Source organism: Pituophis catenifer, unplaced genomic scaffold (genome assembly GCF_029215685.1).
Source record: "Pituophis catenifer annectens isolate HBS135680 unplaced genomic scaffold, rPitCat1.0.hap2 SCAF_7, whole genome shotgun sequence".
Taxonomy (NCBI): domain Eukaryota; kingdom Metazoa; phylum Chordata; class Lepidosauria; order Squamata; family Colubridae; genus Pituophis; species Pituophis catenifer.
The window spans coordinates 4,984,757-5,101,662 of record NW_027256887.1 but is presented as its reverse complement, the minus strand read 5'-3'; the positions used below and the strand labels follow the sequence as shown (position 1 = coordinate 5,101,662).

Genomic DNA, 116,906 nt, shown 5'->3' with positions numbered 1-116,906 from the left:
TTTATTAGGAGCGCCAGCAGCCCCGGCAAAAAGTTTCTTTCTCAACGCCGGCTGACAAGTCTGTCCAGCCCGAAGATGAATAGTTGTCTGCCACATCTAATCCTCTCTTCCCCCTGCCTTTTATCCCCAGAGCTAGGGTGGGGCTTCGCTAGGAGCAGTGGCTCTTCCGTCCCGAGGACCGGCCTATAGATTTCCACTGCTCTCCTCTCCTCTGCCTTCTGTGCATTCCGTGCGGCGGGCACTGGACCCAGCTGTTCCTCCTCTTCCTCATCAGCCACCTCCAGACCTGGGTGCTGTTGACTCTCCATCTGAGGGCTGACGGCCGGCCCAGACTCCACCTCTGTCACTCTCTCTGCCCACTCCATTCCTTCTTTCCCCCTCAGAGGTCTCAGGTTGCCTTGATGCGGGGACCCTGATTCCCACACCTTCTCCTCCTCCTCTGATTTGACTGCGGCGGCCGATAGGCCACAACACTTTTCTTGCCGCCGTTGTTAAGCGAACCCCTGCCATTTTGCAACCTCCTGCCAAGCAAAGTAAATAGGGAAGCCAGATTCACTTAACAACCGTGAAGTGAAGTGAATCTGGCATCCCCGTTGTCTTTGCTTGGCAGAAGGTCGCAAAAGGGGATTGATTACGTGATCCCCGGGACTCTGCGGCGGTCGTAAAGATGAGTCGGCTGCCAAGCGCCCGAAATTCGATCACATGACCATGGGGATGTTTGCAACAATCGTAAGCATGAAAAATGGTCGTACATTCCTTTTTTTCCACTGCTTTTGTTACTTCGAACGGTCACTAAATGAATGGCTTCCTTGCCATTTAAGGGAATCACTGCAGTTCTTAAGTTAGTAACACGGTTGTTAAGCGAATCTGGCTTCCCCGTTGACTTTGCTTGTCAGGGGACCAAAGGACATTGCCAATATCATAAATGCTTGCCAAGTGTGCAAATTTTGATTACGTAATCCCAGGGATGCCGCAGCATCGTAAGTGGGAAAAACAGCCATAAGTCACTTTTTCCAGTCTCTGAATGAAGGTTGTAAGTCGAGGACTGAGCCTGTATATAAATCCTTTGCAGAGGGGGATTTGTTGGTAGTTACTTGATACGGCTTCCAAAAATAGTCTACTATGCCAGCATTGTCTGTAGGGGGTTGGACTAGAAGACCTCCAAGGTCCCTTCCAACTCTGTTAGTTATGTACGTACTTGGCGACTTTAAGACTTGTGAATTGCCAGCATAGCTGGCTGAGGAATTCTGGGAGTTGGAAGTCCACAAGTCTTATAAAGTTGCCATATTTGGAGACCCCTGGTCAGTGGTGAGTTCCTCCCGGTTCGGCCCAGTTCGGTCGAGCCGGTAGGGGTGACGATATGACGTCACCGAACCAGTTCTCTTTGTTCGGGAGCTGGGCCCTCCCGTCCCCCCGCGTTATTCTTACCTTTTATTTGGCCCCGCCCCCAATCTGTTTGCTGCCTCCCGAGTCCCAGCTGATTGGCTAGAAGGAAAAAAACTGTTTAAACTCTTGCCGCGGGGCTTCAAAGGGCCGCCCTACAGCTGATCAGTGTTAAAAGGCAGTGTGGTGGTAGACCGGTGCCTCCAAAAACAAATGAGTAGACCGGTGCCTCCAAAAACAAATGAGTAGACCGGTGCCTCTAAAAACAAATGAGTAGACCGGTGCCTCCAAAAACAAATGAGTAGACCGGTGCCTCCAAAAACAAATGAGTAGACTGGTGCCTCCAAACACAAATGAGTAGACCGGTACAGCTCTGCAAGCAGTTAAAAGCCTGGTAGACCAGTACCTCTGCTAAATCCTAAAGAATTGTCACATGACCATCAAACCACGCCCACAAAATAAGCCACGCCCACAGAACCGGTAGTAAAAAATTTTAGAATCCACCCCTGCTCCTGGTGTAGTAAACGCAGTGGGAACTTCAAAAAGTTTTACTACAATGATATTTGGTCTCTAGAAGAGATACCGTCCAAGGGCTTCTTATTTTTACCAGGTCTTTATAAATGCAAAGGTTATTTTTTCCCCCCAGAAATATTTTTTTAAATAATTATTCAAATAAATACTAGTGCCATAATTCCTGGCGAAACAAGAGGCACATCTGGCAATTAGCTCTACTCACTGTATATATTTAGTTTTCAATCTCTTCTACCTATATCAAAACACCTTTTACATTCTTAAAAATATTCCAACGTGCTCTGTCAGGCCATTTAAAACTTAACGTTCGAAAAATAAACATTACTCAAAAGATCCATTTGATCTACAGACGGTTTATATGCTCTATGGATTGTGGGCCAAATCCAGAAAACTTACATATTCAGGGCAGTATGGTGCTTTGGCTCGTTTTATATTTTATATTTTTGTTTTTATAAAAAAGGTATTTATTTTCTAAAATGGGGCAATTCCTCTTTTTACCTCCATCCTGGTAATTCACAAGGACTACTGCATTTTTTTTGCATGGAGAATCTATTGTTCTAATTGAATTTATAATGTGTTCTCTTGATGGTTAGAACGGAACAATTAATTGGTGGAACGACTTGCCTCCGGAAGTTGTAAATGCTCCAGCATTGGAGATTTTAAAGAAGAGATTGGACAGCCAATTTATCTGGAATGGTAACCCACACCCATAATTCTATGCGCCCGCCCTGCGTGCGCAACCCCCCCTCCCCCCTGCTCGTGGCACGCGATGGCCCGGTAGGCCTGTTTTTCTTTCCCACTTGGCTCCAGATCCTCTCTATGCATCTGGGGAGGGCAAAAACAGCCTTCCCCACCTCCTCAGAGGCCCTCCAGAGGCCTGAAACGGCCCATTTTCCAACTCCTGGTTGGACAGGAAGTGACGTTTTCTGCTGTCCCCAGCCTCCAGAGCCTGTCTTTTCGCCTCCCTAGAGAGGCTCTGGAGCCAGGTGAGAAAGAAAAACGGGTTTTCTCCAACCCCACCCAGACCCTCCGGAAGCAGGAAACAGCTTGTTTTCCTACTTCTGGTAGGCCCAGAAGGCCCGAAAGCTCTGGCCGGTGTGCGCATGCACGCCAGAGCTGAGCTGGCGTGCCCACTGATATGGCTACATGTGCCACAGGTTCGCCATCACGGGTATAGGGTTTCCTGCTTGACCTGAGAGTTAGACTAGAAGACCTCCAAGGTCCCTTCCAGCTAGTTTATTCTGGTATGAATTTGACTGACTTGAATTATAATAGCAATTTTTATCCCTTGTGCGTACACTTGTTTCTCCAAAGCAAATACAACTTGAAGTATATTTATTTGTATGTGTCGTGCAACTTGTCATCTCATTAATATGTCAATTAAAAGAAGCAGTAACATATATGAAAAATTTGCAGGTGTAACCTACTCTTCTTTGGACATAGATAAGAGCTGAGAAGATTGCTGGGTATTATAAAGACTTTTTAAAAACTTTCCCCGTTTCCTTCGGGAGTGTGTAACTATTTAAACATTTGATTCCATCATCCCTAACCAACAGTCCACGCTGCAGTCGATAGAAGCTATATCCAAAATTGTTCCACTGTGTTGGGATCTCCTATAAGAAATTCTACATTAGAAAACCCAGTTTTCTGAACTTTTTACATTTTGTAACAATAATACCTTTAAAAAAAAAAAACTCATTGTATCTGTTTTGCAATTTTAAAAAAGTGATGTATGTTTTATATGCTCTGGATAAAAATATTCATATTAATATACTTTAATTGTTATTCCATAATTTTTCTATTGCACATTTTTTGGGGGGGGCAAAATTCAGTGAGTGATGCTGTCCTCAGTTTTCATAAGCGGCACGTTAAGGAAAATGATTGGTCGACTTGGCTTCATTGGCCCTCCCACCAACGCTAATTGGCAGGAAAGCATCCACCAATCACCTCTTAAATGTGGGACGGACCAGGGATGCTGACAGTTCATTGCTCAGAGCCTGCTGGATTTTGCGTAAGAACTTTGAATGGGTATATTCAAGGCAGCTAATGAAGAGTTGAATCGCCAAACTTCTTTCAGTTTCCAGTATTATTCTAGAATATTGCAGTATAATTAGAATATAATTATTCTAGAATAATTCACCTTCATTTCCGAGAATATAATTATTCTGGAATAACACTGGAAAAGCACTGTGTTGGCGGTGTGGCAGAATAATACTAATAGCGTTAGCTAGAAGAGCGGTAAGGTGGAGCTCGTGCCTCACAATTAGGAGGCTGTGAGTTCAATCCTAGGTAGAGGCAGATATTTCTCTCTCCGGGCACAATGAGAATTTATCTGCCGAACAAAACTCCGCACTGGTGACAGGAAAGGCATCCGGCCATTCAAACACTCTGCTAGCTCCATTCAGTTGTCCAGACTCCACCTCGCAAGGGATTATGGGGTTGTTAAATGAAGTTATTAGTTAGAAACAGAGGTACATCACTGCAATCAAAGGTGTATTTTTAAACCTTGTGTTGGAAGATGCAATTTTTTGAAAATAAAAGTCTCAAACTCAAAAGCAACCCATAGATCCGTGATGGCGAACCTACTGCACGCGTGCCACAGGTGGCACACGGAGCCATATCTGGGGGCACACGAGTATTGCCCTAGCTCAGCCCCAGGACACATGCGTGTGCCGGCCAGCTGATTTTCAGGCCTTCCAGGTCCACCGGAAGTCAGGAAACAGTCCGTTTCTGGCCTCCGGAGGGTGGGGAAGGCTGTTTTGGCCCTCCCCAGGCTCCAAGAAAGCCTCTGGAGTCTGAAGAGGGGGAAAAACGGGCTACCGGTAACCTTTTTGCCATCGTGGGGTGATGGTGGTGGTGTTACACATGCATGCAAGGGGGCGGGGCACGGGGCATTGAATTATGGGTGTAGGCATGCCCATAATTGCGCAATCCCCCTGTGCTCCTCCCGCTTTTGGCATGCGACAGCAAAAAAGGTTAGCCATTACTGCCATAGATAGTGAAGGGCAAAATTCCTCCCTCATGCGGTAAATGAATAGAATGAGCACATTGCATAAAAACCGATTAAATGCATCCTCCTCCTGTTGGGATGTTAAGCAGGAAGGATTATCCTGAAAAATCAATTGGAAGATTATTTTAACTTAATGCAGAAAAAAAAAAAACTACATTAGCGCCTCAGCATGTCCCTTTTGAAATTGACAACTGCCACTTTTAAGGGATTTTTTTTTTTTAAATGTGAATTCGTATTAGGACAATTGATTTAATTGTTCATAATAGATCAACAGGGGTTTTTGATGTCCACACATCTTAAGGTCTTAAAAAAGATTTGAGAGGCAACCTTAAAATTGCTTCTGGGTGTTCTAGTCTTATTATGTATAATTGTTCTCTCGCTTCTACTGAAACTTCAGAAAAAGTTTTGTATTTTAACCAACCGAGAGAGGTTGGTCTCCTTTTCTGACAGTATTATTTTTCCACACTGATATATCTCCTTCCGTTTCATTCCCCCCTTTTAAATTTCCCCGACTTGACTACTGCAATGCTCTCTACATGGGGCTCCCCTTGAAGTGCACCCAGAAGCTCCAACTGGTCCAGAATGCGGCCGCGCGAGTAATTATGGGAGCAACATGGCGCTCACATGTAACACCTCTTCTACGCGAGCTGCACTGGCTTCCGGTGGCCTTCCGAGTGCGCTTCAAGGTGTTGGTTCTTACCTTTAAAGTGCTCCATGGCTTAGGACCTGAGTACTTACGAGACCGCCTGCTGCAACCGATAACCTCCCACCAACCAATACGCTCTCACAGAGTAGGCCTACTCATAGTACCATCATTAAAACAATGTCGTCTAGTAGTTCCAAGGGAGAGAGCCTTCTCTGTGGGGGCACCTACTCTTTGGAACAAAATGCCCCCTGGAATACGAATAATCCCAGATCTTCGCACTTTCCGATGTGCCCTGAAGACTTTTCTGTTTCAACAAGCAGGGCTAGCAGAAACATCTAAATTCTATGCCAGGGTCTTAGCAGATACACCAAGTTGACTCAATTTATTATTTACTCTTTATTAAAAAAAAAAATTATATGTATATGAAATCTTAATCTGTTCACCGCCCTGAGTCCTTCGGGAGAAGGGCGGTATATTTTTTTATTTATTTATTGAATTTCTATACCGCCCTACTCCCAAAGGACTCAGGGCGGTGAACAGCCATGGAATAAAACACATACATATACAAAATTTAAAATCGAATAAAATGAATTAAATAAATTTGGCTGAATTAATACCCATAATTTAAGATACCCATATTTTAAAACACATTAAAATTTAAAATTTGCACTTAAAAGGGAGAAGATTTAGGCGAGGCCAGCTTGATGAAATAAGAGTCTTCAACTCGCGGCGGAAGGTGCGCAGATCCGGAATCCTCCGTATCTCTGGGGGGAGCTCGTTCCAGATCGTCGGTGCCCCCAGAGAAGGCTCTCCCCCTAGGGGCCGACAGCCGACATTGTTTGGCCGACGGCACCTGGAGGAGCCCCTCTCTGTGGGAGCGTACTGGACGGTGGGAGGCTATTGATGGTAGTAGGCGGTCCCGTAAGTAATATAGAAATTATTAATTATTAATTATAGAAATTCAATAAATAAATATCTGCCTTTGATGTTTTAATTCTTCTTGTAGGAAACTTTTAAAACGATACGATTCAGTTGCTGAAAACAGCATCACAACATTTTACTGGAGTGAAACGCCGTCATGACAAGTTTAGAATGAATAGAATAGAGCTGGAAGGGACTTTGGAGGTCTGCTAGTCCAGCCCCCTGCTTAAGCAGGAAAACCTATGCCATCTGAGGCAGGTGACTGTCCTCACTTTATGTACCTCAATTTAGATCGGCAACTCCTAAGTGATGCGGCCCTTAAGCGAACAAACCCATGGTTGTTAAATGAGACACCATGTGACTGTTAACTTCCGAATTTACTGCCGGCGTTTCCATTAACTCTATTTGTTGGAACCTGGCTGCGAAGCACACAAATTAAAATGATTTGACCATGGTTATTTATTATTTATTTATTTATTTATTTATTTAAATTTCTATACCGCCCTTCTCCAATATAGGACTCAGGGCGGTGAACAGCCAAAGTAAAAACAAGACATTACAAAACATACAAAATCTAAAAACTGATTAAAATAATTAAATATTTTGGCCGTAATTAAAACAATTCCAATTTAAAATCAGTTTAAAATTTGACTCAAGCCAGGTTAATTGCTATGGTTATAAGTTTGAGGACTAGTCGTAAAATTCCTTTTCCAGGCTGTCATAACTTAGAATGGTTGCTAAACAGGGTACACAGTTCAGTGGTGAAATCCAATTTTTTTTACTACCGGTTCTGTGGGTGTGGCTTGGTGGGCGTGGCAGGGGAAGGATACTGCAAAATCCCCATTCTCTCCCCACTCCTGGGGGAAGGATATTGCAAAATCTCCATTCCCACCCCGCTCTGCCAGAGGTGGTATTTGCCGGTTCTCCGCTGCCTTTTCCATCTGCAAAGTAGCATCTGCAAGCAGCAAAGTACTCTGCACATGCTTAGAGGCCACGCTTTCCCTCCCGGCCGGCTCTCCACTGCCTTTTCCACTGCAAAAAGCAAAGCACTCTGTACATGTTTGGAGGCCATGCTTTCCCTCCCGGGCCGCCTCTGCGCTGCCCCCTTTTTTTTTTTTGCCTCTGCAAACGCACTCTGCACATGCTTGGAGGCAACACTTTCTCCCAGCTCTCTGCTGCCTTTTCTCTCTGCAAAGCAGCAGCTGCAACCAGCAAAGCACTCTGCACATGCTTAGAGGCCACGCTTTCTCTCCGGGGCCGGCTCTCCGCTGCCTTTTCCAGCTGCAAAGCAGCACAGCACTCTGCACATGCTTAGAGGCCAGGGCCGGCTCTCTGCTGCCTTTTCCAGCTGCAACCAGCAAAGCACTCTGCACATGCTTAGAGGCCACGCTTTCCCTCCAGGGCCGGCTCTCCGCTGCCTTTTCCAGCTGCAAGCAGCACAGCACTCTGCACATGCTTAGAGGCCACGCTTTCCCTCCGGGGCCGGCTCTCCGCTGCCTTTCCCAGCTGCAAGCAGCACAGCACTCTGCACATGCTTAGAGGCCACGCTTTCCCTCCGGGGCCGGCTCTCCGCTGCCTTTCCCATCTGCAAAGCAGCACAGCACTCTGCACATGCTTAGAGGCCACGCTTTCCCTCCGGGGCCGGCTCTCCGCTGCTTTTTCCATCTGCAAGCAGCACAGCACTCTGCACATGCTTAGAGGCCACGCTTTCCCTCCGGGGCCGGCTCTCCGCTGCCTTTTCCATCTGCAAGCAGCACAGCACTCTGCACATGCTTAGAGGCCACGCTTTCCCTCCGGGGCCGGCTCTCCGCTGCCTTTTCCATCTGCAAGCAGCACAGCACTCTGCACATGCTTAGAGGCCACGCTTTCCCTCCGGGGCCGCCTCTGCGCTGCCCTTTTTTTTTTTTTGCCTCTGCAAACACACTCTGCACATGCTCGGAGGCAACGTTTCCGTCCCAACTCTCCGCTGCCTTTTCTCTCTGCAAAGCACTCTGCACATGCTTAGAGGCCACGCTTTCCCTCCGGGGCCGGCTCTCCGCTGCCTTTCCCATCTGCAAAGCAGCACAGCACTCTGCACATGCTCAGAGGCCACGCTTTCCCACCAGAGCCTCCGCTTGCTGAGAGGCCACGCTTTCTCTTCCCGGGCCGCCTCTGCGCTGCCCATTTTTTTTTATTATTATTATTATTTTTTGGCCTCTGCAAACTCAGCACCAGCAGCAGCAGCAGCAGCAGCGCAGGGCTTCCGGCGCGTGCGCGCAGGGTGTCTGTCTGGCGGGCGGGAGGCCGGGCGCGCGGCGCTCTCGGTTGCCATGGTTTCCCCGGGTCTCTCTCACTCTCACGCTCGCGCGCGGGGATTTTTTTTCCCCCTCATCTCCCAGGCGAGGGAGGGAGGGGTAGGAGGGAGGGGTGGGCGGGGCTGCGTCTTGCTGCCGTCACGGGCGGGCTCGGCTCTTTTCTCCTCGGCCGGCTGCAAAGCGCCGGGGAAGCCCCCGCGAAGGGAAGCCGCCGCCGCCGCCTTTTGCACCCCGGGCCGGCCTTGCCTTGCCTTGCCAAGCGTGGTCTTCGGGGCCGGGCGCCGGGTTGCATGGGCGGCCGCCCCGCCCGGCTCGCTCGCCCGGCATGAGCATCTCCATCCCGGAGGGGCTGCGGGAGCTGCTGCAGAGCTTCACCCTGGAGGTGCTGCGGAGCCAACCGGCCGACCTGCTCGACTTCGCCCTCCGCTACTTCCAGCGCCTCAAGGCCGAGGCCGGAGGAGGAGGAGGCGCCCGTTGCAACGCCGGACCCGAGCGGGGGAGCCGCCCGCAGCTCGACGGCGCCCCCGCCGAGGCCCGCGGGGTCAACTTCTCGCCTCAGCCGCTGCAGCAGCACAGCCCCTCCGACAGCAGCCCCGAGGAGGAGGAGGAGGAGGAGGAAGAAGAGGAGGAGGAGGAGGAGGAATTCGCCGGTAAGCGGGGCAAGGAGGGAGGGTCCTCGGCTTTTTGGGGGGGAGGGGGCGCCCCTCCTGGCAAAGCGAGCGGAGGAGGAGCAGGAAGGAAGGGAAAGGAGAAGGAGGAGGAGGAATTGGAGGAGAAGGAGAAAGGGAAGGAGGAGGAGGAGGAATTGGAGAAGGAGAAAGGGAAGAAGGAGAAACTGGAGGAGGAATTGAAGGAAAAGGAACAAGGGGAGGAGGAGGAATTGGAGAAGGAGAAAGGGAAGGAGGAGGAGGAAGAATTGGAGAAGGAGAAAGGGAAGGAGGAGGAGGAATTGGAGAAGGAGAAAGGGAAGGAGGAGGAGGAATTGAAGGAGGAGAAAGGGAAGGAGGAGGAGGAAGAATTGGAGAAGGAGAAAGGCAAGAAGGAGGAGAAGGAATTGAAGAAGGAGAAAGGGAAGGAGGAGGAGGAGGAATTGAAGAAGGAGAAAGGGAAAAAGGAGAAACGAGGAGGAATTGAAGGAAAGGGAACAAGGGGAGGAGGAGGAATTGAAGAAGGAGAAAGGCAAGAAGGAGGAGGAGGAATTGAAGAAGGAGAAAGGGAAAAAGGAGAAACTGGAGGAGGAATTGAAGGAAAGGGAACAAGGGGAGGAGGAGGAATTGAAGAAGGAGAAAGGGAAGGAGGAGGAGGAAGAATTGGAGAAGGAGAAAGGCAAGAAGGAGGAGAAGGAATTGAAGAAGGAGAAAGGGAAGGAGGAGGAGGAGGAATTGAAGAAGGAGAAAGGGAAAAAGGAGAAACGAGGAGGAATTGAAGGAAAGGGAACAAGGGGAGGAGGAGGAATTGAAGAAGGAGAAAGGCAAGAAGGAGGAGGAGGAATTGAAGAAGGAGAAAGGGAAAAAGGAGAAACTGGAGGAGGAATTGAAGGAAAGGGAACAAGGGAAGGAGGAGGAATTGAAGGAGAAAGGGAAGGAGGAGGAGGAATTGAAGAAGGAGAAAGGGAAAAAGGAGAAACTGGAGGAGGAGGAGAAATTGGGGGAGGAGGAAGAATTGAAGGAGGAGAAAAGGAAGGAGGAGGAGGAAGAATTGAATGAAAAGGAGAAAGGAAAGGAAAGAAGGAGGAGGAATTGAAGGAGAAGGGGGAGAAGGAGAAACGAGGAGGAGGAGAAATTGGAGGAGGAGGAAGAATTGAAGGAAAAGGAGAAAGGGAGGAAGAGAAACCGGAAGAGGAGGAGGAGAAATTGGAGGAGGAAGAATTGAAGGAAAAGAAGAAAAGGAAGGAGGAGAAACGAGGAATTGAAGGAGGAGGGGAAATTAAAGAAGGAGAAAGGGAAGAAGGAGAAACGAGGAGGAGGAGAAATTGGAGGAGGAGGAAGAATTGAAGGAAAAGGAGAAAGGGAAGAAGGAGGAGGAGGAATTGAAGAAGGAGAAACGGAAGGAGGAGAAACGGAAGCAGGAGAAACTGGAGGAGGAGAAATTGGAGGAGGAGGAAGAATTGAAGAAGGAGAAAGGGAAGAAGGAGAAACAGGAGGAGGAGGAATTGAAGAAGGAGAAACGAGGAGGAGGAGAAATTGGAGGAGGAGAAATTGAAGGAAAAGGAGAAAGGGAAGAAGGAGGAAGGAGAAGGAGAATTTGGAAGAGGAGGAGGAATTGAAGAAGGAAAAAGGGAAGGAGGAGAAACTGGAGGAGGAGGAATTGGAGGAGGAGGAATTGAAGGGAAGGGGAAGAAGGAGAAATTGAAGGAGGAGGAGCAATTGAAGGAGAAGGAAAAATTGGAGGAGGGGGAGGAATTGAAGGAGGAGAAGAAATTGGAGGTGGAGGATTAATTGAAGGAGAAGGAGAAAGGGAAGTAGGAGAAACTAGAGGAGGAGGAATTGAAGGAGATGGAAAAGGAGAAGGAGAAATTGAAGGAGAAGGAAGAAGGAAGGTGCCACTCCCCCTCCATTGAGCAAACCATTTGATGTAAAAGGTGGTCTCACTCATCCCTCCCTCTATTGAAGCATGTAGGAGCTCAGCCTGGGATGGGGGTTCATACCTGCCTTCCCCCTAACCTAACCCCAAGCCGGGCCGACCCCCCCCACCCCCCTTTGCAGAATTAAACAGGTTCCACCTTAACCGACAAGCAAAGAGGTTCTCCGGATTTTAAGCTGCATTGGGGGGTGACAAGTGTTGGGTGGATGGGTGGCAACCTGCCTTACTCTGCAGGAACCGCGGCTGATGTAGAGCAGGAAGCGGGAGGAAGCGGGGAAAAATCGGTATCCCAGCCCGGAGCTTTGTAGAGGAAGCAGGGTACAGACGGTCATTCACAAATGTTGGCGAGAGCTGTCCTTTTTTTTTTTTTTTTGTGAATGAAGATGCAGCTGCTGTTGTCCGTGCCCTGAAGTAGGGCGGGCCCACATCTGCCATGCCTCTGCTGAAGGGAACGGGCAGTCCTCGCCTTACGACCATAATTGAGCCCAGGATTTCTGTCGCTAAGCGAGAAACGTGTTCGGCGAGCTTTGCCCCGTTTTCACGACTTTCCTTGCATCTTGTTAAGTGAATCGTGGATGTCGTCGTTTCAATGAGTAGTTAAACGGTTGTTAAGTGAATCTGGCTTCCGAATTGACTTTGGCTTTGTCAGAAGGGCACGGGCAGTCCTCGCCTTACGACCGTAATTGAGCCCAGGGTTTCTGTCACTAAGCGAGAAACGTGTTCGGAGAGCTCTGCCCCGTTTTCACGACTTTCCTTGCGTCTTGTTAAGTGAATCGCGGATGTCGTTTCAATGAGTAGTTAAACGGTTGTTAAGTGAATCTGGCTTCCAAATCGACTTTTGCTTTGTCAGAAGAGAACGGGCAGTCCTCACCTTACGACCGTAATTGAGCCCAGGGTTTCTGTTGCTAAGCGAGAAACATTTTCACGACTTTCTTTGCCACGTCTCGTTAAGTGAATCGCGGATGTCGTCGTTTAAACAAGTAGTTAAAACGAGTTGTTAAGTGAATCTGGCTTCCAAATTGACTTTGGCTTTGTCAGAAGGGTGGCAAAAAGGGATTGCGGGACCCCGGGATGCAGCGACTGTCATAAATACGAGTCAGTTGCTGAACGTCTGAATTTTGATCATGTACTGCATCGGTCGTAAGTGTGAAAAACGGTCATAAGTCACTTTTTTCAATGCCGTTGTAACTTCAGATGTAACTCAAGGGCTACTTTTAACTATAGCTGAGTTAGAAGGGACGTTGGAGGTCTTTTAGTCCAACCGGCTGCTCAAGTAGGAGAACCTATAGCAGTGATGGCTAACCTTTTTGCCGTCGCGTGCCAAAAGCGGGGGGAGCGGGGGGTGGTTGCGCACCCACGTGCCCACGTCATTTAATGCCTCCCCATCCCCCCGCTTTTGGCCCACAACGACAAAAAGGTTATCAGTGGGCCTGGTAGGCCTGTTTTTCACCCTCCCCAGGCTCCAGAGGCTTTTTTGGAATCTGGGGAGGGCTAAAACAGCCTTCCCCACCCCTCTGGAGGCCAGAAACAGCCCGTTTCCTGACTTCCGGTGGGCCCGAAAGGCCTGAAAATCAGCTGGCCGGTGCATGCATGCGTGCTGGAGCTGAGCTAGGGCAACGCTCGCGTGCCCACAGATATGGTTCCATGTGCCACCTGTGGCACGCGTGCCATAGGCTCGCCATCACGGCCCTATAGCATTTTTGCCCCAAACTGCATTTCTTGCCTTTCTTTGGGTTGGACTAGAAGACCTCTAAGGTCCCATCCAACCCTATGATTTTATGTTTCTGTTGCTGCTGCCCTTCGGTGCTGCTGCTGTGAGTCACTGACAATATCATCCTTAAATTAGGAGATGATCCTACTACGAACAGTGCTACACGTAGTCCTCGACTTAACAACGGTTCATTTAGTGACCGCTCAGTTACAACGGCGCTGAAAAATTTGACTTACGACCGTTTTTCACAGTTACAACCTTTTGCAGCATCCTTGCAATTGTTGATCCAAATTCAGATGCTTGCCCAACTGGTTCATACTTACGACCGTCGGGGGAGGGTGTCACATGATCCCCTTTTGTAACCTCCTGACCAGCGAAGTCACCGGGGAAGCCGGATTCACTTAACAACCGGCTTACTAACTTATCAACTGCGCTCAACAGCTGTAGCAAGAAAGTTTGTAAAAATCAGGCAAAAACTCGCTTAACAAATGTTTCGCTGAACAATAGAAATTTGGGCTCCATTGTGGTCGTAAGTCGAGGACTACCCGCATAGCCATTTTATTCCCAAGCATTTGTTGCAGGAAAGCAAGTCTCAATTTATCCAGTTCAGTGGCAGACTGAGGAATTAGGAGAAAGGGTGGGTGAGTGGATAGGAGGTAGGCTGGTGTACCTCTGCAGGGTGTAACTGCATTGATTGATTCACTGTGGCAAAAATGGTCGTAAAATGGAGCCAAACTCAAAAATTGCCTTGCTTAGCAACGGAAATTTTGGAGTCTCAAATTGGGACTACCTGGACTGTTTGGAAAGTTTGAAGTGCAGGTAGTCCTCAACGTACGACCACAATTTGAGCCCCAAAACTTAACGTTGTTAAGTGAGACCTTTGCTAAGTGAACTTTGCCCTGCTTTACGACCTTTCTTGCCACCATCGTTAAGCAAATCATCGTAGTTGTTAAGTGAATCTGGTTTTTCCATTGAGTTTGCTTGTCAGCAAAAAGGGATCACATGATCCCAGGACACTGCAAAGTCATAAATGTGAGTCAGTTGCCAAGCGTCTGAATTTGGATGACGTGGCGTGGGAATGCTGCAATGGTCGTAAGTGTGAAAGACGTGGCGTGGGAATGCTGCAATGGTCGTAAGTGTGAAAAACGGTCAGAAGCCAGCTTCCAGGGATGTAACTTTGAACGGTCACTAAATGAACCGTTGTAAGTCGAGGACCACTTGTATTGAACGACCACCTGATTGAGAAGGATGCGTTTATACAGCAACTAAAAGAAGTCGGTAAATGTTTGAATGTACATGAGATTAGATTTGCTCGTGAGAAATGTCATGTCGGCATTGTGAAACCAGCGTTTAACCAACATTGGTTGATCTAAACACGATCAAACCTAGCTAGTACAGTGGTACCTTGGTACTCATCATTAATTGGTTCCGGAAGGTGCAATGAATACCAACAACGATAGTACCAAACAAATTCTTTTCTCCTAAAGAATAATATAATGAGTCACAAGGCAACCGGCAGCGAAAAGTTCTAAGTTTGTGTATTGAGTATCGAACAAATGATGAGTACTGAGGCAAAATGTTTGCTTTCAAAATGCGTTGAGTACCAAATTTGATGAAATCTCAAAGCAATGATCAAGATGCTGCTGTATGTTAATAGAGGAGTGTCAAAAAATCCCAGTCCTATTTGATTTAAATTGAGTTGATTTAAATCACGATTTAAATCATGATTTAAATCACTAGTAAAAAGGCTTGATTTAAATCAACTCGATTTAAATCATAATTTTTAAAGAGCAACTGTCATCTCTGCTACTCCTTTGACCCACTGTTGACTCACCGATAGTCCCAGTGTTGCAGAATAGACAGCCTCATGCTACATAACTAAGCTCCATTTCATGCTGAATAAACTAAATTATTTATGTATCTTAAATAGAAAAACTATCTTACGATAGATTTTTACCCCAAAATTTTTTTATTAAAATAAATTCGATAAAAATTAAAAAAATCTGATTTAAATAAAAAAAATCTGATTTTTTTGATTTTTTTAAAAAAAATCATTGATTTTTATCCACCCTGCTTGTAATTCATTACATTAGTCCAGCCTAGAGAAAAGAAAGACTCGGGTGACATGGTAGCAGTATTCCGATACTTGAGGGGCTACCCCATAGAAGAGGGGGTCAGCCTATTTTCAAAGTATCTGAAGGCAGGACAAGAAACAATGGATGGAAACTAACCAAGGAGAGAAGCAACCTGGAATTAAGGAGAAACTTCCTAGCAGGGAGAACAATTAACCAGTGGAACAGCTTGCCACCAGAAATTGTGGGTGCTTCATCCCTGGAGGCTTTTAAGAAGAATCTGGACAGCAATTTGTCCAGAGAGGTATAGGGCCGTGATGGTAAACCTATGGCACGCGTGCCAGAAGTGGCACGCAGAGCCATTTTTCCGGGCACACGAGTTGTCGCCCAACTCACCAGCTGTGCATGCACGTGCCCCCCCAACTGGTGTTTGGGCCCCTGGTGCGCATGCGTGCAGTTCAAGGGACCCAGCTGGTCCGCAGAGCTCCTGCGCATGTGTGTGCGTTTGTGCATGCATGCAAGAGTACTGGTGTGCAGACGGCATTTACATGCGTGCATTGCACATGCAAAAACCACGCACATGCATAGATTGTGCGGCTGTGTGTGCAGCGCACAGGTGCGTGCAAAAGCTGTGCGCATGCACAGATGGTGTGGTTGTGCGCACAGGGCATGGAGGCAGAGCTGCGCGTGCAAAGCACATACCTGTTCGGCACTCGGTGAGTTAAAGGTTCGCCACCACTGGTATACGGTCTCCTGCCTAAGCAGGGGGTTGGACTAGAAGACCTCCAAGGTCCCTTCCAACTCTATTCTGTTCAATTGATTCCTTACGGGGGGAAAATTCGTTCGCCACCCACCATTTCTGGTTCTGATCTTGCCTCCCACAACCAATTAACGACGAGTACCAGGGTGGATTTGATTTAAATCGAGTTGATTTAAATCACAATTTAAATCATGATTTAAATCACTAGTAAAAGCTTGATTTAAATCAACTCGATTTAAATCATAATTGTTAAAGAGCAGCTGTCATCTCTGCTACTCCTTTGACCCACTGTTGACTCACCGATAGTCCCAGTGTTGCAGAATATACAGCCTCATGCTACATATCTAAGCTCCATTTCATGCTGAATAAACTAAATTATTTATGTATCTTAAATAGAAAACTATCTTACGATAGATTTTTACCCCAAAAGTTTTTTATTAAAATAAATTCGATAAAAATCAAAAAAATCCGATTTAAATAAAAAAAAATCTGATTTTTTTTAAAAAAACCATTGATTTTTATCCACCCTGACGAGTACCAAGGTACCCACTGTACTAACCAGGTTGGATGGTGTGTAGATCAAATAGCTAACGGCTCAATTGCAGCTCTGGAGTAAAGTAAGTGTAATCACAACCATACGTCTGTCTGGCCGATAGCTGTGCTCTTTGCTAAGGTACGTACGTTTTGTTGTGTGGCGTCCCCTGTAGTTATTCCTTAAGTTGATGCACAATACAAATAATGACACGGCAAACGCTGCCCGTTTGAAATGCGGCGATCTTGATTGGACGTGGGCTTTCGCACCGCCGCTTCCGAAGCTGGCCGTAATACGAGCATTGTTGAGAAAGGGGGGGACACCAGCCCCGATCTTACATGTAGAAGACAATTGCAAACTGCGAAAAACAAGAAGAAATGGCTACGGATTGAAAACAATTGCCTTGTAGACAATGGCTGTCAAATTTGAAACTTTCCATAACGTTAAGAAGCCGGTGGATTTCACTGTCGGTGAGTGAGGTTCTTTTATTTAGATTGTATTTGTGGATATTTCTGTATTTAGATGCCAGTGTCGTCTTACCCCAGAGGTTTATAAGATTTATAAGCATTGTAGACGAGTAGCATTGAATGAAGAGTTTGAGTGACCTAATGGTAAACGTTAATCCTTCAAAAACTTATTTTGAAAAGCTTATTGTAAGTTATTGGCTTTGCTACGGAGATGTAATGAAGGAGGGAGAAGTTATTATTTTATTTTAAACCAACGTAAAACATACAGATTGGAAGTGGCTTGAGATGGATTTAAGGGTTAAAATCGTAACCCTGTCTGGGAATACATCGTATTTCATTCAGTTGACCTTTTTTTGGAGATAAATGCGATTAAGTTGTTGATTGTGAACTTGTTGATTTTGTAAATATTACGTGTTAAATAAGGCATTCGTGTTTCTGCATTAAAATTGGCTTGTTTTAAGATCTCATAATACAGAATTAGCCGAGATGCCTCCAAGGTCCCTTCTAATCCTATTATTTTATATTCTATGATAGGCTCTTTATAGTACAGGCTCTGGTGAATTATGATTTGTTCCTGCCTATTTGTTGTTTTGTTTCTTACAGTAACAAATTTTATTGCATCTTTGTGTTTATATTGAATAAAAGTTTTAAAAGATGGTTCCCGATAATTTTCTGCATCTTGTATATTCTCTGCTCGGTTCCCAAAATTGTTCTTTATATACTGTCTCCGCAAGTAGGACATAATAAAAGAATACTTCCTTTCCTTTGTACGATATTCTAGAAGTCCCTGCATTAGATTTCATGCAGAAACGAAGTGATGGATTCCGTGCCTATTTTTCCTTAAACGAAAGCAGTCTGAATGCAGCATCGCACGCCAATTGCATTATTATTAAGAGATAAGGATATCATGCAGCGATGGATGCTAAAGTTTGCATGGATTTTTTTTTTTAAAAAGAAACTTCCCTTTTAATTCAGAAGTAAATCGTTAGTTATGGCTGTATATTAATTTTGGTTGGGGCTATATATTAATTTTGTTCGTTAAAGCCTAATTTATATAGGCACTATAATAATATATATGGTGGACGTATAACAAAAACGTATCTTTTTATTTTTGAACTATAGCACGGTATTTTTCTAAGCTGAATATCACTTTGGATGAGATGCAGGATTCCTGCTGATGCAATATCTTTTGACGAGAGGGATCCAGTCAGCCATCAACCTGTCTGTTTGTTTATTTCTCGTTTGTATATCTCACACTCCTGGCAAAACCCAGGATTATTAAACAGGATGTCTCCTGCAGCTAACTTTGAATAAAAAAACTGACCTTCCTGGTTTTATATTTATACTTTTCCCCGGTTTTTCTGGAGGCTTAAAAATATTGGTCTTGAATTCTGGAGCTCACTTGATCGCATCCTGGTTTTGAATGCCGTTTCGCATCGTAACACTAACCATGGTTTGTATACGTGAACGAAAAAGCAAATGCGTGCGTTAGGAATTTCTTACACCCGAGTAAAATACCCTTGCTATTAACATGCAGCTTGTCTGCTTAAAACTGATTTATCATTTGCGGTGATACTGTTCGAGCATATCGGCTTAAAATTCACGATTATCATTTGCATGATTATCCTTTACCTTTGACATGGTTCGTTTTTTTGAAATCCAGTTGAAAGAAAACGTGAAATCCAAATGATGGATGGACCGTGCTCTCTGATCTGAGTTGTTTTCTTTTAGACGTTTTATTACCCAGCTAGGTAACATAATCCGGGCCAGTAGGGAGTGGGGTTTGGTCTCATTTTATATTCTGATGACTTGCCCTATCAATATGAATGGGAAAAGTCTCCGTGGTTTCTTGGTTGGGCTGTTTGCTATTAGCTTGCTTGGGGTATTTGTTTCTTTTTCCATTATTGGTCGAATGTTGGGGTCTGCAAGAAAACCCCAAAGCTCAGAGAGCACCAAGGACCATCATTTCAACCCTGATCTGTCAGTACCCTTTTCAATCCCTGGACTTTTTCCTATTTAGATACTGTAGGACGTTAGCACCCATCCCTCTCCTAGAAGAATGAAATATTCTAGGAAATATTAAAAAGGCAGAGTATTATTACCTCCCTGGATGAGAAATGGAGAAACATGTTTTTTAGGCAGGAAGCAGACTCACTCTCAATAGCCCACAGAAGATGTCAGCACTTAAGAGATAAAGAGGTAGCTAGGTCTATTCATAAGCAAATGCCCTCGCCCACGATCCAACAAAGGTAGGGTTAGCCCTCTACTCATCTAGCAACAGAACTCACCATATGGCACTAGGGGAGATTGCATCACCCGGCAAGGTTCAACCAAGCCTGGGACTCAAAAGACAACCTAGAAAGTTACCCCTGCATGACCCCATGAGAGTCTGACAGTCAGTCAGAATACAAGCTCAAATTCAAAGCCAAACAGAGGGTATAAATCTCTCTCTCTTTCTCACTCTCTCACCATGTGGTCTTTTTGCCCAGGACCTCAAAACCATGTGGTCCTGACCACCATTAAACCATCTTTTCAAGCAGTCTCCCTGTTTCCAGTGACTTTCTCCCCACTTGGAACTGAACCCAGCTGGAGATTTCTTCCAACAATAGATTAGACATCCTATTTCTTCTACCTTCTTGCTGAAGCTGTTGTAGCTAAGTCAATTTCCATAACCGAGGAGCGAGGAAAATTTTTTGGGGGGGAGAGTTAAAAGAGAGTTCTTACAAACTAAGATCCTAAGGTTTGTAGTGTCAGCTGTGGCACCTCATCCGTTCCTTTCTTGGTTAGAAAGAGAAAAAAGGCAGCAAGAACATCTTAACATGTGAACCAGGTCTGAAGGTCGTTTAAGAGGTATCTTTGACTTACAACGGTTCGTTTAATGACCATTCAAAGTTACAAATGGCACTGAAAAGATGGGACTTACGATCGTTTTTTTCTAGTTACAACCTTTGCAGCATCTCCATGGTCGCGTGATCAAAATTCAAACGCTTGGCAACTGACTCACATTTATGACGGTTGCAGAGTTCTCGGGGGTGGTCCTGTGAATCCCCTTCTGTGATCTTCTGACAGTGAGGAGGGCCAGATTCACTTAACAACCAGATGACCAACTGATTGCAGTGCTTCGCTTCGCAAGCGTGGCAAGAAACGTCGTAAAATGGGGCAAAACTCGCGTGAGAAATGTCTCACTTAACAGCAGAAATGTTTGGGCTCGGTTGCAGTCGTAAGTCCTGTCGTTGATCTTAAGGTTGTGTTTGCTGATTTCACTCACTAATTGATTTTTGCTCTCTGAGGTAAAAAAATAAAATAATATCAGGAGTTTGGTAGTACTTTTCCCAATTAACACGTTTCATCAAAAGGTGTCAGGTTGGGATTTAAATTAGGCCGAGCAGAGAGGAATTCCCTGTGAGACAGATTAGCAGTAATTTATCACTGAATGAACCGTTTGTGATGTTCTAACAACCAGCGGCAGGTTTCCAATATTGTTACCACCGGTTCGTTGCGTGCACGCACCACCCACGATGTGCTCGGACTTCCACGCGTGCACTTTGCTAGTGCGCATGCCTTCCGTGCATGCACCCAACCTCAAAATGTAGCTAAATAGGACGGTATTACAGGAAGGCACACCCGCAGTTACCACTAGCGGTTCTCCCGAACCGGTATGAACCGGCTGAATACCACCTCTGCTAATAACCCGTTGTGTTGGTTGACACCTTCTGAGTATTGCTTGATACCTAGTGATCTATCTGAATTCAGCCCCTCTCTTGTTTCACGGTGGAATTAAATCCTGATTTTCCAGAACAGTCTGGAGTCTCCAACAGAGATTTCTGGAAGGTTGAAAATGGCCTGTCCTTATTATGATTTTGAGTCCAAATGTCAAACTTGTGTCCATTAATTCTGGCGTGCAAAGTTTGCCCGCCATTTGTCATTTAGCATCTAGAGGGACATTTCTGGCAAGGGATGGCATATAGTCCTCGACCTATGACCACAATTGAGCCCACAATTTCTGTTGTTAATTTTACGACCTTTCTTGCCTCCATTGTTAAGTGAATCACTGCAGTTGATAAGTTAGTAACCCGGTTGTTAAGTGAATCCGGCTTCCCCGTCGACGTTGCTTGTCCGAAGGGTCGCAAAAGGGGATCACGTGACCTGGGGACACAGCAACGGCCATAACTATGAACCCGTTGCCAAACATCTGGTGCTAGAAACTGTCGTGACTATGAAAAACGGTTCCTAAGTCACATTTTTCAGTGCCGTTGAAACTTTGAACGGTCACTAAGCGAACTATTTTAAATCAAGGATGAAGATGAAACAATAAAGAAAAAAAGAAAAATAAGCGAAATATAAAAATAATAAATACATTGAAAAGAAAACAAAAAAACAAAGTGCAAACTCGATGGTCCGCTAAGACTTTTTTCGTTTTGGGGGGTTTTTTTGCCATCCGTTTCCAACGTTTCTGTGTTTCTATTTCCATCCTGTTTCGTTCGTTGGGACACTGGGTGCCGGCGTTGGCGTGGAAGACAATATCTTGCGCCTTCTCCCTACGTGATTTGATATATATTTCAATAATTTCATTGTTCGCTCTTCTTTCCTAGTTCTTTACTCGTAAAGAATGGGATGGAACCCATAAATTATTTTGATTGCTGGTTCTTCTGTTCTTTCCCAAATTCTGCTTTTTTTTTTTCTTTTTTTTTTCTTTTTTTGGATGTGAAAGCCCAGATGTGTACATTCAGTAGATCTCTATAAAAGCCTTATAATGTTGGTAGGTTTATTTTTAGACCCTTTCCTAATAACCCCCCTAACATGGAATATGGCAATTTCATATCGTCACATTCGGCTAAGATTGTCACTGAACTGTCCATTATGTTCACAAGATACGTTTTTTTTTTTTTTCTGATTCAGTGATGTTGTGGCCCACCAGCAGAGCTGGCAGGATATTCGGAAAATGAGGAAGTTGGGGAGAAACGTGAGCCAGTGCTGGAGTATGGGGAAGGCTCGGACGATGGCTCTGAGTCGGAGGCAGAGAAGGGGCCCAAGGCCCTCTGGGAGTTTTTTGCTGCCTCCGGAGTCTCTGGAGTCTGACATCAGTGAGGCAGAAGAACAGCGTGAGCCTGTTCCCAGTGTGCGCATGCCCAGAGCTTCCAGGAGACAGGAACAATTAAGGAAACAGGGTCGACTTGGGAGTAAGGCTTGGAGATGATTGGCTCCTCCCATAAGACATAAAAGAGAAGCCAACGGGACGTGAGCTTTTGCAGGAAGCAATTAGTTCATCTGGCCGATTCAAGATTTGGAACTTCTGTTTGTGACTCTGTGCCAAGTTTGGCCTTGCCCTGCGTCTGGAAATTAGCTCTTTGGCAGCGTTCCACGTGAGATAGGTGGGTGTTGATAACCTTCCTCTGAAAGACTGTTTATCAAGCCTTGCGGACTGTAAATGAAAGGAATTTACAGCCGTATAAATTAAAGAGGTTTGCCGGGACTAAGTTTGTGCTGTTTACTTTCTAAGGAAGCCTAGGTCAGAACAAGTGACAGTTTAAATTAGGCTCTTTTCTGTAAAGTTTTGTGTAAAATGGAGGCCCTTTTGCCCAAATGTGCATTATTTTACATTGACCGTACTTGAATTGATTTGATTGGGTTAGTTTTTCCTCATCCAGTTTAAATTTATTTTACCGTAGCTTTTTACAAGCTGTTTTTACCACTCTGAATAATTCATTCCATCCACAAAATGGGGCATCTTATTGCTTGTGCTTCACTTATGACCACAATTGAGGCCAAAATTTACATTGCTAAGTGAGACAGTTGTTAAGTGAGTTTTGCCCCATTTTACAACTTTTCTTCCCACCGTTGTTAAATGAATCATTGCAGGCACTGAAAAAATGTGACTTAGGACCATTTTTCACACTTAACGACTGTTGAGGCATCCCCATAGTCACGAAATCAAAATTCAGACTCTTGGCAACTGACTCGTATTTATGACGGTTACAGTGTCCTGAGGTCATGTGATCCCCTTTTGCGACCTTCTGACAAGCAAAGTCGACGGGGAAGCCAGATTCACTTAACAACCGTGTTCCAAACTTAACAACTGTGGCAAGAAAGGTCGTAAAACGGGGCAGAACTCCCTTAATAAATGTCTCCCTTAGCAACAGAAATTTTGGGGTCAATTGCGGTCCTAAGTTGAGGATTACCTATATGAGCCAGTTGCCAAGCCTTTGAATTTTGATCACGTGGGGATGCTGACAACGGTCGTAAATGTGAAAAACAGGCCCAGGTCACTTTTTCCAGTGCTGTTGTAACTTTGAATGGTCACTAAGTGAATGGTTATAAGGCAAGGATGTGCTTACGTCAACATCATGTCTGAACAATCTAAAAAGCATCCTTCTAATGCAGATCTTTGAGGATTTACTTCTAATTTCCTTCCAAATCACTCCCTCTTTCTTTGCTTTCTCGTTTTTTTTTTTTAACCACTTCGCAGGAAGTCCCTCCCTATTATCTCATGACCGGTAGTTTTATTTAGCAGCTTTCTAGGTGGAATTTGTCAAAATGGATTTTTAAAAATCCACGTTAACCATTTTAAAAAGGTGGGCCAGGGCCTATCCATGTGACGTTGGATATTCTCGGTGGGATTCAAATAATTTAACAACCGGTTCTCTGCCCTAATGACCGGCTGGGTGGGCATGGCCATGGTGGGCGTGGCCAGGGGATGTGACAGGCAGGACTCGGCCTCCTGCACTCCCTTGGGAGCAAAAAAAGGGCACGGGGGGGAATGCGTCACTCCCCTGTGCCCCATTTTGGGCCTAGTAGGCCTCTCTGCAGCCTCCTGGGAGCAAAAACGGGCCGTGGGGGGGCTGGGCTGCCCCCCACGCCCTGTTTTGGGCCTAGTAGACCTCCCTAAAGCCTCCTGGAAGCGAAAATGGGCCACGAGGGGGGTGCTGCACCCCCCCCGCGCCCCATTTCGGGCCTAGGAGGCCTCCCTGCACTTATTTAGGAACCAAAATGGGGCGTTTGGGGACTCCTGGAAGGAGCGGGAAGGGAAGGGGCCAGCCAGCAATTTAACTACAGATTCGCTCGAATCGGCTGAATCCCACCACTGGATATTTTCCATGAACTCCAGAATATCCGCAAATTGGCTTTATCTTTGCAGAATGCTTAATCTTTCCCCCTTAAGCAAAGTTTGTTCCTCTGTATGGTTAGGGTTCATTGTTGTTTTTAAATCATCCTTATTAGTGTTTTCTCCAGTTTGCCTGGAACCAAATATTAACCCAAGATTTAGGCTGAAATTTCCTGGAGTTTGCCCTAAATTATCTCATTTTCTGTAGGTTGTGAACTGCTCTCTCAGCTTGCTGGTTTTCTGAAAGACGTTTCATTACCATACTAAGTAATATCATCAGTGCTTGTTCTTATAAGTGGCTTGCTCTGTCAGTGTTGGTCGGAGTGACCTTGAGGATTCCTTGATTAAGTTGTTGTTTACTCTTAGCTTGTTTGTCTGAGTTGGGGATTCCTTGATGGGGGAATTTACTTCTTGATTGTTGGTCTTGTGTTAATGTTGATGTTAATCAATACTCATCTTGGGTGTTGATTGCTGGCAGGGGAGGTTTTTGGTCTTTTCGTTGCCTTTTGGACTTGTGAATTATCTCTTGAATGGCGTGTAAATGTTGTGAAATGCTTGCTTTTCAGCATTACTTTCCAAGGGAACGCACAAAACACCCACTGTGCTGTTTTTGTACTAAAAGCAATTTGTAAGGAGCCCAGCCTTTAGCAATTTGTAAAAGCAATTTGTAAGAAGCCCAGTATTTATTTGAAACTCCATTGACTCACAAAAATACCAAGATATACTGTAATGTCTTTATTTTGTGGATTTCCAGACTTTGAAAAGTTGGCAGTAAGCAGGGCAAAATGCTACCATTCGACGTTAGTTATTGCGAGCATTTTGACTTGGCATTTTTATAGCAAGGAAATATAATAATCTCAAACTATGCAGAATAGCCTTATAATAACAGTATTCCTTTTTTTAAAAAAATAGGATATTTCACATTCCCAAGTTCTGAAAAATTGCTCCTTAAAAACTGCAAAGAGCTGTAAATAAAGTACACTGGTTAGGAAACATACTTAAAATTATCTATAGTAAATGTATTCATATACTTGAAGGATTATCCGTGACTTTGAAAGAGTATTGGAATAAAATGTTCTAGGTTGAGCATCCGTTTATCAAATACCGTGTAAACTGCGCAATCCTGACCCCAATCATTAAGCAATCCCATTGAATTTAATGCATCTTATTCCCAATAAACTAGCTACAGCATTACAAGCTCAAATTATAATTTATCTTGCCACGAAGTATGAGATGCGCTTAATTCCAGATACTATGACGGTCACATTAATTTTGAGCCTCTATTTCTGGGGTGATAAACTGGATGTCATCTTGCAAAGCATTTCTGGTCTGCTCTCGAGTTGCCATGGGCAGGAATGGGGTGTGGGGGGGAAGAAAATTGATGCAGTTCGAGAGCCATGTTCAAAAGCACATTCCACGCATACCTTCTTCAAGGTTGGATCTCAAGATTACCAGAGCTGGGCCGTATTTTCTACAGCCTGGGAAAGTGCCTTGGTGGAGAATGTGATTTATGACACAGCCTGAGGGGGGGGGAAACAGGGTCAGAGTTGAGTCGTAAATTACCTGCGGCAGAGTTGGCTTCACTCGGGTAGTTGCTGACATGTTGCTCCTAATAAATAACTGGATTTCTTTTGAAACTTGGCTCGAGTCTCATGAGTTAATTAGGGCATCTATCAGAACCCTGACACTCAATTTCATTGAGGGCCGCATCAGGATTGTGTTTGACCTCAGGGGGTTGGGATGGACGTGGCCAGGGTGGGTGTGGCCAGCTCAACATCACTCTTGTCGGGGGGCGAGTGGTGGCCCGAGCACTCTGCCAGCGAAAACGGGCGCCCGAGCTCTGTTTTCGGCTGCAGCAGCGTCCTGCAACCCTGTGCCAGCAAAAATGGAGCTCACGAGCGCTACCTGTGGCTCTCCTGAGCTCCGTTTTCGCTGCCAGAGGCACCACGGGCTGGTTCTTCGCTGTTTCCAGGGTGGCCCTGCGGGCTAGATCTAAAAACACTGTGGGCCAGATCTGGCTCCCAGGCCTTGAGTTTGACACCCCTGCTCTACGTGAAAATAGGCACGCTAAATTTAAACCTGCTACTACACTTTTTACTCATTGAATGGGAAAATATTTTCCTTCTGGAAAAAAAAAAAAAGTCAAAATGTAATGCTATTGTTACCAGCAAAAGGAACTGTGATGAAAAGACAGGAACAATTTTCAAAATGGCTCTTTATCCTTAAAAGAGTTGTAACTTTGGTGCCAGCTGCCTGCCGGTAGTACCAATTGGGCACAACAGGACGGTGCCAGGGAAGGTTGGACTTGCCATCATTCTTGCTATCTCTCTTAGAAGCAGTGGATGGAAACTGATCATGGAGAGAAGCAACCTAGAACTCAAGAGAAATTTCCAGTGGAATGATGTGTCTCCAGAAGATCTGGTGCTCCATCACTGGAGATTTTCAAGAAGAGACTGGACAGCCACTTGTCTGGAATGATAGAGGGTCTCCTGCTTGAGCAGGGGGTTGGACTAGAAGACCTCCAAGGTCCCTTCCAACTTTGTTATTCTGTTATCCGTTATCCCCAGTTGCCATGTGTGGTACGTCGCGTGCTTGACCAGGGTCTACAGGATTGTCCAGGATTGGACACATCCTCTCCACCACCAGTTTTCTTTGTTACTTTCTGGGAGAAGGCTTTGTGCTATCCGAAACAGAACAATTTGATTGTGTAATCTATCTGTGTGTGTGTGTGTGTGTGTGTGTGTGTGTGTGTGTGTGTAGTTAATATTTCGGGTTTCTTCCTGTGTAATTGTGGATATATCCCTAAAAGGGTAGAAGCGACGTTTCGACAGAATCTCATCTGCCATCATCAGGCTTATGTGAGGAGTCTTTTGCAGTAACTGCCGTTACTATTTCAAATATATATAAAAGCGAAAACCACTCACGTATTAAATCACGAAATCTCCAGAACTGTAAAGCTTACAAACTTGAAATTTGCTATATATTTTGGCTTCTAGGTGCTCACTAAGAAAGGATTTTTCGAAATGATCACCAGAGTATTAGTATTGTTGTGGTCCGCCAGCAGCCTGCAGAGTTGGTAGCGGAGTCGGACAGCGATGAGGCTGAGGAAGAACATGGGCCAGTCCTGGAGGCTGGGAAAGGCCCGGACGAGGGCTCTGCATCGGAGGCAGAGATGGGGCCAGGGCCATCGGGGAGTGAGGTGCGGACTCCAGAACCTCCAGAGGCTGACAGTAGAGAGGCAGAGGAACAGGAGGAGCCTGTTCCTAGTGCATACATGAGAAGAGCTGCCAGAAGGCAAGAGCAGCTCAAGCAAAGAGGACAACTCGGGAATAGGGCCAGGCGATGATTGGCCCCTCCCATAAGGCTTAAAACAGACCAGCAATGGCATTTGGGCTTTGTCGGAAAACAACGTTGGTAGCTTCGTCTTCTCCTTCGTCTACGTCTTGTATTTATTTTTGTATCTGTGACTTCTGAACGTTGGCCAAGAAAGGCCTTTGGCAGTTTGCCTAATTGGACCAAGGTTTGCGATAGGACTGAGGAATTTGTGTTGGGAGGAATTTGCTTTAATTTAGTTGAACGACGCTGGGAATGAAGTAATTCTCAGCTGTTCAAACAAAGTTTGTTTTTTCACTGCCTGATTTTCCTACTCTGGCACGCAGAGCCCTCTCAGTCGGCATGTGGGCCGTTGCCAGCAGCTCTCCCGGGTTCCATCGCGTGCATGCGCACTGGACAGCTGCTCTCTTCTGGGTTCCAGCACGTGCATGCTAGACCAGCTGGCCAGTGCACACGTGCGTGCCAGAACGCGAAAGAGCAGCTGGCGACGGCCCGCGCACACACACGCTCCAGTTTTGGCACTCAGTGCCGAAAAGGTTAGCTCTCACTGCCCTATCCCATCGTATCCCATCCTATCTTGCCCTATTATATTCTATTGTATCCCAATCCCTATTTTATCCTAATCCTAATCCAATCCAATCCCTATTTACCCTAATCCTAATCCTAATCCTAATCCAATTCCTATCCTAATCCAATCCCTATTCTATCCTAATCCTAATCCAATTTCTATTCTACTCCTAATCCAATCCCTATTCTACTCCTAATCCAATCCCTATTCTATCCTAATCCAATCCCTATCCTACTCCAATCCCCATCCATCCCATCCTATCTTGCCCTATCGTATCCTAATCCCTATCCTATCCTAATCCTAATTCTAATCCAATCCAATCCCTATTTTATCCTAATCCTATTCTAATCCAATCCCTATCCTATCCTAATCCAATTCCCATCCCATCCCATCCTATCTTGCCCTATCCTATTCTATCGTATCCTAATCCCTATCCTATCCTAATCCAATCCAATCCAATCCAATCCCTATTTTATTCTAATCCAATTTTTATCCTATCGTATCCTAATCCCTATCCTAATCCAATCCAATCCCTATTTTATCCTAATCTTAATTCAATCCCTATCCTATCCTAATCCAGTCCGTATCCTATCTTGCCCTATCGGATCCTAATCCCTACCCTATCCTAATCCAATCCCTATCCTATCCTAATCAGCATATTCACGTAAACCCCTCTAATCTTTGGCTGCTAATTCTGCAAAATGGGGGGGGGGGTTGCAGTTCAAACCAGCAATTACAAACCAGCAATGGCTTCCAGTGTGAGCCTTTGATCCATCCAGAGGCTCCTTCCAGAACCCCCGAAGGAAACAAGTCCTTGATTTAGATTGCTGCTTGGGTGGCCCAGTCTGAAGGAAAAGATGGCATGTTTCATAGGTGCTCGGTCCTTCCGATGACGCACGTCGGTTGCTCCCTAGCAACGAAACAATAGCACGCCACGGCCTCTCTTTCTGTGAAAGAGTAAAAAAGGGACCCGTTCCTGAAAAACACACAGTTTTATAGCTCTAATGATCAGACCTCTGTTAAAACGAGAGACACGTGCCTCCATTTTATCTCCATGTAAATCAAATTGTGGGCTTTTTTTTTTGCTACTTGGGGAGGCGTCGCAAACACAGCTGGAGTTGTTTGGCTCTTAAAAAAACTACCTTTCCAGCAAAGGGATAGAGCGGTAGCATCATTTTTCTAAGTCAGTTCTGTGATCAAAGCTGATTTTTTTTTCTTTCTTTCTTTCTTTCTTTCTTTCTTTCTTTCTTTCTTTCTTTCTTTCTCTTTCTTTCTTTCTTTCTTTCTTTCTTTCTTTCTTTCTTTCTTTCTTTCTTTCTTTCTTTCTTTCTTTCTTTCTTTCTTTCTTTCTTTCTTATTTGCAGTTACCGTTTCTCTCAGCGATACGATTCCTTCTTCCCTGGTGTCCAAAACCTTGTCAGGAACGCCAGCGAAATGTGTTGAATTTTTTTTCATCCCCAAGAGTTTTGCCGGGAGGGCTTATTTTCAGGGGGAGGGGGGGGTTGTTTTACTGCATGCGCTCAAAAGCCTGATTGGGCTTATTATCAGGGGATGTCTTATTTTAGGGGAAACAGGGTATGTGTGTATATGTATGTATGTGTATGTATATGTGTAGATATATATATGCAGATTATCAGGAGATGTCTTATTTTAGGGGAAACAGGATATACATACATACATACATACATACATACATACATACATACAATTTCGCTGATAAAGAAATAAAGGGAGATTAGTATAGATCTATTTCAAGCTTTTTAGCTCTCATCAGTTAGCCATACCCTTACTCGGATTCGAACTTGGGCTGCCTGCATGTTAGGCAGCTGTATTAACCTCTGAGCCAAAAGTTCTCCTCCCTTCATCAGCTTGAGCCAGGGGAGAGATTAAGCGTCTTCGATGTCTCGATAGAAAAAAACTTTATATACATACATGTCGAGCGTCAAGCAGCGCTCGACACCGTGACCACGAACGCCATGAACACAGCATCCTCCCGGGGGGTGATGCGGGTGCGGGAGGCACGGGGTGATGGTGATGGGGTTAGGGTCCACGGCTAGGAGTCTATGGAGCATGGGTGCTTATTGGGGATCGTGGAGGAGACCTTGTAGGAACGGAGAGCAGTCGGGAGCGACGCCAATGGAGAGGAGGCGGCCGGCACTGATGACGTCAGTACTGTGCGCCCGGAAGGTAGCGGCGGGAATTACGCTCGCACCCAGCTGTCTGGGATTTGAATTCTGCTCTATAAAAGGACGCTGCAGTTAGCTCCCGATAGCCGCATCTTTGCATTGCTTTGCATTCCGGCTTCATGAACGAGCTGACGTCACTAATAAACCAGGATACACCGCTGATCATCTTGAGTGTATTTCTTGTGGCTTAGTGATCGCGGGCTACCAGAGGCCGAGAATACATACATACATACATACATACATTACAAACTATTCTAAAAATACGAGTTCCAGGTATATTAGTAAAAAACGCGCAAGGGCTAAATTGATTAATGGCATATAAAGGCAGAGATCTCTGTAATGGTAGTTTAATATTCTGACGATGTCAGCAGATGGCTGACGAAAGCTTAGTAAAATAAAATTTTAATTCTTTTAAAATTTTAAGTTCCGGAGTTCGGAGTATGTCTGCTTCTTTTTTTACGTACTTACATACATACATACATTTATATATATGATTTCTCCTTCCCATTAAAACGGGCAGGGAGAAAATGCCTGATGATAGGGAAGACTGGAATGGCCTGGATTTAAATCTTATCTCATTCTCATTAAATGATTTTGGACCAGATGCTGTGTTTCTGTGTAATTGGTTTAACAGGATTGTGGTTAGAAGAGATCTGGGGCAGGAAGCCAGTCCCAGGAGTTTTAAAGCCATTGTGGGGGAGGGGCAGGTAATAAATGCATTTTTTTTAAAAAAAAAAGCAAATAAAGGGCTGAAACCATGGAGCAGATCAGGGTCGGGATGGCTTTAAACTGAGGTAGGAAACACACCTCTTGTACAAACTCACTTGCTCTACAACCTGTAGGACCTGTCTTTATAAACAAATCAAAGTCACTACCAATCTTCTTTTCCATCCTTCTTCTTGGCTCTGTTTCAAATAATCTGAATGCAATGAAATTTCATTTTAATGTATGCTGATCAGTGTATGTTTAAAGTGACAATAAAATGTCTATTGTTTTTCTATTCTATTCTATGCTATGCTATGATATGCTATGCCATCGTTTCTATTCTGTTCTGATTCTATACTATTCTGTTCCGTTCCGCTCTGCTCCTTATTCCGTTCTGTTCTGTTCTGTTCTGTTCTGTTCTGTTCTGTTCTATTCTATTCTATTCTATTCTATTCTATTCTATTCTATTCTATTCTACTCTACTCTACTCTACTCTACTCTACTCTACTCTACTCTACTCTACTCTACTCTTTCTCATTCTAATCTATATTCCATCCCATTCTGTATTTTGTATTCCATTCCATATTTTTCATTCCATTTCAACTCCTTATCATCCCTTCCCTTCCCTTTCTTCTCTCCTTCCTTCCTGCCTGCCTTCTTCCTTCCTTCCTTCCTTCCTTCCTTCCTTCCTTCCTTCCTTCCTTCCTATCTATCATCTATCTATCTATCTATCTATCTATCTATCTATCTATCTTCCTCCCCCCTCCCTTCCCTTTCCTTCCTTCTCTCCTTCCTTCCTTCCCTCCTGCCTGCCTTCCTTCCTTCCTTCCTTCCTTCCTTCCTTCCTTCCTTCCGTGGTAAGGAAGGAACACTTGCAAAAATGCTTCAGAATTGGACCAAAGGTGCCTACGATCACACACTTATTAGATGCTCAGCCCAAACTCAGTAATATGGGCAATTTGTTCAATTTCTGGCAGTTGGAATTTATAACAGAAAGTCTCCAGCTTGTTAGCTGGTAACTTCATATGGTACTTTGAAAGAGAAAGTAGAGAATGATGAGCTGAGAAGTGAATTGCCTTGTTGCATGAAGCACAGTGCTGGCTGTATATTTGGCCGAGTAAGAAATAGTGATACTAACTTATAGTATCCTGCAATGTACTTAATTGTATTATGAACTCTGAAGCAAAAGGGTTGCAATATGCAAAAAATGGAGCCTTCCTGGGATTGGTGATTTAGACTCTACTGTAAAAAGAGATTATTGGTACAGGACAGAACTGGGAAATCTGTGACCTTGAATCCCCCTTTTTTGTGGCCCTCTGCTGTAGTAACCGAAATGCATGGAAATTGTAGCGTCAGCTCTAAAATAAGCACATCCGAGTTGCAAAATAATGTTTTTTGGTCCCAACCCCATATTGGCAAAGTGGTGTCACCTCCTTTATGGAATCCTCCCAATATTAAATGCAGTTGTTGGCTACTAAAAGATTACCCATGGCTGTGTAGGACAAAGAGTAGTAGAATCTGGGGGTGGAGTGAAAAGAGGAATCAGCTTAGAATCCCTATGTAGCCACAAGCGAACTAAGTCCAGCTACCTTGAATTCTGCCGATCCTTTTACTGACTGTTAGTTAAGAAGATTTCTGTGCACAGGCCATGAGTAGCAATAAATCAGTTTAATTTGACTTTCAAGTGTGGACCTGATCTTTCACACTAACCAGCCTGGCTTATACAAATTGGTGAATTAAACAATCCGTGTTTGTTTACACACACTTTTATTATGATTGTTTTGATTCTTATCACTTGCTAGAGTCATCCTTAATGCAGAAAATGAGTCATTTGGTCCATTGAGCTCTTTCGCTTTTTAAGATACAATTAATTTTACTATAGGATTTTAGTTTCTACTACATCATTAAGTCTCACGCTCACTATCTTAATTATATTGGAATCGTGATTTTACTTTTGTCTTAGCGCTCAAGCAATTTAGCTCATTCTTGTTCCATATAGATGGCATTACATTATTGCTTCAAAGAGGTGGTCATTTTACTTTTTAAACTTTTGTTTTGCTGGCCAATGAGCAAAATAAACAAACTTGAATTTGCCTTCAGGAATTAAGCACAGTAGTCTAATTCCATGGTCTAATTAGGGTTAGAGTGAAGTTTAGGGTTAAAAAGGTTCCCCTCGTACATATGTGCTAGTCGTTCCTGGCTCTAGGGGGCGGTGCTCATCTCCGTTTCAAAGCCAAAGAGCCAGCGCTGGCCGAAGATGTCTCCGTGGTCATGTGGCCGGCATGAGTCAACGCCGAAGGCGCCCGGAACGCTGTTACCTTCCCACCAAAGGCGGTCCCTATTTTTCTACTTGCATTTTTTACGTGCTTTCGAACTGTTAGGTTGACAGATGCTGAGACAAGTAACGGGAGCTCACCCCGTTACGCCGCGTTAGGGATTCGAACCGCCGAACTGTCGACCTTTCGATTGACAAACTCAGCGTCTTAGCCACTGAGCCACCGCATCCCCTCCCTTTTTTTTAAAAAAAAAATACAGAGCTCAAATTGGAAACATTTTCCTTTTTATGGTTTTAAGATTGAACTGGTCTTGTTTCAGAAGCATGAATGCAGGGAGTATTATTATTCCTTCGTTCACAGTATTTTTTGTTTGTGGATCTTCACAGCAGGGTAGAAAGCAATTCCCCCGTGAACCGAAATGCTTTGCTTGTTTGTTTGTTTGTTTTTTCGCAGAAAGTTGTTTTTTTCACACGAACAACTCTCACTTCAGCCCTGTGTTGAGTGATTAGCTTGCAAGGTGAACGCTGCTCAGAAGAAAATTATACCGTCGCCACTGCAGCTTCTTAATTCATTTCAGATTATATCTGAAGCTTGCTGGATTGGTTAATATCGAACGCCTTTTTGTTATTCAGTCATCCCTCTCCAACCTCCAGCTTTTGAAACCAAGTCACGGGTCCATCCAGGACATAGCTGGCGGTGGGTGTCGATTCATGAAATCACAGCTGTGACGTGATGTCCGTCGATAAAAAGGACCCATTTTATAGAAGGACAAAATACAGAAGGTCAAAAGACAACATGTCTGTGACTTTCAAGAGGGAGCAGAGATTAGGCCGTAGAAACTCAAAGCTGGACCTTCTCACTTTTTCTGTTCCACAGAACTGTATTCCATGGTCAGTTGTAGGACAAGCATCTAGAACAGAATAACAGAGTTGGAAGGGGCCTTGGAGGTCTTCTAGTCCAACCCCCTGCTTAGGCAGGAAACCCTACATACTTCAGACAAATGGTTATCCAATCTCTTCTTAAAAACTTCCAGTGTTGGAGCATCCACAACTTCTGGAGTCAGGTTGTTCCACTGATGAATTGTTCTCACTGTCAGGAAATTTCTCCTTAGTTCTAAGTTGCTTCTCTCCTTGATGAGTTTCCATCCGTTGCTTCTTGTCCTTCCTTCAGATGCGTTGGAGAATAGCTTGACTCCCTCTTCTTTGTGGCAGCCCCTGAGATACTGGAACACTGCTATCATGTCTCCCCTAGTCCTTCTTTTCATTAAACTAGACATACCCAGTTCCTGCAACCGTTCTTCACATGTTTTATCCTCCAGTCCCCTAATCATCTTTGTTGCTCTTCTCTGCACTCTTTCTAGTGTCTCCACATCTTTTTTACATCGTGGCGACCAAAACTGGATGCCGTATTCCAAGTGTAGCCTTCCCAAGGCATTATAAAGTTGTATTAACACTTTATGTGATCTTGATTCTATCCCTCTGTTTAAGGATCTGTTTAAGGATCCTAGATTCATGGCCCAGGAGATTTGCTTTTTGGGAACCCCTGATCCAAGTTGAGTTCTGACCTCTTTGAAGCAAATTCCAGGACCAGAAATCCATGCTTCCATGTCTTTTTCTTAACACACACAAAGGTGCGCGCAAACAGCTCTTTCAAAAGGCACATACAGATGTCCTCTCTGCTTCCACCCTCCTTTCAGATTGGATTCTTCACACCTGAAGAGAGACACACGCTTGATTTGGGTCAAGACTAGAAAACATGAAGAAATTTGTAGGATTTTTATTTTTAGTTGAATTTCTGCAAATGGTCCTTGTTTGGTTATTTCCATTCTTCCACAGGAAATCGGTCTGCTTTGCCCTAACTGAATAGTGCAAGGATTTTTTCAGCTATCTGTGTCACCCACAGACCTCGAGGAAAGTCAGAATAGCCATTTTATCACAGTGCGGATAGTCCTCGACTTACAACAATTTCTCTTAGCGACCGTTTGAAGTTACAACAGCACTGAAAAAAGTTGTTCACACTTCCGACCGTTGCAGCATCCCCACAGTCACGTGGTCAAAATTCAGACGCTTGGAAACTGGCATGTACTTATGACTGTTGCAGTATCCCAGAGTAACGTGATCCCCTTTTGCGTCCTGACCAGCAAAGTCCATGGCGAATCCAGATTCACTTAACAACCGGGTTACTAATTTAACAAAGGCAGCGATTCACTTAACAACGGTGGCAAGAAAGGTCGTAAAATGGGGCAAAGCTCACGTAACAAATTTCTCACTTAGCAATGTCAATTTTGGGCTGAATTGCAGTCTTAAACCGAAGATTACCTGTATGTGTGGCTTTCCGATTTTCTGATAGGTTTTTGAGACCATCACGTTGTGTTGGAAATCAACAGCTGATTGTTCTACATTTCAATTAAAACTTATGCAGATAAAAGTGAGGGGAAATGACATTTTCAAATACAGTGAAGGAAGAGAGTTTTGAAAACTAGGAGCTGTTGCTTGGAGAGATAAAAGAGAAGTGAACATCAAACTGGAATTCCACATTTGAGTTTCTGTTTCGCCCAACCCCTCCTTAACTATTAGTTGTTTTTCATTCCCTTCGAATTTCATAAAGTTATTTTTTTTTCCCCCTCAAGAAAACAGTTTTAACAATTGCATCCCAATTGCAGAATTTCAAATTTTAGCAGGCATTTATGTAGATCGATTGTGATCATTGAGCTACATAAAATTAAATTAAAAAATTGCCATGGGTTAAAAACTGCATTCACATAGTTTAGAAAACCGTTTGCGTATATTTTACTTGACTGACACAATCTTTGTTTTCTTTTGTTCAGCTCCAGTGATTAACCGGTTCACGAGGCGAGCATCAGGTGAGTTCCCAAATTTAAATATTCACCCATCAGTTGATTATTGAAATATTGTTATTTGTCATTTGATGTAATGTTCTTATCGTGTATAAAACCCCTAATATCGCCTTATTTTTATAATGTTTTTATAATCTGTTGCACTTTTTCAAAAAGGAAGAAACCCCCCCCCCCAGAAAAATAGCTACATTGAAATAATATCAATTGCATTTGATAAACATATAATGAAGATTCTAAAAGATTCTAAAATTCTTTTACATCGAAATTTTAATTTGTTTTAAATTATTGGGATTTTTTAATTGTCTTGGGCTAAATTATTTAATATGGTTTTAATTATATCTTTTAACTTTTGTATTTATGTATTTTATTTTGTGCCTGTTCACCGCCCTGAGTCCTTCGGGAGTAGGGCGGTATATAAATCTAATTTAAAAAAAAAAAAAAAGATGCTTTCTTAATCTAAGTGGGGTTCTTGGGACATATTTCCATCAAGATCTTCTTACAGCAGGAGTGTCAAACTCACGTCATCACGGTGTTATCACGTGATGTATCATGACTTCCCCCCCTTCGCTAAACCCGGTGTGGGCGTGGCCAGCGCGTGACGCATCCGACCGGCGGGTCGCAAGTTTAACAGCCCTGTCTCAGATATATATGTTTGTGTGTTCTGTGTACATTGTTTTTGTGGTTCTGAAAGCATGAAAAACTCATCTTTGTCCAGAACCTATTAAGTTCCAAGTAGTAGGTATATTATTTAATACAATATACATGTCTTTTTAAAAAAAAAAATTCCCAAGAGTTCTGTCAATATGTTGTGTATCATTACTTCAAAAGTGTAGGAAAAGGAGTGGCAGAAACTGGGGGCGGAGTTAAAAGAGAGATCAGCCTAGAATCCTTATGTAGTCACCAGTGAACTAAGTCCAACCTCCTTTGAATTCCCTTGACCCTTTACCCAGTGGTGAAATCCAATTTTTTTTACTATCGGTTCTGTGGGCGTGGCTTGGTGGGCGTGGTGGGTGTGGCGTGGCTTGGTGGGCATGGCAGGGGAAGGATACTGCAAAATCTCCATTCCCATCCCACTCTGGGCCCAGCCAGAGGTGGCATTTGCCGGTTCTCCGAACTACTCAAAATTTCCGCTACCGGTTCTCCAGAACCTGTCAGAACCTGCTGGATTTCACCCCTGCCCTTACCCTAGCTCTTAGCAGGTAATGACTGTTAGTTGAGAAGATTCCTGTGCCTGGGACATGAGTAGCAATAAATCAGTTTAATTGGATCTTCACATGCGGACTCGTGTCTGACAAAAAGGAATATAAAGAAGAACATGACCATAAGATAACAGGCTAAAGTGTCTTCAAATCTCTTTGCAATGCCATCTTCCTTACTCTCCACACCCAAGAATGGTTGAAGCTGACTTAGAACTTGGATGTCTCTACCCCCCACGTCCTAACTGGCTCTCAATTGTTGTATGGCAATCAACCTCTACCGCAATGTTTTTCCAGCTTGGCGACTTTTAAGATGTGTGGACTTCAACTCCCAGAATTCCCCACATAACACGTCTGGCTGGGGAATTCTGGGAGTGGTGGCGAAATCCACATATCTTAAAATTGCCAGCTTTAGAGAAACACTGCTCTAGGGGTGCAAACGGGTGAAATCCAGCAGGTTCTGACAGGTTCTGGAGAACCGGTAGCGGAAATTTTGAGTAGTTCGGAGAACCAGAAAATATCACCTCTGGCTGGCCCCAGAGTGGGGTGGGAATGGAGATTTTGCAATATCCTTCCCCCAGGAGTAGGGAGGGAATGGGGATTTTGCAGTATCCTTCTCCTGCCACGCCCACTAAGCCACACCACGCCCACCAAGCCACTCCCACAGAACCGATAGTAAAAAAAATGAATTTCACCACTGGGTGTAAAGCTTTCTAACCCATAGGCAATGGTGGGATTCAAAAATTTTTACTAAAAGTTCTGTGGGCATGCTTGGTGGGCGTGGACAGGGGGTGTGACAGGCATCATTCGGCCTCCTGCACTCCCTGGGAGCAAAAATGGGCCGCGGGCAGATGTGCCGCCCCTCAGTGCCCAGTTTTGGGCCTAGGAGGCCTCCCTGCAATTACCTGGGAGCCAGAAAGGCGTGCGTGGGGACTCTGGGAAGGGGCAGGGTGGGAACGGGCGGGGCCAGCCAGCAATTTAACTACCGGTTCTCCCGAACCGGCTCGAACCGGCTGAATCCCACCACTGCCCATAGGCCAGATTTTTCTTCAGTGAAGAAACCTTGCCACCCAATAAATATTAAATGTTTTGTATTCAAATCCCGCCAAACCTCGCCTTGTCATTTGCTGTGAGGCTTGTCGCTGAAAATCCCCCGCCAAACAAGGCAGCTGCATGAGGGATTCTCTTGAAAGGAGGTTCATAGTTTATTTATGTGTGTCATTTCATCCCGTTCATCGTGGCTTCTAGTCTTTCCAGAGCAGGCCAGTGTAACTGAGCGGTTGATCAACAGACAAACTATAAGACGACGAGCCATTAAAATAATGTAATAAATGACGTTTAAATAACGTCAGGATGATGGCAGCAGATGAACCCCATGATCAAAATTCACTACAGGGAATGTAGTGGTCATAAGTGTGAGAAATGGCCATAAGCCGCTTTTTTGGGTGTCGTTGCCACTTTGAACGGTTCCTAAATGAACGGTCACAAGTCGAGAAACACCTGCGCTCCACAGGCACCACCTGAATGGACCAAAGATTCCTGAATCTAGAACCGAAACCCATCTCTGCCTTCAAAATTTCTTACTCAACAGATATTATTCTTACGATCGGGTTGGTTCAGCTGGCCGGAATGTTTCTTTTTCTCTATTGGGTTGGTGTTTTAAGGATGGCCTGTGCTTCATCTTAGCGGAAATTAACCAATTAAATAGCCAGAGGTTAATTGCAGAAGCACCTGCTGACAATAATATGAGGGATTAATTATTTAGCAGATAATCCACCCAACATGCTGTGACTATTAACAGAGGTGTTTTCTTTTTTTTTTTTTTAAATATATTCTACACAAGCCATAATTGTGCACAGCTGCTGTGATGGCACAGTTCCACGCGAATCCATCCTGGTCACATCCTTATCTTTCATCCAGGGTGCGTCCTTTTTGGCAGTACCCTTGCCATCCTCCTCCTCCTACCCCATGCTTATTAAATTCAGGGTGGTATTTTTTTTTTTTTTAATTTGATTCATATGCTGCCCTTCTCCGGAGACTCAGGGCGGCTTACAATGCGTTAAGCAATAGCCTTCATACTTTTGTATATTTATACAAAGTCAGCTTATTGCCCCCACAAACTGGGTCCTCAATTTACCTACCTTAGAAAGGATGGAAGGCTGAGTCAACCTTGAGCCTGGTGAGATTCAAACCTGCAGTAATTGCAGGCAGCTGGTGTTAATAACAGGGTGCTTTAGACCACTGTACTACCAAGGCTCTTAATGTGAGGAAGAAGGCAGTGGGAGCTGGTCAGGAGAGAAGAGTTTCAAACTGTGCCATGCCCTGGTCTCGTGTATCCCCCCCCTCTCTTAACAAAGAATTATTATTATTTTTTCAATGGGTAGCTGAGTCCTTCACATAGACCAGTGTTTTTGTCAACCGAGGCAGCTTGAAGATGGGTGGACTACAACTCCCAGAATTCCTCAGCCAAGGTTGAGGAAACACTGGCATACAGTAGTGGCCGAAATTGTGGAAACCTTTTGGGAAAAGTGTATTTTCTAAAACTAGCTAATAACACTACTTTTTTGGGGCAGTAGTAATAGTACCATAAAATTATATATCAATGGAAAGATAATTTAATCAAGAATGTAATGCAATAACTTTTATGAGGGATTTGCTATTAGAATAACAGTTACGGTATAAAGAAGGAAAGTGAAACACGTAGAAAAAATGAGATGTACAAAAATGATCCCCATAGAAAAAATGAGATATACAAAAATTATCCCCATGTTAGTCAATACTTAGTTGGGTAACCTTTAGCATGAATTACGGCCTTACAAGAATGTAATGCAATAACTTTTATGAAGGATTTGCTGTTAGAATAGCAGTTACAGCGTAAAGAAGGAAAGTGAAACAGGTAGAAAAAAATGAGATACACAAAAATGATCACCATGTCAGTTAATACCAGGGGTGAAATCCAAATTTTTTCCCTATCGGTTCTTTGGGCGTGGCTTGGTGGGCATGGCAGGGGAAGGATGTTGCAAAATCTCCATTCCCACCCCACTCCAGGGGAAGGATACTGCAAAATCTCCATTCTCTCCTCTCCTGGGGGAAGGATATTGCAAAATCTCCATTCCCACCCCACTCTGGGGCCAGCCAGAGGTGGTATTTGCCGGTTCTCCGAACTACTCAAAATTTCCGCTACCAGTTCTCCAGAACCTATCAGAACCTGCTGGATTTCACCCCTGGTTAATACTTAGTTGGGTAACCTTTAGCATGAATTACAGCCTTACAACGTCTTCCCATGGAGTGAACCAAGTCTTTTAGTTCTGCAGCTGTTACAATGGGAAACCAAGATTGAATGATGGCTTCTATTAACTGGGTTTTATTGCTGGGTCGCTTCTGACTAACCAGTTTCTTTCGTCGGCTCCATAGATTTTCAATTGGGTTAAGATCTGAGCTATTCCCAGGCCATTCCAGCAGTGGAATAGGATTCTCTTGAAACTTCAAAAAACAAGTGGTGTTATTAGCCATCAAACCTCAAAAATATATTCTTCCCAAAAGGTTTCCACAATTTTGGCCACTACTGTAGATTAAACAAGGTTGAACGAAGGATTCAGCTGCAGCCGGTCTTCACAAAATATGTCACCTTTTGCTGAATATGGTTAAAAGATTGAGGTGCGAGGTGCTTTTTTTCTTCTTCACTATAGTCTGAATGATTTCATCCTGATTATGGGGAATGCCGAATTGTGTTTTTTTCTCAATATGTTCCATTTTTGAAATAGGTTTTTTTAAAAGTCCTGGTTCAGGGCAAGCTTAAATGGTGCTAGCCCGCTGAAGTGGCAGGGTTTGTGTCAATAATTTTTCAAGATGGCAGGCATGGCATTGTGATGGGAGGTATCCAGGGGTGGGCTTCAAAAATTTTAGCAAGGGGTTCTCTGCCCGGTTGCTGGGTGGGCGTGGCCATGGTGGGCGTGGCCTAGTCAGCTTCCTGTACCATGGTGTGGGGGGGCATTTTTGCCCTTTTTGGGCTCCGGAGGCTTTCCGTGAGCCTCTGGGAGGGCAAAAATGGCCTCCCCAGGCTCCAGAGGCCCTCTGGAGGCCAGAAATGGGCCCGTTTCCGGCCTTCCCGAACTTCCAGTAGGCCCGTTTTTTGCCCTCCCCGAGCCTCCACGTGTGCCCTGCACTTACCTGCATCCAAAACGGGCCACATGGGGACTCCTGGGAGGGGCAGGGTGGGGTGGGTGGGGCCAGCCAGGAGTGGCATTTGGGGGTTCTCCGAACTGCACAGAATCTTAGCTAGAGGTTCTCCGGAACCCCTGGGAACTCCCAGGAGCCCAGCCCTGGAGATATCTCCTGTGGCAGGCCAACAACATTATCTGTGTAGGAGAAGGAGTGGCAGAACTTGCGGGTGGAGTCAAAAGAGGAATCAGCCTAGAATCTCTACGTAGCCACAAGCAAACCTAAGTCCAACCTTCCTTGGATTCTATAGACCCTTATCTAATTCCAGGCAGGTGCCGACTGTTAGTTTAAGAAGATTTCTGTGCATACACTGTTTAGCAATAAATCGGTTGGCGGAAGTTGAAGTCCACCAATCTCAAAGTTGCTGAGGGTGGATACCCCTACCATAGACTTTTCCTGAACATCCATTGTTAGTGTGCTTATTTAGTAAAAGGCAGCAAATGTTCATTTTAGCAGCTGTCCATATGTACCATAAAATTACGTGGATTGTGAGCCGAGCAGAAAAATCTGAAAAGAACATAATGGTAGAATTATTTGAATTAACTGAAACGGTGTTTAATATCTCAAGAGTTTAATGCACTGAGTAAAAAAAAAGAAAAAAAAGAACAATATTCAGCAGAAGGGAGAACACACATTAGAGCAATTTTAAGTAGGACTTTTTTTTTCAAATTAGGTGAAATATATTCTGTACAGAAATAGAATTTTATCTCTAGAGAAAGGGTGCAATGTGCTTGCACAACATACACAAAAAAAGGTGAATATTTTATATCTGCGGGATCTGACCTGGCTGGGAAAGCTTCTCCCAAGTTGTCCCAGTCCTTCTGACTGGTCATTAAATGTTCCCGTCGTACATATGACTCTACAAGGCGGTGCTCAACTCTGTTTCAAAGCCGAAGAGCCAACTGTGTCCCAAGATGTCTCCGTGGTCATGTGCAGTGGTGAAATTCAGCCGGATCTATCCGGATCACGCGATCGGGAAGCGCCAGCGGCAGCGACATCCACCCAGATGTCCCGTTTTTGATCCTTTGCGCATGCGCGCCTTCTGTGCATGTGTGGAGGGGGCGCGGGCACTCACATTTGCGAACCGGTAGGGAAGGTAAGTGATTTTCGCCCCTGGTCATGTGGTCGGCATGACTAAACGCCAAAGGCGCACGGAACCCTGTTCCCTTCCCACCAAAGTTGGTCCCTATTTTTCTACTTGCATTTTTTATGTGCTTTCGAACTGCTAGGTTGGCAGAGCTGGGACATAGTCATGGGAGCTCACCCCGTTACGCGGCACTTGGGATTCGAACCGCTGAACTGCCGACCTTTCGATTGACAAGCTCAGCGTCTTAGCCACTGAGCCACATCTTTACTTCTCACATCCTCATCTTTACTTCTTTTACTGGTCATTACTTCTGTCCAAATTCTGGATATTTTTTAACAAACCAGGATTTTGAACCAGGAACATTCCCAGAGAGAAGGAATGAGAGCATCCGGCTGTGTTTCAGCTGTGTTTTTCTTTTAGTTCCTTTCTGCTGAAAGGTCTTAACACTGGCCGGCTGCTTTCTGCGGCTTCATTAAACATTTGTTGTGAGAACTCACGTTGGGTGTGCCTAGGGTTAAGAGATATTTATGGAGTTTCTCACTCATCCAGGTCGTGGTTGTCCCAAAGGTACCATCGGGACAAAATGCCAACAATCCATCTGTATTTGAAAGACAGAAGTCACTCTTTTGAAGACAGCAAAGTCCACATTCTGGACCGAGAGGACTACGGAGGGATCAAAGAGTCCATCTATGTTAGAATTGAACAGCTCTCTCTCAAGTTGCACCCGGAGGCTCCAACTGGTCCAGAATGCAGCCGCGCGGGTGATTATGGGAGCCACAGGGCGCTCCCACGTAACACCTCTCCTGCGCTGCACTGGCTCCCAGTGGTCTTCCGGGTGCGCTTCAAGGTGTTGGTTTTCACCTTTAAAGCGCTCCATGGCATAGGGCCGGGATACCTGCGAGACCGCCTGCTGCTACCGATAACCTCCCACCGGCCAGTACGCTCACACAGAGAGGGCCTCCTCAGGGTGCCGTCGGCCAAGCAATGTCGGCTGGCGGCCCCCAGGGGGAGAGCCTTCCCTGTGGGGGCACCCAACCTGTGGAATGAGCTACCTCCTGGATTACGACTGATCCCGGACCTCCACGCTTTCCGAAACGCCCTGAAGACTTATTTATTCCAACAAGCTGGCCTAGTTTAAATGGGGTTTTTAAATTTTCGATTTTATTGATTCTGGGTTTTAAATTGGGAACTTTTCGATTTTGCAGATCTGGGATTTTAAATTGGAAATGCCGATGATTTAATTTCATTTTAGTTTTTTCTTAACTTTAGTACTATATGTGTTTTAAGTTTGGCTGTCCACCACCCTGAGTCCCCCTGGGGAGAAGGGCGGTATATAAATTGAATAAATAAATAAATAAATAATAATAAATAACAGAAGGGGAAAGATACAACACCACTTATCTCCTGTCTACAACGAAGCCTTTTCAGAAGTTCCAAGAAGGTTCCACCAACGTTTGCGTTCTGATTCAAGGTGTCCCTGAGGGCACAGATAAACCTCAATCATTCCCAGAAAGGGTTCCTAAGTCTGGGCACTATGTTTGGCTCCAGAATACAGAATAACAGAATTGGAAGGGACCTTGGAAGTCTTTTAGTCCAACCCCCTGCTCAAGCAGGAGACGCTACCATTCCGGACTAATCTCTTCTTCAAAACCTGCATCAATGGAGCTGTTCTGACCCAGCTCTCCAAACACAACAAACCCTCTGACGTGAACTCAAAAGATTCCTTTATTAGGAGCGCCAGCAGCCCCGGCAAAAAGTTTCTCTCTCACCGCAGCCTAACAAATCTGTCCGGCATGAAGATGAATAATTGTCTGCCACATCTACTCATCTCCGCCCCCTGCCTTTTATCCCCAGAGCTAGAGTGGGGCTTCACTAGCAGCGGTGGCTCTTCCGTCCCAAGGACCGGCCCATAGATTTCCACTGCTCTCCTCTCCTCTGCCTTCTTTGCATCCGCGCGTCAGGCACTGGGCCCAGCGGTTCCTCCTCTTCTTCATCAACCACCTCCAGACGTGGGGGCTGTTGACGCTCCATCTGAGGGCTGACAAGACGGCCCAGGCTTTGCCTCTCTCTCTCTCTGCCAGGTCCATTCCCTCTTCCCCCTCGGAGCTCCCAGGTTGCCCTGATGCTGATCCTGATTCCCACCTCTCCTCCTCATCCGATTCGGCTGCTGGAAGGGCTGGCGGCCGAAAGGCCACAACAGGAGTACCCATAAGTCTGGGATTGAAGCTGCCTTGATATTCTTCTAATTTCATTGTGCCTTGCACAGATAGAAGGCACTTGGTGCCGGAGGCCACAAAGCAACTCCATAATATTGTGGGGTTTTTTGCATCTTTAACTGTAGAGTTGAAGTTCTTTTCCAAAAAGCTTCATTTTTTTCTTCTTCTGTGACCCTAGAGTGGCTGTGACATAACCAAAAAGTTCTAATTTTGCTTTATCTATTCAAATGACATCTTCCCCAAAAGGGGAATTTTAGGAAAAACAATTTACGATTTAACCACGTATGACCGCAATTGAGCCCAAAGTTTCTGTTGTTAAGTGAGACATTTGTTAAGTGAATTTTGTCCCATGTTACGACCTTCCTTGCCACAGTTGTTAAGTGAATCCCTGCGGCTGATAAGTTAGTAACTCAGCTGTTAAGTGAATCTGGCTTCCCCATTGACTTCGCTCGTCAGAAGGTCGCAAAAGGGATCACCTGACCTTGGGACACAGCGACGGTCATAAATATGAGACCAGTTGCCAAACATCTGAATTTTGATCCCGCGATCATGGGGATGCTGCAAAGGTTGTAACTGTAAAGAAACGTCCGTAAGTCACATTTTTCAGTGCTGTTGTAACTTTGAATGGTCACTAAATGAACTGTCGTAAATCAAGGACTACCTGTACCAATAAGTTTGGCCACATTTGTGGTATGGCCTTGTTATACCGTGTTTCCCCGAAAATAAGACCCTGTCTTATATTTTTTTGAACCTAGAAATAAGCACTTGGCCTTATTTTCGGGGAGGTCTTATTGTTTTGGGGCGCGTGGAGGAAACCAGAGGAAATGGCAGGGAACGGCTGTGCATGCATTTAAATATTTTCAGGGAGGGCTTATTTTCGGGGGGGCTTATTTTCAGGGAAACGGTATATTTTGGACTATTGACACCCACCGGTGGTGTATTTGAGATTTATTACAAATAAAAATCATGTTTCCCTTGCAAATGGTTCAATTTCCTTTCTTTTTCTCTGGCTTCAGTCCTTTATTGGCGTAAACAAAAAGAGGCTAATATGAAAAATTGTGTTTCTTGACACCTGAGGGTTGACATGTGCAGACAGAAGACACAAGAAATCCACTAGAAATCTGTTATTTTTCAAACCCTGGCTCTGAGTTTACAACACCTGGAAGTTGTAAAGTTTCATTTATAGACACATCCTGGAAGAGATACATGGACAGGGAGAAAACGAAGGGGAAAACAAGCTGGACTTCAGCCGGTTTGATCCTGTTCTCATCCAACACCGCGTTCCTTATGGAGAATGTTGTTTGTTGTTTCAAAGAACTAGAAGCCCGAATCAAAGCAACTCCTACCCTGTTTCCCTGAAAATAAGACATCCCCTAATAATAAACCCAATCGGGCTTTTGAGCACATGCGCTAAAATAAGCCTGCCCCCCAAAAAATAAGCCCTCCCTGAAAATATTTAAACGCAGAGCTGGAAATCAGGTAAGATGGCAAGAGGAACCCCATCTTGCTCCACATGCCCCAAAATAATAAGACCTCCCCAAAAATAAGGCCACACTTTTATTTTGGGGTTTAAAAAAATATAAGACAGGTGTTGTGACCCAGGCCCAAGTACGTAGTATTAGACACAAACAGTTCCAAAACAAACAGACTTTATTAGAACAGCTGAGAATGAACTCATTCTCCGCGTAGTCCAAACTAAATCAAAACAAACTCTTCATAACACAAATCCTTCAGTCTTATCACCAACCTTGGTATAATTAGGCAAACTGCCAAAGGCTTCTCTTGGCAAAAGTTCAGAAGCAGAAGACGCCGACCAGAGATAAGTGCAGCAAGACAAGAACAAGTCTATCAATGGTTGTTTTCCGACAAAGAGCCCAAGAGCTGTTGCTGGTCTTTTAAGCCTTATGGGAGGGGCCAATCATCTCTGGGCCTTACTCCTGAGTCGTCCTTTTTGCTGTAGCTGCTCTTGCCTTCTGGCAGCTCTTCTCATGCGTGCACTAGGAACAGGCTCCTCCTGTTCCTCTGCCTCTCTGCTGTCAGCCTCTGGAGGCTCCGGAGTCCGCACATCACTCCCTGATGGCCCTGACCCCATCTCTGCCTCCGACGCAGAGCCCTCATCCGGGCCTTCCCCAGACTCCAGGACTGGCCCCTGTTCTTCCTCAGCCTCATCGCTGTCCGACTCCGCTGTCAGCTCCGCAGGCTGCTGGTGGACCACAACAACTTATTTTTGGGGAAACACGGTAGTTACTGAAAACATTACTCAGAGACACCCCTTTCCTGCTTCCATCAGGAGTCCAAATTCAAGAGCCCCAAAAGATGGCTGACTGATCTTTGCTGAAGCACATCCAATGAAAGGAACCCATTTTTCTGAGTAATTGGTTCCACCCTCAAGCATCTTTTACCACTAAAAAGTCTTTTTTTTAATGTTCAGACAGTATCCGTCTTCCTAATCCATTACTGGAACGAAAGAGAACAAATCTTGACCTTCTCTGTGTAACATCTTTTTAGGGTTTTTAGCGAGGGCTATTATATTCCCATTCGGTTGTCTCTCCTCAACTTTGCTATCTTTCTGGGTCTGTAAAGAAATCTTATTTTTAGTATCCTGATTGTTGTTCTTTTGAGAAACCTGTTCAAGTGAGCATGATTCTTAAAGTATGATAGCCAGAATTATTATTCCTTTTCCATAATTTGGTCAACCATGCTTCGGTTTATGCAGCCTAAAGTTGATTTGCATTTTATGACAGCTGCCAGCTCAATTTGCAACTACAATTTGCAATCATTTGTAATCAATTACAGTCTGTAATCTATTATAGTTTTAAAATACTTAATAAGATATCCAGCTATCTTATATTTGTTTATTTGATCTCTGTTCTCCAATAAAAGGCTTCCCATTTGTCTTTATTAACATTTATGATACACTTACTTTCAACCCAGATTTCTGAGACAGGGTGGAAATTTTTAGCATTGAGTGCAACTTCATTCTTTTGTTTCTAATCCTTTTGAACAAATTATATTCTTAAATCAGGGCAAATCATTCCTACATATTTCTACTATACTTCTTCTGCTCCTCCTTGTGCCATATCTGTCATTGGACGCTGGCGATCCTATTTTAATCGACAGCTGAATGAAAAAGAGCTGTTGAGTTTTGCCCAAACTTAGATTTTGAAGCCATTATATTCTTCTGCCTGGACCTCGTTTTGTCTTTAATCTTTCCTTTGGAGCAGGGGTCAGCAACCTGCAGCTCCGGAGCTGCATGCGGCTCTTTGGGCCCTCTGCTGGGGCTCCCTGTCTGGTGATTCCACCACTGGCTGGCCCTGCCCCTCGCCCTCCCCTCCCAGTCACTCCTCGCCTGAGAAGGTAAGGGTAACGGCGGGGGATGAAGAAGCGGCCAGGGCAGAGACAGAGAGAGGGGGAGAGAGAGAGACATAGAGAGGAGGAGAGAGTGGGGGGAGAGAGGAAGGGAGAGGAGAGAGAGATATGTCAAAAAGGATTTTGTGGTTCCCGGTGTTTTTTAACAACTAGTTCTCTGCCCTAATGACCGGCTGGGTAGGCATAGCTAGGGGGTCATGTGACTGATGGAAGTGAGTGTCATCGAGTTGGCCACGCCCCCCCCTTTTTTTTTTGCGCTTTAATTTATATGCTGCCCTTCTCCGGAGACTCAGGGCGGCTTACAATGCGTTAAGCAATAGCCTTCATACTTTTGTATATTTATATTTTGTGGCTCCCGGTGTTTTCTTTTCTGTGGGAAACTGGTCCAAATGGCTCTTTTGAATATTTAAGTTTGGCAGACCCTTGCTTTGGAGGATTAAGTGAAGTATGCCATATTTTTCTGAGTGTCGCATCACGTGCCCAAAATATTCTAACTTGCTTTTTTTATGGTTTTGATGATTTCCCTTGGCTTTTCCAGGTGGCTTATCACCTCCTCATTTCTGATTTTCTCAACCCAACATATACGTAACAGCCGCCTGTAAATCCACATTTCAAATGCTTCTAGTCTGCTGTACTTAACTTTACTAAAATTATGGTTGCTTTGCTCTACTAGGAATTCAAGCATATCTTGTTTGTTTTTGAGCGTTAATGCATTAACAGAGAGATAGAATCAAGATCTTGTAAAGCAGTGATCTGCAACCTTAAATGCTCAAAGAGCCATTTGGACCCGTTTTCCACAGAAAAGAAAACACCGGGAGCCACAAAACCTGGGTGGGCGTGGCCAACTTGATGACACTCACTTCCACCAGTCACATGACACCCCCCCCTAGCTATGCCTACCCAGCCGGTCATTAGGGCAGAGAACTAGTTGTTAAAAAACACCGGGAACCACAAAATCCTTTTGACATATTTCTCCTCTCCCCTCCCTTCCTCTCTCCCCCTCTCTCTGTATCTCTCTATGTCTCTCTGTCTCCCCCTCTCTCTGTCTCTGCCCTGGCCACTTCTCCATCCTCCGCCATCGCTCTTACCTTCTCAGGCCAGGTGAGGAGTGACTGGGAGGGGAAAGCAAGGGGCGGGGCCAGCCAGTGGTGGGATCACCTGACAGGGAGCCTCAGCAGAGGGCCCAAAGAGCCGCATTTGGCTCCAGAGCCACAGGTTGCTGACTCCTTTTGTAAAGTGATCTTTTTACCACTTTATAATGCCTTGGTAAGACGACACTTGGAATGTTGCATCCGGTTTTGGTCGCCACGATATAAAAAAGATGTTGAGACTCTAGAAAGAGTGCAGAGAAGAGCAACAAAGATGATTAGGGGATGATTGGAGGCTAAAACATACAAAGAACGGTTGCAGGAATTGGGTATGTCTAGTTTAATGAAAAGAAGGACAAGGGGTGACATGATAGCAGTCTTCCAATATCTCGGGGGTTGCCACAAAGAAGAAGGGGTCAACCTATTCTCCAAAGCACATGGAGGCAGGACAAGAAGCAATGGATGGAAACTAATCAAGGAGAGAAGCAACCCAAAATTAAGGAGAAATTTCCAGACAGCGAGGACAATTAATCAGTGGAACAACTTGCCTCCAGAAGTCGAATAGAAAGATATAATAGATAGATTACCTGCATTTCAGTGCTTATGTTAAACTCTCCTGTTTAAAGTTCTGTCTGAAGAATTTACTATTTGCCTACACTTGTACTTAACGTTGTACTCAGAACTAGAAATACGTAGAAATTGTTTCCTTTGTATTTCCTAGCCTGATGGCTCTTCTGCTTATATAACTGATTTCATGCATTATTTATTGGCCATTGAAATTACCTTAATTTTTCTTTTCCACAAAGGAAAGATGATTTAGTGTATGAATAAGATTACCTTTTGTCTGACCTTACCAGCCATTTATTTCCATCTTCGCTCTGAAGTAATCTGATTTCCATTTGTTCCTGCAGAATAGGCCTATTGTGTTACCTTTTGACTGATGTTGTTGTTTCTGAATTCCACTTTATACAAGAAGATAATGGCCTTAAGAGGCCCATTCTCCACCTTCCTGGTCCTCAGGATTAGAGACCATTTGTAAACATGAGTTCCGTTTATACGTCTGAAGATATGTCCTTGAATTGTATTCAAATGTTTATATTTTCTGAAATGAAGTGGCTGACAACAGAAAAGAGAATTATTTTCCATCAAGGTAACCATTGAACATCCTTCAGTAGATTCCGTTCGTTGCTATTATCTGTTGAACTATTTCAGTCAGTCCGTCCATCCGTCATCCATCCATCCATCCATCCATCCATCCATCCATCCATCCATCCATCCATATCTATCTATCTATCTATCTATCTATCTATCTATCTATCTATCTATCTATCTATCGCTGTGTGTGTATGTTCCAGCATAACTCTGGAACGCCTTGAGCAATTTCAACCAAACTTGGTACACAGTTGACTTACTCCCTTGAAAGAAATACTGTGGGGGTAAAACACCCCTAACACCCCTCGGTGTGTGTGTGTGTGTGTGTTCCAGCATAACTCTGGAATGCCTGGGCTGCTGAAATGAAAAGGAATGAATTATATCTGTAGTGTCAAATCACAGTACTTTTGACAGTGATACTGTGCATTTTGGATTCAAGTTCTGTTAAGATACAGCCTGTTGTGCCTTAAAATGGCTTCTACTGTACAGCACAATGGAGTTGCCATGGAAACGGCTTCATAGTACTCCACAAGGGGCCTCCCTTTGCTAAGGGGGATTGCTTCTTTAAAAAAACAACAACAACACCCTAGGCCCTCAGCTTCAAGCAAAAGAGGACAAATTGTCGGGGAAGGTGCCTGCTAATGCAGATAATCGCCTCAAAGACTGTTCCCTGTAAAAATTTTCCCAGGCTGTTGGCCAGGGCAATTAGGTCTCTAAATCTCACCACAGTGGTTGAGCCAGTCCTTTTCTTGTCTAATACAGGATTGGGATAAATAAATACCCGGGCAATGCCGGGTTATCAGCCAGTATCAAATATAGACAAGCTGATAAGATGGTTTTTCCCTGTACCTTCTGTTCTGTACTTTTGAGTTATATTCTGCTAATTTGACCCAGGAGGGGGCTAGAGGTTTTAAAATAAACAAATGGGGCCATCTTATCTCTCTTTATAAAGATTGCAAGAGTGGGACACGAATGAAGGCCAATATAAGTGTACCAGGATAAAGTGGCAGGATTCAATCTGGATCGGTCAACGGGACCAGAGGTTTTGTCTTCCGAGCTTTCTGACTCGTGCTGGAGCCCACCCTCAGGGAACTTCTCTGTGGGCTTTGGGTTGTTCTGTGTGTGATATTTATATGGTGTCTGTTGTGTGCAGCTTTTTAGATGTAGATTGTGGCGTTGATGGCTGGCTTATTAAGTCATTGGCTGTTGTTTCCTTGTGCTGCCAAGCCCCCCAACCTCCTAAGTACTTGGTAAACTGGGGGTACATCAGCACTCCTGTTGATTGACAAGGGGCCTGTTTCCCAGGCTTCAATCATTTCTCTGGCTGTTTATGTGCCCACTCGTCCAACAGCTACTAAGATTGCTGGACGAGCAGGCACAAAAACAGCCAGGGAGTAGGACACATTGATGTCTCCAAAATGCTATCCATAAATAAATTTGTAGACATGTAAAATAAACAAAGGGGAAAGTTGATTAACTGCATCAGTCCTCAAACCCCGGAATCTGGGGGAATCAACCTGGTGGAATCTACCTGACACACCAGAGCGGAGAGGCAAGGAATGTTATGGATCAGTAGTGGGTTTCAAATCCCGCCACTACCGGTTCGCTCGTGGGCTCTCGCAGGTGCGCACAATGCTTCTGCGCATGCAGAACCCCCAACAGCCCACCCCTGGGGAGGGGGGAAGGAAGGATACTGGGACGGGGGATGTCAGGAACCGGAAGTGCCAACCTGAAACAACCGTTGAATGGTCCAAGGACACAGGCATGGGAACAGAAGGAAAATGTCCACCCAATAGCAAGAAGACCCAAGAGAAGAGGAAATTATTCAGTTTACGCGGGAAACTTTTAGATCTGGCTTTTCTTACAGTGTAGCCGCTTGACTTCAGTTAAAATATACCTTTCACTATGAATGGAGTGAAGGGTCTTTTCTAAATGCCCAAGCTGGTCCGACAGGGGCTATTTTTGCCTTTTAAAAAAATCTTAGAAACATTCATATGAATTCAATATGTTATTTCTAATCAAATTTCAAAACCCTTGTGACATATCTCTCTCTCTCCCCTCCCTCCCTTCCTCCCCCCCTTCCCCTCTCTCTGTATCTCTTTCTCTCCCCCTCTCTCTGTATCTCCCCTGGCTGCTTCTCTATCCACCGCCGTCACCCTTACCTTCTCAGGCCAGGCGAGGAGTGACTGGGAGGGGAGGGTGAGGGGCGGGGCCAGCCAGTGGTGGGATCACCCGACAGAGCCACAGCAGAGGGCCCAAAGAGCCGCAGGCAGCTCCGGAGCCGCAGGTTGCTGACCCCTGCTCCAGGAGATAGTGGAGGACTGAGATCTGTTGTCCATGATGTCACAAAGTGTTGAACACGGTTTAGTGACTGAAAAAAAACAGATGCCGAGAAACTTCAGAGCATTTATTTTCCTTAAATATACATTAAGGAGGGATTTTGTTTAAGAATTAAAAAAAACACGGTTTATGAATCCCTAGGTGTAGGGTTATTTCTGCTTATTCTCAAGTATTTGAATAAGCAGAAGCGTAGCATTTCTGGAGCAAGGAACTCAGTTAAATAAACCAAGTTTGTCTTAATTTAGGACTTTCCAGATTGATAGAGAAATATGATCTATGTGGAAAATTATTGGCCAAACATTTGTGTTACAGTAAACTATGAACTGATCTGAACCCTTGTGTTATGATAGCCGTCGGCTACCAGATGTGGGATATAAGCAAAAGATGACATCTGGAATAAATTCAGTGACACGGTTCATAAAACAGTAAGTTTGGGACAGCTTTCAAACGAATGATGTTGCTATAATTCTAACAAAAGCAAATAATTAATTAGTTAGAATGAACTATGGTGTTTTCAAACAGAACAATACCCTTCAAATTAAATAGTTTTATGTCTTTTTGTTAAAAAAGCTGATCTGTCCAGCAGCAATTTATTACTAATCTCTTTTCAGGGTGAGATGGATGGCATATAAATTTAATTTTAAAAAAATTAAAAATGTAACGAAATATATTTTTTACTAGTAAAAAAAATAATAAATTTCAGATGTAGTCAAATATAAACAAGGGAATTAATATTCCTAAATGTGTGAACTGTGCGTTTTCCTCACTGTTGTTATTTATGTGTAGAACGATGTGCAAAGTTTACTAATTATTTGAAATCCTTTCAGTGCATTAAGTTTTTTTTTAACTGTATTTGAACTTCGTTACAATGAAATATTGCAGTACTACCCTGTTTCCTCCAAAAGAAGACATCCTCTGATAATAAGCCCAATCGGGCTTTTGAGCGCATGGCAATAACGCCAAGCGCTTATTTCAGGGTTCAAAAAAATATAAGACAGGGTCTTATTTTCGGGGAAACATGGTAGTATTCTGTAATGTGATTCCTCCTCTTGAGTGGTGTAAAAAAAAACCCCTTCAAATTAAGAAAATAATTTAATTCGATTTGAGCCAGACACTTCTTGATTTACGACCACAACTGAGCCCATCATGTCTGTCATTAAGTGAGACATTAAAACATTCCTTGTTTGGGGCTCTGGAAACCTGGAAAAGACCTATGGATTGTATGGATCGTAGCCAAATGGATCATAAATGCAAACATTGGGCTTTTTGTAAAATTCGTACACGCGATACGCAACTTGGAATCAACTCCCTTGTCTTTAAATTTGTTCTGAGGCAGTCTTAAGTTCGAAACCCCAACTTGGCAACATTTTCAGCTTACACAGGCGAGGAAACCTTCAAACGTGGTAGGCACTGAAGAAGTTAACCCAGGGCAGTGGTTATGAGAAATCTCTCCCCCTCCCTTACACACTTGCTAGTGTGACCTTTCTGTTCAGATTAAATGCCACCGCTGCCAATCTTCCACAAGGAGGGGCGGGGAGGAGAGCATTTTTCTGAAAGCTTTATTAGCTGACAGATCTCATCGGGGCTAATCGCCTTGAATGCAACAGGAAGAGAGGCAGGGGTGAAATGCTCCCGGTTCAGACCGGATCGGCTGATCCGGTAGCAATGGAGGCGGGTGGTTCGGAGAACCGGTAGCAAAAATCCCTGCCCCCCCATTGCCCAGCTGAGCCGTGCAATCATCAGAGTCTTTTTTTATTATTGTTTTTAAAAGCATTTTTCTACAACCTCTTTGGCAGAAAAAATGCTTTTAAAAGTAAAAAAAAAAAAAAAGCCTCTGATGATCGCGTGGCTCAGCTGGGATCATCAGAGACTTAAAAAAAAAAAAAGAAAGCCTCTGCCGATCAGGCAAGTCAGCTGGGATCGTCAGAGGCTTTAAAAAAAAAAGCCTCTGCCAATCAGGCAAGTCAGCTGGGATCGTCAGAAGCTTTAAAAAAAAAAAAAGAAAGCCTCTGCTGATCAGGCAAGTCAGCTGGGATCGTCAGAGGCTTTAAAAAAAAAAGCCTCTGCCGATCAGGCAAGTCAGCTGGGATCGTCAGAGGCTTTAAAAAAAAAAGCCTCTGCCAATCAGGCAAGTCAGCTGGGATTGTCAGAGGCTTTAAAAAAAAAAGAAAGCCTCTGCCGATCAGGCAAGTCAGCTGGGATCGTCAGAGGCTTTAAAAAAAAAGCCTCTGCCGATCAGGCAAGTCAGCTGGGATTGTCAGAGGCTTTAAAAAAAAAAAAAGAAAGCCTCTGCTGATCAGGCAAGTCAGCTGGGATCGTCAGAGGCTTTAAAAAAAAAGCCTCTGCCGATCAGGCAAGTCAGCTGGGATCGTCAGAGGCTTTAAAAAAAAAGCCTCTGCCGATCAGGCAAGTCAGCTGGGATTGTCAGAGGCTTTAAAAAAAAAGAAAGCCTCTGCCGATCAGGCAAGTCAGCTGGGATCGTCAGAGGCTTTAAAAAAAAAAAAAAAGAAAGCCTCTGCTGATCAGGCAAGTCAGCTGGAATCGTCAGAGGCTTTAAAAAAAAAAGCCTCTGCCGATCAGGCAAGTCAGCTGGGATCGTCAGAGGCTTTAAAAAAAAAAGCCTCTGCCAATCAGGCAAGTCAGCTGGGATCGTCAGAGGCTTTTTTTAAAAAAAAGCCTCTGCCGATCAGGCAAGTCAGCTGGGATCGTCAGAGGCTTTAAAAGCATTTTCTACAACCTCAGCTGAAGAGGTTGTAGAAAAAATGGTTTTAAAAGTAAAAAAAAAAAAGTTGGCCACACCCACTCAGTCATATTACCCCTCCCCCACCAAGCCACGCCCACGGAACCGGTAGTAACAAATTTTACATTTCACCACTGAAGAGAGGTCAGCGCATTTGAAAGACCATCTGAGCGAATGTTGTGAATTGGCACAGGGATATAGCTGTAGCATTTAGACCAGTGGTGGGTTGCCCCCAGTTCGGACCAGTAGTAAAACTGGCGGGAAGCCCTGCCCACTGCCCCGGATTTCGTCATCAGCGATCTGCGCGTGTGCAGAAGTAAGGCGCGAGTGCGATCCCGTTGAGATCCCGGTAGTAAAGGTAAGTAGAACCCACCTCTGACTTAGACGTGTATACCGCTTCCCTTGTAGCCCGCCCTCTCTAAGCGGTTTACGGAGTCAGCCTATGGCCCCCAACAATCAGGGTCCTCATTTTACCGACCTCGGAAGGACGGAAGGCTGAGTCGACCTTGAGCCAGTTAGGATTGAACTGCTGGCAGTGGGCAGAGTCAGCCTGCAATACTGCATTCTCACCACTGTATCACCTGGAAGGAGAATGAGAAAGAGAATAAGGGAGGGAGGAAGGAAAGAAGGAAGGGTAGCAATAGTACGTAGACTTCTGTACCACCAATTTTCATTGAAATAGAGCCCCAAATTTACGTTGCTAAGCGAGGCATTTGTTAAGTGAGCTTTGTCCCCTTTTATGACTTTTCTTGTGACGGTTGTTAAGTGAATCACTGCAGGTGGTAGTTAAGTGAATGTGGCTTCCCCCTTGACTTTGCTTGTCAGAAGGTCGCAAAAGGGGATTAAGTAACACCCCCACCCCCCCGGGACAGTGCAACCGTGATTGTGGGGATGCCGCAAAAGTCGTAACTCTGAAAAATGGCCATAAGTCACCTTTTTCAGTTCTGTTGTAACTTTGAACCGTCACTTAAGCAAGCTGTTGTATGTCAAGGACTAACTGTACTTCCTTTTTGGGGAGACGCCCCCCCCCCAACTTTTCTGATCAGAGCAGAGTCCAGGAGAGAGCAAGGCTGAAGAATCACCAGATCTCTCTTTTTCTTTCTCCCTCCCTCCCTCTCTTTCTCTCTCTCTCTTTTTCTCTCTCCCCCTCTCCTTCCCTCCCTCCCTTTCTCTTTCCCTCTCCCTCCCTTTCTTTCCTCTCCCTCCGTCTCTCTTTCTCTCCCCTCCCTCCCTCTCTCTCTCCCTCCCTCCCTCCCCCTCTCTTTCTCTCTCCCCCTCACTCTCTTTCCTCTCTCTCCATCCCTCTTTCTCTCCCCTCCCTCCCTCCCTCTCTTTCTCCCTCCCTCTCTCCCCCTCCCTCCCTTTCTCTTTCTCTCCCTCCCTCCCTCCCTCTCTCTTTCCTCTCCCTCCGTCCCTCTTTCTCTCCCTTCCCTCCCTCCCTCCCTCCCTCCCTCCCTCTCTCTTTCCCTCCCTCCCTCCCCCCCTCCCTCTCTGTCCTTTGTAAGAAAACGCAGAGAGAGATCTCTTAGGAGGCGATGCTTTTGCTATCACATACATTTTGTGGGTTTTATATTTTCCATCTAGATTACAGATTGCTGCTTATTTAGCAATGGGGAAAGACAAAGACTTGGGGTTGAAGTGCCACTTACAGTTTTAAATACCCGTGAAGCTTTTAGCATGCAGACAGAAGAAGAAGGCAAAAAGGGAGGTGGACCACACTTGGGCTAAAAGCTTTCTAAGGGGTGTAATGTTGCATTTCCAGATCCTGTGTTTTGCCCTGATCAGAGCACACTTACGGGATTGGCTTCGGGATACTACGGGTCAGCCTGGGCCTCTCAAAAAAATGGTAGCCCTGGACACTAGCATGGTAGAAATTCTTGGGGGCCCAATGAGGGAGGGCCTCGCTGGAGGTGGTTGAGGGTTTTTTTTTTTAAATAAATTTTTATTTAAGTATAAATATTAAAAAAAAACATAACATAACATAACATATACACAACAAACATACAACATATAAACAAAAAGATTATATTTCCTTCTTAAGCATTTTTTCAAAGTGACATTCTACTTATAATATATTTCTTCACCTCTCCTTAATCTAATAACATTTTTTTTTAAATCGGTAATATTTCCCCCTATATTTTTTGTTTATTTCTCATTTTTAACCAATTATACCAATTATTCCATATTTTGTAATAATCTGATTCTTCTTGTATTTCTTTGGTTAACCTATCCATTTCAGCCCATTCTAGAATTTTTTCTATTAATTCTGTTTCATTTGGCGTTCTTTCTTGCTTCCAATTTTTTGCGTAAATTATTCTTGCAGCTGTTAGTATGTGAATTGTAAGATATTTGATATCTTTTGGATATGATTTATTAAAAAATTCCTAATAAAAATGTTTCTGGTTCTTTGTCTATCTGTGTTTCTGTTATTTGTTCCAACCATTTTTTAATATTAGACCAAAATTTCTTTGCTGCCGGGCATGTCCACCATAAATGATAGAAAGTTCCTTGTGCCTTTTTACACTTGCTGGAGGTGGTTGATGGGTGGCAGATCCCTCCTCCTCCCTTGTGCATCCTGCTCCCTCCCCTCCCCTGTCTTTTAATAACTTGTATTTTTATTGTTATTGGACACACGTAATTTTGATGGTTTTGTTGGATTTAACATTGTAAGCGGTCCAGACTTGCCTTGCAGACAGCAATCAGATAGATAGATAGACATGATACATATACAGAAATAGATAGATGATAGATAGATAGATAGATAGATAGATAGATAGATAGATAGATAGATAGACATGATACATATACAGAAATAGATAGATGATAGATAGATAGATAGATAGATAGATAGATAGATAGATAGATAGATAGATAGATAGATGATGGATGGATGATAGGGAGGGATAGATAGATAGATAGATAGATAGATAGATAGATAGATAGATAGATAGATAGATAGATAGATAGATAGATGATGGATGGATGATAGGGAGGGATAGATAGATAGATAGATAGATAGATAGATAGATAGATAGATAGATAGATAGATAGATAGATGGATGATGGATGGATGATAGGGAGGGATAGATAGATAGATAGATAGATAGATAGATGATAGATAGATAGATAGATACATGATACATATACAGAGATAGATAGACAATAGGTAGGTAGGTAGATAAGATACATGATACATATACAGAGATAGATGATAGGTAGGTAGGTACATACATACATACATACATACATACATACATACATACATACATATACAGAGATAGATGATAGGTAGGTAAGTAGATAGGCAAATAGATAGATAGATAGATAGATAGATGATAGATACATGATACATATACAGAGATAGACGATAGGTAGGTAAGTAAATAGGCAGATAGATAGATAGATAGATAGATAGATAGATAGATAGATAGATAGATACATGATACATATACAGAGATAGACGATAGGTAGGTAGGTAGGTAGGTAGATACATGATACATATACAGAGATAGATAGATGGTAGATAGATAGATAGATAGATAGATAGATAGATAGATAGATAGATAGATAGATAGATATAGATGGATGATAGGGAGGGAGGGAGGTAGATACATACACACATACATAATACACATACAGAGATAGATGATAGGTAGATAGATAGATAGATAGATAGATAGATAGATAGATAGATGATACATATACAGAGATAGACGATAGGTAGGTAAGTAAATAGGCAGATAGATAGATAGATAGATAGATAGATAGATAGATAGATAGATAGATAGATAGATAGATAGATACATGATACATATACAGAGATAGACGATAGGTAGGTAGGTAGGTAGGTAGATACATGATACATATACAGAGATAGATAGATGGTAGGTAGGTAGGTAGGTAGGTAGATAGATAGATAGATAGATAGATAGATAGATAGATAGATGATAGATAGATAGAGATGGATGATAGGGAGGGAGGTAGATAGATACATACACACATACATACATAATACACATACAGAGATAGATGATAGATAGATAGATAGATAGATAGATAGATAGATAGATAGATGATACATACAGAGATAGATGATATAGGTAGGTAGATTGGATGGATGGATGGATGGATGGATGGATGGATGGATGGATGGATGGATGATGGATAGATAGATGATACATATACAGAGATAGATAAACAATAGATAGGTAGGTAGATAGATACATGATACATATACAGAGATAAATACATAGATAAATAGATAGATAGACAGACAGACAGAGTTAGACAGAGATGCTACATGGATGGATGGATGGTTGGATGGATGTAGGTAGGTAGGTAGATAGTTTTAGATAATAGGTAGACAGATAACATAGCTAGGTATAGATTGATAGATAAGAGACACGGATAGAGATGATAGGTAGAGAGATGATAAACAGATGATAGATACAGATATATATATATATATATATATATATATATGTATAGAGAGAGAGAGAGAGAGAGAGAGAGATAAAGAGAGAGAGATTGATTGATTGATTAGATAGGGCAGATAGATTTAGATGATAGGTAGAAAGTTGACAGATGATAGCTAGATATGGCTAGAGAGATAGAGAAATAGACAAGAGATAATAGACAGACCAACAGACAACTAGATTGATTCAGCCATTGAAAAAAGGAAGGGAAGGGTATTTCTGGATATGCAGAGTGGATGAATTTAGTAGATTGAGAGTATGGAGAAAATCCAGTTTCAGAGAATGGGGCTCAATATTCCAGTTATCAACCTTAAGGAGGGTTGTTACGTAGGATATGTTGTAGTTAAAGAGGTAGGATTTTGTTGGTGCAAGAGTGTGGCTGTTGGCCGAATTCAGGATGTTCTTTGATACGTACATGGATATGCCAAGCCAAACCAAGCCAGATGTCAAACTTAGCCTTTTTTTTTTATTTTAAAAAGCAAAACTTTATTCATTCTTAAAAAAACATTTAAAACATACAAAAGCTTGATTAAGTTAAAAGTTAACTTAATCAAGAAACAAATTTGCATATACATATACAATAAATGACTTCAACTACTAACTAATTTCTAATATATATATATATATATATCCTCTAAATTTCATCTCAACCCTTTTGGCCTCCTCTGATTTATCCACTGGTACCATCTATTCCATATTCTAAAATATTTTGAGTCCTCCTTATCCTGTAACTCTAAGGTTAATTTGTCCATTTCTGCGCATGAGTATATCTTTTGTATTAGCTCCTGATCAGTTGGCAATCTATTTGTTTTCCAAAGTTGTGCTACTGCTAGTCTAGCCGCCGTTATTATGTGAAGTATTAAATATTTTATGTCATTCCCAATGTTCTTTTAGATCATACCTAATAAAAAAATTTCGGGTTCTAATTCAATTTCATAATCTGTTATTTCTGCTATCCATGTTTTTATCTTGTTCCAATATTTCTTAATTTCTGGGCAGAGCCACCAAGCGTGATAAAAAGTTCCTGTGCTTTTTTACACTTCCAACAGGTCGGATTTACATTTGGGTACATTTTTGCTACCCTTGCGGGGGCCAGATACCATTGATACCACATTTTATAGTGATTTTCTTAGCCTTTTAAGGACACTGCTATTAACTTTGACATCTGGAAAGTGTGCAGAATCCCCTCCGTCTTCCAAATTATTTCATTTATTTATTTCAATTGTTCATATCCCTTCCCCCCCACCCCTTTCCGGATACTCATCAAGCCATTTTATCAAAGCAGAAGCTAAGCAAGCTTTCCTTTGCAGAAAAGCAAAACAAACAAGGAGCCTTGGTAGTACAGTGGTCTAAAGCACCCTGTTATTAAGACCAGCTGCCTGCAATTACTGCAGGTTCGAATCTCGCCAGGCTCAAGGTTGACTCAGCCTTCCATCCTTTCTAAGGTAGGTAAATTGAGGACCCAGTTTGTGGGGGCAATAAGCTGACTTTGTATAAATATACAAGAAGGATGAAGGCTATTGCTTAGCACATTGTAAGCCGCCCTGAGTCTCCGGAGAAGGGCGGCATATAAATCAAATTAAAAAAAAAAAAATCAGCAGGCAATATTATATTAGCTGTAACTCAAAAGCAAAAAGGTGAAAATAAATTGGCATTGATGAATAAACTTGCATTTTTATTTTCATTTTTAGTGTGTGCAGAAGCTTATAATCCCGATGAAGAAGAAGATGACACTGAATTGAGGGTATGTACACCCAGGAAATAAACTATCTTTCAGAAAAAAACACACACAGACCTCTATCTATCTATCTATCTATCTATCTATCTATCTATCTATCTATCTATCTATCTATCTATCATCTCTGTCTGTCTATCATCTCTCTGTCCGTCCATCATCTCTCCATCCATCCATCCATCCATCCATCCATCCATCCATCTATCTATCTATCTATCTAGGCATCTGTAAAATGTAATGCATTTTCCACTATTACTTTTATTGAAATTCTTCTTTAAACAATGGAAAATTTAAGATTGGCATATTGTTTTCATTGTGGTTCTTCGTATTTGGAATAATGAGATTTAAAAATCTTTCTCATTTTGTTCACAAAACGTAATAACACATCCGTATTAATTTGGATTATGCCCAGTTCTTTGGAAGTCAACTTCTCCCAAAAGTAGTCTCAAGAAAACTTAACTTATAATGATTTCTTCCAGGTTATTCACCCTAAAACGGATGATCAAAGAAACCGGCTGCAGGAAGCTTGCAAAGACATTCTCTTATTTAAGAATTTAGACCAGGTAAGAATGACTCTTTTTATGCAGTCTGTCTGTCTGTCTGTCTGTCTGTCTGTCTGTCTGTCTGTCTGTCTGTCTGTCTACAGTAGTGGCCAAAATTGTGGAAACCTTTTGGGAAAAGTGTATTTTTGAGGTTTGATGGCTAATAACACCACTTTTTTTGTTTTGGAGTTTCAAGAGAATCCTATTCCACTGCTGGAATGGCCTGGGAATAGCCCAGACCTTCACCCAATTGAAAATCTATGGAGCCGACTAAAGAAACTTGTTAGTCAGAAGCGACCCAGCAATAAAACCCAGTTAATAGAAGCCATCATTCAATCTTGGATTCACATTAGAACAGCTGCAGAACTCAAAGACTTAGTTCACTCCATGGGAAGACGTTGTAAGGCCGTCATTCATGCTAAAGTGTGGAGTTGAGATCGTAGAAACACCCAGGAGCATAGAAGAGTTCAGAGGCAGATGCATAAATAAACGTCTTAAACATATTTATTCATATAATAAATCATATTAACTATGTACAACAGAGATCAAGTCTCATGAGGAACAAACATGAAAAGAGAGAGATGGAGAGAGCGAGGTGGAAAAGGTTGGAGGGGGTTTTATACTTAGGGTAAGCCCCTCCTTTCCACATAGGGGTGGAGACACTCTCTGCCTCCACTGGTGTCTATATGACACATGTGCCAATGGCTTGCAAATACTTGACATAAAGGTTACCCAGCTAAGTATGAACTGACATGGTGACAATTTTTGTATATCTCGTTTTTTCTACGTGTTTCCCTTTTCTTCTTTAGAAAATACACTTTTCCCAAAAGGTTTCCACAATTTTGGCCACTACTTACATTTCTCTCTCTCTCCCTCTTCCTCTCCCTCTCTCTCCCCCTCCCTCCCTCCCCCTCCCTCCCTCCCTCTCTTTCTCCCTCCCTCCCTCTCTTTCTCTTCTATGTTAAGTTATGAAATTTTGGAATGTTTTCAGAAACGTTGCAGATAAGACATGAGAGAAGCAAAAAAAAAAAAAAATGAGATACCAACAATGGTTCACACAGTACAGGTAGTCCTTGGCTTACAACAGTTCATTTAGTGACCATTCAGAGTTACAATGGCACTGAAAAAAATGTGACTTACGACCATTTTTCATGGTTACGACCTCTGCAGCATCCCCACGATTCATATTTATAACACTTGCAGTGTCCTGGGGTCACATGATCCTCATTTGTGACCTCCTGACCAGCAAAGCCAAGGGTGGAAATTCAGATTCACTTAACCACGGGGTTACTAACTTATCAACTGCAGTGATTGACTTAACAACGGTGGCAAGAAAAGTCGCAAAATGGGTCAAAACTCACTTGACAATTGTTTAACTTAGCAACATCAATTGGGGGCTCAGTTGTGGTCGTAACTCGTGGACAATTGCACTTAAGGGGCAGAATTTGTATTTTAACCTTGTAACATACACAACAACTTCTTTTTGCCTTTGGTTTATCAGTTTCAAATGTTCTTTAAAAGTTAAGCTGCTAAACCAAGGCCCGGATAGAAAATTCTCTTCTCCGTCTCACGATTCTGCTAAGAAAGAGGGAGAGGATGCATTTGGGCTAGAGCAGGGGTCCCCAACCTGTGGGCCATGGGCCACTACTGTGCCGCGGGCTTATCGCCACCGAGTCTCTGCGTCAGAGGTGGTATTCAGCCGGTTTGGACCGGTTTGAACGAACCGGTAGTGGCAACCTGCAGGTGGGATCGAGTGTGGTGGGTCAGGTGTGGTGACCTGTGGTGGGCCCCTCCCAGGCGCAATCCTGTCCTATATTGCTGTGTTTTTGACGCCACACACGTGTGGACGGCACACGCAAGCTAATTGCCGTGTTGTTTGACGTCGCACGCATGTGCGGACAGCGCAAGTAAATTGCCGTGTTTTGTGACGCCACACATGCTCACATTTCCGGTGCGAACCGGTTGCTACAGTATGTGAAGCCCCCCTCTGCTCTGTATGCGAACGCAAGCCCACTCACACGAGCCTCCTTTTGGGCGCTTGCGGTCCCACTCGTGAGAGCCTCACCGTGAGTGTCGCGGGCGCTCACCCACACATGTGCTTGCCCCTCCCACAAAATCATCCCCTCTTTCCCTCCCGCTCCGGGCCGCCAACCCGGAAAGTTTGGGGAACTCTGGGCTAAAGAAAGTCATGAGTCACATCTAACAAAGAGAATGTGACTGTGACCGCAAGACAACCCGAAGACGAATGCTGAGCTTCAATCTCCAAGGAACCATCTTTGGAAACTGGTCTTCAAAAAATGACCCTCTTACTTTTGCGTTCTTGATGAAGGACAAAGCGGATGATTTAATTCTCATGTCGGTGACTGCAATAACCAAATTGATGGATTAACAGGAACAGATGTCTCAGGTCCTGGATGCCATGTTTGAAAAGCTGGTTGACGGAGGAGAGCACGTCATTGATCAAGGAGATGACGGGGACAACTTCTATGTAATTGATCAGTAAGTATCCATAGCAGTGGTGGAATTCAATTTTTTTTACTACTGGTTCTGTGGGTGTGGCTTGGTGGGCCTGGTGTGGTGTGGCGGGCGTGGCAGGGAAAGGATACTGCAAAATCTCCATTCCCACCTCACTCCAGGGGAAGGATACTGCAAAATCTAACTCTTTGTGCATGTTGCAAAGGTGATAGATCTTACGGGGAGTTTTCCCCTCGAAATTTAGTTGTGTTGAATCGTTAGTTGTTTAACGATGCAGATATTGCCTTTTTCCAATGCTTGTCACAGCTGGGTTTCATTTTGCGCTTTTCAGAGGGACCTACAATATTGTTGTGAAATGCGACGGTGTCGGAAGATGCGTTGGCACCTACGACAACCGAGGGAGTTTTGGCGAATTGGCGTTAATGTACAACACACCCCGAGCGGCTACTATCGTTGCTACCTCTCCTGGCACCATTTGGGGTTTGGTGAGATATTATTTCTTCCTGTTGGGTCCTTGGTGCTCTCTGAGCTTGGAGGTTTTCTCGCAGACGTTTCATTAGCAAACTAGGTAACGTCATCAGCACCTCTATAAACGGTTCAAAGCAAGTGGAAGATTTTCTGATTCGTCATCGTCTTTTAACCATCTCATAATCCTTCGCGGGGTGGAGTCTTGGCAAATGAATGGAACTAGCAGAGTGTTTAATGATCGGATGCCCTTCCTGTTGCCAGTGCGGAGTTTTGTTTCAGCAGATACATTCTCATTGTGCCCAGAGAGAGAAATGTCTGCCTCTACCTAGGATTGAACTCACAGCCTCCTGATTGTGAGGCGAGAGCGCCACCTCTAGGCCACCGCACCACTCATCCATGTCTGTAATTGAGTATCGCTCCAAAACAAGGGGAGAGTTTTCCCAGCTTCACCAGTATGAGAAATTACAAAAGAATTCAAATCCAGGAGAGCCCAGATATGGGTGTGTGTATGTGTGTGCGTGTGTGTGTCACAGAATCAAGAACGACAGCCACAACTGTGCAGTCAAAATCCTGCCCCATTAGCGCACTAAAAAAGGGTGAAGTTTCAACCCCAGGTTGTGGTCGCCATTTTGGGGTGGTTTTTATTTAAAACTTGCAGATGCCCCATGTTCGAATCTGTTAATACCTGGAGCCGATTGCACAGAATGTGCAAGATAGCTTGTGTGGGAGAAAGAGGATGAGAACAGCTCCTCCCTAATAGTTTTTTTTTTTTTTTACTTCAAATTTATATACCGCCCTTCTCCCTAGGGACTCAGGGCAGTGTACAGCCAAGTAAAAACACATAAATACATAATACATAATACATAGATTAAGAACAGATTAAAAGGAAATATCTCAATTTGGCCCAAAATTTAAAAAGACAAACGAATTTAAAATCATTTAAAATCATTTAAAAGGATTTGTTAGGCCAGTCCGGCTTGTTGAAAAAGGAAAGTTTTAAGGGAACGGCGGAAGGCACGAAGGTCTTGGATTCTCCTTATCTCTGGGGGCAGCTGATTCCAGAGGGTGGGAGCCCCCACAGAGAAGGCCCTCCCCCTGGGGGTCACCAGCCTGTATTGCTTGGCTGATGGCACCCTGAGGAGGCCCTCTCTGTGGGAGCGCACGGGTCGATGGGAGGTCGTCGGTGGCAGAAGGCGGTCTCGAAGATAACTAGGTCCTAGTTCCTAGAGTATATGATTTATAGTGCAAGCAGTCTGCTTTAGTTTGGCAAGATTCTGTCTGTAGGCTAGGAACAATAAAGGAACATACTTAAGAGAATTTCGACAGGGGTACCTTGTTACTCGATTGCTTTGAAACTCATCAAATTTGGTACCCAACCCATTTTGATTCGGAACTTTGTGTCCCGGTGATCATCGTTTGCTTGATTCTCAATGCACAAGCTAGAAGTTGTCGTTGCCGGGTGCCTTGTGACTCACAACCTTAATCCTTATGGGAAAAGTACGTTTGGTACTCATCGTTTTTGGTATTCATTACACCTCCCAGAATACCGCTGTATCTTGATTATTGGAGCCTGACACTTAACTGAGAATTAAAACAGTCCACTGAACATGGTTAGGCTTACACTTGTGCAAATACACATCAGGTTCTTCACTAACCACAGCAGAGCATTGTTGTGGCTCCGTTACCTGAGCCTGTGTCATCGGCAGGAGAGGACTCCGAGAGTGAAGGAGAGGAGTTGGCAAGGCCTCCCTCTCCAGGACCCTCCTCTCTGGCAATGCCTTCGGTGTCCACCAAAGGGCAAGAGATAGGGCCGGGGCCAAGCACGTCCACGCAGCCACAGATGGACAGTGATGAGGGTAATGAGTCTTGGCTGGATCCACGCCAGCGTCACAGAGATAAGCGCGCACAACAGAAGAAAAGGCGTGCCCGAGATTAGGCTGAGTCACTGGACCACACCCCACAGGATATAAAAGGGAGCGTGGTGGCCGGTCAAACCTTGTGACGAACAAAGCTGAAAGTTTCCACGCCATTCTGCATTGCCGGACTTTTGGCTATAGACTTTGCTGGATTATCTCTGGACTTGATTGACTCCGTAATTATTGAGCTGTTTCTTTTGATGTATCAGAAGTGGGGAGAAGTTATCTCTCCTCTTTGTAAATAATAAACTCTTGGCAGGCAGCCACTAGGTTGTTGCCAAGTTCCGTTATCATAAGGAAAAGGATTTTGCCGGCTGGTTTGGTCTTTAACTCTTGAACGTCTGTTGGTGTGTGCGCGTGTGGTTGGGGACAGAACAAGCATGTACCATTCGCTGCCATGAAAAAAGACTGCTTGCATTGTCATGAATGTTGCACACGCTAACTATTATTTGTGCATTGTTTTATTTTTTTAGGACAGAGTAACGTTTCGAAGGATCATTGTGAAAAACAACGCGAAAAAGAGAAGAATGTATGAAAATTTCATTGAGTCGTTGCCCTTCCTTAAATCTTTAGAAGTAAGTGCAGCTTACTAGACGTATCTCAGTCATTTTGCGCAGAATGTGCTGTTTGGTGTCAAACAATAATGTCATATGTGCATTTACAGCTTTTCTATCATAACTGACCTTCGTACCCTGTGCGTAATCTTGGGGGTTCTCCTGGACCCACGATTCCTACTCGAAGAGCAGGTGACGGTCGCGGCCAGGAGGGCCTTTGCGCAACTGCGAGTTGTGCACCAGTTACGCCCTTTCCTGGGCCGGCAATCCCTACTCAGCGTCACTCGTGCCTTAGTCACTTCCTGTCTTGACTATTGCAATGTGCTCTACATGGGGCTGCCCTTGAAGAGCATCCGGAAGCTCCAGTTGGTGCAAAATGCAGCGGCCCACACGGTTTTGTGCAGACCTCGATGTGCACGTATATCATTTCTCCTGCGGGAGCTGCATTGGCTGCTGATTTGCTTCCGGGTGCAATTCAAGGTGCTGATTGTCACCTTTAAAGCCCTTCATGGCTTGGGACCAGGTGATCTGAGGGACCGTCTCTTGCCGGTCACATCTATCAGTCACATCTTGTAATGCTCTCTACATGGGGCTCCCCTTGAAGAGCACTCGGAGGCTCCAGCTAGTCCAGAATGCGGCCGCGCGGGTGGTTATGGGCGCAACTCGTTGTGCCCACGTGACACCCCTCCTGCGCGAGCTGCACTGGCTCCCAGTGGTCTTCCGGGTGCGATTCAAGGTGTTGGTCACCACCTTTAAAGCGCTCCATGGCATGGGACCCGGGTACCTTCGAGACCGACTTCTGCCACCAATAGCCTTCCACCGGCCAGTTCGCTCCCACAGAGAGGGTCTCCTCAGGGTGCCATCGGCCAAGTTATGCCGGCTGGCGACACCCAGGGGGAGGGCCTTCTCTGTGGGAGCCCCAGCCCTGTGGAATGAACTGCCCCCGGAAATGCGTAAGATCTCCGACCTCCGGGTATTTCGATGTGCACTCAAGACCCTGTTGTTCCGCCAGGTTGGGCTATCAACATAACAATTTTAAATTGGGTTTTAAATTCCTGGGGTTTTAAATTGAGCCGAATTCATTTAATAATTTTAAACTATTTTAACTGATGTTGTCTTGTGTTTTTAATAGGCTGTGTCCTATTAAATAGGCCTGAGTCCTTCGGGAGAAGGGCAGTATAGAAATAAAATTATTTATTTATTTATTTATTATTTATTTACCCGACCCATTTGAGCAGGGAGGCAGAGAATGCTGCAGGTTCCATCCCCGAGGGAGATACACCTAGTGGGACTCAGAAGAAGGGGCTTCTCAGTGGTGGCTCCCTCTCTCTGGAACATCATTCCCCCCCCGAGATTAGAAAGGCCCCCACCCTAATTCTCTTCCAGAAAGCGCTGAAGACCTGGTTCTGCCAGCGGGCCTGGGGAACCCAGAGCGGGATGGAGCCCATTAAATGACTCGTATGATCGCTGTCGCTGCGGCGGGAGGTGGGAGTCAGGGGTGATTTTATTATATTAATTTATTCGATTTTTTATGAGTCTTACTGTTTTTTATATGTGGTTTTTTTATGTTCTGTAAGCCGCCTTGAGTCGCCATGGACGAATAGGTGGCAATATAAATCAGATAAATAAATCAGATAGATAGATAGATAGATAGATAGATAGATAGATAGATAGATAGATAGATAGATAGATTTCAATTGTGTTGTTTGTGAAGGAGAAGGAACTTGAGCTATTTCCAATTTTACCATTCTCAAGTCAGGTCTTATATATTTTTCTAAATGGTATCTTAAATATGTTATTGTGGCTAGCTCTATGGGTTCCGAACAGAGGTGGGTTTCATATAATTTAACAACCGCTTCGCCAAGCACCGAAAATGTGAGTGGGTGCACACCTTCTGCGCATACGTGCTGCTCGCGCACGCAGCTTGCACACTCGCGTGCGGCTTAGAAAATGTGGCTAAATAGAACGGCATAGCTCCCGGGTGGGCCCGCAGGTCGCTACTACCAATTCGCCCAAACCGGCTGATTCCCACCTCTGGTTCCGAAGTGGGATTTAGCATGAAATTTGAAACTCTTGTATAAAGAAATCTATTGCACCAATGGAAAGAAATTTGAAATTAATGTAATAAGGGCAGGGAAAAAACCTCCTCAAAACTTTGGAATCCATTTCAGAGCTCAGCTACAAAACAAATTAAGAGTACCACAGCACATAACAGCAACAATGACGAATTCCATTACAGTTGTGAGATTATAAAATATGTGTGTGTATATTTACAAAATCTGTTTTATTTTCTGTTTAAGCTTTCTGAACGTTTGAAAGTGGTGGACGTCATAGGTACCAAAATATATAAAGACGGGGAACAAATAATAGCTCAGGTAATTACTTAATTGTTCTATATATTTTTTAAAATGTTTGTTTATTATTTATTATAGTGTTTATTATTCTGTTGCTCTCTAGTTATTTAAAAGCACGATGATTTGTTACTATAAAGGATTGTCTGAGACAAAACCAGTGGGATTGAAAAAAAAATACATAGCTGAAAATTTTGCATGATTATACGTGGTCCTTGTATCACGACCTCTTTTACAGCATCTGCTCAAAGTTATGACGAAGCTGAATGAAGGGGACTTACGACCAGTCCTTGAAGTAGCAGCTGTTGCAGCGTCTCAATGGCCATGTGATCTGGGAGCTTGGCAAGCAGCTCACAATTACAGTGGTTAGTCTGGGAGAAAGAATGGCAGAATCAAGGAGGCGGAGTCAAAAGAAGGATAAGCCTAGAATCCCTACGTAGTCACAAGCGAACTAAGTCCAACCTCCCTTGAATTCCATGGCCCTTTATCTAACTCAAAGCAGATGCCGACTGTTAGTTGAGAAGGTTCCTCTGCGTAGGCTGTTTAGCAACAAATCAGTTTAATTGAATCTTCACGCGTGGACTCGGTCTTTCATGCCTGACAGTCTCTTAGTCACGTGATTGCCATGTGCAATTTTGCCACAAGGACGAGATGGTAAGATACTGTCGTTGATACAGTGGACATGAATTTGGGCAAACACCAGGAGACAGTAGAGGACAGGGAGACCTGCCATGGTCCATGTGTGTTGCCGTGCTGTGGTTTTTATTTTGATGAGCTGTAGTGTCCTAGTTGAGATGGTATACCATTTTCCCACCTGGAAAAGAGAGTGGTTAAAAGCTTTTCATCTCTTTCTTTTTTCATGTCCCCTCCCTCCCTTCTCAAAAAGAGATAATGATGATGGCTCTCTTAACACCTGGATTTCTGGAAGGTGGCTTATTCTAACTCTCCTGAGTTAAGAGATATTAAAGGATGGTTGAGGCACAACATAGTTTAACCCCCCTGTAGAACCCCCCTGTTCGATCTACCATAACTTAAACCTCTAAATCAAAACGATCTTTGCCTCCATTTGTTGAGAAATAAATATTAGACGTTCTATTTATATATAGCACTACAGAGCAAACAGAGTACAGTCACCATGTGCTTTACTGCTGCTCTGTTTATCTGTAACAGGAAACTTTATTTGGAACAAAAGAGCATACAGTATATACCAGTGCTGGCTAACATTTTTGCCGTCACGTGCCAAAAATGGGGGAAGCGCGGGAGAGTCGCTCACATGCGTGCCCACACCCATAATTCAATGCTTGACCCACTTTTGACATGCGATGGCACGGTGGGCCTGGTAGGCCTGTTTTTTGCCCTCCCCAGGCTCCAGAGGCTTTGTAGGAGCCTGTGGAGGGCGAAAACGGCCTCCCCCCCCCCCCCGAGGCCCTCTGGAGACCAGAAACAGCCCATTTCCCGACTTCCGGTGGGACCGGAAGGCCTGTTTTTCACCCTCCTCACGGTCCAGAGGCTTTCTAGGTTCCTGAGGAGGGCGAAAACGGCCTTCCCCACTCTCTCTGGAGGCTGAAACAGTTGTTTCCCAACTTCTGGTGGGCCCGGAAAGCCCAAAAATCAGCTGGCCGGTGCATGCATGCACGCTGGAGCTGAACTAGGGCAACAGATATGCCCACAGATATGGCTCCACATGCCACCTGTGGCATGCGTGCCATAGGTTCGCCATCACGGGTATATACCATAGATCCAAACTTGTAAACACTGCCATCTACCTGCTGAATATTACTGTAGTTGTTGCATAGAAATACATTCCAGCAATGAATTCCAGTGGTTTATTAAAGATCAAGTGTATTGCAGTAGTGCAAAGCCAGAACTGAAAATCGCACACCAAAATCCCTAAGTTCAACTTTCCCCTCCCTTTACTGTCTCTCATTGCCCTTCCCGGTGCAACCAATCCGGTTACGGCAAGATGTTTTCATAACGGTCAGTCCAAGTATAGTTTGGTATGCAGCCCCTTCCTTCTTCCCGCTGGGTGACCTTGAGGCAGCCTCTCGAGGTGATAACAGTACTTACTTTCACTTCCCCAAGCATTCCCCCCTTTCTTTCCTCTCCCCACAGTTCATGGCAGTCTGTTACCGCTTAGCAGGGAAGCACCAAAGTATAAGATGGCAGCTGACAGCAACTTTTTTTATCTTTCCCCTGAACCAGTTAGACAAAGCAAACTATATTTCTCTTAGCACAAATCTTAAGAATACAGGCAGTCCTCGACTTACAACAGTTCATTTAGTGACCATTCAAAGTTACAGCAGCACTGAAAAAAGTGACTAACGACCATTTTTCACACAACTTTGGCAGCATCAAAATTCAGATGCTTGGAAACTGGTTCATACTTATGACGGTTGCTGTGTCCCAGGGACATGTGATCAGCTTTTACAACTTTCTGACAAGCAAAATCAATGGGGAATCCAGACTCACTTAACAACCATCTTGCTAACTTAACAAATGCGATGATTCACTTAACCACGGTGGCAAGAAAAGCCATAAAACGGGGCAAACTCACTTAGCAAATGTTTCACTCGGCAGCGTAAATTTTGGGCTCGGTTGTGGTCGTAATTCGAGGACAACCTGTAATTAGCAAATGACTAATTTGTAGAGAAGGTACAGCTACTTTTTATTCAGCGCCTGCTAAATTTCTTCATACGCCGACAATAATATTAATATTATTTTATTTGTACCATTTCTGAGATTGACTGATCAATCGATGAATTTATTTGGGCATTTTTTTAAAAAAGTTTCTACTTTAAAAAAACAAGAACTGTGGAATTACTAAACAATTGTCTTTATTTTATTTTATTTTTTTGTTGTTATTCTAAATTATCTGTAGGGAGACACGGCTGACAGTTTCTATATTGTCGAATCCGGAGAAGTGAAAATTACGATGAAAAGAAAGGTACTGTCTCTTTCAAACCATACAAAGGTTTTTGATTGATTAAGTTAAATTGAATAAAATAATGTAAAAGGTAAAGGTTCCCCTCGCACATGCGTGCTAGTCGTTCCCGACTCTAGGGGGTGGTGTTCATCTCCGTTTCAAAGCCGAAGAGCCAGCGCTGTCTAAAGACGTCTCCGTGGTCATGTGGCCGGCATGACTCAAAGCCAAAGGCGCACGGAACGCTGTTCCCTTCCCACCAAACATGGTCCCTATTTTTCTACTTGCATTTTTTACATGCTTTCGAACTGCTAGGTTGGCAGAAGCTGGGACAAGGAACGGGAGCTCACCCCATTATGCGGCACTAGGGATTCGAACCGCTGAACTGCCGACCTTTCGATCGACAAGCTCAGCGTCTCAGCCACTGAACCACCGCATCCCTTTTTAAAATAATGTATTAACACTGAATTTATTAATAAAATGAATTTCAGCTTGGCTTTATTGGGATAAATGTTTGGATGTTTTGTTTTTTTTCCCCCCCTTCTCAGGGCAAACAAGACATAGATGGAAACGAAGCGGTGGAAATCGCCCGCTATACCAGAGGGCAGTATTTTGGCGAATTGGCGCTTGTAACGAACAAACCTCGAGCTGCCTCGGCCTTCGCGCTTGGCACCGTCAAGTGCTTAAGTAAGTCAGAGGGCCTTCCATTTTGGAACATAAGTTTGTTTCCGTTTTTGGGGTAGCAAGTCAACCAAAATTTAGTTTAGTTTTAGTTTTATTGAATTTGTATACCGCCCTACTCCCGAAGGACTCAGGGCGGTGAGCAGCCATAAAATAAAACAATATAAATACAAAATTTAAAATAGAATAAAACGAATTAAATAATTTGGCTGAACAAATTTAAAACCCCAATACTTTAAAACCAGATTTAAAATTTCCATTTAAAAAGGGGAAAGACGTAGGTCTTTAAAAAAGCTTTATACAGAAACAAACGAAGAACAAAACAAACAAGACATTGAATATCAGAATAGACCTGGAAGGGACCTTGGAGATCTTCTAGTCCAGCCCCCATTTCAGACAAGTGACTGTCCAGTCATGGCTTAAAAACCTCCAGGGATGGAGCATTCATAACTTCTGGAGGCAAGTTGTTCCACTGGTTAATTGTCCTCACTGTTAGGAAGTTTCTTCTTAATTCCAGGTTGCTTCTCTCCTTGATTAGTTTCCATCCATTGCTTCTTATCCTGCCCTCTGATGCTTTGGAAAATAAATTGACCCCCTCTTCTTTGGGGCAGCCCCTCAAATACCGGAAGACTGCTATCATGTCCCCCCTAGTCCTTTCTTTTCTCTAGACTAGCCAAACCCAAATCCTCCAATTGTTCTTCATATGTTTTAGTCTCCATTTACAATTTCAGAGAAGAAATTTGTCCATAGAAATAATTTACTTTCCTGCTCTCCCCATGGTGTATCCAGAAGCGGGATTCAGCCGGTTCGGGAAAATCGGTTGTTAAAATTCTGCCCAGTTCGGCGAACCGGCTAATCCCACCACTGGCTGGCCCTGCCACCACTCGTTTTTTGGGCTGTTTTTCAGCCGTTTTCATGCCATTTTGGGGCCCTTTTATGGGTGTTTTTGGGCCTGAAAACGGCTGAAAAATGGCTCGGAAACGTCCTGAAAATGGCTGAAAAACGCCCTGAAAACATGGCCCAGAAAGTGGCCTGAGAAGTGGCCTGAAAAGTGGCTGAAAAACGGGCGGGTGGAGGGGGGGTGGGCAGTCAGTGGTGGGATTAGCCTGAACCGGTCAGAATGGCTGAATCCCACTTCTGCCTTTGAGGCGAGTGGCCGGGAGGCGGAGCTCAGTGTAATGAGTGACGTTGAATTGGCCACGCTCGCCCAGTCACATGACCACCCGGCCACGCCTACCCAGCCAGAGAACCAGTGGTTAAATTATTTAAATCCCACCACTGGGTGTATCTGCATGTAATTTCTCTCTCTTTTTTAATATTTTAGTTATGGATGTACAAGCTTTTGAAAGGCTATTGGGACCTTGCATGGAAATTATGAAAAGGAACATCGCGAACTATGAAGAGCAACTGGTGGCTCTGTTTGGAACAAACATGGATATTTCTGAGCCCAGCGCATGAAGAACGGGGGCCATGAAACCTGTGTATGACAAATAGCACAGTATGAACATAACGTCTTATCTTCCTATAGATGCTAAGCATTGTTCTTGATTTTTGCAGGGGCTTCGATTCCTTTGCGCCCCCCCTGTCTCAATTATTATTTTTATTTGCCTTTTTCTTTTGTACAAAGTCGTTCAGATGTATCGGTACGCGGCGTAGGCAGATTATTCGATGGGCCCAGTGGTGAAATGTAAAATTTGTTACTACCAGTTGTGTGGGCGTGGCTTGGTGGGGGAGGGGTAATATGATTGAGTGGGCGTGGCCAACTTTTTTTTTTTTTTTGAACTTTTAAAACCATTTTTTCTACAACCTCTTCGGCTGAAGAGGTTGTAAAAAAATGTTTTTAAAGCCTCTGACGATCCCAGCTGACTTGCCTGATTGGCAGAGGCTTTTTTTTTTTAAAGCCTCTAGTGATCCCAGACGACTTGCCTGATCGGCAGAGGCTTTCTTTCTTTTTTTAAAAGCCTCTGACGATCCCAGCTGACTTGCCTGATTGGCTTTCTTTTTTTTTTTAAAAAAGCCTCTGACAATCCCAGCTGACTTGCCTGATCGGCAGAGGCTTTCTTTTTTTTTTTAAAGCCTCTGATGATCCCAGCTGACTTGCCTGATCGGCAGAGGCTTTCTTTTTTTTTTTAAAGCCTCTGATGATGCCAACTGAGCCGAGCAATCATCAGAGGCTTTTTTTTTTTACTTTTAAAAGCATTTTTTTGGCCAAAGAGATGTAGAAAGAGTTCTCCGAACCACTCACTCAATTGCTACCGGATCGGACGATCCGGTCTGAACCGGGAGCATTTCACCCCTGAATGGGCCCTTCCTTAAAAGCATTTGGGTCCACCAGCATTTCAGCTTTCCAAGAACATCAGGTTCAAAAGCCTTCGGTGGCACCATGCACGACCTTCTACAGGTAGTCCCGACTTACAACACTTCATTTAGTGACTGTTTCAGAGTTACAACAGCACTGAAAAAAGTGACCCAGGACCATTTTTCACACTTACGACCATTGCCGGCCTCCCCATGGTCACATAATTTACATTCAGATGCTTGACAACTGACTCACATTTATGACGGTTGCAGTGTCCTGGGGTCATGTGATCCCTTGTTGTGACCGTCTGACAAGCAAAGCCAACTTATTTAACAACCGTGTTACTAAATATTTAACAACTGCAGTGATTCGCCTAACAAATGTGGCAAGAAAAGCCGTAAAACCGGACAAAACTCACTTAACAAAATTCTCACTTAACAACCTACATTTGGGGGCTCAATTGTGGTCGTAAGTTGAGGACTACCTGTGTGATGTTATAGATTTGGAAGGATTTTTCACTTGTAAAAAAAATTTTAACGGCTTTTGTAAATCACTTATAAGTCTCTCAATTTTAAGTGTCTGTGGAGATTCTCGGTCATCCAAGTCATGGTTGTCCCAAATCTGCTGTTTCAAAAGTCAACTGGACTTTCTGGTTTTTTTCCTTGAAGATGTTTCCCTTCTCCTCCAAGAAGCTTCTTCGGTTCGTTACGAACCGAAGAAACTTCTTGGAGGAGAAGCGAAACGTCTTCAAGAAAAAACAAAACTCCAGTTGCCTTTCGAAAAAGCACATTTGGGACATTTCATTTAAGAAGTCCAAGATGCCCACTATTGCAATCCAAACATATATCCAATCCAGTGGTGTAATTCATTTTTTTTTTTACTACGGGTTCTGTGGGTGTGGCTTAGGGGCGCGTGGCGTGGCTTGGGGGCATGGCAGGGAAAGGATATTGCAAAATCTCAATTCCCATCCCACTCCAGGGGAAGGATGCTGCAAAATCCCCATTCCCTCCCCACTCCTGGGGGAAGGATATTACAAAATCTCTATTGCCAACCCACTCTAGGGCCAGTCAGAGTTGGTTTTTGCCGGTTCTCCGAACTACTCAAAATTTCCGCTACCGGTTCGCCAGAACCTGTCAGAACCTGCTAGATTTCACCCCTGGTGCATATCGACAACTTTTTATTTTAACGTGTCTAATTGCAATTCAACTGAGGATCTCTTAACACAATATTGCAGAAGTTTTGAGGATTGAACCCCATTCCTGTTTGACTCCGGGTTTTTTTGGTCAATTCTCCAAGAATTGAACGGCAGAAACAAATTTCGTTTTGTCCACATGTCCAATGAATGTGATAGGTTAAGGTTGTTTAGGGGTACCCGAGTGCACGAACGCGGTCTAGGAGAGATTTCGATTGTACGTATTTTGATTTGAATCGGTATTATTCGAGGTGGCATTTTGTAAAGATTAAAAAAAAAAATTGTATTTGGAAAAAAAAAAACACCAGATAAAGCATGGCCTTGTGTTCTGGGTAAGTTTTATGACCTCCGTCTGGTCTCAAGTCTGTCCGATTATTAGTCCTTTTTTTACACCAACAAATGTTTTATAAGATTTTTGTCTCGTCTCGATGAAGGACGCTTGTATACCCACCTTCCAGAATGTGGGAGGTTTATAATGATGCTGTATAGTTTCTCGCTGTTGTACTTAACTGTGGATGTACTGTTTTCACACCTGAGAACAATTGTTACCTGTGCACTGGTGAAAAGGCAAAATTGGATTTCTATAATGGGGCTCATTGTCGTGTTTTAACAGGCAGAGTCTCCCTTGAATTGAGCAAAGATCCTATTTCACGGATACACCCAGTAGCAATATGGAAGGTTGAGCTTGGGACTGTTGTTTCCTTTCTTTAGCCTACCACACTGGTTCTTCCTGGCAGGTGTTCTGACCGAAGCTTCCTGATACAGTAAAAGCACACAATGAGTCCCAAAAACCCTCTTTTTATTTCAACGGCTGTGAATTCTGTTCATTCACAGCCTGTAATAAGTTCCAAATAGTTTGTAAAGAGTCCAACAGAAGTCTGCCACAGCTCTTTGGGATAAGGCTAATAAGCACCCACCTTTATCTCCCTTGACATGCTGCCAAAGACCTAATTGCCAATTAGCTTTGCAAGGCCACACGGAGCACAGAGTCAAAACGGAGCTTCAGAATTTAAATCGACCAGCACAAACAAAGTTGCTTCCTGCAAAGGCTCATGTGCCTTTGTTCCACCTTTATGTCTTATGGGAGGGGCCAGTTATCTCCAAGCCTTACTCCCGAGTCATCCTTTTTGTTTTAACTGCTCTTGCCTTCTAGAAGCTCTGTGCCTGCGGGTACTGGGAACAGGTTCCCCCTGTTCCTCTGCCTCGCTGATATCTGACTCTGGAGGCTCCAGAGTCCGCACATAACTCCCAGATGGCCCTGGCCCCATCTCTGCCTCCAACGCAGAGCCCTCGTCCGAGCCTTCCCCAGACTCCAGGACTGGCCCATGTTCCTTCAGACTCCTCACTGTCTGACTCTGCTGCCAACTCTGCAAGCCACCGGTGGACCACAATAGCAGGTTCCTGTCCAAATACAGGTAGTCCTCGACTTACGACAGTTTGCTTAGTGACCATTTGAAGTTACACCGGCACTGAAAAAAGTTACTTACGACCATTTTTTTCACTGATGACCGTTAACAGCATTCCCACGGTCATGTGAATAAAAGTCAGATGCTTGGCAACTGACTCTATTTATGACGGTCGTAGTATCCTGGTGGGGGGTGGTCATGTGACCCCCTTTTGCAACCGTCTGACAAGCAAAAGTCAATGGGGAAGCCGGATTCACTTAACAACCGGGTTAATAATTTAACAACTGTGGCGATTCACTTAAAAGCGGCAGGGAAAGTCGTAAAGTCGGTCAAAACTCAATGTCTTGCTTAACGACACAAATTTTGGGCTGACTTTTGGTCGTAAATCGAGGACGACCTGTATTAAGTCCTAGGCTCCTTCCCAATTTAAATTTCTGAGGTAACTCAAGGTCAGCTAGGTGCCACAGTCCAGCAAGGCGGCCTCCTTCTACTGGCATATATGTACAGATAGTCCTTGACTTAACATTTAGTGACCATTCAACGTTAACAGCAGTGAAAAAAGTGATCCCCCGCACACACACCGCCCCCGTGCATGCGCGTGCAGCCCCACACACGCGCCCCCCCCCCCCCCGCACATACCCGGCAGAGACCCAGAGACCAAGCTGGCTGGCGTGAGGTGCACACACATGCACGGCAAAGCTAAACTGAGGCGACAACTCGTGTACCCACAGAGAGGGTGCTGCCAACATTACATTTGACATTATATTTAAAGTGCTTCAAACATCTGCACTATTATCTAACAACCTTGTCGAGTATAGTGAGTGTTAAGGCCCTATGCCTTGTGGACACGCTTCCCAGTAACTTAAGTCAATTCACTTCAGAGTTGGTTGTGTTGGCAAGGAGGTTTTAATGTACTTTTTGATGCTCAATCCACAGATAATAACCGTGGCAAGAAAGGTAAAGAGGGGCGAAATTCACTTAACAAATGCCTCACTTAACAACAGAAATTTCAGGCTCAATTGTGGTCGCACGTCGAGGGCTTACCTGTATTTGGGGAGATCTCAACAAACGTAGCTAGGGCATCCTTTCCTGGCTACCATGACTTGTCTTGAGGTCAAAATGTTAATTGTTCAGATAAGAACTGAAGTAGATGCCTTCTAGTCTTTTTAATTTAGAGTTTATTTTATCCCACCTTTATTATTTTTATAGATAACTGTTGTGGCCCGCCAGCGGATCTGGCAGCAGATTCAGAGAGTGAGGAGGTTGAGGAGGAACATGGACCGGTCTTGGAGTCTGGGGAAGGCTCTGATGAGGGCTCTGCGTCGGAGGCAGAGAGGGGGCCAGGGCCGTCTGACAGTTGTCAGCTGCCTTCGGAGTCGGACATGAGTGGGGTAGAAGAACAGCTAGAGCCTGTTCCCAGTGTGCGCATGCGCAGAGCTGCCAGGAGAAGGGAACAGCTAAGAAACAAGGGTCAACTTAGGAGTAAAGCCACAGGAGGATGGTAAATGGCCCTTCCCATAGGGAATAATATAGGAGCGAAAGGGGAGTGGAGTTTGCAGGAGACAATTAGTTCGCTTAATTGATTCGTGACTCCTTGCCAAGTTTTGAAGATATCGGCCTGGCAGCTCTCCAAGCCAGATAAGGTCTGTGACTGTAAATTCTCCCTTGAAAGACTTCGCCGGATGTGAATGAGAGGAATTCACAGTAACTTAATAAAAAGGGTTTTTTTGTCGGAACAAGGAGTCTGCTTCATGCTCTTGGGAAGCCTAAGTCAGAACAATAACTCAAGGTGGCAAGCATACCAATACTCCTCTCTCCTCCTATTTTCACCACAGAAACAACCTGGTGAGGTGAGCTGAGAGAAAAAGGGACTGGCCCAAAGTCACCAAGCCGGCTAAGGCGGAACTAGAACTCCCAGTCTCCCGGTTTCTAGCCTGGTGCCTTGACCCCCCCCCCCGACCAAATGTCTGCGGGGGTCAACTCAAGATAGCTCAATAGTAGACTATCTGGTTGGCAAAACATAAAATTAAACCTTTACATCTCTATTAAAAAGGAACTTGGAAACCCGAGGCAGGGAAGATTAACCTGTAGCTTTGAGAAACTGAACATAAAAATTATATTGAACTAAAGGAAGGCAAAACAATTTCATACGTTTTTTGAGCTAGCCAAAAGTGGATCAGCTTTCCATGAACTACACAAGATTTTCCTGTTTGTGATTTTTAGTGAGCTTAGTTTAATTATTTGTGCACTACAAAATTCAGTGAAGTTTAGGCATTATTATTTTGATCTACGTATGTATATATGTGTGCGCGCACCCTATGTTTTACTTTTAAGAGCGTTATAATCTCCCTCTGCACATTTATGGGTGGGAGCAGGAGTACGACGAGAGAGAAAAAAAAAATATCTTGAAAATATTCTCCCCGTTTGTGTGCCACTCCCGTTTCCTGATGGTTAACGTTCTGTCTTTTTAACTGAGGCCTCTTTTTTTATGGTACCTCCAAAGTGTGAAATTTACAATGCACAAAATTAATAAATAACTTTTGAATACAGAATGATCTGTTGTGAGTCTGTCGTTCAGATGTTTTACCTCATTACTAAGTGAAGGGCACATAACCGGCTTTTGAAATGAAACTCGATGACGATGGAGTCTTAAGGATGGAGGTTTAAAAAAAAATGCACCGCACGCTTGAATGAATTTCGTTCTATTTTTTTTTTATTATTATTAGGACTCCCTCTGCTGGATCTGATTACTGAACACAATCTATTTCAGTGATGGCTAACCTTTTTGCCATCGCGTGCCAAAAGCTGGGGGAGCTCAGGGGAGTCATGCGCGTGCGTGCCCACACCCATAATTCAATGCCCCGCCCCCACGCATGCGTGCATGACCCCCCCCTCGTGCTCTCCGCGCTTTTGGCATGTGATGGCATTAGGGTTTACAGGTGTCCACTATTTGAGCGGACAGTCTGCTTTTTTCACATTATGTTCACTATTTTTTTTTCACAAATTAGTGGACATATTTTTTATTCAAAAGCTTTATGATGAAATGGTACGTAAGTTTTGCGAGTCAGAATTCCATGAAGTTTTGCGCCATGTTCCAACACGTTGGTTAAGTTTGTTTAAAGCGGTCGAAAGACTTCTTTTAAACTGGATACCTCTAAAATCGTATTTTATTTCTCTTGGATCTGATGAGTGCCATAAGGTTATCTGGAACCTTATTTCGGATCAGGAAAATGAACTCGCAAAGGACGATGAACCAACAATTTCAGAATTGTATTTATATTTCACGCACTTCTTCATGTCAATAATGCAAGACACCCTACTGAAGCTGGAAAGCAAGAAAATTCTTGCATGTGATCTTCACATTATCATGTGTAAGCTGCGTGATTCTTTGCAAAAAAAATACGAAGAGCAGTTTTTTGGAATGAAAGTTTTATTTGCCTTACCTAAAAAACATTTGCCTGAGAATGCCGTGCAAAAGTTCAAGAAAGAAGCCATCAACGTGTATCAAAGAGCCATTGCGTACCTAGAAAAGTGGTATAATTTCACCGATTCAGTATATGAGACGCTAAGTTATTTCAATCTAATTGATCGCAATAATCCTCCAACTTTAGAAGAAATGACGAACATCTGGTTATTATCACCATGGCGAGAAGAACTTCCACCCAACACTCTCTTCGATGAAATTTCTGCCTTAGAAAAAGTTTATGTTCATCTGCAGGATGATTCATCCCTTGATAAGTGGACGTACTTTTTCAAGAAAGAGCCAGCTCCGAGTTTACTGAAACTGTTCCAGTATTGTGCATCAATTCCGGTATCAAATGCAAACGTTGAACAAATTTTCAGCGTCATGGGAAATTTGTGGACTGACGAATGTAACCGACTGCTTGTACCATCAGTTCGAAGTGAACTTTGTATATTTTTTAATATTTCTCAATGTTGTACTGAAATTAAAGAATTATTCCTTAAACACAAAGAATTGATCAAAGCTGCGCAGTCAAATAAAAAATACACGCGACAGCAAGGTAAAATGTAATTTAATATTTTACATATTATATTTGATGTTTTGAATTTTAAGTAAAGTTTTGAAGTGATTATTTTAATACGTGTTAAAATGTTTGTAAGAAAATATATAATTTAATTGTAATTTTTTTTAATTTTTTTACTACTTACCCACCCCCACCCCCACCCCGCTTGTCCGCTATTTTTTGGAAGTAGATCTGGCAACCCTAGATAGCATGGTAGGCTCAGTAGTCCCGTTTTTCGCCCTCCCCAGGCTCCAGAGCCTTTCTAGGAGCCTGGGGAAGGCGAAAACAGCCTTCCCCATCCCCTCCCAGATGCTCTCCGGAGGCCGCAAACGGTCTGTTTGCTGAGCTAGGGCAATGCTTGCGTGCCCACAGATATGGCTCCACGTGCCATCTGTGGCACGCGTGCCATCGGCTTGCCATCACGGATCTATTTGAATAATAACATCGGCGTCAGTTGTCTTCCGTGGTGACATTTCTTCGGAATGGATGGCCCGTATGGAATGGTGTTAGTTTTAAAGAACACACTACTCTCCAAAGCTCTTATTTAGCAAATTTGTGTTGCAACCAGATGACTGCAGAAAGGGAAAATTAATGTCTTTATTAGTCAACCGATTAGCAGTGTTGCTGAACGAAATTAGCTATGTTGCCAATTCCTAGCCAGCTAAAAAAAAAAGGAATTGTTTTTAGATGTACTGTGGTGGAGTGTAGTAAGATGGATTTCCTGGAGGGAGGTGGGGGTTGCATCCCAAAGGAGTTAAAAGCAGTGGTGAAATCCTGCCAGTTTTGTCCGGCTCACGTGAACCCGTAGCTGCGGCAGTGTGAGGCTCCGCCCACCCACCCGGACATCGTTACTTCCTGGTTTTAACCAGGAAGTAATCCGTTTTTGACGGGTTTGTGCATGCGCAGGGGGTCAAAAATTGGATGTGATGATGGCGTGCACACTTCCGAACCGGTAGGGAAGGTAAGTAGATTTCACCCCTGGTTAAGAGGCAACTTAGTGTTGAGATTTTAGGTATGAGAAAGAGGGTGAAGACCACTGCTCTCTAATAGTTTACAGATTTTGTTTATAAATATGAAAGTAGTAAAAAGCTCAGCTTGGAAGAATCAACACGTCATTCTTGGTTTTGGGCCTGATGATAGGTACAGCTAATCCTTAACAACCATTCCTTTAAGTAACAGTTCGAAATTACAACAGTTCATATGGCCACGGCAGTATCCCTACGGTCACGTGATCAGAATTCAGGGGCTTGGCAACTGGCATGTACTTATGACAGTTGCAGTATCCTGGGGTCATGTTTTGCAATCTCCTGCCAAGCAGAGTCAATGGGGAAGGCAAATTCACTTAACAACCGTGTTACTAACATAACTTCAGTGATTCACTGAAGAACTGCACCAAGAAAGGTTGCAAAATGGGGCCTAGATTACTTAATGACTGCCTCACTTAGCAACAGAAATTTGAGGCTCAATTGTGGTCGTAAACCGAAGACTGCCTGTACCTTTTGGGACAAGTCCATAAAATCGTTCAGTAGCAGTCGTAATAGTAGTAACCCTATTATTCATCTTGCACCAATAATTAAAAACAGTACGGGTACAGAATTCCAGCTGAAACAATAATACAAGACTGTTAAGCACTTATAATGGGCAGTTTATTAATCTAATCAACAAATGTAATAATGCGGTCTTTTCCATTTTAACTTGGATCCTATTCCTGTTCCTATTCCTTGCATCCTCCCCTCACCTGGATATTTAAACTATTTTCCTTTTCCTTTAGCTCTTTATCTCCTTAACTTCTCCTTTCCCCTTTCATTCGTTTTCCAGATAGATAGATGGCTGGCTGGATAGCTAGATAGAGAGATATAGATAGATAGATGATAGATAGATAGATAGATGATAGATAGATAGATAGATAGATAGATAGATAGATAGATAGATAGATAGATAGATAGATATAGATATCTTAGCTATAGATAGAGATAGATACCTTAGATATAGATAGATAGATAGAGAGAGAGAGAGAGAGATGAAAGAAAAAAGACAGATGAGATGATTCATAGATGAATGGATGGATAGATAGTGATTCGGTTCACGATTTATGAACTGAAATTGGTTTATGCTAAGTTTTATTGTGATTTTGTTCTGATTTTTTTGAGATAGCTCTGATCATTTTATTGAAGAACGAACAAGTATTGAAGACTGCAGCATATCGTCGGATGAGGGAGAACATTTTTACTTTCTTTTTCATCCTGTTAACATCCTTGATTCCGTCTCATTATTTCTTTCTGAACCCCGAAAGATTGAAAAGGCCTTGAAAGTTTTGTTCTGCCATTTTCTAGATCCCCGGCCCCATTGTTACATATCCTTTTCAGATGGAATCTGAGCTACGGGACATGTCTTGTCACTGTAGAGAAATAAACATTACAGACATAAACCAGATAAAATCTTCTCGGTCCTATTTTATTTAAGCCATCCCACATAAGGTTTAGGTGGTGTGTTGTTTTTTTTAAAATGGTCAAACACAATTCATACGTGAATAATGTATCCTTTCTGTGCCAATGAGCAATAAGTTCTGATGTGTTTTTGTTTAGATGGGTTTAAATAACATCCAAACTTCCTCTGAGCATTCCTTTCCAACTTCCTTCTAACACTTTTAAGAGTCTAGTATAGGCTCTTTAAAGTTCATTGCTCTAAAAATAAATGAAGCTGCATTAGGCATAATGTGCCCTTTAAATTCTCCATTATGTTTTGACTTTAATAGCTCAAGTGACTTTGCACTTTGCCGTGTTCTTGCAAAGAATTCAAGTTTCTCCCTATTGCTAACTCAGTATCTTACAAAGGTTTATTCAGCGGACTCTTAAAATGAATTACGTTTTTAGAAAATACAACTATTTCGGGATGCAGAGCTGGTTTGATTTCAGATGCTTCTGCTGTACAACATGTTGGAGGAAAGCACCTTTCTTGAAGAAAAAAAAAAAATCCAGCTTTCCAGAAATAATCAGAACGATAAGCCCAGAGGAACAGATTCTCGGTGGTCTGCAAAAACACTTCAAGGAGAAGTGAATGGATTTTATTTTGCAACGCACGTCCCTCTCAAATGCGAGTTGTACTTCTATACTCCTTTAGTTCATGTTTTAAGAATCACATTTATTATATTAAGGAGGTCCTTTAGAGCTTTGCTGGCTGGGAGTTGAAGTCTTAAAGTTGCCAAGATTGGAGACCCTTACTTTAGAGCAAAACAAATTTTAATCTTTAAATTACTTAGGACAGGCCTTCCTGCAAAGGAAGAAACCAAAAACACTTTCCAGATAATCATAATTATTTGGGTTTGCTTTTCCTTCTGTATTTTTTTCCTTCTGAGCTTTTATTGCATAAGAGTTTTAATGTCTATGGAGATTCTCAGTCCTCCAAGTTACGGTCATCCCAAAGGTATTTTTTCAAGAGGCAGCTGGAAACCAGAAAGTCCAGCTGCCTCTTGAAAAAGCACCTTTGGGACAAGAGTTTTAAGAAAATTAAAAAGGGCAAGACAAGGGTACTTGGGAGCTACTTTTAATAACAGGATTCCTGGAGAACAGTTTTGACGCAAACATCTCCAGTCAGAAGTAATTCAAAGACACCTGTCCTAAGGTAGTCCGATACAGGTAGTCCTCGACTTACAGCCATTCATTTAGTGATCCTTTGAAGTTGCAACAGGACTGAAAAAACGAGTTATGTTCTGCATCCCCATGGTCACATGTTCAAGTGAGTTTGGCAACCGGCATATCTTTATGTTGGTTGCCAGCCAGCTTTTGACAAGCTCAAGTCAAGGAGGGGGGGGGGCATCAAGATTTGCTTAACGACATGATTCACTTAGCAACTGCAGTGATCCGCTTAACAGCAGTGGCCAAAAGTTCACGAATGGGGTGTAGAAAGTTAGCACCCACCCCTCTTAGAAAAATGAAATATTTTAGGAAATATTAAAAAGGCAGAATATTATATTTTTCCAAAAGGAGAAACAGGTTTCTAAAGACAGAAATTCAGAGCCTCAGCTCTCTACCCCAAGTAGGGGCCAACTTTTACAAATGCAGATTTGGTCATCCATTCAAGACAGGATGAAAACCCCAAGGAAGCCAGCATCTAGGATGAATTACATTTGTTAAACAAGTTTTTTTTTAAAAAAAAAAACAACTCATTGCCAGCCTTTGAAACGAACTGATGAAAATCAAATAACATTTTACATTTGTAAAATGTAAAATATTAATCGTAGTGTGAATGTGAGTAAATATTTATAGGAGCATTGCATGGCAGTTGAGAATTCTTTCTTCTGGATAATCTTTCCTTTTTTTGATGATTTGGTTTAATGGAGGTTTGTACTATAGGCGAAAATTGATGTTTTAAAACTCTATATGTATTATATTACTCTCTGCAATTCTATCCATATTGCTATATTTTTTTTCTGTAATAAGTTTCAATAAAAATTTTTTTTAAAAAGAAAATCAAATAATAAAACACATAAAACAAGCCTCTAAATTACAAAATGCTGTAAGAACTCTATAAAAACCCACCTGCTCATCAAACCTGGTGGTCAGCTGTAGAATCACACCTGTGCTTTGTGGTTCATTCTCTTTCTTTCTTTCTTTCTTTCTTTCTTTCTTTCTTTCTTTCTTTCTTTCTTTCTTTCTCTTTCTTTCTTTCTTTCATTCATTCATTCATTCATTCATTCATTCATTCATTTATTTATTTATTTATTTATTTATTTATTTATTTATTTTTATTACTCCAATTTATATGCCGCCCTTCTTCGTAGACTCAGGGCGGCTTACAATGCATTATAGCAATAGCCATTTTCATCATTAAACCATGTTTCCAATCAACCTCCATGTTTCCAGGGTCTTTCTCCCGACTTGGAACTGAACCCAGATGGATATTTTCTTCCAACAAGGGGCAAAAACCCACTTTCCTCGCTTAGAATAGAATAGAATTCTTTTATTGGCCAAGTGTGATTGAACACACAAGGAATTTGTCTTTGGTATATAGGCTCTCAGTGTACATAAGGAGAATAAAATACATTCGTCAAGAATAAAAAGATACAACACTTAGTGATAGTCAAGGTTACTAATAAGCTATTGAATTGTACTAGGAAACAAAAACAATATAAATTGAAAGATACAAGCAACTTGGTTGGTGGAAAAAGATAAGTGGAAAAAGATAGATACTAGTAAGGAAGAGAAGAATAATAGTAATATAGTCTTAGTAATTTATTTGACAGCGTTGAGGAAATTATTTGTTTAGCAGAGTGATGGCATTGGGAAAAAAACTGTTCTTGTGTTTAATTATTCTGGTGTGGAGTGCCCTATAGCGTCGTTTTGAGGGTAGAAGTTGAAACAATTTACGTCCAGGATGCGAGGGGTCTGTAGATATTTTCACAGCCCTCTTTTTGACTGGTGCAGTATACGGATCCTCAATGGAAGGCAGGTTTTTCCTTATTTCTCATTTTTCCGTATTTGCTGTGGGTATTCCTCCACAAGCCAGGGAAGCTTTGGACTTCCTTGTGGTCATAAGTCGAGGACTACCCGCATAGGATTCTAACATGAGGATGCCCAGTTTCTAATTTATTTATTTATTTTATTTTATTTTATTTTATTTTATTTTATTATTTAATTTAATTTAATTTAATTTAATTTAATTTAATTTTTTAATTTAATTTTTTAATTTAATTTAATTTAATTTAATTTAATTTAATTTAATTTAATTTATATTCCGCCCTTCTCCCAGAAGGACTCAGGGCGGTGTACAGCCAGAATAAAACACACAGATATAAAATTTAAAAAACAAATTTAAAAAATATTAAATAATTTGGCCCATATCTAATTAAAATAAAACTACCCGGTTTGGACATTTAAAAATTAAATGGAACTTGAACTTATCCCTGGAGGGAATTTTTTTCCAAAATGCCCTACAAAGGCTCATTGAAATTCTGCAATTTTCCAAAGCTTCCTGTTTTCCCATGTTAATTCCAAAAATTAAGAAATGTTCCTCGGTTTGCAAAGAAAACGTCCATTCCCCACTTTTGCTGGAGGGCCACAACCAGCTGGAGACAGAAATACACGTGTCCCTAAGATTCTTGTTTACTAATGGCCGAGAGCTTTCTGGGAATTGTTGTTCCTCAACTCAGTATCGGGCGCGCCTAGAACACAAGAGAAAACAACAACGCCCATAACCCTCTTCGGCTCGGGGTGGGTGGGCCAAAGGTGCATTTATTCACGCCTCCCGTTCAGCTTGAGTGGCTTCCCCGCGGGCCAATCGAGCGCGCGGAAGGCATCAAAACAAGTCTTGTTTTTCCCTTCAGCTGGACCCTGACGGGCAACGCCGTCGTCCAATGAGCGGAGAGAACTCCCGCGATGGGCGTCCCCGCCAGCCATTCAGAGCCCGAGCCCGATGGAAAAGGGGCGGCGATTTCGAGCGAGAACGAACGGGGAGGGAGGAGGGGAAGGAAAGGGAGGTGAAAAAAAAAAAAAAGCTGTAGGGAGTCCTGTAATGGCGACGGGTTTGGTAAGTAGCTCAGAAGTTTTGAAGTGTTTTTGACACGGTTGGGGGTAAGTGGGAAACGGGCGACTTCCGTTTTTTTTCTTTTTTGGCGGGCTGCCGCTGAGGGGGAGACGCTGCCGAGGAAGGAAGGGAACTCCCGTGTCGTTCTTCAGTTTGTTTAGAAAATGAAAGGGGGGGGGGGAATGAAAAGGCTCCGGAATTCCTGGCGCGACTTGAGGGGAATTTGAGGCGTTTGGCTCTTCAAAATTGAGCACAACACGATGACATTTTACCTCACGGCTCACAGTTATGAGGCGTATTTACTTCGAGGTTCCCTCTTTCTCCCCCCTCCCCAATTTCTCGGACCCTTTGGGCCCCTCAGGAGCCTTTTGGCCGAGGGGGGGAGCCCTCCCTCTCAGGGAAGGGGCCCCTCCGAGCTCGGGGACGAGCGCCCCTCCCCCACCGCCTTCTCTCCGCTGTTGTTACGCACTTCTGAATGAATGGGGCCTTTCGGCGCATGCGCCTTTCCCCCCCTCCCCGGGAGGAAAAAAGTTTATAAACAAGGGCCTCTGCCAGGCCTGGGGCACGTGACTGGAAAGAAGGGGGGGGCAGCGAGAGCGGCTCCGGCCCCTCAGCTCAGAAGGGGACCAATCAGCGCCGCGAGGCTCCTCCGCCCGCGGCGCGTGACCTCCCCTCAAAACGGTCCTCCCCCTCCGCGCGCGAGCGACGCCAGAGGCGGCGCGCGAGCTCGGGTGCGCGTCTGCGTGCGGGGCGTGGTCTTTTTTTCCTCGCCCCGCCCCTTCTGAGCTCTGTGAATGCGGAAGTGTTGTGGTCTGCTGCGGTGGGAGCCTAACAGCTGCTTTTCAGCAATGGGGCGATGGGACCTGCCCTGTCCCCCCCCTTTTTTTTTCTTTCTCTGGGGTATTTCTTTACTTCCCTTATTTCTGAATCTCTAGCAAGTGACCGGGATGGATTAAGTGTTGCTTTTCAAGACGTACATTATGTCACCAAGGGGCTGCCACAAAGAAGAGAGGGTCAATCTAGTATCTAAAGCGCCTGAAGGCAGGACAAGAAGCAATGGATGGGAAGTAATCAAGGAGAGATACAATCTTGATCTAAGGAGCAATTTCCTGGCAGTTAAATATACCGACTGGATGATTGAGTCTTCATTGACATTGACATCAATCAGTGGAACAATCAGTCAGTGGAAAGAGTTGCCTCCAGAAGCTGTGGGTGCTCCATCACTGGGTTTTTTTTTCCAGAAGAAATTGGACAACCATTTGTCTGAAAGGATGTAGGGTTTCTGCTTGAGTGGGGAGTTGAACTAAGAGACCTCCAAGGTCCCTTCTGACACTGTTCTGTCACCAGAATCCTGAGGAATTGCTGTTTTAAGATTATTTCTTTCCTGTCTTTGATTTATTATCTCCTCACTTGCAATCAATGGCCCGTTGGGCTAAAGTTAATACCAAGATTAACACTTAGACCAACAATCTAGAAGTAAACAATACCCCAATCAAGGAACTACCAACACGGACGAACAAGCAAACGGTAGACAATAGTTTAATCAAGGAACCACCAATACCACTCCCACCAACTCTGATAGGTCGAGCCACTAGTATATAAAAATAACATCAAACCTCACTCCCTTGTAACACTGATGATATTACCTAGTTGGGTAATGAAATGTGTACAAGAAACCATACTCGGGGCACACCAGGGACCTCCCATTCATCAGTTGCCTTGATCATTCAGGGGAGTCTACGTGACACACAGTATACTAAAACAAGTAAAAAATATTCTATCAGGGAAGAAAATGTCAAGAACCAAGCATAATGTTGCCCTGCCCCGGAGCCTGGGCTAGAACGGGTCCCCAATCCCTGGTCCGTGAACTGGCACCTGTCTGTGGCATCTCAGCAATCGAACCGCGCAAACAGGAGCCCCATCCACGGGATGTAGGCAGCATGCAAAGCCATGTCCCCTCTGGTCTGCGGTAAAACCTTTCTCTATGGAATCAGTCCCTGGGGCCCAAAAGGTTGGAGGCCGCTGGGCTAGAGAAAGATTTTTTTAAAAAAGAAAACTACTTCCATATTGCTCTCTAGAAGGTTACTGTATATAGATATTTCTATAAAGTCTATGAAGAGCCAGTGTGGTGTACAATACTGGTTAAGGTGTTGACCTACAAACTGGGAGACTCAGAGTTCTAATCCTGCCTTCGGCATGAAAAACTGGCTGGGTGACTTTGGGCCAGCCATCCTCTGCCAAATTCACTTCATAGGGGGGTTGTTATGGGTAAAATAGGAAGAAGGAGTGTTTGGTATGTTGGCTGCCTTAAGTTGTATATGGAAAAAAAAAAGCAGGATAAAAATCTAAACAAAAACAGTCATCAGAAGTTGAGAATGACTCAGCGAAGAATGGCCTACCATGAGAATGATGTTGGGATGCAATCACATGTTGATAAATCATTCTCCCTTTCCCAAAAGCCAGAAAGCCAGACACCAAAACAAAGATCTTACAAGAATACAAAGTTAAAATGCGCTGGACTGGTAAAATAGCATAATTAGTTCAAGGAATACCAGTGGCCATTTAGCGACAAGAATGCCACTCAGTTAGTAGAAAAATAAAATCAAAAGAGCAGAATGTAATCAAAAAGTAGATATAGAGACAGAGTTTGAGGTTGTGAATCTCTATGTATTTTTTTTTAAATGCACAATTAAATGTTTGTAGGTCAAACTTTAGAAAAGCTGTTTGTTTATTTGTAAATAGATGTGCCAAGATCTTAAGTATAAAACCATCAACATTAATACAAAGAGTTCATTTTTCATTTGAATCTTATTTGGAAAAAAAGCATACCTAATCTGGAGCTAGTAATCTGTGTTTTCACCTTGGATTGTCAGTTTGGTGCCTCCCTCGGATGAGATGATCTATTCAGATTTGTTTGTTCTATTAAATAAATTTGGGGATAGGCACATGTGATGACAAATAATTTGTTTTTAGATACAGCAGCATGTGTCACATATGTTGCTTTTCTAGCGTGCTTTGCTAAGTACTTAAGGAGCTTGGAACTTTGGGCATATGGCAGACTCTGATAGGCCATTTCTAAGGCAGATAAGCAAACAGTTCATGACAGTTTAGGATACGGTAGTACTTTGGTTTATGTGTCTTATGTGATGTTATTAAATAATCTGGTCATTTTTACTTGGAATTAAAAGTTCACCATAGCACTTTGCAGCTGCTTAAAATCACCTGGGACTTGCTTATGTAACAGTCACACATTTGGCTTCCAAACAGTGGGAAACTGAGCATTTTCTATAGCAGGTTTAGCTAAGTGTCATCTCTGTGAAAATATTGTGTTTATTTGATACTGTCACATCTTCCTACCCGTGATGTTTCTGGTTATTGTCTTTATTACGGAGTGCATTGAACGTTTCAGGATTTCCAAACTAAAATAAACTGTTAAACTGAACTATTAAAAAAAGCAAAATATGAAGTATAGGAAAAATAATTATAACAATCTTATGGCTAGAATAATTAACCATTATTTATTTATTATTAATCTTGCATGAGGCCATCAACTCCCAATTAAAACACTGCACGAATCAGTTTTTATTTTTTTGCTCTCACTGGTTGCCCATAACTTTTCTAGAAAAAAAAAGATTTAAAAGTGACCTACCACAAAACATTGCTGTGTGTTTATGTTTAAATTGCCAGCTGTGGCCTTTCCCAGGTTTTTTTTTTTCAATCCAAGATTTCCCTTTATGCTTTGCCTTGCTTCCCCCCCCCTCCCCCTTAGAGTTCTTAAAACGGCAAATACTTCAGGGTGAAATGTTGCTGAATACTTTAGCTAACTCTGTGAATAATTCTTGTTCCAGTCAGATAATTTGAAGCGCCCTACAATGGTTTGGGAAATAAAGACAAACCAGATGCCTAGTACGGTGCAGAAAGTCCTGTTGGTGATGGACAAGAGAACTTCAGGAATGAACGAGGCACTGGACTTACTGAAGTGTAACGAGAATATTCCGTCTTCTCCTGGATATGCGTCTTCTGACGAACATATGGAACTCGGTAAGTATCTGTTCAAGATTCTTGTATTTTAAAGGACAGTTCCTTTAAAAAATCAATACAGGTAGTCCTCAACTTACAACCACATTTGAGCCCAAAATTTCTGTTAAGTGAGACATTTTGTAGTTTTGCCCCCTTTTACAACCTTTCTCCCTAGTGATTCTTATCAAATTGCTGCATTTGATAAGTTAGTAACCCAGTTGTTAAATGAATCTGGTTTTCCCCATGGACTTTGCTTCTCAAAGGTCGCAAAAGGGGATCACATGACCAGTTGCCAAGCATCTAAATTTTGATCACGTGATCATGGGGATGCTGCAAAGACCACAACTGAACTACCAATAATCTTTTCTGCTGTCCTCACCACTCTCTGCACAGCCTTCCTGTCCAAATGCCTCCAAACCACACAGTAAGGCAGAGAAAACAGAGAATATAGAAGAACAGAAATCATATGGAAGCAGAGAAAGGCAATGTGAAGGATAAATATGTGAGAAAGAGCAGGTAGAAAATGCAGCAGAGAGGTTGACAGAAGTTTGGGAAATATGGAGTGTGACAGACCCCATCCCATCTTCACTGGGCCGCTCATCACCTGGAGTCCTTGTGTACCCTGGAGGCCTCCCATTTTTTATTCCTAGTCCAGGCGGTGCGACATGGTAGCTTAAAAGAGATAAAAATACATTGAGTTTAAGATGATGGCTAGAGTGTATTGTTTATAATCAAGATAATTGTCCTGGCTGAAGCTTGGTGGAAAAGAACCAGGGATTATAAAAACAAACAGAATCACGTCCCGGAAACGAGCAGCATCAAACCAGTTTTGCAGTCCTGTCAAGAAATCTGGATGCAGAGGTTCCTGAAGCTCCAAGGGGTTGAGATCCATAATTTCACAGTTTCTGAAATTGAGTTTCATAAATTAAAAGTTAAAAATCACCTTTTACTACATATTCTAAGTAAAGGGGTCTCCAAACTTGGCAACTTTTAAGAATTGTGGACTTCAACTCCCAGCATGGCTGGCTGAGGAATTCTAGGAGTTGAAGTCCCAAAGTCTTAACGTTGCCAAGTTTGGAGATCCTTGTTTCTAAGTGATACTTTTTTGCACTATGGGATTCAGTGCCAAATTTCAGTTTGGGATTCTTCAACGTCTCTTCAAATTGTCGTAAGGGAAGACTGCACAAATATTTTAGTTTCAAAGATCTAATTTCATAGTCCTCTTTAAGAAAACAACAGGCACACTCAGAATAAAGGCCGCATCTAACTGAATTAACCATGCTTGAGGAATTACTTTCTGTAGTTTATTTTTAAGTTGTGATCTCATCCAAACATGGTATCATAACTTTTTTTACTCAGAATATGTGGCAATGGCTAATTGAAAATCAAGCATCATTTCATCCCAACATTCCTAAAGCGGACAAAATTCTTATATTCTTATATTCTGGTAATATGACTATGTTAAAACAAACTGTGTTGGATAGGTTTGCTGCTATATTGCCCAGACCAAAAATATCTATTCTTTCAGCTAAATTATAGGGCAACCTTTCATTCCAAACTCATTATTCACAACTAAAATACTTCAGGCAGTTAAAATATGCACATTGGAGCCTGGCTATTGTCACATTTTGTAGTTATTTTCCATATCTTCTGTATTTTCTGTTTTTTCATATGCTTTTTTAAAATGCTGGAGGACATGACGTGATAATATCACACAATAAAAATTCTAATTAGATTGTTCAAACTGGATTATCAAAACTCCAGATTACCAAACCAAAACACTCAATTAATTTAAAACTCTTAAAGGAACTTTCATATCAAAGTACCACCTTGACTCAGTGAGACAACTTCTCCAAACAAAGAGAGATTAACTGTTCTGTGAAACTGAGATAGTATGCAAATTTTGTTTCTAGTTCTTCATTGTTTAGTATTGCAAATTCAAATGAGGAGCTGTTTACTTGAGACTTGAGTAGTTTTCCTGAAGAGATGAAATTAAGTTTAAAAGTTCTTTCAATGCTCAAATCCAAGATCACGATGAAATATGGTATTTTAGCTGCATACTTCTGCTAACTGAATAAGAAATATTTAGTCCCGGTTGTTATATTTTTCAGAAGCGTTCGTAGGATCTTTCCTCCTTCCAAGTTTTTCTTTCTTCCAAGTATGTTGCTCTGGATTATTCTATTTTGAAATATATGCTCAGTTCAGATGGTTATGAATTTATATCCCTTCTTTTATATTGGCATTATATAAGAAGAAACAGAGTTTGGGTTTCTTGACAGGATACCATAATCTTTTTCTGAAATTGGGGAACATGTCAGCATAGTAATTCAAAAGATCTAACCCTAGAAAATATTTTATTCGGGGGTCAAGGATCTTATTCTTGTGTTGGGCTAGTTTGATGAAGTGGCACAATGGTTAAAGTGCAGAATTGCAGACAAACTCTGCCCACAGCCAGAAGTTCGATCCTGATGGGGCTCAAGGTTGACTCAGCCTTCTATCCTCCTGAGGTTGGTAAAATGAGGACCCAGATTGTTGGGGGCAATGTGCTGACTCTGTAAACTGCTTAGAGAGGGGCTGTAAAGCACTGTGAAGCGGTATAACAGAATTGGAAAGGACCTTGGAGGTCTTCTAGTCAAACAATACCCTATACCAGTGATAGGCAAACTTGGCTCTTTCACACCCTGTGGACTTCAACTCCCAGAATTCCTAAAACAGCTTGGCTGTTTTAGGAATTCTGGGAGTTGAAGTCCACAGGGTGTGAAAGAGCCAAGTTTGCCTGCCACTGCCCTATACCATTTGAAACAAATGGTTGTCCAGTCTCTTCTTGAAAACCTCCAGTGTTGGAGCACTCACAATCTCTGGAGGCAAGTCGTTCCACTGATTAATTGTTCTAACTATCAGGTATATAATGCTCTTGCTATCCGTAGGAATAAATTTGACCCATTACCTTTTCATTGGCAGATGATCTTCCTGAATTGCAGGCGGTTCACAGCGATTCTACCCCACCCGCCCTCTTCCAGCTAAGTGCTCATGTCTCACATCAGGAATACGCAAGGCCTTCTTGGAACCAACACACCTCAGGCAGCAGTCCAGAAAGCGCTTATCCGTGCGAGAATGGCGTGAATTGGTTGACGGAGCTGGCAAATATAGCCACTAGCCCGCAAAGCCCTCTCATGCAGTGCTCGTTTTATAACACGTATGGGATATTATTATTATTGTTATTTTCTCTACAAATTACGGACTTGCTTTAAGGTTCCTATTTTGCATTAAAAAGGTGGAGAGAGTGTATGTGTATGTGTGTATATATATATATATATATACAATAGTGGCTAAAATTGTGGAAATCTTTTGGAAGAAGTGTATTATTGAGGTTTGATGGCTAATAGAACCACTTTTTGGGGGGAGTTTCAAGAGAATCCTATTCCACTGCTGGAATGGCCTGGGAACAGCCCAGACCTTCACCCCATTGAAAATCTATGGAGGCCAACTAAAGAAACTTGTTAGTCAGAAGCGACCCAGCAATAAAACCCAGTTAATAGAAGCCATCATTCAATCTTGGTTTCACATGATAACAGCTGCAGAACTCAAAGACTTGGTTTCCTCCATGGGAAGACGTTGTAAGGCCGTAATTCATGCTAAAGGTCACCCAACGAAGTATTAACTGACATGGGGATCATTTTTGTCTATCTCGTTTTTTCTATGGTGATCATTTTTGTATATCTCGTTTTTTCTACCTGTTTCACTTTCCTTCTTTATATTGTAACTGCTATTCTAATAGCAAATCCTTCCTAAAAGTTATTGCATTACTTTCTTGATTAAATTATCTTTCCATTGATATATAATTTTATGGTACTACTCAAAAAAAAAGTGGTGTTATTAGCTAGTTTTAGAAAATACACTTTCCCCAAAAGGTTCCCACAATTTTGGCCACTATTGTATATACAGTATATGTGCATGTATTATGTGAAGGCGATGGTCATCCATCGCCATCGTTATGTAGATACAGGTAGTCCTTGACTTACTACAGTTCATTTAGTGACCGTTTGAAGATACAACGGCACTGAAAATAGTGACTTATGACCGTTTTACATACTTAGATAAACTCTATTAAAATAAAAAACTTAGAAACAGTACAGGTAGTCCTTGACTTACAACAGTTCCTTTGATGGCCATTCAAAGTTACAACAGCACTGAGAATAGGGACTTAACAACTATTTGTTGCACTTATAACCATTGCAGCTTCCCCAGGGTCATGTGATCAGAATTCAGACACCTGGCAACGGACTCATATTTATGATGGTCGCAGTGTGCCAGGATCATGTGATCCCTTTTTTTTTGCGACCTCCTGACAAGCAATGTCATTGGGGAAAGCCGGATTCACTTTAACAACCGTGTGACTGACTTAACAACCACAGTGATTCACTTTACAACTTGGACAAGGAAGGTCGTAAAGTGGGGCAAAATTCGCTTTATCTGGCTTAGCAACAGAAATGTTGGGCTTAGTTGGGGTTGTAAGTTGAGGACTACCTGTATATAATTCTGGAGCTGCCCTGTTTACACTATAAGCACAAAGATAGGGGTACTTTCCCCACATCTAACTTTGCAGAGCTGTTAACTCTACCCTGAACTAAAGAGGGCTACTGAGAATGTGTAGGACCCTTCCTCTCTCTGCATTAGTGTGTGATGGGTAAGAAAGTGAGTCAAGTCGGTAGATATTAGAAATTTCCCTTTTTCGGCTGTCACTCAAAGGGCACTAGAATGTAAGTGCTAATGGCCTGACCAGTGGCTCAATAGCTTTCATTTTTAAAACTATTCCTACCGAACTGCTGAAAATACCTTATTTAGTGCAACGAAACAACTAAATCAGCCGCAAAAGCATTTAAAAGAAGGAAATTGTACCACAAGTTTATCAAATTATAACTTGACCTACATCTTAAAACGGGATCAGAATATGAAAACTTCAGATTGCCGTGCTGATTCGAGAGAAAATTAAATCCCAAAGATCCACCCCCAGCCACACAAATAAGTATGTGTGCATTGAAATCCGTCCAGAAATCTTAATCAAACTGGTCCCCAAAAATAAACACACACACACTCACACTCACAAAAGGAGCAAAACAGATCTCTAATCAGTTCTTCTGTTCTTGGCTCAACTAAAAATACTTCCTTGCTCAGATGGATCTGTTAATTATTTTCTTGGAACTTTGAAGCGATGTGTGGCTGGCTCTTCATAAAAGAAGCACTAATTCTCTTCTGTAAATAGCAATGTTGGTTAGAACACTTGGTCTTGAGATAATGGGATGTTCCAGGAGAAGAAGAATATATCTCCAGCTCGGAGTTGAACTATGGAGTCCTTGGTGTTTTTTAAGCTTGGTTGTTTTCTTGGAGATGCTTCGTCACCAGGCCAGGTAGGTTACATCTTCAGCACCGTTGCTCCAGGATCCAATCTGGGTCGGTCACCGGGACCAGAGATTTAGTCTTATGAGCTTTCAGACTCGTGCTGGAGCCCATCGTCAGGAAACTTCTCTCTAATAGACCCAATCTAACAGATTAACAGAGTTGGAAGGGACCTTGTAGGTCATCTAGTCCAATGACTAGAGAGCACGGGGGAAGCCGCGCAAAAGGTGCACATGCGCAGATGGTGTGGTTGTGCCTGCCGCGCACGGTGGGGCACATACAAAAGCCATGCGCATTCACAGATGCGTGGTTGCATGCGCAGCGCACGGGGAGGAGCCTGTTCCACACTCGGTGAGTAAAAGTTTTGCCACCACTACCCTATATCATTTCTGACAGATGGCAGTCCAGTCTCTTCTTGAAAGTCTCCAGTGATGAAGCTCCCACAACTTCTGAAGGCAACTTCTGTTTCATGGGTTGATTGCTCTCACTGTCAGAAAGTTCCTCCTCATTTCTAGGTTGAATCTCTCCTTGACCAGTTTCCATCCATTATTCCTTGTCTGGCCTTCAGGTGCTTTGGAAAACAGCTTGAGACCCCCTCCTCTCTGTGGCAGCCCCTCAGATATTGGAAGACTGTTATCATGTCTCCCCTGGTCCTTCTCTTCACTAGACTAGCCAGGCCCAGTTCCTGCAACCGTTCATCGTATGTTTTAGCCTCCAATCATTCCCTAATCATCCTGGTTGCTCTTCTCTGCACTTTTTCTAGAGTCTCAGCATCTTTTTTATAGTGTGGTGACCAAAACTGGATGCAGTATTCTAGGTATGGTCCTACTAAGGCTTTATAGAGTGGTATTAGTACTTCACGTGATCTTGAGTATTAGTACCTCACTCACTCTGGTCGAGAGAAGCTCCCTGAGGATGGGCTCTAGCATGAGTCCAGAAGACAAAACCACTGGTCCCAGTGTTCGACCCAGATTGAATCCTGCAACATTATCCTGGGACACGTACATTCGCCTTCATTCACTGTTGCTGGAGATGTTGGGTTAATGACATGCCTGCAAAGCAAACAACCAAGCTCAGAGACTTCCAAGGATTCCATAACGGAATGCTTAGTTAGGATAGAAGTAATTTTCATGAATTAATTAAATAATTAACTATTTGCTCTACAAGGCTCTTTTCCGGCTTTGTCTTTTTGTAACCGAATGGGGAAGAAAGAGCAGTAATGATTTAAAATTTGAGTGTGTCTTTATTGATAAAAGTAACGCTTTATAGAAATTTTCTCTTGCTCAAAATAAGCCTGAAATGGGGTGCGAATGGGGAAATGGATATTGGAAATTGCACTAGTATTGATTGAAGATGATTTATCACTTAGATCTTTTATGTACACTGAGAGCTTATGCACCGAAGACGAAGTCTTTTTGTATCCAATCACACTTGGCCAATAAAGAATTCTATTCTATTCTATTCTATTCTATTCTATTCTATTCTATTCTATTCTATTCTATTCTATTCTATTCTATTCTATTCTATTCTATTCTATTCTATTCTATTCTATTCTATTCTATTATTCCATTCCATTCCATTCCATTATTTCTACTCTACTCTACTCTACTCTACTCTACTCTACTCTACTCTACTCTACTCTACTCTACTCTACTCTACTCTACTCTACTCTACTCTACTCTTGTGTTCAAGGAATAACTATAGGAGCTTTCACGTTGTGACAGAATTGCTAACCTAGTATTCTTTGTATATCTTCTTCTTTTCGTTGATCAACATCCGTTCACACGTTCTTTTACAATCTTTTCTTAGGTCATCTCCAGTTCACTTACTAGCTACAAGCAAAAGTTTACATTCCTATGCACGCCCACCACCAGAATCTTCTCCGAATGAGACAGTTTTCCCCAAGCATCACATTGAGGAAATGCCGATCAGACACGAAAGGGTAAATGACTTTATATGTTATTCTTTTATATGTGTATTTATTTAGCAGCTGGAGGAATAGATCTTGTGTTGCAATGGACAATGCAGACAAATTAGAAATGTTGCAACTTAGCAAAAGTCCCCTTTGAAGCTTGGATTAGGATCAAATATAGTGAAAGAAAAACAGAGATTCCCAAAGGTGCTTTTTCCAAAGGCAACTGGACTTTAGTTTTTCCTTGGAAGACGTTTAACCTCAGTCAGAACTGAAGAAGCTTCTTGGATCAGAAGCGGAACGTCTTCAAGGAAAAACCAAAAGTCCAGCTGCCTTTGGAAAAAACACCTTTGGGACCACCAGGACTTGGATGACTGAGAATTTCCCTAGATGAAAAGCAGAGAGGTTGCAGGGAACAAAACAGCAAAACGGATGGAAGGAAGATTGTCTCATTCATTTCCAGACCTTCCATCAACACACAGCTTGCCATTTGATCCTAGGCCAAGCAAAACATACTGGGACTTACTGGAACGCATGAGCTGTCATTGGAAGGGTCCCTTGCTTTGTCATGTCAGATTAATTGTAGGCTTTTAGGACCGCTGCCCGAAATTAATCGTGATAAGAGGTCGCAAAGATATATTTTTATTGATTGGATTTATATTCCACTTCCAACTGCTTGTTCATTGGAGTGAAATATAGCCTCAAAGGATTAGATTTTAAAGAGAAAAAAGCAATTATTATTATTATTATTATTATTATTATTATTATTATTATTATTATTATTAAATTTATTTGCCACCTATCTCTCCATGGAGCTACTCTGGATGGCTCACAACCATAAGCTCAAAACGAAGAAATAAAAAGGACGTTTAAACAAAACAGAAGTAAAGTAATAGACCAACAAAACAAACAAGGAAAAAGAAAACAAAGGATATACATTGATATTACTAATTATTAAGTTACGTGCTTATGCAAGGAATGTACAAGGGCTTTAAAGCAGGGGTCTCCAACCTTGGCAACTTTCAGACTTGTGGACTTCAATTCCCAGAATTCTTTGCTGGCTGAGGAATTCTGGGAGTTGAAGTCCACAAGTCTGAAAGTTGCCAAGGTTGGAGACCCCTGCTTTAAAGCCAATTAGAAGATACAAAATTTAGGAATACGCAGGAAAGGCTTGGGAATTGTTAAGTAAAAAAAAAAATTAACTCCAGAAAGTCTTCTGTTTCAGGGAGTCACATGAACCCACCGTTGTTGTGTGAACAGACCCAGCAATCTATACGTGCAAACTGTGGTTTTATTTTTTTCAACAGACAAACAGTGAATCAGAGTCTGGCATTTTCTGTATGTCATCATTGTCAGACGATGATGATCTGGGATGGTGCCACTCTTGGCCTCCAACTGTTTGGCACTGTTTCCTTAAAGGTAAAAAGAACACTCCCCGTTACATGACTGGGTTTAATACTCAGGCTCATCTTTTACCGTTGCATTGAATTCTTTTTGTTTTGTTTTTTTCCCTCCCCTAAAAAAAAAAAAAAAAAAAATTAGGAACACGTTTATGCTTTCACAAAGGACGCAATCAAGAATGGATCGACGTTGAAGATTTTGCTGGATCGGCCGGCTGCAGAAACGAAGCTGATGATTCGGTGGGTGCCTCTAAAGTAAGCTCTGAGTATTTCTCTTACCGCCATTGAAAGGAGAGGGAAATGAATCAGAATAGAGCTGGAGGGGGCTCAAGCAGGCGACCCTATTTTAGACAAATGACTGTCCAGTCTCTTCTTTAAAAAATCCTCCAGTGATGGAGCACCCACAACTTCTGGAGGCAAGTTATTCCACTGGTTAATTGTCCACACTGTTAGGAAGTTTCTCCTTAATTCCAAGTTGTTTCTCTCCTTGACTAGTTTCCATCCATTAGTTCTTGTCCTGCCCGCTGGTGCTTTGGATAATCAGTTGACCCCCCTCCTCTCTGTGGCAGCCCCTCAAATACCGGAATGCAGCTATCATGTCACGCCTAGTCCTTCTTTTCTCTAGACTAACCAAACCCAATTCCTGCAACCGGGAAGCATTATCCAAAGGGAAAATATGTATGCCAATCCCCTAAATAGCCGTGAAGTAGTTCCCATAACAGAGAAATGACAGCATCCGAGAATTGTGAGATGATAGGAAGAGGGCTGCTTGCTTACTCACTCCAGAGTGTTGCAATTTCCTCAGGACCAACAGATGGGCAGTAAATCACATGTCTGTACTTTACTTCCCCCCCCCCCCCCGCCCCGCAAATTCCTGTTTCCCTAAACTGCTGATTCATGTGTAGCCAACAAGGTTGGTCGGAACTCCTGCCCCTTGCGGTGGATGTAGTGATCCCATTAAATCCATAACGATCGAGGCCTTTAATTCTGTAGAAACAAGGAAGCGGCTCGGATATTAGAGCGAGCGCGATGGGGGATGGATTAATAGGGCTCCCTGATAATGGTTGTGTTCCTGCAGGGCTACGGCGCTGACGGATTGAAACTGATATCGCACGAAGAGAGCGTTTCCTTTGGCGAGTCAGTACTTAAATTGACTTTTGATCCCGGCACAGCAGCCCAGGATTTACTCACTGCCGAGTGCAGACTAGATCACCCCTTCTATGTTAAAAATAAAGGTAAAGGAAAAACAAAATGTTCTTTTTTGTCATACACGATTTAAAAAAAAAAAAAAATACGGGGAGTCCTTGACTTAGCACCACCACTGAGCCCAAAATTTCTGTTGCTAAGATGAAAGACTTGTTAAGTGAGTTATGCCTCCATTTGATGACTTTTCTTGCCACGGTTGTTAAGTGAATCACTGCAGCTCTTAGGTTAATAACGGGTGAAATCCAGCAGGTTCTGACAGGTTCTGGAGAACTGATAGCGGACATTTTGAGTAGTTTGGAGAACCGGCAAATACCACCTCTGGCTGGCTCCAGAGTGGGGTGGGAATGGAGATTTTGCAGTATCCTTCCCCCAGGAGTGGGGAGGGAATGGGGATTTTTTTTTTTTAATTTGATTTTATAGGCCGCCCTTCTCCGGAGACTCAGGGCGGCTTACAATGTGTTAAGCAATAGCCTTCATCCTTTTGTATATTTATACAAAGTCAGCTTATTGCCCCCACAAACTGGGTCCTCATTTCACCTTCCTTAGAAAGGATGGAAGGCTGAGTCAACCTTGAGCCTGGTGAGATTCGAACTTACAGTAATTGCAGACAGCTGGTGTTAATCACAATGCTTTTAGTCTGCTGAGCCACCAGGCCCTGGTGCAGTATCCTTCCCCTGCCACGCCCACCAAGCCACACCACATCTACCAAGCCACGCCCACAGAACTGGTAGTAAAAAAATTTGGATTTCACCACTGGTTAGTAACCCGGTTGTTAATTGAATCCGGCTTCTCCTTGGACTTTGCTCATCAGAAAGTCACAAAAGGGGATCACATGACCCTGGGACACTGTGACCATCATAAATATGAGTCAGTGTCTGAATTTTGATCACAGGATCATGGGGGGATGCTGTAACGGTCATAAGTGTTCAAACGGTCACTAAATGAGCTGTTGCAAGTCAAGCACTACTTGTATAGTATCCTCAATAGCTCAATAACTTAATAAGTCAAAAGCAGGATTTACACTCTTTTGAACCAAATTGCAAAACACCCCAAAAGCATCTAAAATCTTAACTTCTGTTACAAAAAAAAATGGCATCCCAGGGAAGATATCGCAACTGGTGAATAACGTATGCGTGGTATTGCTTGTCAACCTTTTGAGATAGGTAGTCCTCGCCTTACGACCACAATTGAGACCAAAATTTCCATTGCTAAGCAAGGCAGTTGTTAAGCAAGTGCATTTTATGACCTTCCTTCCCCCCGCCGTTAAATGAACCACCACTGTTGTTAAGTGAATCCTTCGGTCATTAAACAAATCTAGTTTCTCCCATTGACTTTGCTTGTCAGAAGCCGGCTGGGAAGGTTATAAAAGGGGATCATGTGACCCTGGGGACAGTGCAGCCGTCACGAGTACATGCCAGTTGCCAAGCAGCTGAGTTTTGATCACATGACTATGAGGATACCGCAATGCAGCAGGTTCTGACAGGTTCTGGAGAACCGGTAGCGGAAATTTTGAGTAGTTTGGAGAACCAGCAAATATCACCTCTGGCTGGTCCCAGAGTGGGGTGGGAATGGAGATTTTGCAATATCCTTCCCTTGGAGTGGGATGGGAATGGAGATTTTGCAGTATCCTTCCCCTGCCACACCCATCAAGCCACGCCCACAGAACTGGTAGGAAAAATTTTTAGATTTCACCCCTGCCACAATGATCGTGAGTGTAAAAGCCGGTCATAAGTCACTTTTTTCCAGTGCCGTTGTCACTTCAAACGGTCACTAAATGAATGGTTGTTAACTGGAGAATTATCTGTATTCACAATCAAGAAATAAAAGCAGGAACGATTCTAAAAAAAACTCTTTATTATGGCACAGAATTACTGAATTTGGAAACTCGGAGTTTTCCTCTGAGCCATTTGACTCCAGACAAAATCACGACACAGTTATGATTGAGTTTCTTTCTTCAGCTTTACAGTTTCTCGGAATAAATTCGCCCTTTCTAGCAGTCAAGCTATCCGATTAGACGTTGGAGATTGTGAGTTCAAGTCCCGCCTTAGTCGTGAAAACCGGTGGGTGATCTTAGGCCCAACCCCCCACCTCACAAGGTTGTTGTTGTGGAGAATATAGAAAGAGGAAGGTTGTATTGGACACGTTGGCCGCCTTGAGTTATAGTATTTGTAAAAATTATAAAGATGGGATATAAATAAATAAACAATAAATAAATTTCATTGTTTTTCCCATAGCCAAGGCCAGATCTACGTTATTTCACAGCTGAAAGTCTGTAGAGATTCTCAGTCATCCAGGTCATAGTTGTCCCAAAGGTGCTTTTTTCAGGAGGCAACTGGACTTTCTTGATTTTTCTTTTGAAGACATTTCCCTTCTCATCCAAGAAGCTTCTTCAGCTCTGACTGAATGGTGGGGGAATGGAAGGATTTATATTCCTTGCAAACAGCTGGAAAAATTGCAAACTACAGGAACTATTCACACTACTCAGGTGACCCTGAGGACACAGCTAAACCTCCAGGTGGCCTCAACGACCCTCTAAAAGGATGCAAATGACCAGCTATAAATCCTTCCATTCCCTGACCATCCAGTCAGAGCTGAAGAAGCTTCTTGGATGAGAAGCAAAATGTCTTCAAAAGAAAAAAAAAGAAAATCCAGTTGCCTCCTGAAAAAGCACCTTTGGGTATTTCACAGCTGCTTTCTTCATTTTTGTCTAAGCCCGTCTCGTTTGAAACCTTTCTGGATCTGGATTGCGTCTTATCTAATTGTTTCTTCTTTTTTTTTTTTTTTTGTTCAGGTTGGTCGTCTTTTTATCCAAGCTTGACTGTGGTTCAGCATGGTATTCCATGCTGTGAAATGCACCTTGGTGATATCTGCCTACCTCGTGGACACCCTGAGGCGATAAACTTTGACGATTCTGGTGTTTTTGATACATTCAAAAGGTAATTCTTGAAGCAGAGGCTATATAATTCTGTCTTTTCTTTCAAATATGTGAAATTCTGGTTTTGGCATATGGGAGGTGTTTTTAAATGTTGAGTAAGAGCAAACATTTAAAATTTAAAATTCTTTTAAATCAAAATTTTTAATCTGTTTTAAATTATTGGGATTCTTAATTGTCTCGGGCTAAATTATTTAATCTGGTTTTAATTATGTTCTTAACTTTTGTATTTATGTATTTTATTTTGTGCCTGTTCACTGCCCTGAGTCCTTCAGGAGTAGGGCGGTATATAAATCTAATAAAAGAAAGAAAGAAAGAAAAGAAAGAAACAAATTGGATCAAAATTCCCACATCCCTAAAATTCAACTATTTCAGTTAATGCATATGCTCTTTTTAAAGCTGATGTTTTAAAGGAATAACATTTTTAATACGATTTCTGGACATATAATTTATTTAATTGAAAAGTCTAGCTTTAACCCGGTAAATCCTTTTACCAGGATGTAACTATGAATAAGTATTTGGGGGTTCGATACGACCCCCAGTTTGTCCTTCTCTGTGGTTGTCTTTATGTGTTGTGTTGTATACCCATATATAACTTATATTTATTCAAAAATTACACTATATGTTTTTTTATCTGTAAATAATTAATAAAGATCTATTTGTTTAAAAAAGAAAAGTCTAGCTTTACGTATCTTCCACTAGAGGGTGGAAGGCTACCAGTTCTAGGCTGTGAAAACAGATTCTCTAAGTTGGAAGCCCACGTTTAAAGTAATTCCTGCAAATGTTATTTAGTTCTTCGGCTATAGTTCTGAAAGTAGAATAGGATTAATTTTAAGTTTATTTAATCAGACGATAAGTCATTCACCTTTTTTTGTTTTATGATGCTAGGTTCCATGGTAACAAAATGGGTTAACATAACAAAAATGAGCTAATCTTTCACTTAAAAGACTAGCATGAGTAGTAAATCGATATTGTTATGTATGGGGTCCTTGATGCTCTCTGAGCTTGGTGGCTTTCCAGACATTTCATTACCCAGCTGGGTAATGTCATCAGGGTTATAAGGGAGTGGACTCTCAGTTTATATACAATCAGTCTGCTAGGAATACTCCCTCCACTGACAGGGCAAGCTACTAGAGATCAAACCCCACTCCCATCCAGCACTGATGATATTACCTAGTCGGGTCATGAAATATCTGCAAGAAAATCACCAAGCTGAGAGAGCACCAAGGACCCCCACAGTCCTCTCCCCTTCCTCCTCCTCCTCCTCTCTGTAAACCCTACTCTCTTCTATCACTGATGATGCTACCTAGTTGGGTCATGAAATGTCTGCAAGAAAACAACCAAGCTCAGGGAGCACCAAGGACCCCACAGACCTCTCCCTCTTCCTCCTCCTCCTCCTCTTTCTGCACTCTGCAAACCCTACTCCCATCCGGCACTGATGATGCTACCTAGTTGGGTCACGAAGCATCTGCAAGAAAACCACCAAGCCCAGAGAGCCCCAAGGACTCCCCGCAGTTCAACCCCGAGATACAAATTATTCTCATCTATTGATAACACTATTAGGATACTATTTCAGGGCAAGTCCAGAATTCGTTTCTAAAGCGACCTTTCTTTTCAGTTACGATTTTACACCCATGGACTCCTCCGCGGTCTACGTGTTAAGCAGTATGGCTCGTCAGCGGCGGGCTTCTCTATCCTGCGGGGGCTCCGGGAGCCCAGACTTTGAAAGATCCGACTGTGGGCCTGCCCAATCCACACAGACTGCCTCCATGTACAGCAAATCTGGCAAAAACCACCACTCAGGGACTGCAAGTACTGTTAGTGCCACTTCTCCCAACAAATGCAAAAGACCAATGAATGCCTTCATGCTTTTTGCCAAAAAATACCGAGTAGAATATACTCAGATGTACCCAGGAAAAGATAACAGGTAAAGAGCCTCCGAATTCTGATATCTATACGATGTATGTTCACCCCAGCTGTTGATGAAATCAAATATTCATTGCCTTTGGGTTTTCAATTAAAAGCCATATTTTAGGCTGCAGAATACGTACTTTCAGTTTGCAATTTACACCGGCTTACATGCTTAGCTTGGAATTTATCATTTAATGGCGCCGAACATTTTAGGGAGGGAGTTATAATAGAAGCCAGTGGTAGATTTTAGATTAACTCTATTAAAATAAAAAAATCTGAGAAATAGTACAGGTAGTCTTTGACTTACAACAGTTCGTTTAATGACCGAAGTTACAACGGCAGTGAAAAAAATGACTTATGAGCCCCAGGGTCATGTGATCAAAATTCAGATGCTTGGCAACTGACTCATACTTGTGACGGTTGCAGTGTTCCGGGGGGGGGTGTCAGGTGATCCTCTTTTGCGACCTTCTGATAAGCAAAGTCAATGGGGGAAAGGCAGATTCATTGAGTGACCGTGTTAATAATGTAAAAGCCGCAGTGATTCACTTAACAACCGTGGCAAGAAAGGTCATAAAATGCCGTAAATCAGTAACTCGGTTGTTAAATTAATCTGGCTACCCCACCGACTTTGCTTGTCAGAAGTTTGGAAAAGGGGATCGTCATAAATATGAGTCAGTTGCCCGAGTGTCTGAATTTCGATCACATGACCCACAGGGAAGCTGCAACAGTCGTAAGTGTGAAAAATGGTCATAAGTCACTTTTTTCAGTACCGTTGTAACTTCGAACGAACCGTTGTAAGTTGAGGACTACCTGCATATTCCAACTCAGCACTGATGTTGACAAGTGTACAGTGTTCCCGAAAAACATCTCTTCAGCTTTGTTAAGGCTTTAAAAAATTAATCCTAGAAATACCACTGAAAACGTCAAGTCTGAAAATTAAAGAGTTTTGCAACTACTGCTTACGCTAAGGGTATATTGTGGAGTAGTATTAAAAAAACGTGCCAAGGATAGAAATAAGTGCTGAAGTCTTTCCTGGATCTATTCTCCACATATTTATTAAATTCAATTTATTAATTCAATTTGTATGCCGCCCCTCTCCGAAGACTCAGGGCAACACATACACATACACACACAAACACACAAGGAAATAGGGAAATTAACATTCTCCTGCTGGCTTGACTTGACCCTTCTTCTCCGCATCTGTTTCTCCTGCAGAGCCATAAGTGTGATACTCGGTGACAGGTGGAAGAAAATGAAAAACGAGGAAAGGCGGATGTACACATTAGAAGCCAAGGCCTTGGCTGAAGAACAAAAACGTTTGAATCCCGATTGCTGGAAACGGAAACGAACAAATTCAGTACGTGGTCTTACCACTTTTGCCATTTCCTAGATCTCTTGGTCCTTAAGAGTATTGTAGAACAGGGGTCCCCAACGTCCCCCGGTTTGTGGACCGGCACGCCAGCAACCTGTCCGCGCAAACAAACGAAGCCCCATCCGCGGGATGCAGGAACCACGTGAAACCACACCCCCTCCAGTCCGCGGAAAAACCTCTCTCCACGGAACCGGTCCCTGGCGCCCAAAAGGATGGGAGCCACCGTTGTAGAAGAAACTGTTAATAAAAATCCAGCGGAATTTCCAATGAAATGTCCAGATCTAGAAGGAGACCCCCTTCTCTGTTCAAGGAGATCCAGTTTGCCTTTATGGTCCCAGAGAAAGAGTAACACCGTTAGGGTTATTCCAAAATACACAAGGAGTAGATAATGGACCACTCCCGAATCTAGTCTAATCCTTGCTGCGCTTAATTTTTAATCGTAGTTTCTAGAAGGCGGCAAGAAAGCCCGCAAGCCAGCATTTGGTCAAGAGACTAAGCTAGTTCAGACTTCTGACGAGGCAGTCGTTCAGCAGGATGAGAGTTAAGTTCACTTCCTTGGCTCACCCCCCCCCCACATACACACACACTTAAATATATCAAAAAGGTAAAATTAGAGTCCCTGCGGATTTAAGTTGCCGCCACACTTAAATAGATAGTGGCTTTTTAATCCATCGAGGCCAACAGCCTATATTTCTCTTACAAGATGACATTGAGAAAGAAAGTTGAGTTTTCTCTGTTGCTAAAAAAAAGGAGAGTAAACATAATTGGTCAGTCCACTTGCAGCTGTTGCTTTAATTTGACCCAAATCCAAGGAGGTGCTTATAAATACAGGGTAGCCCTCAACTTGCAACCACAATCGATGTTGCTAAGTGAGAAATTTGTGAAGTGAGGTTTTGCCCCCTATTACGACGTTGGTTAAGTGAATCCCTGCACTAACAATCAGCAACATGGTTGTTAAGTGAATCTGGCCTCCCCCCTTGACTTTGCTTGTCAGAAGGTCGCAAAAGGGGATCACGTGACACCCCCCCCCCCGCCCTGGGACACTGCAGCCGTCATAACTGTGAGTTGTCAAGCATCTGAATGTTAATCGTGATCACGGGGGTGCTGCAGTGGTCATAAGTGTGGAAAATGGTCATAAATCGCTTTTTTCCAGTGCTGTTGTAACTTCGAACGGTCACTAAGTGAACTGATGTAAATCCAGGACTATCTGTAGTTGAAATTTCACCTCTTACCTCCACCCAATTGAAAGTTTTGGCTCCCTTATAGAGAACAGTCGTCATAGTCTGAAATGCTGCAGGTATCCAGTCCACTGGAGTGCAGGTTTTTTATTCTGTGTTTTATTGGTTTTCTTTAATTTAATAAGCATATTTTTTTAAAAAAATATGCTGATTAAATTCCAAAATTTACCTCACCAAATTCCAATCTCTCAAAGCATATGAATAATCTAGAAGATAACTAATTTTTATGCATTTGTATGTTTAACAAATATAGGTAAAACCTGACTTTTCAACCCTGCCAGAATTGGCATGGAATCATGCATATTGTTTAAAATACATGTAGTCCTTGTTCGTTTAGTGATCATTCAAAGTTATAACGGCATTGAAAAAAAAGTGACTTATGACCGTTTTTCACACATATGACCACTGCAGCTTCCCCCGTGGACACATGATCAAAATTGGACACTTGGAAACTGACTCACATTTATGAGGGTCGCACATCCCCCGGGGGGGGTCACGTGATACCCCCCCCTTTGCAACTTTTCCGACAAGCAAAGTCAACGAGGAAGCCAGATTCACTGAACTAACTTTAATCGCCCTGCAGCGATTCACTGAACAACTGTGGCAAGAGAGGTCGTAAAATGGGGCCAAATCCACTGAACAGCTCTCTCGCTCAGGGACAGAAATGTTGGGTTCCATCGCGGTCGTAAGTCGAGGACAACCTGCGACTTACTAAGAGCCAAACCTGCAGCGTGTTCTTTACGTCCGCTTCATGTTTTTGGCTGCAAGAAAGTTGAACCCAGAACACGTAATTTAATTCATATTTCCACGACCAAATTTCCCCTGGTCTTTTAACGGGTGTTTTTCATTTTGTCTTCCTTCCCAGGGCTCGCAGTAGCATCCAGATGGAATTCTAATCAATCCACGGTGATGGGAAGACACGATCAAGGTTTCGTGATTTGTTGTGGCGGTGTGACTATAATACACTGGCATCATTGGAGTCACTAGGAATGAAGTTTTGCTTATTACGGTAGAGCATTAAGCAAGCTAAAAGTATCAACATTTAAAAACAAACAAACAAACAAAAAAAACCAAATTGCCTTATATTTTTTTTTTCCCCTTCCAAACTACATTATATGTCTATCAGGTGTAATAGGCTTGAACATGGATATCCTGTGGTGCTAAGGAATAGTAGGAAGAAGCGAGGAGCTTTGTATAAAAAGTTTTATTTTCTAAGGAAAAAAAAATGCACAAAAAAGGGGAAGTTTAAAACAAAATGTAACATCTGTTTATAGAACAATTCTTATTGCTGATTAATACGTATTGCACAAACTATGTAATTAAAACTACCAATTTTTGCAAGCTGGAATTTTCTGACATATAATTATAATGGACTTCTAGTTTGCCCGGTGCCAACAAAAATATCAGAATGCGTGGCAAAGCGAATAGTATAATGTACACTATATGTAGCAAATTGTTGTCTATACGGGAAGGTGTCACCTTTATAATTTATATTTTGGGTGTGATACACCTTCCCTCGTAAAATAGGCGGCTGCTGAGAAGCCTGAGCTGCATTGGAAAAGATGAAACCTGCAAGCAGATTGCATTGTTCAAGAGGAATGGTGCTTTCACAATACTTTTCATTTAATGTTAATTTTTTTTTTTTCCCTATGCTGCGTATTTTAAAAAGATTTTATTTTGCCATAAGACGTCATTTATGGTGGGGACAAACCTTGCACTTATTTTCGGTGCAATATTTGCACTTTACTTCCCCCCCCCCTCCATCTATCTAAAAAATAGAGCAGATATATATTCGATTAATGGCTACTTTTGCTGTGAACATTTACAACATAGCTTTTAATATTACTAAATAGTGTGTTTCTGTCAAGAAATCACAAGAAATTTCAGCACCTGATATGTACGTCTCTTACATGTTGCTCCTATGATTTTGCACACTGTATTCTTGTATTATTTCAAAATAAATTGTAAAAAATTATTCTTGTATATTTTCTCATATTATATAAAATATATGAAGTATCACAATACAGTCTTGTGAATTGATATTACTGATTGCCTAATTGAAGGAATGCTTGAAAACAAGGACTGGTAGAAATATTTTAATTACATTTCCAATTAGAACATTGTACATACAACATTACACTTTCGTAATCCGAAATATTTCATAAATCAACATAAAATATGTATATGTGTGTGTGTGTATAGATTGTATTATATATATATATATATATATATATATATATATATATATATATATATATATATATATATATATATACACACACACACACATAAATGTATTTGTTTTCTGAGGTTTTCGCGGGTGTTTGTATGTAGGTCTTTGGTTATTCGGGTTTTCTCCCGCGTAAAATTGGAAGTGTCTTGGCGACGTTTCGACGAAGTCTCATTCGTCATCTTCAGGCTGGTGTTTTCGGCTTCGTGAACCGAAAACACCAGCCTGAAGATGACGAATGAGACTTCATTGAAACGTCGCCAAGACACTTCCAATTTTACGCGGGAGAAAACCCGAATAACCAAAGACCTACATATAAATGTATATATATACATTGTATGTATGTATGTATGTATATAATATATACACACGTCTGTGTATATATATGTGTGTGTGTGTGTGTGTGTGTGTGTGTGTGTGAGTGAATGATATTTTTAAATTCGAACAGTTGCGGAAAAGAAAATATTAAATCCCAGCGTATTTTTTTTCTGGTCAATTTAAGATTAGCTGGTTTTACCAATGCAGAAATAAAGCCTTTTCGAATAGAAATGTTTGATTTTTCAATTAAAACAGTAAAATATAAAAATACCATTTGGAAAAAAAAAGCTGAGGGATGCAGAATGCATTGGAGGACGAAGGTCAAAAGAGGCTGTGGATTGTTGAGCCAGTTTGAGAGAGCTGCTACTCGTAGGAACTCTGGAAGTCTACCCTACGTATTGATCAGGGGCTTCCAGCGTTTTGCAGAAAAACCATTTATTGAAGAGAAGCCAGTGCTTTCTGCAGCAGCTGCACCATTACGGGATAGACCGGGGCAAATTCTTTACCTTCTCTGCTTCGTACAGATTGGACATACGCTTCCAGGGCACCCCTGCTTAAAGAGAAAATATACTGAAATTAAACTTTTTTTCCCCATTATTATAAAACTAACAATACTGTAGCTTTCAAAGAAATTGGTTCTGTAGAGTAGAGTAGAGTAGAGTAGAGTAGAGTAGAGTAGAGTAGAGTAGAGTAGAGTAGAGTAGAGTAGAGGTAGGGTAGAGTACAGTAGAGGTAGAGGTAGAGGTAGAGGAGAGTAGAGAGTAGAGTAGAGTAGAGTAGAGTAGAGTAGAGTAGAGTAGAATTCTTTATTGGCCAAGTGTGATTGGACATCCAAGGAATTTGTCTTCGGTGCATATGCTCTCAGTGTACAATGATAGTCATAGGGTACAAATATGCAATCAAATCATATCAATGTAGCTATTATTAATTCTTCACAGAAAGCCATTGTATTTCCAGCAAGTTTGGTTTAAAATGTACACCAATCTTATCTTCCTAGTCTGATCTACCCAGAATAGGCAAGGAAGATGAAGAGAGTTATCAAAAATGAAACTCTGAAATATCCCTAAATTAACCCCAAAATTTAAAATATGTCTGACCGTATTAAAATGAGTCGTTCTTTCTCTGCCGGATGGTCATCTAACCACCGCGAGTAGCGGGCAATGGTCCAGTCCGCCCTCTATAATTAATAAATAAAATAATAATAAATAATAAAATTCAAAATGCTTATTATTGACACAAATGCGCGACGGGTCCTACTATCAAATCATAGTAACCAAAGCACGAATCTATTTTGAGAAAAGCTTTTGAGGAGATGTCAAATAATATATTGTATTGTGATAGTAGTACTGGAAGAAGGGTGGACTTCAACTCCCAGAATTCCCCAGCCAGGGGAATTCTGGGAGTTGAAGTCCACCCGTCTTTCAAGTTGCCCAGGAGTGAGAAACATTGGTCTCGAGTGAAGAACTGGTTGTAATGCAGCTTTAAATACAAACATTGTCCCACGGAAGGCCCATTTTTTGCTGTCTTTTTATTGGTTTATAGCCGTGTTGGCGAATCTATGGCACATGTAGCCATATTGGTGGGCATGCGAGCTCAGCTCTGGGGCCAGTTGATTTTCGGGCCTTATGGGCCCACTGGAAGTTGGCAAACGGGCTGTTTCTGGCCTCAGGAGGGCCTCCAGGGGGGTGAGGAAGGCCATTTTCACCCTCCCCAGAGTCCTAGAAAGGCTCTGGTGGCTGGGGAGAGCAAAAAACGGGCCTTCCGGTCCCACTGGAAGTTAGCAAAGGGGCCGTTTCTGGCCTCCAGATGGCTTCCGGGAGGGTGGGGAAGGCTGTTTCTGCCCTCCCCAGACTCCTAGGAAGGCTCTGGAGCCTGGGGAGAGAGAAAACCAGTCCTACTTGGCCATAAAATTATAGGTGCGGGCACACGCCGTGAGCCACCCCTAACGCTCCCCCCCGCTCCTGGCACGCGATGGCAAAAAGGTTATCCATCACTCCTGTAAGGTACCTTAAGGCTTTCTGTGGGGTTTTTTTTTGTGCCACAGCGTAACACAATTGCCTTTCCAAACGGCGAATCAATGGTTCCTGATGGCCTTATTCCATATTCAGGATTTATTCTCCTTATTTCTGAACTTGCCATCGTAACGATGTAAAAAAACACCCAAAAAGGCCACTTTGAACATCCCACATTAACATATTAGGAATATTCTATTGTTGGAAATTGAAACGGAGCAGGAAGTGACTGAATTTTTCATTTTGCACTTTGCACAGCGGCTTGCTCCTTCATGCGCTCAAGTCGCTCGTCCCATAATATAAGCAGGCCTCGACTTATGACCACCCTGGAGCGCCAAATTTCTGGGGTTCATTTCAATGGGTGAAGTGAGTTTTGCCCCCATTTTGCAATCTTTCTCCCCCTCGGTTGTTAAGTGAATCACTGCAGGTGATATGTTAGTAAGACGGTTGTTAAGTGAATCCGACTTCCCCGTTGACTTTGGCTGTCAGTATGTCGCAAAAGGGAATCACTTGATCCCGGAACACTACAAAACAGTCATAAATATGAGTCAGTTGCCAGGCATCTGAATTTTGATCGAATGACCATGGGGATGCTGCAATGGTCGTGTGAGAAACGGTCCTAAGTCGCTTTTTTCAATGCCATTGTAACTTCAAACGGTCACTAAGCAAACCGTTGTAAGACGAGGACTACCTGTATCGGGAACTTCTCCATCAAACGCAAACTAGCATTGAGCACACAGGTGGAGAGAAACGGGTCTCCCCACGTTGGTCTCACACAGGTAGTCCTCGACTTACAACGGCACTGAAAAGAAGTGACTTACGACCGTTTTTCACACTTACAACCGTTGCAGTATCCTCACAGTCACGTGATCAAAATTCGGGCGCTTGGCATCTGACTCATATTTATGACGGTTGCAGCGTCCCCGGATCGCGTGATCCCCTTTTGCGACCTTCGGACCAGCAAAGACAAGGGAGGGAAGCCAGATTCACTTAACAACCGCGTCGCTAACTGAACAAAGTTAGGTATTCACTCGAAAACGGTGGCTCAAAAGGTCGTACAACGGGGCCAAACTCACTTCACAAATGTCTCGCTTCGCAACAGACATTCCGGGCTCGGTTGCGGTGGTAAGTCGAGGACTGCCTGCATTTTGTAGAAAAAGTTTACATCCTCTCATTACCTGGAACGGGGATTTCAATTCGGGTGGCGCCCTCGTGAATAAGAACTGGATGACGGTGCTGTATGGAATGATGTCTCCCACCGCTGGGCTGTTGGAGATATGCTCGCTGGTCTGGAAGAGCATTGGTCTGAGGGAGGAGGAAGCATGACGGTGGAAAGAGATCAGAACATGGAGACTTTGGAACAACTGAGTAGCAGAAGGCTGATCGTGGTGGATGGCGGCGTTACCGTAGAGCTGGGCCGCAGGGGGCCCATTCTAGAAGACCTCCAAGGTCCCTTCCAACTCTGTTATTCTATTCTGTAGAAGCTAAGTTTAGTTTCCACAACTCTACAGCATAGACCAGGGATGGCTAACCTTTTTGGCGTCGTGTGCCAAAAGCGGGGGAGTGCGGGGAGTCACGCACGCGCGTGCCCACATCCATAATTCAATGCGCCCTGCCCCCCACGCATGTGCATGTGACCACCACCACCCGTGCTCCCACTTTTGGGACACGATGGGACAGTGGGCCTGGGGAGGGCAAAATGGCCTTCCCCACCCCCCCGGAAGCCCTCCAGAGGCCGGAAACGACCATTTTCTAACTTCCGGTGGGACTGGAAGGCCCATTTTTCACCTTCCCAGGCTCCAGAGCCTTTCTAGGAGCCTTGGGAGGGCAAAACCGGCCTTTTCCATCTCCCCGGATGCCCTCCGGAGGCCAGAAACAGCCCATTTTCTGACTTCCGGTGGGCCCGGAAGGCCTGAAAATCAGTTGGCCGGTGTGCGCACGCACACTGGAGCTGAGCTAGGGCAACACTCGCATGCCCACAGATATGGCTTTGCGTGCCACCTGTGGCATGCGTGCCATAGGTTCGCCATCGCGGGCATAGACTCATTGAG

At 43.1% G+C, this 116,906-nt stretch overlaps 3 protein-coding genes across 4 annotated transcripts in view; 2 read left to right on the top strand and 1 right to left on the bottom strand.

Moving 5' to 3' along the window:
- Positions 1-9,110: 9,110 nt before the first annotated feature.
- Positions 9,111-74,921, top strand: PRKAR2B (protein kinase cAMP-dependent type II regulatory subunit beta). Its single transcript, XM_070947151.1, has 11 exons — positions 9,111-9,435; positions 35,908-35,943; positions 61,513-61,565; positions 62,036-62,119; positions 64,491-64,597; positions 64,905-65,058; positions 67,431-67,532; positions 69,812-69,886; positions 72,741-72,806; positions 73,331-73,469; positions 74,788-74,921. The coding sequence occupies exons 1-11, from the start codon at positions 9,111-9,113 to the stop codon at positions 74,919-74,921; spliced, it is 1,275 nt and encodes a 424-aa protein (XP_070803252.1).
- Positions 74,922-88,827: 13,906 nt separating this feature from the next.
- On the top strand, positions 88,828-112,319 carry HBP1 (HMG-box transcription factor 1). 2 transcript variants are annotated; one of them, XM_070947187.1, is made up of 11 exons: positions 88,828-88,910; positions 92,756-92,948; positions 95,889-96,123; positions 100,134-100,266; positions 101,544-101,655; positions 101,779-101,876; positions 102,715-102,871; positions 105,634-105,778; positions 107,393-107,701; positions 108,901-109,042; positions 111,161-112,319. In XM_070947187.1, exons 1-11 carry the CDS (start codon positions 88,896-88,898, stop codon positions 111,170-111,172), a joined length of 1,551 nt encoding a protein of 516 aa, XP_070803288.1. In that variant the 5' UTR covers positions 88,828-88,895; the 3' UTR covers positions 111,173-112,319. The 2 variants fall into 2 exon arrangements, with proteins under 2 accessions (XP_070803288.1, XP_070803287.1); XM_070947186.1 differs by having other exon boundaries at positions 101,779-101,891.
- A 470-nt stretch (positions 112,320-112,789) lies between these two features.
- The window catches only part of COG5 (component of oligomeric golgi complex 5), a 156,665-nt gene continuing 152,548 nt past the window's right edge, over positions 112,790-116,906 (bottom strand). The window contains exons 20-22 of the mRNA XM_070946699.1: positions 116,034-116,160; positions 113,941-114,020; positions 112,790-113,393 (exon numbers count right to left, since the gene is read on the bottom strand). Coding sequence (XP_070802800.1) covers positions 113,279-113,393; positions 113,941-114,020; positions 116,034-116,160 — 322 coding nt within the window. The 3' untranslated portion in view covers positions 112,790-113,278. The remainder of the gene's footprint in view (positions 113,394-113,940; positions 114,021-116,033; positions 116,161-116,906) is intronic.

What these genes read in the sequence shown, in the direction of transcription:
- PRKAR2B (XM_070947151.1), top strand. Translation starts at nt 9,111, where the DNA reads ATGAGCATCTCCATCCCGGAGGGGCTGCGGGAGCTGCTGCAGAGCTTC. An exon ending in AACTTCTATGTAATTGATCA is followed by an intron (nt 64,598 to 64,904) that starts GTAAGTATCCAT and finishes TGCGCTTTTCAG; the next exon opens with AGGGACCTACAATATTGTTG. An exon ending in TGGCACCGTCAAGTGCTTAA is followed by an intron (nt 73,470 to 74,787) that starts GTAAGTCAGAGG and finishes TTAATATTTTAG; the next exon opens with TTATGGATGTACAAGCTTTT.
- HBP1 (XM_070947186.1), top strand. An exon ending in CTTCTATGTTAAAAATAAAG is followed by an intron (nt 102,872 to 105,633) that starts GTAAAGGAAAAA and finishes TTTTTTGTTCAG; the next exon opens with GTTGGTCGTCTTTTTATCCA. An exon ending in TACCCAGGAAAAGATAACAG is followed by an intron (nt 107,702 to 108,900) that starts GTAAAGAGCCTC and finishes TTTCTCCTGCAG; the next exon opens with AGCCATAAGTGTGATACTCG.